This window comes from Empidonax traillii, unplaced genomic scaffold, assembly GCF_003031625.1.
Source record: "Empidonax traillii isolate 1590-97213 ecotype Southwest subspecies unplaced genomic scaffold, ASM303162v1 scaffold635:size371671, whole genome shotgun sequence".
Lineage (NCBI taxonomy): Eukaryota > Metazoa > Chordata > Aves > Passeriformes > Tyrannidae > Empidonax > Empidonax traillii.
Window position 1 is genome coordinate 1 of NW_020955828.1, and position 106495 is coordinate 106495.

The 106495-nt window shown below is 40.0% G+C and overlaps 3 protein-coding genes across 6 annotated transcripts; all 3 read left to right on the plus strand.

Annotated features, from left to right (window-relative positions):
• Positions 1 to 3027: 3027 nt before the first annotated feature.
• On the plus strand, positions 3028 to 33606 carry LOC114065287 (transmembrane protease serine 11E-like; the record flags this gene model as incomplete). Its single annotated transcript, XM_027899058.1, has 9 exons — positions 3028 to 3149; positions 3860 to 3978; positions 16775 to 16842; positions 20037 to 20200; positions 28432 to 28470; positions 30105 to 30300; positions 31106 to 31365; positions 32137 to 32279; positions 33445 to 33606. Coding segments are annotated over 9 exons (1273 nt in total), but the record flags the coding sequence as incomplete, so codon positions are not given.
• A 6938-nt stretch (positions 33607 to 40544) lies between these two features.
• On the plus strand, positions 40545 to 70726 carry UBA6 (ubiquitin like modifier activating enzyme 6). The gene is made up of 33 exons (XM_027899053.1): positions 40545 to 40672; positions 42692 to 42754; positions 44260 to 44354; positions 45185 to 45213; positions 46001 to 46095; positions 46621 to 46732; positions 47766 to 47846; positions 48408 to 48530; positions 49402 to 49525; positions 50216 to 50319; positions 51211 to 51273; positions 52320 to 52396; positions 53060 to 53126; positions 53536 to 53679; positions 54336 to 54403; positions 54668 to 54746; positions 54948 to 55028; positions 55401 to 55478; positions 56784 to 56965; positions 57548 to 57653; positions 58386 to 58475; positions 58586 to 58666; positions 59280 to 59408; positions 60310 to 60361; positions 60467 to 60530; positions 61421 to 61490; positions 62158 to 62229; positions 63397 to 63514; positions 64308 to 64501; positions 65423 to 65550; positions 66311 to 66398; positions 67371 to 67465; positions 69382 to 70726. The coding sequence occupies exons 2-33, from the start codon at positions 42711 to 42713 to the stop codon at positions 69515 to 69517; spliced, it is 3069 nt and encodes a 1022-aa protein (XP_027754854.1). The 5' UTR covers positions 40545 to 40672; positions 42692 to 42710; the 3' UTR covers positions 69518 to 70726.
• A 2992-nt stretch (positions 70727 to 73718) lies between these two features.
• On the plus strand, positions 73719 to 100469 carry CENPC (centromere protein C). Of its 4 annotated transcripts, XM_027899055.1 has the most exons (19): positions 73719 to 73786; positions 75454 to 75500; positions 76419 to 76480; positions 76807 to 76904; positions 77955 to 78045; positions 78137 to 78353; positions 79193 to 79396; positions 80004 to 80383; positions 81108 to 81957; positions 82541 to 82579; positions 83233 to 83306; positions 84294 to 84362; positions 85463 to 85567; positions 86039 to 86137; positions 88579 to 88677; positions 88968 to 89122; positions 89561 to 89651; positions 91150 to 91268; positions 100237 to 100469. In XM_027899055.1, the coding sequence occupies exons 1-18, from the start codon at positions 73772 to 73774 to the stop codon at positions 91221 to 91223; spliced, it is 2769 nt and encodes a 922-aa protein (XP_027754856.1). In that variant the 5' UTR covers positions 73719 to 73771; the 3' UTR covers positions 91224 to 91268; positions 100237 to 100469. The 4 variants fall into 4 exon arrangements, with proteins under 4 accessions (XP_027754856.1, XP_027754855.1, XP_027754857.1 ...); XM_027899054.1 differs by lacking the exon at positions 100237 to 100469 and having other exon boundaries at positions 91150 to 94496; XM_027899056.1 differs by lacking the exon at positions 100237 to 100469 and having other exon boundaries at positions 86042 to 86137; positions 91150 to 94496.
• The last annotated feature ends 6026 nt before the right edge of the window (positions 100470 to 106495 follow it).

Sequence of the window (106495 nt, forward strand, 5' to 3'; positions counted from 1 at the left end):
TACTCCCTGTTCCCTCTCTTGGAGGCAGACAGTTCCAAAGGAGTTAACAAGAATTGCTAGACTGTTGATCTGAGAAAATAAATACCCACTGTTGAAATTTATCAGCTCTCTGCAGAGTATTCAAGCCCTGACAGGTCATCACATGGATTGAAGATGTTTCAGTTCTGGCATGGTTACTTCTCTTATATGTACTGAATCCTTGTAAGTAATGTTCAGTTTTACTCAGTGCAACATGTCACATACAATAATTAATGTTTGAGGAATGATCCTCAGGAGTTACAGCAAAGCAGCAATAAAGTTCAAAGTTAAAAGGAATGGAAAAGCATCAGTTCAATGATATTTATGGGTTTGTCTCACGGATATCTTTGAAAACCTGGATTTGAAATCCTCCTGACCTGAAGCATGTCTATTCAAATGGGGAACCATCCAGATGGTACAGCCTAATCAAGGATATTTTGCTTGAAAATATCTTGTGTTTTTAAAACCAAATTTTGTTTTTAAAAGAAATTAGGAGTGGAGAATAAAATTTAACAGGTGTTCCATTTTTATATGTAAAAGGAAGGAGGAAAGTTTATTCAGACAAAACAAAAAGAAAAAAGACATCCAAGCCCCTAACAACAGTAACACCCCCTCCCCATTAAGTGACTTTTTAAGATGTTTTTATCAAACAACTGCTTGTTTGAAGAAATTCAGTTTAGAAGCTGGTGCTGAGACCCCTCTGCACCTCTTTGAAATGATGCTCCCAAACAGGTTTCATGAATTAAGTGAAAGTCACACGTATGAGTAAAATTACACATGTGAATAACTGTTGTGGACTGAGGTTTCTCTTTGACCAATGATAACGTGGAACTTGAAAGAGGAAATAAAGAGGAGGAGTTTCAAAAAAATGTTACACTATGTAAAAAAGAATGCTGAAAAGGTTTCAAATTCATAGTGCTCTATTTAACTGTGTCCCAGTCATGTTACTTCTGGTCTGAAACTGCTGTTTCACTGATATGATAGGCACTAATTTCTTCAGGCTCACCTACTGCGGTGCAGAGGTGGCATTCAGCCTTTCAAATGGGCTTCTCCAACCCAACATTTTGGTTTGGGGCTATGCCAGGATCATTATAGCTGAAAGACCTTCTGAGTGTTTTCCTTCTGTGCAGCTTAATCAAGACAACTGCCTTTTAAATGACATTATCTACAGGAATACAAGAGTAGGTTGTCTTAAGCTAAAAGCAATTTTTGTGGTTGCTTTGTTGGCTTTTCCTGTAAATTAGTCTCACTTCAAACATAGTAGACACATTTGCATAGCATATAAGCCATGCAAAAGACTATTAGCTACAGTGGTAGGGGAAAAAAAAAACACAACAACCCATAAAACAACAAATGCACAAAAAAACAAATGCATGAAAAATTAAATTTGGATTCACCACTGACTTTATGGTTTCACCTAAAAGCTACTACTTAGAAATATTCTTATTAATGAGGTAAGTCCTGACTACTTATTTTTACTCTTGCTTACTTTTAATTTCTCCAGTTAAAGTTTTAAGGCAACTTCCATACAGTAGTCTGAGAAGTAATTTTGGAGCTGCTCTACTCTGGACTCTTAACAGGACTATTTATTTTGCTTTTTTGTTTGTTTGTTTTTGTTCTGCAATGGATTCACAGATGCATTTTGAATCAAACTCGATGAGAGGTTAATAGGTGTTTTACAGGGTAGCAGGAGGGAAGGAAACACTAGATAGGAGAAGCAGAACAAGTCTCAACAGATCTGAGTGACAAATTATTATTCCCATTTTCATTCAATCAAATTATATTCATGAAATTCAATCATGATATTTTGCCTGTTTTCCAGGCCAAAGTAATAAGGCTGTAACTGTAAGGCATTGCAATGGAATTAGAATGAAATATCAGGACCTGCTTCAGTATTTATGTACTGTGCACACTGTGCTTGCTGCCTCTTTCCTGCACATGGTTGCAGTGGTTGCTTGCAATTATTTCAACTTATTTTACTGTATTTAAACTTACGAGATGTGTGTTCTGGGAGTGAGCTATGTGTACTTTGTATGTGGGAACTCACTGAGGCGTCTTGCAGCCTCAGGAGAAGATTCCTGCAGCCTGCTTTCCTAGGGTAGGCTATACTTTACCCTGAATGTTTAATCATTCTGGAATGAAGAACTCTTTACCAAAAATTGTTGCTTCCTATTCTGGGTTTTTTTGTAATGGTTGATAATAAGTAGAAAAATGTCTTTAAAGGATCTTCAGGTGTCTTTGAGTTTATAGACAAAGGCAGAATTTGCCATAACAACTTTTTTGAGGTAGTTTTTGTTTAACTATAGTACTGACTGTCCACTGACTTTCCTTGAGTTAATTCGGATTATCACCTGTAATTAAAAACACAGCAGAGAGAAGTATCTGGCGAGGTTTCCTACCTGTGTCTGCTCCCATGCCCTTGCCCTTCCTTGTCATTCTATCACTTCAGCAAATACTGCTTAAAGTAGTGTTTTCTTTTTGCTTTTAGATTCAATCTAAGGAAAACAGGAAACACAGGCTGGCCCTCTGAAATCTCTTCAAAGCTCTGCTTTGGAGGCTGAGATGGATTGAGTAGCTTGAACACTGTATAGACATGCACTATACAAATCATGGGGTGTTTTTAACCAAATGCTGTATGAAAGTTCACCTAGCTGAAAAATAAGTTTCATTCTTGTATATTTATAGTTGGGAGTCACATAAGAATCTAAGTGGGGCTCCTATTTAATTTGGCCCTAACAATAAAAAAAACAAACCCTCAAACCTGTCTGTGTTCTTTGACTTCTAGCACATCCCAACATCTATTTCAAAATAGTCTTGAGTCACGGTTTCATTTTCAAGGGTGTTGGATGAGAAGTCAATTAATATTGCTTGGAAGAATCAACTGATGTTGACTCATCAAGGGAGAAGACTTTAGCATCCTGGGTTTTTTTTGGGGGGAGGGGGTGCCTTGTTAAGTAGAAAAGAATATCTTATTAATCTTCTCGCTTTGTTGTTCCTAATTTTCCCCAGGATTCGTCAGCCAGCTATTAAAATAAGGCATCTTGAGCCCCGGAAAATTGCTCTAATTGTTATTGGAACGGCAGTGGCAGCAGCTATCACCATTGGTATCCTAGTTTATTTTCTGGCATATGGTAAGTTTTACATAATGTATCACTGTTCCTACGCTTAGCGCATTTCCTTTGTGCCTGTTGTGCTGCAAGTTTTCACCGATCTGCCTAAAGCTCACTTGCGGAAAAAACACTGGCTTCTCCAGAGCATTCTTTCTTTCCTCGTTTAGCATCTTTGCAGATTTCTTAGGAACATTTCCTGCTGTGAAGGGTGGTTTAGGGCTGTGGTTTCTGTTGGCTTTCACTTGCTTTCACTTGTTTCACATTTTTCTCATGATCTACTTCTGCAATGAAGTCAACACATAAGTCTTCTGGTCTCCCTTATCTGAGGGACAAACAGAGCTTTCTGCTGCATGTCTGTCTCTGGTGTTCTGCTGTTCCCTTTCCCTGATCACCAGCAGCTGCCTGTCAGGGCTTGGTGTTGAATTGGCAGGCCAGGAAGGAAGGTAAATGAGCAGGAAGATGGAGCTTGTGATCCTGTGTGAGCCCCTACTGTTGGTTGGCCACAAGTGTAACTGTTGAGGAAACTGGGCTTTGATCACCTAACTCAACTGAGGGCTTGCTCCTGGGCTCCTAGCTTTTGGAAGTTTTTGGAAGTATTTGAATGGGTTGGATACAGGTAAAGACTCATCTGCTCCCTACATGTCTGGATATCAGTCAGCCCCAGGTGTTTTTCTAAAGTTCATTCATCTTGGTGCTTCGAGTACTGCCTGTTCCTCTTCTTTCCCTTACAGATCAGAAGCTGTTCTATTACAGTGCCAATGTAAAACTCACCAACATCCGGTACACTAATGAATTTTCCAGACAGTCCTCAGGAAGGTTTAGAGACCTGAGCGAGAGGGTTGACAGACTGGTAAGTTTGGACCGTTGTGCCTTTCCACGAAGGACTGTGTGATAGTACAACAGTCATTCATGAGAACAGCATTCTCTTAGACCGCAGGGGTCTGGTGAACCGCAGGGGTCTGGCTGAGCAGAATGGGTAGCATGAGAGTTGTGATCACACCTGGCAGACCAGGCACTTTCCCCTCTGCATGTTCTAGGGCGTCACCTCTCTCTATCCCTGCAGTGGTGAAGTAGATATTGACAATAATACCAGCTTCCTCCTATATCACTGATCGCTTGTGCGTGTTCTCTTTCCCTGCCCTGAGCCTGACTTTGTGATTTATGTCCCATTGTCTCTAAGGAAAGCATTCTTTTACACCCTCTCCTTTACGGGGTGGGGAACTCTACATGTTGGGATGTGACTCCATGTTGAGAAAACAACACACAAGCTCTTTTCCTGCACCTTTGGTATGTTTTGTTGGGAAACCCTCCCACAAACAGCAGAGGCTGCTGAGTGGCTCTCAGTCATACTGTAGCTATGGAAATAAATAGACGCATCGCAATTTCCTTTCTTGTTTTCTCTTTGAGACACTACCCCACAGATGCTAATTACAGAGTTCATCTCTATACAACAATAAACATGCGATTGTGCTTGTATCTTTTTGTGTTTCACTCATCAGAATCTGATGCATATCTCTTACCTCCCTTTTGGCAACCATGCACAGATACCCAGTTCATAGGACGATCGATGCTTTGCTTCCCACTATCATTTAATTTAGGGCCATGTCATCTGTCCAAAACAAAATGTGAGCTGTGGTGTTCATTGCTCTGCAAAAGTAGGGCTATCATCTCTGCACAGATCCACTGCTGAGGGTCTCAGAGATCTTAGTTATTCTCTTCTCTGTATGCATTTGTTTTCTTTCTGCCCTGTTTGCCCACTGGGGAACGTACCATATTTCTCAAGATGAGCTTCTGGTGCGTATTTGCATGTATAGAGTCTTACACAAGCTGTCTTCACCTAGGTGCTACTGCTTTACAACTATTACCTAATAATTGCAGGCTTTTAACCATATGATATAGGACCTTGGAGAGGGAATGTTCTCCCTGACCAAGAAGACATTTTGTGTTGCTTAGGTGGAAGGAAGACAAGGATTGGAAAGAAATCTGGGGAATAACGCTTCACTGAGTATAGTTTCTCCCACCTCATTCCCTCATCATTTTTTAAAACATGTGGCTCCTTTGGCAAAGAAACACTTATTTTAGCTAAGAAGTTCTTTCGGACAGTATCCAATGCAGTCAGATTTCCTCTGAACATGGCTATCAATTTAGATGCTTGAATGGAAGCCAGTGCTTTAGAAACCCTGTCTCCTCTCTCGGTGTTGAGCAGTTCCGACAGTAGTAACAGTAAATACCAATGCTGGATGAGCAGTGAAAACCATTATTTCAGAGCATGTTAATCGTATCTGATAAGTAACAACATAACAAACATACACAGAGCTGTGTTGCCTTTTCTTCATTCCTGTGACTTAATTCTTAAGAGCTGTCTTTAATTCAGCCATTAAATTCTACGTTCCTCTCTCAAATTTTATCGATTCTTCGCTCTAATTTTAGGTCAGCTTATATAAATGGTCCCTGGCATAATCTTTGACTTTTTGTGATTTTTAGCCTCAGGTGTTCCATCTAACAAGGATTTGTGAGATTGACAATTGTCCGTAATCTTATTGAAAGCAACTCTATATAGTAAGGAAACAGTATATTCCTTGTAAGTCTGATTTTATAATAGCAAAACTCACCTTGTGGTGATAAAAATCAAAGCAATCTTTCCAGACATATCCTCTTGATTTCTTGTCTCAGAACATCTGCATTTTTATTTTCCACATTTTTACACTGTCTCTTTAATAGAGGAGGAGCCAGTGAAGTTCTTTATCACATTTTCTGATTTGTCTGGATTTACCAAAACCCTTTGTAGCCCTTCCGTGGCTGGTGTCAGGGTTCGGATGTCCAAGCCATTGTCATAGTATTAAGGATACCTTAAGCTCACGTTGTGAAACAGTGAGTCAATGAAGATAAATGCAATGTCTTTCTCAACACCTGGTGCAAAGTGAACAGAAGTGAATCATCTCTGATAATCAGAAGCATTCAAATTACTTGAATTAGTGCAACTCCCTGACAAGTGCTGCCTTCTCCAATCCCTTTCCTGATGAAGCCTCCTTCATTTGTCTCCAGAACAACCCTGAAAGGAGCTCTTTTCAGAGTTGATGTTTCACCAGGAAAAATGTGTTTGTTTCCATAGGGAAGTTTACCATGCCTTCCTTGGGATTGGCAGGAAAGATCTTGGTGTTTGCTTTGGTTTCCAGATTTGAATAGTAACACCCATTGTGTGAACAACATTCCTGACTCTTATCTCATTGAAGGTGGGAGGGAATGCAGCCAGATCATGCCAGAGAGCTGATGCAGCTGGTACACCAGTCAACATCTCAGGACTGACTGGAAAGTCTGGAAAATGTCTTCTGGGGTGGAGCTGGGGGGACTGAGGAACAGATGATGAAAGGTCTTTGCTCCTTGAGTGGCTTCCTGCAAGTGGCTGTGAGAGTTTTCTTTGTGTTCTCCTGAAAGAGCAGACCTGATTGAATGCCACTGGGGAAAGAGATATTCCAGCGCTCCAGAGTCTCCTTGTTTTTCTAGTTGGACCAGTCCTTCTTCCCTTGCCAAGCTAAAGTGCCAGACTGTCCCCTCTTACACTGGTTAAAAAAGGTACAGTCACAGCCTTATGACTCCTTTGACAAGGAGCCTCTATTTTATATGGGCTCACTTATTGTACAGCTGATCTGCACAACTTTTACCCACTAGTTTTCTCTAGCTCCTGCACCAGACTTGGATTTTTTTTTTCCTTTTCCCATAAAATGTATTCATTCTTTTGGATTTCCCAAGAATTCCTTGGAGACCCTAAGTACTCTCTTGCAAAGAACATCCTGGGGGGAGATTTTCAAGGCCCTGCTTGAAGCTTTGCTTCTTCAGCCTCTCTGGCATGCCAAAGTGTGGTAGGAGCTGAGACAGCCAGATAGACCTGGGTGACCTGGATGATCTCAGTTGCCTACTCTGGGCAGCTGCAGTAACTGCCCTGTGTGCAGGAAAAAGGGTGAAGGGGCGTTGTGTCCAGTGGGGAAAGTCATCTTTGACTCCAAGGGAAGGAGGTGTGCAATCAGGAGAGCTTGAAATGAGTACACCATCAAGCCCATCTCAATGGGAATTGTCTCAGCTGAGGGCTGGCAAGTTTCTAGCTGTGAGAGAGGAGGATACCAAACAATCACAGCATGTGACCCCGTCAGTGCATTTCTGGTTGCTCAACAGAAATAGACACCAGCCTTTACCCTGCCCACCAGGGGTTTGTAAATGCACCTGTTGGGTCTCTTTTGCCACTACAGTAACTTTCTGATACTTTCTCCTGGAAGCTGTGGGCTTTCTCCTCTTCAGTGACAGTTTATGCAACCCTTCTCCTTTCCCAGGCACTGAATATCTCCCTGTCTCCTTCTCTGTCCAGAGCTGTTCCCAGCCCTGCTGTCAGGCTGCTTCTCCCTGCCTATTCCATGTGTCTGTGTCAAATCTTGTGTCAGACACTTTACCCTTCCCAGCTTTTGGGGATATGCCCTGTCTGTTATCCCCTATTGCTCCTGCTCCCATGTGATGGTAAGCCAGGCTGGAGCTGGGCGGGTGGATGTTCCTCAGGTATGAGTGCAGTGTGGCTCCCTCCTTGGCTAGCTGGGTGGCTGGGGGAGAGGTGAGGAGTTTGTCTTCCCTTCTTGAGTGCCTTGAGCCACTAAATGGACAGGCATGGATTTCCCCTGTTGTGTCATAATCCACAAGGCACCTGGGCTATCCTTTCCTTCAATCATCTGAAACCAACACAGAACTAGCTGGCTGGATCAGGGTAGAGTGGCTGGGGATTATATTAAAATGATACCTGGATACTTTCCCTGGGAAAATACTGCCTATTCAAATATTTCTATTGAATTTATGGAATTTCATCAAGTAATTCTCACCTCAGGACTCAATATTGTGCGTCAGGATAACTCTTCTAGAAACAGACATCTTGCTTCATTGACATTAAGTGACAAGTGAGTCTTCTGCGTCTTTAAGTATAGATGTTAGAGGAAAGTTTTTAATGAATACAGCTCTTGAAGTTTGTCCTGTCTGATAGAGCTGAATTAGTGTGGGCTTAATCAGAAATAATGTCTCTACTAGGTATTGCAGAGACACTTGTGATAACACAGGAAAATGCTGCAGAACAGTCCTGATGACTTTTGGTCAGCCTGTTCTTGGTCAGTTGAAGGGCTCACTGCCAAGTCCCTGTACCAGAACTGGTGAGGAGGAAGGCAGTTTTCTCCCTTGGCAGATGATGATTTTAGAGGTTACTAACACACTTCTCTCACTACAGATGGGGTGGAGAAGAAACAGCAGAGCAGGCAGGTGCCGTGCACCTCCCTCCCCACATCCCACTCCAGTTCTTTGTGCTGCAGTGGGGGTGAGGATCCCAAGGATTGTCAGGTGCAGCATTTGGTACTCAGTTTTCTGCAGCTCTGCACTGTCCCTGCTGCTTTGTGGTTCACAAAGAAGGCTTGTCAGCTGAATCCAATGCCTCTGTTTAGCTGCCCTCAGGGCTACCACCTCAAAAGACACCAGTGGGGAGCAATGGGAGCTCATTTTGTCTTCTGCATCTTCAGTGGTGCAGATTCTCATCTGATTCAGCACAATTTAGTTATGACCAAGGAACAGTTTGCCAGCCCCTTGGCACTGATAGCTCCTCTGTGCAGACAGGGAACTGAGTTGGAGAGATAGCTGAAAGCCCAAATCCACCCAGCCACTTCAGCATTTGGGAAGAGATCCCCAGAGATAAACAAAATTTTTTCAAGTGCCTATGGGTAATCAGGAAAGGACCTGCTTTGTTTCTTTGGCATGCTTGGATTTTATTTACCCTCATCATAGTACTTGAGTTGCTTTGTGTTTGTTCTCTCTGAACTCCCATATAGACATCTATGCTTCCATCAAAAATATAGCTTTAACATCTGATAGCCTTGTGTGGTGGAAGAGTTAGCCTTCAACCGGATGCTTGTATCAGAAAGACTCTCTGCTTTATACCCAGGGATAAGCTTGCAGTCATCCCAATGTTGGGAAATATCTTGTATCATGTGAGTTGTGAACAGCTTACTGTCACATCTGCAGGGCTACAGGGTCAGTCAAGGTCCTGGCTAGGGTTTCCATCTGAGCTGAACTCGAAGCCTAGCTGAAAAAGCCAACAACACCAGTGAGTGAGCAGATGGGACTGTTTTATGGTGGCACTTGACCTTTTCGGGTCAGACATGCCTCAAGTTGGCTGGGGAGCAGAAGTGTGTGTGTATTTGGGAGAGAGAGGGAAGTGCAACCTAAATTCCTTCAGAGCCAAGAGCTAGCTGCAAATCTGCCTGAAACTGTGCATGAGCTGTGTTTGTCACACCTTCCATGTGGGTGTTAAGGTAAAGCTCAGAAGCCTGTTCCTTGCTCTATCAGTGCCTTGAGGTCCTTGGGCTGGAGGAGATCCCCAAGGCAGTGTTTTTAAAATACTCCTGAAGACTATTTGCTCTGGGAGACCAGACTGTGAGGACTATTTTAGTGATGATAACTAAACATGCCCCAAGAAACGGGAGTAAGCTGAAGTTCAAGGGAGTCTAACATGACTCTCATTTTTACAGTAAATGGAAAAGTACAAATAACTGCAGGCATCACAAAGCTTCACTTGCTGTGTGTGCTATTTCCCAAAAAAACACTTATTTTCCCCTCTCATCCCCTGAAACAAAAGAAAATTTAACATAAATTGGCCAGATCACAGAAATTATGATATCTGCAGCAGCCAGGTCTTTCCAAAGACTTTTCTGTCCTGCAGCACCCACACCGAACTGAGTAAGAATGTTCCTGGTTGTAATAAATTTCAAGAGAGATATGGTAGTGTTTTCAGATAAGGATCCCAAAATCTAAAACCTAAGTTCTTATTTAAACCCAAGCATTCTCAGGCTCTGTATGTGCTCCCTCAAGTACTTACTTAGTATTGATATGAGGTGTAAAGAACTGAACTTTTATTGAAAGATTTTCTTGTACATCACCAAAAGCAATTTTATTTACAAATGCATTTATAGTACAAAAGCCAGAATAATAAGGCTTTTTAAATGAAGCATTTTTGGGATTCTTATATAAGAGTCTCCATTTTCTCCTATTCTGAAAAACTATTGTAAAATGGAAAAAAAATCTTTTATCTATGTAAAAAAAATACATTTAAGGAACATTTTGAGAGAAAAAAAACTAAAATAAATGTAGGGCATTTGACGACTTCTGCTTTATAAGCTTCATTTTAAGGCAGTGGTTCTCACAAATAGGAAGCCTTGTCCTTGGACTATCATGATACAATCGGGGTGCCCTCTATGGGTGACTGGAGCTAGAAACAGTACAGAAAGGATTTTCCATGGTAATTCAGCCAACTGGGAAAAAGTGGCAATGGATCAGTGGCCAAGATGACAAACTGATGACTTGTTTATTTATCTCTGGAATTAGAGGTTGACAGCACACTTGACAGTCAGTATGTATATATACAGGTGTGGCCTTAAAGAGATAGGTGAAGTGCTGTACACTGAGAGAGGAAATAACTCACAGAAAACACCTGCAGCTCAATTGTGATGCTTTTTTCAGAAATTCCTATTGAAATTAAAAGAAGAAAAAGACCACTGGCATATATATATATATATACTGCATTGATTTAATAACAGAGATGTTTTCTTGCTTTAAATTACATTTCCAGTTTTTCCTGTATCCACGGGTCACAGTAGCACAGGGAATGCAAAAAAAATTGAGGAAAATATGAAGCATTTTCAAATGCTGGTGTGAGTTGATGCAGTGTAGTGCACGAAGCTGTAGCTTAGTGTTTTTCATCACCTGTAATATCTCAGACTGTTGGTGTGCTCCACCTAAATTGCATGAATTGACAGGATGAATGGTTAGTTATCAAAAATGGGACTAACATCCAACTTTTTCTCCCACTTAAATTCAGCGATCCTTCAACTTATTTGATTCTTTCACTTATTAATGAAATACAATTTTCTCAAATAATAGCCATGCTAACTGATTGTTCTTTTTCGTTTTGTTTTCTTTGTTCATCAAAGCAGAAGTTCTGATAAGCATATACAAATCCAGGAAAATCATAAACCAACCCACTGCCAATGAATAAGTAACTCTAATTCAGTTCCAGTGTGTGTCATGAAAATCTAAAAAATGTGCACAAGGAAAATGGATGTGAACCTGAGCTGGAAAAGGAATTCAAAATGATGTAAAGGGCAGCTATTGATAGTGTGTGTGATTAAGGGTAGAACCTTATCTTAATTATATATCCACAATCCAGAATTACTGCATTGTTTGCAGGTAATTATATCAATGAAGTGATTCAAGATGTGAACTGCTGATCAAAATCTGGCTGGTCTAGGGAGAACCTGGTGCTGCTCAGAACCTGGTATTGTCAAAAGTGAGAATCCAAATTCAGTACTGAAGTTGTGTGGTTGATGGTATCTGGGCACTTGCAAGCTGAATACACCACCAATGATCTTTCTTAGATTTCCAAAAACTATTCTTTTCCTAAGAGGCATTTGCTCTTGTATTTCAGCTCCTTACCTCTAAGTATTGCTTAAAAAGACTCAGAGGGCAAAAAGTAATTTTCGTGGGAAAAGCGTACTATTTGGTGGGGAGGGGGAACAAAACACAGAGCCCTTCTCTGGGTATTGGCACAGGTGATTTTCTCTCCAAACTTGCATTTCTCTCCAAAAGCTGGAAAAAAATCTCCTCTCTAAGTGGACAAAATTTCAATAGTGTGAAAGTTTTAGGAAGCTAATTATGGATAATTGAAAGCAGGGAGTAAGAATGGGAATACTTAGGTGACCTTAATTCCAGCTGTCACTAATACACCTGGCTATAATGAAACACTCATGTCATTACATGCCTTTGAAATTGGTTGCACTAGGCATAAGCATGGTACTTTAAATCCTGACGTTAATGCCATGTATTAGTCCTCTTAATTTCTTTTATCCGAAAGACCAATCTTTTTAGGAACTACTGTACAGGACAATTATTCCTCTTTTGCAGCTGACACCTCCAGGAACCATCCAGCTGAGCACCTCAGTGCACTCAGGCTGTGCTTACTCACCCCTCAACTTCAGGAGCCCGGTCAGCTTAAACCCTGTGAGGAGTTTGTGATACCATTTGCAGATGTTTGGGGTCACACAGCTCTCACCTGCTGTGACACATGCTGTCTTTGTGAATGTGTGGTTTCTGACAGGAAAGTTTCTGATCTTCTGTTTTGCTGGAGGAACATGGACTGTTAAACTCACCCTCCTTCAGGTCCATTTTTTTCACCTTGGGCGAGGACTGTGGCTGTTGGGCTGTTGTGTAGTAATTGATATCTCCGTTTCCAAGGATAATGCGACATCCACATCCTGGTTTGGGACAGTGCCAGGTTCTTTTTTTTTTTTTTTGCTGACCCTGTCATTCTTTCTCCTCACGTCCTTCCTCAACCCTTTAGTTGAAATCAGAGCAGGAAAAATATCAGGTTCTCAAGGGAGCTGCTACTGGAGTTATATTATGGGCAGCTCTGGGGGTCTCAGCAGGTTACTCTGTAAACTGGGGAGAGTCACTGAAGCAAGTGGTATGTTCCAATTATTATTTACAGTCAGAGACCTTTAAAAATCACTAATAATGGGCTTTACATCCTAAGTAGCTAGTGAAGTAAGAGGAAGAATGTAGTATGATAGCTGTTGAAGGACTTAATTGGCAGCAGGCAAAAACGCAATACTACTGAGCAACAAGACGATTTGTGCTCCCAAACCTACTGGATGCTTTTGAGCACCCCATGGAAGTAATTCAGTGGGTTCAGCAAATACTTCAGGGGAAAGTTCTCTCAATCTAGATTCAAGAAAACTTCTTGGTAAATCCTGTTACCCTGAGTGCAGTGGCAGAGCAGTGTGAGGTGGGAGAAAGCAAGGGCTTGACACAGCTCACCTTGCTGGATACCTTCTAGACCCAGCTACACATCCGGGCAAGCCCAGCTCATGTCAGTTCCATACTACACCAGAGCAACGGGATCCCTGTCATGTGACCTACTTCCAGAGCTTAGGGGGTTTTTTGAGTCCCAGGGACACAGGGCATATTGAGTGACTCCGAAATCACAAATATTAGGAGAGTAGGTTACTCACAGGCCTCAGAGGGTTAGGCATGGTGCAACACAGGAAAAAGTGCATAGTGATAAGATCTGGAGTTATTCAAGACGGGATAGGAAAAGAAGGCTTGTTCATCAAGGTATAAAGCAACTTATGGCTGCAAGGAGAAAGGAAGAATTTCTTTTGTGGTTAGGTTTGTACAGGTGGGAATTTTTTGCCCTTACCGCATCTTTGGTACTAGCCACTATTAGTTACTGTATTGGATGGGCCAGCATTCAGGAGTGAAGTACAGTTTGTCTTAAAAAATCATACTGCACAGAGAGAAGTTTAGCAAAAAGGATAGAGGATATGAAATTAAACTGAGGAAATACCAGATGTCATTAAGCTAAACTAGCTAGCAAACATTAGCTTAAAGAAAATCTTGTTTGGACAAATGCTAAAATAAAAGCTGTCAGGAAAATGCTGCTCACTTGAAAGGAACAGGACTTGGCACTTGGTTAAGAATGCTCATAGACCTTGCCCGCAGCAGCAGCAGCTGTCACCACTGAGTTGTTGCTAGACAAGGAACAGGAAAACAAATGAGATGCACTTAATCAGTGGTGAATTTAAGGGATCTGGTCATGCTAGTGTTACTTTTGACTGTTGTAATCAAATCAAAATCTTTAAAATGAGTGTGCATGCTTCTGTCAAGCAGGACCGGGTCCCACCTCATTACTTGACAAAGTTCTAGTTGCTTTGGCATCCAGGATTGTGACTCAAGCTGAAAAGAAAGCTATAAGGAGGCTGGAGAGAAATGTTTGGCAGAAGATGAAGAGTAAAAACCTGATATAGAACATTAATCTTTGAAAGCTGCTATCTGAAGTCACACTCCTACATTTTTTCCTCTTGTATAAATTCTGTATGGATATAAAGATTACTCTTAATAATTCAGCTACCAAAATCATTGTTGAAAGAAAGAAGAAATTTGGGTCATATTTTTCAAAAAATTCATCAGCAGGTGAGACAGGTTCCACAGTGCAGAGGTTTGGCTAGACTTCCTCTCCTGATAAGATACAGCAGATCACAAAAGTGAAAAACGCTAGGTCAAGTTTGAAGGTGTTAAAGACTCTGAAAGGCTCACTGAAAACAAAAAAACCTCTCCAGTTCTTTCTTTATCTGCTGGTGACGTAGTACTAGGGTAGCTCTTAAGGACGAGAAAGCTAGTGACAAGTGGGAAAAGTGTCTACTTTCTCAATCAGACATGAAAGCATGAAAGAGAATGAAAGTAACACAAATCTAGTAATTTTGGTATCATTTTAAATCGTATACTTCCTGTTCCCTCCACAGAACTAACTACCATTTATTTTGGATTTAATTTTCTGAAAACAGTGTCTGTTGCAGATAGTTCAGTTGCATTTGGACTCCCTAGATCCTTTTTGTAAAAAGCACTGTGTGGAGCTGTGTTTTGTCAGATGTCACTGGAGGTCTTTGTCTCCTGCAACACGAGGTGTTCCTCATCAGACTGTCTGGAACATCCTGGATGTGGTCCAGGTTGAGGAGAAAAGGAGAAAGCTAGACATGTTGGGAATACAAAAAACACAGTCACAGTGAGCTGCTTAGGATTTAACAAAGGCACACAAGAGAATGGGTGACAGAAATAAGGATCCCTGCATCTGCTGTAGAAATGCAGATGGAAAGTTTAGGAAAAACACTTGCCATCCGAGACAGGACAGGTACCTTGAAAACACAGTTGTCAGGAGGAGGTAAAGGATTTGGGAATGTCATACTGAGTTAACTCTCCCTTGCAAGGGATTGTGAACTCTTGCCCTCTTCAGTTCCAAGCTGAAAGTCACTCTGCTTTCGCTTTACTTGTTAGCAATGTAGGTGTACCTCAGCCCAGCTCAGGGCTCTCTTTGATTGCCAAGCACTCTGCAAAGAAGTCCCTGTCCCCTGAGATCTCAAAAGTTCTCAGAGGCAGTGCAGTCAAAGACAGCACATGCCACTGCGTGCCACAAAGCTGGCAGTGCTGCTTAGCTACATGCTTCTGCTTACACAGTCATCAGTGAAGCAGTTAACACTGTGACAGGAACGATAAGCAAATGTTATAATTAAAAACAGCAAAGCAAAACAAACTCCCTTTTTTGCCTAATGGCAAATACTTCCAATAACCAAGGGGGATTGTGGTGGAACAGGCTGCAGAGTTACAGGAAATGAAACACTTTATTTCTAACTGTATGCCTCGTAAAGTGCAGTGGAAGCAGCTGGTGATTTGCAAAGCAACAGGATAAAGCACATTGTGCATATAAACAGTAGTTAGTTGCAGGTGATACATTTTTCCATAGAATTTTGTCTGTTCCAAATGCCAGAGTAATTTCAGATAACTGCCCATAACAGCAAGATAAAACATCAGCTCAATGTATGACAACTAAGAAATTTTCTTTTCTTTCCTTTCTAATGCATGCTTAAAATAACGTTTAAAAAATAAAATGAGCAGTTTTCATCTTGAAATTATTCTGCTTCAATATCACTGTGTAATGACATGAGGCTTCGTCTTATGACAGCCAAGGCTGGAAAAGAGGTGCTTTGTGTTCCTTGGGAGGAATCAACCCCACATCTCATGCTTACATGCTCGTTTCCATATCTGAAAGATTTCAACGTACTAGAAGTTTGAGAATCATTATTTTTTTTTCTTTCCTTTGGAAGACAGAACATCTTGAGACTTGGCTAAATTAGACTGCCTTATAGACTAAAAACTACAAAAAAAGACTACTTGCATGAAGTTGCAAAGCACTTCTATGTAGTTTTTCCTGTGATGCATTTGATGTTTACAGGATATGTTCAATTTACTGTGTCTCGCTGATAGGAGGAGTTGCTGCATAACTCACTAGTGACTTTGCTATTTCTCAATCCTTCAGTGATCCTGAGCCATTCCTGGCAGAATTTCATGCCATGTGATATCACACTGTGCTGTCTCAGTCTGATCACACAATCTCAAGATGACATTCAGCCTAAAGCAGGATGTGGTTAAGCAGGCACCATTAAAGATGTCATCTGGAGACTGATTCCTTACAACTCCTAGATTTCCAGTTTCTGATGAGAATTGCTTGACAATTCCTTCAGCGTGTGGAAGATCACAAGAGTGATAGGGGGATATAATTCGAGATCACTGGCAGCTTTGCTATAGACTTCTACAGAACCAAGGATAAATGTTGTATCAGGAAGGACCCCTATAAGAGACTCTGCAGAGCACAGCATACTCTGTCCTTTCTGTAGGCCATCTTTAGGAGGATCTGCTTTGGGAGACTGCAGCAGTGTGTCTCAAGGATATTTATATATTTCTCATTATGTCTGGGAGTGGATGAGGCAGCACTGTAGTGGCACACTGATGTAGTCATAGAACCTTTAGAAAAATTGGCTTGCTTTTTATAATGTGCTATAGGTAAAACGGGAGATGGTTAGGAAAGGTCTGTAACAAATGTTATCAAGAGGCTGGGCTGGATTACATTTCTTGCCTCTGTAAGCTGTTAGTTTGTAACTGAATAGTGTTTTCTGAATGCTCCTTCCAGCAATATGTCTGTTTCCCTCCTTTTTTTTTGTTATCTTATATTTTTCTTTTTTCAACAGATCGACAAGACATTTTACAATTCCATTTTAAGGAAAAAATACATCCGTTCACGCTTAATCAGAGTGAGGTATGTGAGATAATAATAAATGCAAGCAGCTGAGATAAAATGAAATTTACAACAAGCCTAGCTGAATCTGATTCAGTAAAGTGTATTGTGTGTAACTCCAGAGCATAATCCCTAATTGAGTATAATCTTGTTTTGAACCATGCCCTCTTTTGGATCTTGATGTGAAGATAAACTTCAGTCAATTCAAATTCTATATAAGTTTGTGTTCAGATCTTGAGCAAGCTTTAGCTAATAAAGCAAACATAACTAAAGCTATCTAAAAATAAAAAGCACTTTCAAAACTATTTCCTTCACTGTAATGCAGATGCCACTTCTAGTATTTCTGTTTTGCTGGGCTTGTCAAGTAAAATTGGGCTGTGCTGATTCAGAAGGTCCCACTTCTCATTGTGGCTTTAAGAATGGGCATAAGTAGCTGCCTGGGGAATAGCAGCAGCACAACAGACATTTGCTGATTGCAACAACTGCTCCTTGGTATGCTCCCTGCTTCCACATATTTACCACTTGGGATTTCTTGAAGTGGTTGAGCTTTGTTTAGCAGCCCTCGGTGTAGTTATTTTCCAAGGACTTGTCCACTGTCTCCTGGACTCTTTAAATCCATGCAACTCAGTCCTTTAGTAAGGACTTGTGAATCATTCAGTGATTCTTCGGATCATTCAATGGTCCCTAGTTCTTGTGCTGGAAGAGGTGACACCTCTCCCTGCAGTTAGTGATACTGGACACTCCCACCATATCCCTTCTCTCTCTTGTATCCCATAAGATCCACTCTTTTTTTTCAGTTAAAATTCCCATATTACTTAGCCATTCTTTGCAGGAACTGCCTGTTCTGTATCTCTTTCAGGTCTGCTGTTCCTGCTTTTTGAGATGAAGGAGTCAGACCTGTGGTTGGGATTATCATTGAGCAATGTGGGGCTTTTTTTCCTCTTTTACTCTTTGTTCAACTGCCAAAAGCTTAACTTTTAATTTGATTTTTTTACCATTGTTAGTGAATGCTGAAAATGACCTTTTTATAGAACTGTCTATTGTAATACTAAGGTCTTGTTCCCGAGTGACAGTGCCCATCACTTTGCACGTCAAACTTGAATGTCTTCACCATCACACGCTAAAGCTGTGTGATCTAAAGCTGTGTAGGCTAAGATCTAATAAGATCTAAAGATCTAATTCTTGTGAAAGTACTTCTCCTTGCTCTTACATGGTTTGTGACATCCTGCCTCTTCCTCTACCTTAGTTTAATCCCCAGTTACACACAAGTCATTATTTGAATGTAGCTTTAGGGGTATTTTTTGATACTAGAGTGTTGCAAGTGTAGACAGGGTGATTTAAGGATCTGAGAGGGCAATTTGCAGGGATAAGTAATATTTTTCATTACTTCTTGTTCCCAAGTACAGACTGAGGTCCTTGCTGTGATGTTTGCTGTGTTGGATGCAAGACTTGTATGCTCCAAAACTTGTTTGCTTTTTCATATATACGAGCTTAATGCCTCTTCTAGGGCTCAGACTGCAAGGTGTTTTGAACAGGGTCGTTGTTGTGAGTTTACTTGGGAAGTACTGTGCATATTTTTTTGGCTTGGTATAAATAATGCATTAGTAATAATGCCCACTGCTCACTGAGAAAGACAATACTAATCTGACTCGGTGTCTTTGGCTCTGGATCTTTGCTATATAATAAGTGATTCAAGGTGGGCTGTACTTACCTGAGGGTTTCGAGAGGCGTGGTGTGCTTGCAAGAGTTGATACGGTAATTCCAGTGTGGCATAGCACAGGAAGAGGAGTGGGGGGAGAGGTGAGGGAACACCTCAGAAATGCAGAGCAACACCCACAGTTGGATCAGATAATATCTGGAAAATAAATGGAGTGGCAATCATGTTGAAGTTGGCACAAATGGAAAAAACAGTCTGTTGGAAAGTTCGTGTATGACTACTCAGTCTCAATTAAGAGATCCTTGAGGCAAGGAGTCTGTCTTTCTGGTCAGCTACGAAACACTTGGCATGCTTTGGTGTGCTCATTAACACCTGGCCTTTTACTTCCCTTCACTGGCAATATTGGGAATGTCTGTTTCACACTCGTTTTAAAGATCATAGCCTGATCCCATGACTTCTATATAAGCTACCTGTCTTCTGCTTATACGTATTTTTCCTTTATATAATTACAAATTTCCAAGACTGTGAGATGTAACTGGGACATATCTTTTGCTTTCCTGTCTAAAGATAGAGCAACCTGCTTGTACCTTTCCCCCTGTATGAAGCAACTGTGATTTCACCTGTTGTGGCTTGTGTCATTGCTTCTTGGCTCAGGTGGGAGGAGGCACAGAAAAGAAGATTCTCGGTGCAAGCTCTTATCTTCTCTGTGTAATGACCAGGGATAAGCCATCTGCAACCACAGAGCAAGATTTACTCTGCCAGATTAGACACTTTGGTGTTTGTAGTCTAGCATTCTGTCTCTTGCAGTATCTGATGCTCTAAGGAAAAAGAAATACTACTACCAGGTGAATTCAACCTGTTAAAGATTTTCCTCCCTTTTCTTTCCTGTTATCTTACATAGAAACTGTGAAATTGTGTGTCTCGGTGTGGGTGCCATTTGGACTTTTCAGTGAGGTGTTAAGGGCCCCTTCTGGGGTCCGTCTCTTTGACTGTAATGAGTAGCTTGTGGGTACGCTGTCGAGTTTCATTTATTGTTGCACAACATGAGGTTATTAGGAACATTCTCCCAAGAGGTTGTAGTAGTGGAATTAGGCTGTGTGGTCTTTCCCCTTTGTTCAAGTACCTTTCCTATGATGATTGGAAATTTTTATTCTTTGTATGTACAGGGCCCTGGAAAAGTTGGTCTAGATAGCATTAATCATCTACCTGATGTTTCCAAAGTGCTGTGTATCCAGCTTTTCATTGCAATCAAATTGGTTCATTCCTTCCTGCTTGTGTCCCAAGCACGTAGTCAGTGACTGCTTTTTAGATTCCATTATAAAATGGGCCTGGCCATTTGTTCACAGAAAGCATCACATCTTCTTCTAGCCTATTGTGTGTTTGACCATTCAGCATTTGCTTGGATTTCTTTTGGAGGTTCCTTCTCTCAAAAATGTGCAAATGTTTGAAAACTTATATAATCCTTTATGTTACATTGCCATTGCTACCGGAGCTAAAATAAAAGCTAAGAAATGCAGAAATGAGCTGAAGGTAACCAGATTGTTTCGTTGGTTTGCAGCCCAGATACTGATGGCGTGATGGCGGAGGCTTTGCTCACATTCTGGTTCTCCGCCACGGATTCTAGAGAAGCCTTGCGGCAAAGAGTTCAAAGGATCTTACGGAGGGGACTGAAAAAATACACGGGGCCTCTGCGAATAAATGTCAGATCTTCCACCATCTCGAGTAAGTATTTTGCATCTCTCTTGAAGGTATTTATTGTCATTTTCTGATTGGTGTGACTTGATTTTTGATGATAGCTGTTACTGAGTCTGAGTAAGTCTTTCCTGCTAATTAAGTTAGAACAAAAACAGCAGCAATGTATAACCCTCCCCCCCCGCCCCCCCCCAGGTCTTTAAAAAATGTCTTAAATATGGGTAAATGGGAGCAGTTTTTTTGATTTTGCAGTACAACCTCAGTCCTCCTCCAAACATCAGTACCAACTTTATGCTACTATCATGGTAATGAATAGGAGCCTTACCACAGCACACAACAACATAAGCATGCTCCCTAGGTCTTTGCTTCTCTGAGGAGCCTAAAAGTGCAGGAAGTATAGTGGGGAAACAGTCAATGCCCAGAAAAAATAATATTTGGTGGGAGGACCAAAACCCTTGCAAATTCCCCAGGGTAAAGGGAAAGAAAGGGAAAATGTTCTTATCTGCTCGACTTCTAGGCTGGGAATTCTATCCCCTTATTTGCAAAGCAGAGCTGCATCTGCAGGACATGAAAATTAACTGCACTATCTTCTCCAATTCTGCTACAGAATTTTTGTGCAGGTGTAGACTCTTGTCTCTGCCTTGGCTTCAGTTATATGTAGTCAGTAATTTTTCTGGGTGTCAGACTTTTCAAGAATGAGTTGCTGGTTGTCAGAAAGGGTCAGATAGTTGCTCTATTTGTTTTTGCAGACCTGCTTACTCCAAAGTTCAAGGGTGACAGTACAGTATATAGGTTGGTACTTGCTGCTTGCTTTTCCACACCAGACTACTTAACTCAGAAGATATATGCAGAGGATAGACAACTATATTTAGAGAACAAGAAACCTGGGCCAGATTCCATGCTGGATGGATCCAGACTTCCTCCTACTCAGAAATAAGCAGGAGCAACTTCTTGTTCTGCCTCTTGGTGCTTGAACTGGGCACATTGCATTGTGGTAATGCAATGAAACTCAAATATGAGTTGTTACACACCTACTGTTTCTTGACGGGCCAACCAGTCTTCCTTACTGGCATGGCTTAGGATAATAGATGACATCCCTCCAGGCAAAGAATCACCATTTCCCTGCAGTGTTGTTTACATGCCAGTAGCTCCTGTTCAACGAAGTGCACATGTAATTTCTCCCAGATAGAAATAGTGCATGAGCATCAGAGAGATTCAAAAAGTTTTGGGTTTTTTTAGACAGTCAGGTCATGGGTTATTGAATTCTGAATCTTCAGTTTAATTTGGTGCCTTATATAAAGGATAAAATTGGAAGGAGTACAAAAATGCTCGTTAGAAAAGGACTGTGCTCTTATTGAGTCACCTGATTAGCAGCTTTTATTCAGTCTGGTGAATGTGGGAAGTGACTCAAAACTGTTTTACTTGACCTTGAACTGTGCCAGGGCTGTAGCACTAGCTAGTACCTAGTTAAAACATTTTCTGATATAATTGAATCACAAAGTTTTCATTAAATATTTAATGTCAGTAAAAGATGGCATCTCTGTGCTACTTTATCAAAGCTGCGTGATAAACTTTGCATTGCTTTTTTGGCTTTCCCAGCCTAACAATAAAACACTGACTACATAGGTCAGCTACTCACTACACTGTGCAACTGCTATGAGTGACACAAAGGAACATAAACAATACCTTGACATTCCTAAGAGACAACAATAAAAGGTTGTCAAAAAATTTTTTTGATCTTTTTTTGCTAACAGGATTTCAGCAGTGCTATGAGACTTTGGCAAGCTCCTGTTGGTGTTACCTTTTCAGAAAATCAGGTTGACTTAGGTGAAGGGTATAGAATGGAGAACTCCTGCGCTTTTAGAGGACATGCAGGTCTCAGTTTATAAAACTTGTATTATTCCTCACACCAGGGAGAAGTGACAATTTTCAACAGGTCCTAGAAGTCCTGTGAAGAATCTAGGTTTAACATTTCCTGCTTTTTTCTTCCGTCCTGAAATATCCTGTCCACCATTAGTATTTAAACCAAGGAAAGCTAAGAAGCCCTAGATTTTTTCCCTGCACTGCAGGCACCTTTTTAAGTCTTGCTTCACTGTACCTTTTTGCCAACTCTAACCCTTGTTTATCTTGAGGCAATCCCAGAACATTTTCATAATGACTTGTAAAAAATCATTAACCTGTCCATTGTAATCACCTTATCAAAAGATTCTGATTTAGGGGCCATGATGTAGCTCAGTTTAGCTAAGCATAGCTAACTAGTAAACAAATCCAGGTCAGGCACTTATTTACATTGCATGCTTGGGGGAGTTTGATAAAGGGAACCTCCTTAAGTCTTCCTTCCCTAAATTAATCACCTTGTTCAACACCATGTCTCAACCTGTGCTTCACTCAAAAGTATTTGCTTTGAGAATCAGCTCCAACAAACTCCTCTAAATTGGGTGCAACACTTGGGACCTTCAGCTGTAGTTTCAGCACACCACTACAACATTAAGTAATCTGTCAAATCAGGCAATGTTTTATGAGTTCTTTTTTTTTTTTCTTTTTCAAAAAGAGAGCTTTATCATACATAGGTGAAAAAAATAGCAAATGAGCAACACTTAAAGGAAAACAACACAATATTATCTCTGGTTTTTCTCTCACTAAACAGTAGATGGTCTTTACATAGAACTGCAAAACCACATTTCTATCGGGGTATCTTCAGATGTGTTACTACTGAAGTTCCATTTTCTTATTTAGCTAGACATCATAGTCCCCTGATCAAGGACAGAGTATGTCCAGACATTCCCTCTGGCTTTGATAGAAAATAGGAACTGATGGAATTCTCTGCACTTGTGTACAAACCCCATAGAAGGCCAAATATTTTTCAGTGAAGAATCAAGCAAACTAAGTCCTATTTTCTCTGAACAGCAGTACAAGGGCCATCAAAGTGAGATATCAAATTGTCAGATGACTTGGAAACACCCAGTTAGGACTTGCTCTTCCACTGGCACTGCAAGAAGGTGTTGCAGTTTGTGCTTAGTGAAGTTCTGGCAACAAAAAGATCTCCTACAAGGCTGCTGTATTTTCCCCAGGGTTTCTTGGTTAGAAGTAGAGTCACTTGACAGCCTGGATCCCTATGAAATAAAGCGTAGAGCAGCTTGCCAGACTATTTCCCTTTGTCAGGTAGGTTGCAAGTATCCCAAAACGTATTTTTGGGAATGTACTTCTGATGTCAGAAAGCAGCGGGTTGCAAGATCACTGGCACTGTCGAAAGTGAGTGGGAAGCATTCCCACCTGTTGCATAGCCAGGGATTTTGACCAAGAACAATGAGTCATGAATTGGTTTTGATCAACAAGTCACCTGTTATTGTTTCTATTTATCTGGAATCGGGGCTTGCTAAAGCTCCTAATAGCTACGAAGTACAGAACCTGGCAGACAGATTCTTGCTTCTTTACGAAGTCTTCTGTGGGAGACATGCAGATGAGTGTCTGACAGGGTTGATGAGGAACGTGTCATGTCAAATAACGTGTATAGCAGTCTGGATTTTTGCATTTTACCAGCCACTACAGCAACCTGGGGGGTGGAAGTGGACATGCATCTGTATGTTGAGAAGCAGTGGAGATCTGATATTCCTCCACTTTGATGCCTTTAGTTTGGCACAAGGTGGTACATTTCAGTAAGAGTCTAGAGAGGATGATTGAAATGGGAGGGACTGAAATGTATTTTAATATGAATATTTTGCTAGGACATGGATGTAATGAAGGAATTAAACAGAAAGTCATCCTGGCCTGACTTTCTCAGATGACCCAGATAGTTTAATTTAATTGATTTTCTAACTCAGATCTTGGTTTTCCCTTTCTTTACTGTGCCTACAGAATTGCAAGTGATTTGGGCTGCCCTTATTGTAGTGAGACCTTGACTGCAGCTGGGGCATGAATGTAGGTCAGGAAGAAAAATAATGCTAAAAAGCATACCAGTTTGGATTCATGCCACACAGGTGGCACATAGCAGACCCCTTCTTGGGCTGCAGGACAACTGGATGGAGTTGTAAGTATGCTGTGAGGTTGGACCTCTGTCTGCCACATGGACAGAACTAAGATGTGGTTGATGGGAGATGGTGGGGGAGTCATATATGTGAGGACAAGTCCAGTGAACATCAGTAGGGAGGGAATGGTTGGGTGACAGGGACAATTACAGGCACAGAGCATTTGTCTTGTCTCTACCAGGTTACTCTACCCTACTGAAGGAATGAGAATTGCATCACCTGTGTCTGAGCCATGTTTTGCTAGTTTTATAAGGGTGCCTAACTCTGGGGAGGTAATTTCTGTTGAGAGAGCAGTGATAATATCGGAAGGTTAGTGGAGAGACATTTTAGGATGTGTGCACTACGTAACCACACTGGAGCATGACTTTCCTGTTGATCCCAAAGCTCATGTTTTGCCATCTTTCAGGAAATTTCTGCAGTTCCTTTTTGGGTACAGTTTCTGGAACATAACTGAACTTGCTGCTCCCTGTTCTCACTCCCACTTCCCCCCAGTACTTCAGATCTTCGTAGTCTTCAATGCAATTAAAGAGCATTAGAGTAGAGCTATTATCCCCACCTCTGTCTAAACTGCAGGACAGATGTGCTCTGTGACAATTCCTCTCAGCTGCCCACGTCGGTGACCTACTGAAACTCACCAGGGATCCTTTTATTTGCCTGTATGCACTATTGTTACCCTACCTAACACTGAACTAGGTGAGCTCCCTGTTTACGATGCACCTGAGAATTTTGTAATTCTCTTTCCTTTTAAGGTAGTGGTTATTAAAATGTGGCAAAGAAAAGCAGGAAATACGATTCCTCTACTCCCTGGTGCATTTCATAAAGCTGTGCTTCAAATGCTGAAGCACATATGTTGAGGAGTAGAAAAGTTATTTACTTTTTTATGGTTATTAACCTTAAATAGTAACTGCAAGTCACTGTTCTCACTAGTCAGAAATTAAAAACTTAAGTGAGTTTAAGTGTGTTTTAGAGTTACTCTGTTTACTAAATATGGAAAATAACTGTAATAAAATCGCTACTCCAGTTGGAGAACAGAGCCCACTTCTGAAAGATGCAATCTCTAAACCGTATTTCAAAAGATTGCTGTGATTTTAATTTAAACATTAGTTTTCTCTTTTATGTTAAGCAAGCTTGGAACTTGCTGTTGAATTCATTTTACAGGTAGGCAATGCATGTTCAAGTGGAACTTGTTCTTGTTTACAGTAGAAGCCTGAACACTGTTTTCCTAAATGTGGCATAAACAACTATTTTTGCAGCCATATGTGGTTGGGACAAGAATTGACACTTTAATTGTTACTAATTGATGCTTTTTCTTGGTAGTGCAAACAACTAGGGCAACTAGTAAATGAGCAGGGCCGCGAAATTGTCTCTCGTGCCTTACAAGTGATTGCTTCAAGGCAGGGCTTGCAACATGCTGGCTGGCACAGTGTGAACAGCTGTGCTCTTGACCAGGCCAAAATGTGAAGCCACTAACGAACGCAGGCAAGCCCCTAGCAAGGTAGGCCAGTAAGCAAGCTGATTTTCAGCTGTAAAGTGCTCCCTGCTTTTGATGAGATGTACTGTGGGCTTGGCTTATATGAAAATAGTGCCAGTTAATTCAGGTTTCCAAACACATGTGTGTGCTCTGGGTTTGGCACCTTGGTGTTGAGTCCTGGGTATTGTGCCCTTAATTTCACCTGTCCTGATCTGCATGATGGGTTCCCAGGTCTGCTGCCAGACAAACCTGCTTTCACCTCTTAAAAACTCCCCTTATTTTGAGGCTTTCTCCATTGCTGTGGTGTTTTCATTAGTACTTGTGTTCCAGCTCCCAGTGTGGGATAAAGTGTCAGGGCACTTTATATGGTAAATCTTTAAATCAAAGCAATGCCCCTCCCCTAGTGAATATAGCACTGAATTTACTGACAGGTGTCACTGGCCTATTTTGTTCAGCAGTGGGTGGATAGGATAGTACATCAGCTCCATAGTAGGGATTTATTATAAAATATGCTGAAATTCAAAGGTGTACAGACTTGCAGCGTGTGTGTGTAAGGCATGTTTCTCCAATTACACAGAAGTAGGTTCAACTGGAAGCAGTGGGTAAAATTTTGCCCATGTGAGGTTTGTACTTTTTTCTAGGTGCCTCATAAAGAAGACAGATAGAGATATAGACAGGTGCCTTGCAGAACACCTGTGTGACTCACAGCAAAACTCGATGCAGTGCAAACATGCCAATTGAATTGCTTCCGGCACTGCACTTGAACAAGCTGGTTGCTCCTTTTGTCTTCTCAATGAGCTTTGCAACATAATATAAGTGTTAATAATTGATTGCAGGCTTTATAATTAGGCATTATGAGGTAAATGTCTCTCCACCCAAAGAAAAGCTAAAAAAATATTGTTTTCAATACTGCATTTATTGGCAAAAGGTCCTCTTTCATTGTAAGTTACTTTTGTTGGTTTCTTAACAGTTTCCATCTAGAATGTATTAGTAACTCAAACGATGAGCTAGTTCTGAAGGTTGTATGAATTTCTAGGAAAACACTGGATGCTCATCATAGTTGAAATTAAAAAGTAGGGACAGATTTTTCAAAGCACTTCTTGCCGATACGAACATACAGGTGAAGCAGCCAAATCCTTAGCATAGCGCAGCAAACAGTAGTGTTTATACCACTGCTGAATCCTCCTGCTGACCTAGCTTGTACTCTCTGGTATAATTACATTTTGATGTAAGGGATCTTGGAGACACCAGCCATATTATCTATGGAAATTTGCAGAATACAACTAGAGTTTCTAAGATGCAAAAGTACTTGCCCTTTTAGTCTTCTCCTCCTTCCTTCATACAAATTGTGAAAGTACAAGTGAGAATTTTTACTTTTACTTGAGAGGGGACCTTGCAAGTTGTTGCTTGCCCACTAGTAAAATTTAGTTATCTTTGTTATGTGAAGAGTTTCCGTCCATAGTGAATAAGACTGTATTGCTATATAAACGTCCAATTTTACCTCATCTCCTATCCTTACAAAATAAAGCAGTGGTTGCATGCATATATGGCAGCCCTAGCACTGCCTTTGCTCTGTAACATTCCTCGCAGTCAAGCTGTGCATGTACTGGAGTTCTGCTTGTTTTTTTTTCCTATCATAATCTGCTTAAGGTTATGTTAAGAAATGAATGAGTACACGTCTAGTGCTGGTGGATTGCAAACAGGCAATTCACCCTGCATACCTGAAGGAGTGTCAAGCCTGCAAGGAAAACACACATGATGCAAACCCAACAGGCAACAACTATAAGCCAGAGCCCTTTGCATTCAAAAGAGACTCCTCCTGACTAGGTGTGGGTTTGGATCAAAACTAGGATGTTGTTCTGTATAGCAGCAAAGAGATATGAAGTTAGTGGAAGAGAGGGCTCTGCTGAGAAAGGCTACCCAGCCACAAAATATTGACTTGTTGAAGCTGTACAAGGATATATGTAATTTAAATAAAATGATAACCTATGTAATTTAAAAATTAGTATCATTTTAAAAATAGTTTTGAATGCTGGAAACTACAATGGTAGCTGCAGTATAAAACAGCATTCTGGAAGAAGGGGAAATGGTTTTAGACCTTGAGCCAATGCTTGTTATTGTCAGCATGAGCAGACTGTGTTGTCAATAAACATACAGCCTGCCTGTTAAAGAAGGGACTGTATTGCTGGAACCTGCAGTGCCATGCAGTAAATTGCTATTAACTATCTATTTTAGTATTAGCAGTGTAAGAATAAGACAGGAGAAAGGAGAGTGAGCCATTGCCATTGTAAGCTTGCATTGCTGCAGTGAAGGTCACAGAGTGAGAGTACCAGATCTCCTCTGGCCCTCACACTGGTGTAAAATGTAGCCATTTGACTCTTTTATCAAAAAAAAATGGAGCTTTAAAACTTTCCACTGCAGAAATTTCTCCCCAAGAAAATTGTGGATCTTGAGTAACACAGGACTTGTTTTGTCTGTACTCCCCTCCAGAAACATCAGGGTCCAGTAGGATGGGCAGGATGAGAGCCTGTTCCTCAGAGGATATTTACTGGCTGGAGAACAAGCAGCAGCACTGCAGGGAGTGCAACAGCTAGCACAAGAATGTGATCACATATGAGCTTCACTGGTTTCTCTAGCAGCCCCTTCAGCCATGACTCCTGTGGTGCCCTATACTCAAATAGCTGCCAGGTGGGACAACCATGCAGATAGGAAACCATGTATGTGCTATCCTGGCCTTACCCTGACTGTTTGTTTGTTTGTTTCAGATGTGGAGCCAAAAAGAGCAGAAGCCCTCTTCAATGACAGTAAGTAAGGCTTTTTTAAGCATCCAAAATGTCCAGTTTTTAAAATTAGCATTAAGAGTCTCTGAGCACTTTTCCTGGCCCTTAAAAGCCTTTTCTTATCCTCCTGTCTAATGAATGTGACTTTGTAGTAGACAAAGATGAACCGTGTGTTTAGAAAAACTGCTCAGTTTACAAGGAAGCCTGTTTTATTAGTGTCTTCTGGGATACTTAGGAAGACTGGCTTGAAACTAGTGGTGAGGCTGTAAAAATCCCTTACACAAAAAGTCTAAACCCATTGCAGAGTTCCCTGGTCAATTTTTTTTTGCAGTGAGATGTTCCTTCTGTTAAAAATATCATCAATTCTGTGAGAAAAGAACAAACAATGAGAAAAGAGCAAGTGCTGAGGGCTCTGTAGAAATTCCCAGTGCTGAGCAAAGAGGAGAAACACAAGTCCTACTGCTTAAGTACCTATGGCATGGTTCTGACTCCAGCAGTGCTGGTCTAGAAGGTGGAAGATGCCATCTTAAATGTAAACCCTGCCATAAAGGATCACTGGACCGAGCCAGTGAGGACTGAGCACTGCAATGTCCAGGACACCTGCGTATCTATTAGACTGATCCAGTTGCTGCTGGTAACAGTAAGATCTTCGATGATGTGTCTGCTCAATTGTGCATTTGGATATGCAGAGACTAAGACATGTTTCTGCATGAAATAAAAGACATTTCAGATGACTCCTAGGTATACACAGTAAAATTGAATGAGCAAGGAGGACTTCCAATAAATAAAGAAACTTAATATTTTGGGCTAGGTGGCTGCTTTAATGTCAGGCACAACAGTCCTGTCTGTCAACTTTCCTAATGTCTAGCTGAAATTGGGACCGGGATAAAAACTAGTGGGTCTTGGTCCAGGTAAGATGGATTTGATGCTGTTTTGGTAGGAGGTCTGTTCATTGAGGGAGTTTCTAAAGCTACATGGGAGTTTCAGCTGCTCCTGAATATCCTGAATCTAGTGGCTGAAACTATGGATATTTTCATTTCTCTCTGGGTTTGGATGATCATACTTTTCTGTGTCATGGATGCACACCATGCTGAAGGTATCCATACCTTTGTCATCTCTGACTGGAGTAGTGTGATGCACTTTGCTTGAAATGCCTCTCCAGGTCCACTTGCAGACTTTAGTGATCAGTTACCTGTTCCAAGGTGACACCTTGCCGATGTAACTTGTGCGCATCAGTGGTAAAAACCCATGGCTCGGATCTTTCTCACCTTAGATTTTCCCTCTTTTATGTTTTATCCTAATGACAAATTACCTGGGGCATTAAAGTTGTCAATCCCTATATTTGGGAATTGTCTTTGCTGTGTGGTGAAGGTTTTGATTTCTGAATTGGGCTGCTCATGTAGCTAAGCCTGCATGTTTGACCGTCATGGCTTTCCATAATAATCAGTTGTTCATTAGGGCTTCTAACAGAATGGGTCGTGCATGAGAAGCTCTGATTTGGGGCGAGGAGGGCTGGTGGATGGCATGTTTTCTTGTTGATGTCAATACTGTCAGAGAACGTAGATGGTATGTAACTTTGCATATGTTTTCCACAGACATTGGCAGGAATATTTACTAAGCAGAAGAACAGCTAATACACTCTTTCTCCTCTTTGACAGTCTGTGGGTTACGGCAGAATAGATCAGTCAAGTCAATGGCAAAATCATCATCGTTGCGAATAGTTGGCGGATTGTCTTCTGCAGAGACTGGGGACTGGCCATGGCAAGCTAGTCTGCAGTACAACAACATTCATCGCTGTGGTGCAACACTTATCAGCAACACGTGGCTTGTATCTGCAGCTCACTGCTTCAGAGAGTAAGTTCCCATCTTAGAATCTGCAGCAGAATGTACCCCTTGTGTATCAAGCTATATGGCTTTCCAGATTAGCACCACTCCCCTGACTCTTTCCTAAGGGAACAATTTTGAAGGAGAAAAGTCAGGATTAAGCAGACCCATTACTTGAATGTTTAAATGAGAGATTCAAGACTGATGCTTTGGAGTACAACTGACAGTGGCATGGGTGGAAATAAATAATCACTTGGTATATTGACTAAAGAAGAGCAGAAAAGGTAATATGACTGAAATAGTGGAGTATTTGTTTCATGTTGCACTACATATTTCTTAAAGGTGCTCCTTCGTGTTACAATGACGTTTCTGCCACTTCAAGCCGTTATCTTCCCATGTTCCTACCCCTCCATTCAGCCACGTACGCCCAGCATTTCTTTGTTTCAAGCATGGCAACTGTGAAGCTGCAATTGTGAGGTGGAACAGCTGATTGAACAGGTTATCAATGTGCAAAAACATTAATGGAGAGGAATAGTTTTGTAGCGGAAGAGCTTTTTTATTTGATGAACACCCTGTGGCCGCACAATGGTTAGATCAGGGACTAGGAGCAGGGGAGGACTACAAGACCGTGGTTGGAGAGGGAACAGAGGATTGCCCTCTTCTAGCGGCAGCACGCAGTTCTGTGGGAGCCACTGCCATGGAAAGTGATGGATGCTGTCAGAATCTAGCAGGGAGCTGGCTTGAAGGAGCTTTACAATAAAGGTGCCCAACAAATTTAAATTCCCAAACACATATATTTACAGCAAAATACTTACAGCACTCCTACTTTTTTCAGCATGACTCACCCTCAGAAGTGGACTGCTACTTTTGGAGCTCTTTTGAAGCCACCAGCCTTGAAGAGATCAGTCAAGACTATTATTATTCATGAAAAGTACCTCTACCCAGAACACGATTATGACATTGCACTTGTGCAGCTCTCTACACGAGTTGAGTTTACAAGTAGCATACACCGTGTCTGTCTGCCTGAGCCATCTCAGACTTTTCCCTACAATATTTATGCTGTCATCACAGGCTGGGGAGCGCTTACCAATGACGGTGAGTCCTGAGTCTTCCAGGTGACCTGCATGGTATGTAAACAGGGGCTCTGATCTGCTACTAAATTGATATAACTTCTGCAGCCATATGTTATACAGCAGCAAGGCTAATGCTTTGTCTATAAGCAATTGGTGTGTTTAATCATAAGCACCACTTTCTTGATCTAAAACTAGAGTGGACAAAGACAGAGCTACAATCCACTGAGGCAGAAAACAGGAAGAAGACTGTTCTGTTTTCCCAGCCTTTCCATTTCATGTTGTAAATTCGTAAGACACGTAGTCCAGCAGTGCATGTGTTTATATAGAACCTAAAAATGTTTTCCCAGCACTAGCTGGAAGCTACAGATAACTCTGTGGGCTTTCAGGTAAATGTGCAGATTGAGATATGACTTAACCAAGCTTGCTTTCTTACCAGGCCACGCTAACAGTAGATTTAGTAATGTAAAAAAATGTCTTCACTTCATATCATCTACCCAAATTGCTAGGTAATTTGTGTTGTGTGGTACTATATGGAACATGTAGAAAATATATGGCTTTACACTTAAGGCACTATGTACCATGCGATCATTGCTTCTGTCTTAATGGTATGATTCCGAAGTGATTCTGTGTACATTTTCCTTAAGGGCCTAACCTAGACAGATTAACAAGCAAAACCTCCACAGTAAACCAAACCAAGCTGGTCCTCTGTAAGAGAACATTAAACACCCTTCCTGTACCTTAACTACTGCAAAGTAATCCTGTTGATAAATACTCAAATTGTGTTTTTCCTTAGGTCCAGCTCCAAATGCTCTTCAAGAAGCAACAGTGAAACTTATTGACTCAAACACTTGCAACAGGAAAGAAGTGTATGATGGGGACATAACACCCAGGATGTTGTGTGCAGGATACTTGGAAGGAGGAGTAGATGCTTGTCAGGTAATTGTAGCTGAAAATTATAATGGAAAACTATTTCAATCCTGACTGCAGTATCTAGTTGACCAAATCTTAATTGACTGAAATTAAATTCTGAACTGGAATTCTCACTGAAATTAAATTCTGGACTGGATCATATCATAATAGATCTGTTATGATGTGATCTTTGGTAACACATTTGGCTCAGTGCAAGGAAAACTGTCTGAAACAAAGATAACTATAAGGGAGCTGGGTGTAAGAGAATGGGAAGGAAACATCTGGTGCAGGTTTGCTAATGCTGCAAGAAAATGCTTATGTTCAAAGAAAAATGTTTCTATAATGATCACTTTTAAAAATATAATTTCTATATATGTTATTTTCAAAGTTGTACTCTTGAGTGCTGGTTCAAAACAGACCCTTTCCTGAATCCCAGTCCTACAGACCTTTGCCCAAAGAAAAGCAACGTGTAGCATAAGTCTGGGAAGCTCATTCCTCTGTTCCTGCCTGGCTCAGCATTGAAAAGACCAATGCAGAAGGGTGCCCCTGCTGTTTATTTCAGTAAATAATTTTAGTGGAAGTTGGGAATTTGGTCTGTTGTGTGAGGATTGCCTTTCAGCCTGTAAAGTTTGCGGTTTATCTATTATTAGCATGTCACACTATTAACAGTATCTGAATTCAGCCCTTGAAAGAGGTTAACATCTTAAGGAGACCAAGCTCCTGATGAAAGCTACAAGCAAAAAGGAGCTCCAAGCTCCTTTTCGAAATGTTATTACTGCACGTGACTAAAACAAGTTAGGAGTATTGTTAAAATATAGTTACTGTTTAAAAAAAAAAGTTCCTGATGGCTTAGATTGCTCTCTATATTTGTGTTTCCCTACTTTGTATGAAGAAGGAGACAAGGCAGATGGGAAGCAGTGTTTCAGCACTGTTTCAGTGTTTCACAAAACACAAGAGAAGCTTTTTTTTTTACTGTAACACTATGGACACACATGTCAGGAGATCCCACGGCAAATAGGAAAATGCCACAGACTTCTGACTCAAGTTTCAGAAACAGCCCGGCTTCTGCACGAATGGCAGCTCTTGAAATACTGCTTGCTTATTTCTCTTACTGGATAGGCCCTCCTGTCTATGGAGAACTGTGTTTTCTCTTCTGATTAATTAAATATTTTTCCCTCTCCTCTTTCTCTAGGGGGACTCTGGGGGACCACTGGTTACTCCAGACTCTAGACTGATGTGGTACCTCGTGGGAATAGTGAGCTGGGGAGACGAATGTGCCAAACCAAATAAACCTGGAGTTTACACACGAGTGACTTATTTCCGTGACTGGATTACCTCAAAAACGGGCATCTAATTCAAAAGTAAAAAATGGATTTAACTATGCAGACTACGTGTAACTCATATTTATCCGTAATTTTGAAAAGTTCTTTTTTAGTATATATATTCCTATATAGTCTTGGTTGAAGCAACCTTAGCCTGCAGCAAGCGCTATCTTTGCTGTCAGAGATCCTATCCCCTTCTGAATTCATGTTAAACATAAGAGATTGTCTGCTTCATCTTTGAGCAGTGAAACTTTTTCACTTAGCAGAAATTATGAACTGACATCATTAAACTAACATTTAAGTGATACCAATTTACCTGCTTTATAAATGCAAACATTTTCCAGGGGAAAAAAAAAAAAAAAAAGAATTGTTTCTTCAGCCATGGCCGAGGTGTGCAGGTGAGCCTTCTTCCTCCAGTGAAGCAAATGCTGTCACAGCTCTGTTTTTAGCAAAGCAAACCCTTGAGTATTACTCTTGTTAGAGACTATCATCTACACCAACTCCAGCTGAGACTCTGGATGTTCACCCTGCTCGGTGGCCTTGGTAACTAACAGTCGATCAGCAGAACTGAGAGTATGTCCTAGCTAAGGAAAAGTAGGATTTCTGTGCTTGCAGCAGGTAGGAAGGGAAGAGAGAAAAACTTTACATTCTTATTTCACAGCACATTTTTAACCGGAAATTTTTATGTGGCTTCTGTAAAGTTACTTGAAGGTACTATGGTAGAAGTACTTCATCACAGTGCTGTGCTGCTACCTCTGTACCTGTTGTCTTCCAGATCTACCATTCAACACACAATCTGCTTAGATGCAGAAACACAAGCTCTATCCAAATTAGTAAAAAGTGTGTCCCCATGAACAGTCTCCCTGGAAAGAAAGAGGGCATTTAAATTTGTGTTAAAGGAGATATAAATATTCACCTCAAACAAACCAGAAACTACCTTTTTTGTTCAAGAAATAGCATGCTTTTCCAAGGGCATGCCAGCCAGTGGAAACCATCTCACTGCAATGAAAGCAATTAGTGATACCATCTTGCTTCACTGATGGATTCAGCTCTGCCATGAATGAATATGATTTTTGAATACGAATATGTCTTACTAGGACAAAGAGTAATTTCATATGAAATAACAGTCCTGATAAGAACCTCAGAGTAAATGCAATCCTTATACACCGACTAAGCACTTTTCCTACCTCTGTGCATGACCTCTTATGAATTGCTGGTGGAAGAGGGTCATCTAAAGCCCAGGTTTTCAATATGAGGATCCAAAAAGTCACTCCAGTACTGTCACCCGCAGTCTTTGAAAGGCCACTGGACTGCTTAGGCTGTGAATGCAGGACTCACAGGAGTCTGCATGAGACATGAATGAAACTGCAAGTCCCACAGCTGCACCTACTACAGCTGAAAATTTCACTGAATCATCTTGCCTCCCCTGCTCTTCAGGACTGGATTTTTCCTCATCCTGCCTACTGTGCAAACTCTCCAATAATCAGTATCCTTAGGAATGAGATGTTTGGCATTTCTTGAAAACCCACACCCTGAATTACAAGTCTACATATGGATGGAAAAGCCTGTGTTTAAGCCTTGGTGGTGGTGAAGGAGGTTGTCTTATTGCTGAGCTCCTTCCAGTCTTTCTGTATATCTTTTGAATTGTGGTAAAAGACAAGATGCCTTATCCCAGAAAGAAATCTACTGAAGGTTTTAGATAGGTTTTGGTTTTGAAGCAGTACTACCTTTATTCTGATTTTCCATGTCATTATAAAATGAAAAGGATCTTGGGACAGTTAGGAGGATAGTTAGATGCAGCAGATCCGTTTCCTTAATTTATTGATGAAGTTTGTAATTTATGCACTTTTGAGTTGCTGCTATTTTTCAACTAAGAATTTACTCTAGGCCAGGTTCAGTTACAAAATAGAAACTTCACTGAGTTTTGAATTAGGTCACCTGAAAATACTGTTTTCTTCTAGTGTTCAAGTCCCTTTTTTTTTGAAAGCATCCTTTGGAAAGAAAATTACATCTAGTATTTTTGCCTCTTATTGCTTTGAAAGTGAAAATCATGACAAGTGCCTTTCCTTACAACAAACTCATGGATTGAGATAGAAAGTACACAGTAGTTCACTTTCAATGATAGCTGGGACTCTGTTTTACACTTAAATCTAATTTTTTGCATAGCAAATGGAGGGGCAACAATAAGGACATGAGGCCCAGATTAGATACAGCCCCAAAGAACTGGTTCCTACCTCACACTGTAAGTGATGTGTGTATGCAATACCTTTAAAATGAGAAAGGCAGCCTTTATTTCAGATTTTCTCGTGAAAGGCTAAACAGCCAAGAGGTGTGTGGGAGAATGTCTACCTTACTCAGGGTCCTGAGCCAGCCAGATGCACTTTTCATAAACCTGTTATCAAACTGTCTGGCCTAGGTTTGTCTTATACTCCGTGTCAGTGTTTTATTTATGATAACTCCGTTTGTTTTCTGCCCTACAATAAAACAAAGAGAATATTGTGTGATTAAAGAAAAGATTTTTCTTATTGTTTATGTTTAGATTTATCAAGGATTTAGACAATACAGACAGAGGCAATGTTTCATAACATTAAATACATTTAAAAACAACTGATCCTTTTCTGTCCTTTTGTTTTTGCTTAATAATAATCAAGCTAAAATTTGAATATGACACAAGATAGACTAATCATACTTATTTCATATAAAATTATTTTAAAACCGCAGCTCTCTGTTCATTTCCTATACTAGGAATGGTTTTGTTTTTAACAGTGGTTGGAGCTTCACAGATGTTTCAGCAAAGACAAGGTGGGACATTTGCTTCTCTAAAATACTCAGAGGTGAATCTCAGTTAAGATAGCATTATGGAAATTTGAGAATGGATCTGAAGTTTCATCCAAGAATTCACCACCTTGCTTCTGCCCTTAGAAAAACCCCTTACCTTTTGATACTGCATTTCTGGAAACTTGTTGTGGGGAGCCTGGTACCAATTCTCTTGAGATTTCCCAGGTAGATTTAAAGCACCAAGAAATGTGTTCCAAGCTTCTGATTATTTGAATTGAGTTATTTGAGGCTTGCTCAATGCTAATTTTCAGCTTGGAGCAGAAGTAGGAAAGAAAGAAGAGGCTGATTGCACAAGGCCTAATCATGTGAGCAGGTCTAGTTGAATGACATCAATCTGTCATCAGGATGCCTTATGTAAGTAAAGCTTGTAGAAACCTCAATTCTGTATCTGCTGTTCCTGTTAACAAATTAGAAGAGTTGAGAGCCAAAAGCCATTATTTAACCCAATGAATGTTTATCTGGCAACTTTCAGCCTGTGTTAGAGATGCACAGGCATGGAAAAGCTGGCTCTTGCTTTTGCAAATACATTCAAGCACATCTCAATGTGAAATCAGCTTATGTAATTGGTGCCCTTGTTTATCTGGATTTATCAACATTATTAACATGGTTTCTAGGAAGGTGTCACTTGCTAGAGCGGCTTTAAGTGGCAAGATCCTTTGGCCCACTCCACTGGGAAGCTGGAGCCCTTTTAAATATGCCATCAAAACACGCCTACACTGCACGTTGTGCCAAAATGAGGAGACAAAGCCTTGCCAGGCAGCGCCTAGCTCCTTCAAGAGCTGATGGTAAGCCATTGCCTATGGCAGGAGGTTTGGAAACCCATTTAATGATGGTGATATAGATTTATGGTAATTTCTGAATTGGCCTGTGTGCTAAACTGAATTGTGTTTGCCTTAGTATTTTCAAATAACACATTTTTAGTTAAAGAATTACAAGAGTTTTGTTTGCTAATTTGCTTATTAACTATATTGATCAGGGAAACAAATGCACCTTCCCTCCCCGCCTCCCCCAACCTTCACTTTGGGGTCCACATGAAGAATGTGTCATCTCGCATGTAAGTCAGGAAATCAAAAGACTAAAAAAAAAAAAAAAAAATCAGTGTCTTGGATTTTTCCACCAGATGGAAAGGAGATTTACAGCTATTACAGCTTCAGCTCCTTTTAAAAATATTGGCTCTAAAGTTGTATTGAAAATACCTGCATGCAGAATGGATCTACAGTGGTGCACATAAATTGAAGTTACAGAGATCTGGGACATGAGTAGGCTAGAGTCTGGAGGTGGTGGTTTTCTCCTGGCCACAGCCACACGCTGCTCATTGCTTCAGCAAGTTGGTAAACTGACAGCACTGCTTCCTACCTTTTGCCAGTATCAAAAGCTATAGCTGATTTTAACATGATATGAACGTGGAGTAGAAATTACCTTTAAAATTAATTTATTTAATGTGATTTACTAAGCTTTTAATGCTTTATGTATTTTTTAAAAAGAAGGTTAAGCAGAAAAAGAAAAGTCAAAGGGCTCCAGATGTTTCAAATTTTGCAGTCTTGGAAAAGTAGGGAAAAACCAGTATGTTTTTTGATTTGGTATCATCAGCCTAGAGGGCTCCTGAGTACACCAACTAATTGATGCATTTGGGAAGGAGTTTCTTTGGCTTCTGGGGTAAACAGAATCTGTCCACTTTTATTTGGCAATTTATCTTAGAATGCCCATATTCATGGTTGCACTTATGGTTAGTCTTTAATTTGTTACCGTTAAACACCTCGGCGAGAATTAACTGGATGTTGCTGTTTCTCCACTTAGGCAAAAGGCTTGTCAGTATTTGCTATGACTATGAAAAATCTGTTTCATGTCAGATGACTACATGGAAATGGACTGTTATCTTAAAAAAAATGTAATGACCTCGACAGAAAGATGGTAGGTAGAATTTTTTTATTATTATTACTTTTCAGAACATATTTGATGGGTAAGTTCATGAAAAAGAATCGTTATTTTAACCTTAAAAAAATTAAATTAACAGGTTCATTTTTTAGGAAGGAAAACAAAAAAATAAAGGCAAAAATCCCTGACAGGACTAAAAATTAGCCAAATGACAAAAAACCCTGACAGCTGACAATTTTTTGCTGTCTTTAAATTCTCCTTCATTTCCCCCCCTCCCAACCCCATGGGCACAGGGATTCCTGGTAATTCTCTTCATTAGATACAAGCACTCTTTGAAATTACTATATTGAAATAATGGAATTAATTCTTGGATTTTCTGATTTTATTTTTTTTTTAATGTATTATGTGAAAAAGCTACAAAGCAAATATCAGCCTTAGTATCAATTCCTTTACCGGAAAGGATTGCATTCGACATCCTGAACGGGTTTCTCCCTTTTCCCGTCTCTCAGTCTTGCATTTCAGACTTCTAGTGGCCTCTAGTGGTTCTTTGAAATTTGCCCACAAGTTCTCCAATTATATCTGCTTGTCAAAAGAGCAGTATAGCAGACAGGTATTTTCACCCTGATCCTGCCAAAGCATAGCCCAAGTTTGAACGAACACTGCGTTGTCCAGCTGCTCTTAGTCTTTGTTACTAATTGAGTACAAAGACTGTGTGCATTGTTGGACTGAGATGTAAATCTTGAGGGTTGTTGGAATTCTGTTAGAGAGAGGTAAATGCCAAAATAATGCACTGGATGCTCACAAAGAGAACACAATTTGGTCCTTAGAAGCTCCCAAAACCCCTAGATATAGTAAAGAAAAAAGATAAAGAAAAAGCTTGTGGTTTTTTTGTTTGTCTGGATATTTGTGTGTGAGTGTGTGTTTTTTCCTTATGTACTGTAGGATACAGGTAGTTGGTTGGATTGGGTTTTTTTTTCCCCCTCAAAGTTTTAAATATTTTAAAATACAAGGTGACTTATTATATATACACTGCATGAAAGGACACTTTTCACTGCATGAATCCCTGTTCTAGATAAGATGTGCTAATGGTATCAAGAACAACCTAAACTCCTCTCACCTACCCCAGTGATCAGGGGTGACAAAAAGGAAGTCAGGGTTTAAGGTGAAGGGAAATTAAACTTCAAGATGGGAAGGCGAGTAGTGCTGGGATCTTAGTAAGAGTTCGGGAGAGAAAATGTTTACAGGAGATGATGTTGGATTCTAGGAGTGGTGTTGAGTTGGTGGTGGCAGCAGTACAGTGACTGTGGCAGCTTGCTCTCTCTTGGTTAATTGCCACCAAAAACAAAAGAGAAAATGTTTCTACAAGCCTACACACCACGCTGTCATAGGATGTGCTTTGAGTTTGACCACTCTTTGCCAAACCTCCTCTATGGCCTTGGATACTCCCTAGAAATTCCCAGTTTGGCTCCCGACCCCCTTTGAATGAAATTTTACCCATTTTTGTGTGTTAGGTGACACCATGGTGGTGCTCTCCTGCAAGATGCCGAGGCAGGTACCTCAAGAGCAGGGCCCAGAAGCGCTCTTCGTGGTATAAGGCGGTCGTGCCTGCACCAAGGAGGAGATTTACTTATTTTATTTATTTATTGTTAGCAGCACAGTGCGTTACTTTTTGGGCAGAAAACAGTGCGTTTTATAAACAGCTCCTGCGCCTCCGCTCGGACTCCCCTCCAGCCCCACCCCGCCGCCGCCATGTCCCGCCGGACCCGCCTCCTCGGGGCGGGCGGGGCGGCACCGAGACCGGCCCCCGGCACCGCCCCTGATGTCGGCGCAGGCGGGGAAGCGCCGCGGCACCGGCGCCGCCGCTTCCCACCCCCTTCCTGCCTCCTTCCCCGCCGCCGCCGGCAGCGCTCGGGCCTGGATCGCCGCGCCAGGCCGCCGCGGGGTGAGAGCGGGCGGCGCCGGGGCCGCCGGGGCGGGTAGCGTGGCTGTGGCGCGTCCGGGCTGGTGCGGCGGGGCGGGTGGCGGTACCCAGCGCCGCAGGAGCGCCCCGAGAGCCGGGGCGTCGAGTCGAGTAGGGGCTGCAGCCGCCGGGCTCTGCTGGGACCCGGGTCGGGTTGGTTTCGGCAGAGCCGGTGGACTCTGTCGGGGTTCCCCGCTGAGATCCGCTGATGTTCCCCCATTAGCCCGGCTGGGCAGTAGCTGTGGGTCTGAGCGTTCTCTCTCTCTCTCTCTCTCTCTCTCTCCACCGACTGAATATGGAGCCTGCATCGGTTGGGATCGACCGCTGGAAAGCCTGGGTAGGTGGAAATGAGTCCAGGCCTCCCTGCTATCCCAGCGTGCTGAACAACAAGTAGTTACCACTGCTTCAACCTGCCCTGATTGGAGGTAAGGAACACTGAAAACAGCACACCACTACAGCTCCTGTACCTTCGCTGCTCTTCAGAGCATCCTAGCCCTTCTGGGTAACGTGTAGCTTCTCAGTTTGTCCCTGGGTTATGTGACAGAAGCAGCTGAGGCTGAAAAAAATTTATTACGCAGTTAAATACAAGCCTGGCATCAAAACTGATAGCACTAGCTTTTAAAAGGAAATATACAAGTGTATAAAGGTTGAACCTCTGCTAAGAATTAGGACATAGTGCTAGAATGGTTTTTTTAACATACATTTATTTGAAACAGATTCAGTGCTGGTTAAACTGAAATGAGAAATACAACTTGGATGCAGGAATACATTAACCAAAGTTTGTCCTAGAGTCACTTGGCAATAGTATCATTAAGTCCCCCTTATCAAAGGATCTGTTTTGCTGTACCTGATGGGGACACTGGCAGCGTCTCAGCGCTGTAACTGGGAATGCAGGAGGAGAACAGGGAATTAATAAATACATGGGAAGAGCCACTGTCAGGCAAGTCTGTGTGGTGTAGGTGGTGAAGGTTCTCTTGTTGGTTGATAGCACAGACTAATTGTTTGCAAAAGACTGTTTGGGAGGGCATGTGCATTGAGATGGCAGTCAGCAACCACAGCTGAGGAAGCTGAGAGTTTTTGCCCAGGGATGGATCATCTTCCCCACCCTAGTACTACACTCATTTTATGTTGGGTAGTCCCCAAGTGTCAGTGCTGTTTGTGGAGAGGGATTGTGGAGGAGCAGAACAGCTCTGGGATTGTTGCTCTGCTATGTTACAAGGTGATGCTGGCTTGCTTTGAGGGGATCTTCCAGACTTGTGTCCCAGGCAATGACTGAAATGAAGGCTTTTGTTTAAGCAGGGCCTGAAGCCTGTGACTGTAAGATATGGCGTGTTGCGCTCTGGCTTGAGATCTGGGTCCTAGGATGGTCTAGTAACAAGCTTGTCTTCAGCCCTTGTTTAATAGGGGCACAGGAGCTGCACTGGAATGGCTGGTGGTGTAGATTGTGATGGAAATACCTCATGTTGATTACCTTGTGTGCTAGTTTACCTGTAGGAGTTACTGTCCACACTGTAGAAGAGCTTAACTGATAAGATTTGTGGCCTGTGTCCAGTGTAACTCTCTTGCTGTGCTACTTCAGTACTTTTCAGGAGATAGGATTGTCAGCTGTGTCTGGTTTCCAAGGCAGTTTGTAGAGAGTTGAAATAAGATGTGTGACCTGGAACCTCAGTTGTGTCCGAAGGTCTATTTTGCTCATCCTGCATTTGATGTCAGTCACCTCCCTACTAGGTTCAGGAAGCACCAGTTCCCAGCCTGCATAACTAAGAAACAAGCTGCCCAGGGCAGTTTATTCCTAATCCTAGTGCTTAGTTATCACCAATTTAGCAACGAAAAAGTCCTTGGTAGTGGCTGAAGGCCTCAATAGCCCAGATTATGTTTTTTTTTTCTTAAAATCCTATTGAATTGTTTAACTGCATGTCTTAGTTAAATGTTGCATTAATTCAGATCTTTGGTTGTTGATTTCTCCAGTAACTTGTTTCCTAAGACTATTCAATTAGCATAGAAATAATGCAGCATAAGTACCTATTTCTCGTAAGTCAGAAATCTCCTATCTTCAGAAAAACCCTCTGATCAGGTAGATGCATGTTAATCAGCTTGAAGCTGTTTATAATATAAAGTGAAATTGCCCTTTCAGGAAATCTAACTGTTGCAAATACAAGAAAAAATTCTTGCATTTCCTCAGTGGTGAAATGAATATATCTGTTTGTATTTTGAAAGCATTTATCAAAGATTTTGAGTGCTCGTCTTCTGACTCCTGTGTGTTTAGGTTACCTAGGTGCTGTGGTGGTATACAGGCTTCCTAATGTTCAAAGTCATTCCTACGTAAACACCACTTTCGTGCTTTTCAGTTCTTTTAATGAAGAACTGAGTGGGGAGGGTAGGGGGTGCCAACTGTGAAGTTGCATGCAATGTAACCAGTTTACTTCTTGTTGTAAGCCTTCTAGTGTAAACAAATCGCATTGCATGATGGCAGCAGACTCTATGGAAATTGATGATGCGCTGTACAGGTAAGAATATCCGATTTTTAAGCATTGCTCCTGACTTTTCAGGAACACCTATGTTTGCATGCAGTATTGTTGAAGACAAGGCTTGCAAACACTCTCTACTGCCAGTTAGTTAAAGGTGTGGATACTTGTGCTACTGTGTCCCACCTTTCCTAATGCAAAAACACCAAAGTGTTCAGGCAGTGAAACAGAACCCACCTCTTGTTAAGTAAGTGGCAGGAACTGTTTGAATTGAAGATGCAATCTATCTTTCTTAAAATTTTTCCTTTGTTGGGCTCGTAACGGGTGTTTTCTGACCATTATTAGTATTTGACCAGTAAAAAGCATAGGTGAATATTATGGAGTTGTACAGAGTTTCAGTACTACCAATGATATATACTTTTCGGAAAACAGGAATAATACTTCTCCAATTTATAATATGGATTTATTTCTGCCTATAGCTTGTTTCTTCTTTGACAAAGTATGTATTCCTCTCTTTCTTGTTCTCCGTCTTCTTTCACTACCTTCTTTTTGCCTTTTCTACATTATGTAGTTTATCTCCTTCATAATTTCATTCATTCCTCAGTTTTTGCCATGCTTCTTGGTCCTCATAAACATCGTCAATCTCTCTTATCCTCCAGACTTCAGAGTGTTGGATTTTGAGGGAATTTTTTGTAGATTTTTTAAAAAAATATTTATTTATTTTGTTATTAGTTTAATTTGTTAACTGGGAGTGTCTTGAGATACTTGGCATGGCAATAGTTCAGAGAATCTCTACTGGAACAAATGGTATCCCTGGTAGTGTGGTGAGATGAAAAGCTTCTTTGTATATTAAAAATTTGAAACTACTTGTATGCTGAACAAATGAGGCTTCTTTTTAATTCAGTGCAGTGCTTCTGGTGGTGTATGTATCACTTCACTTTTTGGCAGTAGTCTCATGAAAGTCGTGCTAGTCCTTGGTGAAAAAGGTGATGTTTCGAATGGTTTAATTGTATAGTTGGAAGCTAGGAGTCTTCCAGAGTTCAGCCACGGCACTCTCTGGTTTGAAGTTTTCTGATAACAGATTCTTTTGCTTGCTTGATTGCTTGTGTCTTCAGTAGTTAATTCCACGAAACTATTATCCTGAAGAAGTTTTGCACTGATTTAAAATGAAAAATTATTTGTATTCACTAAAGCCTAGCACTGACAAGCTCTATACTAAATACATTTCACTACATGGGTTGTGAGTGCAAGTTTTATGTTTGATCTGCATTTATTTCCTGTAGCACTGTAGAGTTCAGATACACATTTTATGTCCTCAGTTGTGTGTTGGATGGAGGGCTGGAAAAGAGAACTGTGCGTGTGTCAGTCATGATGCACACTCACCTGCACAACTTGCTATTGCAGATTAGAGACCTTATTAGGATAATAGAATAACTGAAAACATTTGAACTTTTTTTCTTTTTAAATTATTGGAATTCCCAACTTGCTTTAATATGCTCTTGACTTTGTTTCTATCGTGTTTTGATCTGAATTTATCTTTGCTGTAGCCGTCAGAGGTATGTTCTTGGAGACACAGCAATGCAGAAGATGGCCCAGTCCCACGTATTCCTTAGTGGTATAGGTGGTCTTGGTGTGGAGATTGGTAAGTTAGATAGCATTTATTTAAGGAAACACAAGTGTATATAAATAGACCATTGCAGAATACTTGTAAACCTTAATTTAAAATGTAATAAACATGTCTGAAGTATCTGGGTGGATTTCTACATGTATCATGCACGTGACTAACATAGCAGATGCAGGAAAGATCCTGGACTTAAATTATCATTTTATTAGAACAACATTTCAAATTTCACTTTAAAATGTGCTTCCGTGGGCCAGATTGCTTAACCCAAAACCTTGTGTCTCGGGTGAAGGTTTAAGGTGGATGATCCAAGTTACTCCTTTAGACATCAGTATCAATGAATGTAATACGGAACAGCTGTAGCCCAAATTATCCCCACGTAGGAAATGGGAGTGTGGGAGGTAGGAGAACAGTACAATTTGGTGAAAAATACTGCTCTAGTGCAAGAATCTCCCTAAGAATTTCCCTTACTCTTTATGAACTAGACTTGTCTTGTCTGGTTCGTACCGAGGGTGTTACCTCTTCAATTGGCTGTAACGGTTCTCTGCACCAGATGCCAAAACAGTCATGGGGTTTTGCAGTTTATTGTCATTAGTATCTCTGTGATCACACAGTTGTGGGATGAACAGCTGACAAATGACAAATGTAGAGAGCTTGTTTAACCTTGCACATGTTATTTTGCTTTCAGTGGTGCTGTATAATGCTTGAGCCAAATGTAAAAGAGAAAAAAAAAGTTAAGCTGTGACGTTCTTAACAATGACATACTGTTATTGTCCACCTACATACTTATCCAATTACAGATTTGCAAGAAACCTGCAACAGTCCCTAACTCTGTTTTTGTTTTGTTTCAGCCAAAAATATCATTCTGGCTGGGGTAAAGGTATGTAAAACAGTTCTGTTGCTGGATATTCTTGGATGAGCATGGGAAAAAGGTACAACAATAGCTAATTAATCTTAAGTTTCTGAATCTGTTTTTTAGTAGAAGGATTGAAAAGCATTTGAGAACCTGGAGGTGGAAATTTTCAGTAATCTAGATGTTCTAGTGATATGGTCAGATTCTCACGTTAATGTCCCCCATGCTCTGAAATAACTCATAGAATATTTTACCTGGCTGCTGATCAGATATTGAATACTTTTGTATAAAATTACTTCTCCTAAATGGTGTGGTATAAACTCAAAAGCCAAGCCATTCAAAATATGTTACCCTATTTTGTCATTCATCAGAATCCTTTTGTGTAATTGTTAGAATGGTTGAGTGTTTTAATCTATCATCTGCTCATGTGCTGCTGGGATTAATTTTATTAGAGAAGCTTTTTAAAATTCTTTCTTCCACTAGTGAAAAAGCTTATGAGTCCATTAATTTACAGATCACAATTGCCTCTGTATCACAGTCTAGCAAAAATCATCCTTGTTATTTAAATACTGTCATCACAGCAAACTGTGAGGGAAATGCTTAATGAAGAGCATATTGGGTATGTGTTTCTGTCAAACAGTAAGAGTTTTCTTGGTAAAGAGGTTGGAAGAGGTTGTTCTTATACATGCTACGACTAAATCTTCTGTATTGCTAGTCCTCTAGCATTTTATGTGGGGCTTTAGTCTAAACATCCTTTTGGGTGCTGTGTCCGTGCACACTTCTTCCATAAATGCTTTTTGCGGAACTTTTTTAGGCTCTTACAGTTCATGACACCAAGCACTGCACTAAATGGGATTTGGGGATCAACTTCTTCATCCATGAAGATGACGTTACCAATCAAAGGAACAGGTTGGTGAAGTCTTTGGAGTGAGGGAGGACTGAACTTTAGTACTAGAGTAACAGTTTCATCAATGTCAAAAGTAACATTTCTTTATCCAAGAGCTGCTGATACATATCAAATACCTGTTAAACCCTTAGCCTGGAGTCGCTGTCTTTGAATGCAATGCCCAGGTAGATATTAGAGGAAGTCTAAATTGGGACTTGGGTTCTGAGTCACACATCTCACTTCTTGCTATTGTGAGCTTGTAATGTGAATTTAATGCTGGGGACCACTGTACATTTCTTCCTTGGGCTTTCTCAAGACTGTACAAGACTGTACAACAGTTGTGACATCAGACCATCAGTGAGTCCTGCTGTATATTGGACAGAGCTGTTTTCCTCATACCTGCTAGGAATTTGAATGTGAATAAGAGTTGAGGACTGTTGCCAGGGAAATTCATGAGGGACTCTTATAGGGGATGTGTAGAATGAAATTCTGTATTGAAAATATATTTTGTAGTTATATGAAAAAATTGAAAATTGCCATTCTTTCAGGGCTGAGGCCACACTTCATCATATTGCAGAACTCAATCCATATGTCCATGTAGCAGCATCAACTGTGCCACTAGATGAAACCACAGATCTGTCTTTTCTGAAGCAGTACCAGGTATGTCACTCGTAAAGCAGTTGTGTGTGTATTTGGCTCAGAGCAAACGACTTGGTGTTTTTTTTATGGAAGTAAATAAAATGAGAAACTTTAAAGTACATATTGAGGTGATTGTAAAGAAAGAAGTAGGTCTTGTATTTATACCAGTAAAAGTGTTGTGCTTGTTTTTTCCATGGCAGAAGCAGTGGTTTTGTGTTCCTAGCATTTTCTTATGACACTTATTATGGAATTTACTATGACAATAAATAGCTAAGTGGGGTTGCCATACAATTTTTTTTTGTTTGAAAGTGAAACTGTGACCTTCTTTTGCAGCTGCATAGCACTGATGCTCTACATATAATCTGTGTGCTGTGTTCCAAGCAGTAGAAACTCAGGCTGTATAATTAGAAAGATCACTTATGTATGTATGTATCTAGTGAAATGCATTAGTTGGTCAGTCAGTTAACTCCTGCCTGTGTGCAGGAGACGGTGGGGAGCCTTTGCAGTGTGGCTGGCATTTATACATAAGCACATCAAATTTCTGAATGTCCCAGCTACAATAAGCTGTGTATAACTGGAACCCAGTGCTATCCTAGATGTTAAAAGAATGCTTGCAGAAATTGTATGTCTGCAATTCTATGAGCACCAGTACTTGAAGCTTGTGTAGACTTCTTGGTGTGCACTGATGAGTATCATTTGTGTCTGTTTTGTTTGCTTTAATCTTAAAATTAAGATCTACATTTTCGCTGAGATTATCCATAATTGTTTTGGTAAATATTTTAATTAGGTTTTGAGTTTCACAGCTGCAGTTAAAAAAAAAAAAAAAAAAAAAAAGAGAGAATTTGCTGTTCCTGCTCCATTTTGTTTCCAGAACTTGTGAAGCAGTAACCAACCTGTTCAAATGAGAGAACTTCCTGAGGACTGCTGCCTCTGCTATGTTTGGGGGATAGGAGTCAGGACACCTAAGTAACTTACTCTTAGTACTACTTTTTCCATAGCCTGAAGATATGGATTGCTTTCAGCGTCTTAGAAGTATTTCTGTTCTTGTTTACAGTGTGTCATATTGACTGAAGTAAGTCTGTTGCTGCAGAAGAAGATTAATGACTTCTGTCATGCTCAGCAGCCACCTATTAAGGTAATAAAAAAAAATGAAACACAAGAATAATCTGTCAAGTGAACATTCTGAACCTTCAGCATGTTCTTTCCAAAAATGAAGAAAGCTGGTTATGAGGTTTATATTCTGTGCAGATGGCATGGTGATGGAGCAGTAGAAGTTTCAGGAATATGATGCTGCTACGCTGTACATGTGTCTGGTTTATTATCTGAATACTAGCACAGATATCCATAGCCTGGTTCTTAATTAAAAAAAACACAGTGATAAAGAAATAGTTCTCACTGTTAACTCATAACTGTTCTGAAAGAATGTGCTGAGATTGAATGTAACAGTAGTAGAAGTGGCAGTATTTCACTGTATCGGTGTGATTCCTGGTTTTGGTGTATGGGTTCAGAAATACTTGTGCAGGTTCAAAGTCTGTTGTGAATGCTGTGCTATATGTAGTCAGTGGCCTGAATATATGTGACAGGTTTCCACCATAAAAGTTAAATCTGCTAGCCTTCAACAAGGTTCCATGTGAGGCATCATTCCTTTGGCTTATGCTGTTCTAGGGATACTCAGGATTTTTACTTTCTCTTGTAGTTCATCAGTGCAGATGTATATGGAGTGTGTTCACGTTTGTTTTGTGACTTTGGTGATGAATTTGAAGTTCTGGATACAACAGGAGAAGAGCCAAAAGAGATCTTCATTTCAAATATAACCCAGGTAAGGGAAGCAAGTCATTGTGCTGCTTTCCTTTCCCTTTAATAATGTCTTGTTATTGGCTATTTGAAAAAGCAGTTTAAAATTGGCATCAGAGGCAAACAAAGTTACATTGTTCTTGTGTCTCAATCAAAAGCAAACCATGCTAACATTGTAGAGTATACTGATGGCTCCTGGTTGTTACTTACTATGTAACATCACAGTATTGAATCCCGTATTTTTTAATTGGAGAGAGAGAAAGAAATGAGATGTAGAGAGGAGAGGACATAATTTAGGTGTCAGTTTAGGATAAATCTTCTAAGGAAGCCCTGAAACAGGCATGAAAATAGCTCTTTTTATAAGAAACTGCAGCACATACAGTCTTTTGTGATGTGCTGAGGCTTTGTATCCTGTATGTTGATGTCCAGCTTTGTAAGCTTCCTAACTTTCAAGAATGAGTTTGGGCTGTCATTTTTAAGGAGATCAGAGAGAAAGGAAGCATGGAGTAATAAGGACCATTCACAAGACTTTATTTCTTAGTGCCTGTGAAAATTTCTTTGTACATGTAGTGTACTTTTGGTTTGGAAAACAGATATAAGTTTACTACTATTTCAGAACAGAACAATGAATTTGGTAAGAAATAACAAATGGAGTTTGCAAACATACTGAGAACTCTAAACAGTGAAAATAAGAAAGTCTGTGTTTTAGAAACACTTAAATTGAAAGTAGTAGGACTGAAAATGTCCTAGGTAGCTCTCTTGCTATGACAGAAATGAAGTATAAAAAGTATTAGTCTTCAGTTTCAGTAGTCAAAAAGCTATGTGCCTACAATAAAACATGACCCCTTTGCACAAGGTACTTTCCTCCTTGCCAACTTTGCCGTTCTTGATTTCAGTCAAATCCTGGTATTGTCACTTGCCTTGAAAATCATCCACACAGGCTTGAAACAGGACAGTTCTTAACCTTTCGGGAAGTTAATGGAATGTCCTGCTTAAATGGATCTACACACCAAATAACAGGTAAACTTGCTGACTCATTTGCAAGGTATTTATTTTTTGGCCTGGTTTAGCTCATTGTAGTGTTAGTTACTGTAGCCGGAGGAATGCTGGGTTATGCAGACCTCCAGTGAGCTTGCAGAAAAAAATTGCTTTCTGGTACAAAAAGTGCTGATGCTGTGGCCAGTTTCTTCTTCTTAATTATGGCCTAGATTTTGTTTTCAGTTTTGTTAATGTTAACGAATTAACATTTTTTGTATTTTTTTGTCTGAAAGATGCTTCACATGTATGAGGGGGAAGATGGGACAAAATGCTCCAGCTGCCCTTTTTGATTGCCAGTTTTTCTCATCACAAGGCTAAAATCCTACTCTGAGCAGTATTCTGGGCATTGCTGTGCACAGTCCAAATAAAACTAAGCGTGATTTCATTTTTGTTACAGAGCTGTGGTCATCAGAATTCTTTTTAAATCTGCCGCCACTTAAAAAAGCTTATTTCATAACAGATCATGTGAAACTAATACTTTAACCCAGAAACTGGCAGAGGGACAATCCTGTTAGGAAGATCTGCTGTGTTTTATGCTTTCAAAGCAAGGTTGCACACTACAAAATTACAGCACGAAAAGCACTGGCAAAACCCCACTTTGTTGTATACGGAATTGTAGCATCCAATGACACTTTGAATTATCAGTCACTGTTTATTCTCTTGCCTTTTCAGTGGTGTCACCTTATTCCTTTAGCATTGGTGATACGTCAGAAATGGAGCCTTACTTACATGGAGGCATAGCTGTGCAAGTGAAGACTCCCAAGATGTTTTACTTTGTAAGTGTGTGCTTGACATAGCAGAGTTCTGGAGCATTAATGGTTTGAGACTGGAAGCAGAGTTGAGCAGATACATGATTTTCTTACCAGTTATTTGGGTGTACACTAATTTTATTGGATGAGAATAGTGATACTCTTTTATTAAACCACAGAGAACAGGAAATACTTCAAAGTTACCTATCGTTGTAGAGAAAAAAAATAATTATTTAATAATTATAATTATGTACTGCTGGGATAGGCTTCAGAAAGGTCTACAAATGTGTGGTTTATTGGTGGCCTTCTGAGAAGAGACAACTGGGTGAATTTGTGTAAGAGGGCTGGCAATACACATGGTGCTGTGTGCATTTATGGGCCTGCAGAAGGTAGATCCTGATTGCCCTCAAACATTCTTCTAAAAAGCTGGGAGTGAGGACCACCTGCTTCTGATGTGAGAATGCACAGCACTGTATCTCTTGTGTCTGTTAAGCAGTAGCTTCCTGTTCCTCCTGAATGGGGAAGTTCTGCAAGCAAACAGCCAGTTGCCAATAAAATCCTTGGTAACTGACCTGAGAGCAGTTTCCTAGAATCATAGAATATCCTTTGTTGGAAGGGACCCACAAGGATCATGGAGTCCCAGCTCATGGACCTGTACAGGACAACCCCAAAAATCACACCCATTTCAAGATGAGTCTTGCCACTAGGATGTGAAACCTCTCTCTGACCTTTTTTGATAGAACTTGCAGTAGATGATTATTTTAAGCATCTTTTATGGATTAATAATAGAAAATAATAGCAATGCTAGTAAGAAAAGATTGTTTCTTAGTCACTACAGAAAGAGTATTGCTTTGTCAGGTAGCAGTGACTGTTGTGTTCTTAAATAGTGTGTTGTTTTCATGAATTCTATTTTTCCAGGAACGGTTGGAGAAGCAGATATCAAATCCATTATGCCTTGTTGCAGATTTTAGCAAGCCTGAGGTAATTAGAATGTGGGGATATGGGCATAAGTGCTCTAATATTAAAACTACATGTTGTCACCTGTAGCTTTATGTTTAGAATAATATAATTTCCTAACTATTCTGTATTAATTAAATACCATTTTAAAGTGTGAGGTAAGAGTGAGGTATCAGTTTGTGTAGTCACACAGAATTTACATTGTAGTTTAGATCACCATAGAGGCTTGTTATCCATGATTTGCAACAAGTATGTTGCAAATGCACAGCTCAGCCACCTTTGCTGTTTAAAATCTCAGGTTTTGATAAGTCTTTAATTCAGGAGAGTGGAAATTTTGCAAGTGGCACAATGATTTTTTTTTCCTATATTTAATGATATTTGACAAAAATCACACTGATATCAAAACTGGGATAATCATAAAAAGGTGATCATAGGTGGGTTGCAAAATGGAATTAATAGTGTAAGAATGCTTTTTTTATTTCTTTGAAAAAAATGATTTAGATATCTTTTTAAAATTTGTGAGAGGACAGTAGCAGTATTTGCTTCTATCATGCTTTTAGATAAGTATTATGGACATGCAAGGCTTGTAAGTCTCTGACTTATTAAAATTTTAAACTAAACAATGTTGATGTAATGATTTTTTTGTTTGTATGATAATATAGGGTCTAACTTACCTGTTAAGATTTTCTACTTTTCACCCTTAATGCTGGGCTTTGTTATTGATGTTTGACAAAATGTGATGCATTATAATGTCTAGTTAAAAGAAGATTACTTTGTTTTCCAATTTCAGCACTAAATTCTTTTGGGGACTCTTCAGTTGGACTTAGTTGAAATGGCTGCTGAATGTGCTTGAAGGGTGTTACATTACTACTGAGTAATACTTTTTGTAAAAAAACATTAGTATAAGGTATTTCAAACTCACTTTTTAATGCTGTGTAAAAACTTTTTTTGAGCATTGTGTTTAAGAGACAAGGAAGTGAAATAGTAACAGAAGAGTTCAAATAGCTGCTTTTGTTTCTTTAATTTTTCTCTAGTTTGTAACTGATCAACAACTATTGCTGTCTTAACAGACTCCTTTGCAGATCCACGTTGCCATGCTTGCCTTGAACCACTTCCAGGAGAACTTTGGTCGCGGACCGAACATTGGGTAATGCAACAGTTTTTTGTCTTTGCTAAGCCTTGAATCATACAGATCTCTCCTCTTGCTGTAGTTACTGGTTTGATGTGCAGCAAGGGTACCTTGTCTGTCTGGTGCTTAACAGACCACATAGAAATGAAAAGTTGAAATCCAGATGAAAAATGTTACCTATGGCACATGTTTGGGTGTGTAACGGGGCCTTCCTAATGCAGCAATGACACTTTCTTGGCCTAGGTAGGCAGAAATGGCTTCTGCAGGAAGGCCTTCTCTGTTCTTGTTTTTTCACATTGTGTGATTAATATGGAAGAGTTGTTCCAGTGATCCCGAATTATCTTGTAGTTTATGTTTTTTTAAAAAAAAAAAAGATCTGAAGGATTTGGTTTTCAATTTTAGTATTTTTTATTCAAGCGTAGTTCTTGATTTGCATAATTTTGAGCTAAATGAGACAAAACTGCTTACAAAGTGTAAGTCTTAAAACTCTACTTGCACATGGACTTTTACACTAAGACTCTTGTTCCTGAGCTAACCCTAATGTTTACAAGTACATCTTTACTGCTCACTGTAAAGACAATTTAAATTTCCAGACTCTTGCTACTGTATCCATTGCGTTTTTCTTCCATTGATCATGTTTCTAGAAGGACTCATCATGATTGTTTCTACCCTGCTGTCTAGATGCCTTCAGGATGCTGAGGAAATGCTGAAAATAGCCATGTCTATAAGTGAAACACTGGAAAACAAAGTGAGTAGGGAATCACTGTCATTTTAAGTAGTTTTTTTTGTGTTCTTACTTACTTGCCTAAAGGTCATGCTTCAATTGTTGGTCCTTGTTCTGGTCTCTGTATCCATCTTTAGATGGATCAGCTGGCTTTCTGAAGGCCATGCGAGGGAACAGAATGGTGTTTCATCATGGATTCAACTGAACCTTCACCTGACCTGAAGGCCAAATCCTGTGGCTATGTGAATCCATTTTTAAACAAAGGCATATGATAAATGCTGGGTATATGGTGGATCTGTCTTGACTGGAAGCTTTTTTGCTAGTCAGAATGAAATAATTTTTATTTCACTGAAGAATAATAATCTGTGAAACTGTCAAGAACTGAGTTTTCTCATTGAGGGGATTAAATTTGTTATTATGTCTTACTTTTCAGCCTCAGGTGAATGGTGATGTGGTAAAATGGCTGTCTCGGACTGCTCAGGGATTTCTACCTCCTCTGGCTGCAGCAGTGGGTGGTGTTGCTAGCCAGGAAGTCTTGAAAGCAGTAACAGGAAAATTTTCTCCATTGCAGCAGTGGGTAAGACTGTCTTTGGTTTTGGATGGTTTTTTTGACATGTTATGAATGGATACTTTGTGTGTAAATGCTGTATGATCAAAATAACCCGAACAACTTTTATAAAATGGAAATAAAAAAAAAAAGACTTGAGACTAAATTTAGCGAAAAACACAATGTTTTTATACATACCATAAAAGTACAGCCCGTTTTATTTAAATTTTTTGTATTTGGAGTTCACACAGCACATTTTTTCCACACATGCAACGAGAGCACTGGCTTGTTAGTGCATGGCTGAAAAGGTGTGATATAGGGCAGATGCCAGCTTACGCTGCTGTACATAAGAACAGTACCTTGCAGACTCTGAAGATAAATGTCAGAGTACAGTTAGAGTAAAAAACATCACAGATCTTCACAATTATCTTTGGAGGGGTAACATGCCTGTTCTTGCAGCTCACCTGTTTGAGCTTTTTTTTCGTGTGTCCAGTTGCTTTCTCTTGCTTTTTTCCTGAAGTAAACTGTAGGGTACCAAATGCTTTATAGTCTTCCACTGAGAGTAAAAACTTAGTGCTTCTAAATTTCTAGACTCTGTTGTTCATAGAAGTAAGTTTTTAAAATTAAAATAACATTACTATTTTTCACAGCTTTTTATTGGTTTTTTTTCTTTTTTTTTTTTACAGCTATATATAGATGTGTTAGACATTGTAACACCTCTAGAGAAGGTGGGCTCTGAAGAATTTCTCCCACGGTAAATAAAACTACAGTCTGCTGGCTTATGTACAGATCTGAGTCTCAAGTGGGCACAGAAAATGTCTTTTAATTCAGTGCTGTTTGCAGCACTGAATGGGTTTGGGGTTAAGAATGTATGTCCTATTTGAGCATGGGAGAAACAGGAATGATAGCTTCCATCTGACTTTTTTAGTTGTGTCAAAGTGCAGTTTGGCATCACTGGTATTACCATGGTAAATGGCAACTTGCTGTTCTCCTGTTTTTGCCTCCCGTGCCTACAAAGGGGAGATAGGTATGATGCCCTGAGGGCCTGTATTGGAGACTCTCTGTGCCAGAAACTCCACAATTTGAATGTTTTCTTGGTAAGTATGACTTGACACTGTTACACTTTTTGCAAATGCCTTGTTGATAGAGCTAATGTCCAGTGTCTTCAGAATAATGAGGGCAGTCCTGATGTGTGCCATTGTTAAATAAATGGTCCAAAATTTTAATGAGACTTCTCTATTTTACTTGTTTTCATGGTTTTCACTTACGCTTTTGACTAAAATTGTAATTTTCTTTAGGTTGGCTGTGGAGCAATAGGCTGTGAAATGCTAAAAAACTTTGCACTTCTTGGTGTTGGTACTGGGCAAGACAAAGGATTGGTAAGTCACCTGCTAACCTCACTTCTCCTATTAAAAATAATGTGATAAGGAATAATTAAATATTTAAATAACTAAAAATGTTAAAAATATGAGTCTTATTTCAGGTTGATCTCTGCACAGAGGGTACAATGGCCTTGGCATACAGTGGGAGAAGCGTGCAATTAGAAACAGAACACACAAAATACAGTCTTGCTGTATTTCGATTTTAAAACAAAATTTAATCAGTCAGGATAGGCAGAGCTGTTAGCCAGGGCCAATGCCAACTGCAATCCTTTGTTTTGAAGAGTGTCTGTAGAGATTGCATCATTATCATTGTTCAGTGCTACTCTTAAGTTGTAACTTCAGCTCTTGCTTTTGCCCCTTCTGACTTAGGTTACAATTACAGATCCAGACTTGATAGAGAAATCCAACCTGAACAGACAGTTTCTTTTTCGACCTCATCACATACAGGTAGGCTTTCTTATTCAGTACGTTTTCTGGACTATTGTTGTGTTTCCCTGTCCTGTGTCCCCACAGAGAGCTGCATTGTGAGTGTCTGTACTTCTGTCTAGAAAAGACTTAAAGGCTGTAATGAAATCCAAGCTTTTAAAAAACCAATACCTAGAACTGCAATGGCATCCCACTTATCACTAGCATCAGTTGAGCAAAATTGGATCATCTAATCTTAATGTGTACTGGTGTCTTTGACTAATGAAATCCCTCAAACTTGACAATCAGGAGTGCTTTGTTGCATAAGAAGTTGCCATGGGTTAGTGTGTCAGAAACACTTTACCACTGAAATTTAGGGAAAATTAAACAACAAAAAACAGACAGTGCTGGCAGAATTGTTCTTGTTACAGCTTGGTAGTGCTACTGCTGATGCAACTTCACCAAAGTTGCTATCTTCTGACTTCATTCAGTCTCCATTAAGCTAATAAATAGCTTTGAAAAAAACAGTACATTCAGTAAGTGCGTGACGCAGCTGTTAATTCCTTAGAAGCAGAGAGAATATCCTTGTACTTGCAAACACAGCACAAAATAAAAAAGGTGGCTCAGATCTTGACAGCACTGTGGAAAAAAGTTTCCCCTGCCCAAAACCCAGCAGCTGAATTTTCTGCCTCCTGCCTATGTGTAGCAAATCTGGGAACAGGTTACACTTTGGATGGATAGATAAATGGAAATGAATCCTGCAAACTTTCAGAAGCCACACTGTCTTGAGTGCTGATCCCTAGATAACTGAATGTAGTACAGCTAGAAGTGTCAGATAGGTTAAGAACTCCCTTTCAGTTTAGCTTCTGAAATTGGCTTTGTATGGAATACCTTGCAGTAATGTGGTTATTCGCAGGAGTTCGATGTCTATGCTGCATAGACATGATCACAGTTACTAATGGGTTTATCCTCTGACAGTCATGAACTGCTCCTTTCTTAGCGCATTTTGAAAGCATGAGAGGTAGCATGTGGCATCAGTTTTAGTTACTCAGTAAACTTTTGCACCATTTAAGCACTTTCACTGTGTGGTTTCTGACACACAACTTTAAATAAAACTAAAAATAAAACCCCCTTATATTAATAAGATATGTATCAGTGAGGGAGGTATATGATTAAAAAAATTCCTGTATTCTATGTTTTGCGTACTAACACTTCTGTCAGTGAATTCTTGTTTGATCAGCAAATGAAGTTGATATTTTTGTGTCTCAGGTGTTCTTTAGCTCAGTATTGTTCTTTATTTCAGTCTCAGTGTCATAGTTACATATATCTATGTATTCATACTTTCAGAAACCCAAGAGCTATACTGCAGCAGAAGCGACTCTGAACATCAATCCCTCTGTAAAGATTGACTCAGATATTAATAAAGTTTGTCCAGCCACTGAGAATACTTACAGCGATGAATTCTATACCAAGCAAGATGTGATTGTAACTGCTTTGGACAATGTTGAAGCAAGGAGATACATTGATAGGTAGGGTGTGAAAAGGAAGCAAGGGCTGCTTTTCATGATCTATGTGAGCTCTGCTTTTCTGTTGTAAATCTTCCTGACCTGGAACTGTTTATAAGACCTGATAGCAAATTGCTCCTATTTACCTTGTTCCTCTATAGGGCTGCAGGCTGGGGGGAGGAAGAGGTTTCTACTCAAGGTGGAAGCCAATTCTGCTGTTGTGCAGCTGCTACTGTTCACATAGTAGAAAGCCTTGGAGTGAGTTCCTGAAACTGAACAGCTTTTAAGTTCTTATGAGTGGGAGAATACTGTGGTGGTCTGAAGGCTAAATTATTTATGCACAAAAATACGTATTTAAATTTAAAAATAGGGGTGTTTACATTTAAAAATAATTTCTAATGCTTGTCATCCACATAGGCTCAAGTTTATGGTATCCTGATCTAACTTAAACAGCTCTTCTTATTTAATTTCTTCCTGAGTTTGGTACAAGCTTTCCAATCTTCTGAAAGTGCCTAGAGACAACTCTGGTTACACTCCACTAACATCTGCAAGACACAAGTGTAGTGATTACACTATGTGCTGATAGTCTGTGTCTTTCCATGTCAGTCGTTGTGTAGCAAACCTGCGTCCTCTTATAGACTCTGGAACTATGGGAACGAAAGGACACACAGAAGTTATTGTGCCCCATCTGACAGAGTCCTATAATAGCCACGTAAGTGTTTTAAGACCATCGTGCACCTTCTGTAGCTAGTCCCATAATGCCCTCTGATATTTTAATCGCTTATGTGGCTGTCTGAAATAAGTGGCCTGTTTGAGCTGCTGAAGAACAGTTTTATTAGGAAGGAAATTACTTCCTCAGTTTCTGAAGAAAGGGAAATAAAATTTGAGCAGTTCTTTACAAGCATACAGAGCAATTCTGTTTGAACAGGGCAGGGGAAAATGAACCTTCAAGCTCTTGCAGTATTCCTCTGTTTAAGTTCTTATGAAACTGCCTTTATAAGGTAGAAGTTAACTAGTTGAGTTAACTAGTTAACTAACTCTATGAAATGATGCCATGTGGACACAGAGACAGGATTCTGAGCATCCTAACAGTCTTGCTAGGGTCCACAAAGAAGTCTTTCTGGCCTTGAGTGAAAGGGTGTGTTTCATGTTGAGAGTGTATGTGAATGTGGACTGCACATCTTGGAAAAGCTGACTGGCAATCTCACCCATTGTTTGCGTTTCAGAGTTCAGTTTTGCTTTTTGGGGTTAAGTTTGGACTATTCTTGATAAAGAGGAAGTGATAATATTAGTGTCATTAAAGCAAATTTCTAAGCATAAATAAGCCATTTTGTATTTTACAACAGCAGAGTTTTAAACTTATATAGTCTAGAAGTTCTTGGTACTGTTATTAGCAATAAACTTTAAGAAGTCTGCATTTACATGCAACCTTCCTTAATTACAGCGGGATCCACCAGAAGAAGAAATACCTTTTTGCACCTTAAAGTCTTTCCCAGCTGCCATTGAGCATACAATACAGTGGGCAAGAGATAAGGTAATGGAATAAACTCACTGGGATTCAGCATAAATAAATGTGTATTTGGAAAGGTGGGGAATCTGATATATTTCTTGCCAAATGCCATATTTGTTCTTTTTATTTTATAGTTTGAAAGTTCATTTTCTCACAAGCCTTCATTGTTTAACAAATTCTGGCAAACCTATCCAACAGCAGAAGAAGTTTTACAGGTAAGGGAATGTTGCTAGGGTAAAATACAGGGTTTAAACTACTGCTTTATGGAGTTTGTTCCTATTTAAATTTATTTGGATTAGTTTCTGACTTTTTCCAGAAAACCCAAAGACTTATTTGGCCACGTCATTAGTTGATCATCAGATGAACAGTATTTATGGTGTCTCTCAAAAGCTTCTCTAGCTCACATCCTCTGTACATGATGTATATCAGAAAGACTGAGGCACTGCTAGCGTGTGATTAGTGTATGTCATACTGATGTGTAATTATCTGGAAAAAATAAAAGGAAGACTGAAGTGAATTCAACTGTGTAATAAGTTAGATTCAGTTGTTTACTATATTTTCTTGTGACTGTCATGGACTGTGGTCCATAGGGTTGGGTGGAAGTAAATCAAGTAGACCACAGCACCTAGGCAAAAAAAAAACCAGGGGAGAGAATCACATAAAGGATAATATTTCACAAATTGACCCTCTGTTTCCTTTTGCTTACAGACATAAATATATAAATAAAATAAATAAAACATATAAAATAAATAAATAATACATATTTACTGTTCGACTGGATTTGAATGTATCTTGTTTGTTTTAACATTTTCATGTTTCTTTATCTAGAGAATAAAATCAGGAGAGAGCTTAGAAGGCTGTTTTCATGTTATTAAAACACTCAGTAGAAGACCCCGAAGTTGGACTCAATGTGTAGAACTAGCAAGAGTAAAATTTGAGAAGTATTTTAGCCATAAGGTACGTAAGACCTGTGGATGAGGTGGCACTGATGAGGATTTTAGAAAACTTGGTGGCTCTAATAACTAGGTGTCTAAGTTTATGCACTCACTTCCATTTCTTCATAAATAATGAGATTTCTTCATAAATAATGAGATGTACTTGAAATGTAAAAATGCTGCATCCCTTTTTAGTGTAGCACTGCTAGGTCTGGTTTATTAACTCACTCTAGTAGCTCTCTTCAGTAGTCTACGAGCAGTTTTCTTGGCAAACCTCCAGCTTACTAGGTACTGTGTTTTCCAAAATAGTGAGATTATCAGATGTCTTTCACTAAAGGACAACAGATTTTTGTTTCCTGCACTAAACTTCTGTTACTGAACTCAACTTCATAACCCTGATTTTCTCAAAGGTTGTCTGAAATAAGAGCCAGTCATTCTGAGAATCTGGTCCACACTGTTGCCTAAAGCATGTGTGTAATTTTGTAGGAAAAATCATGATGGTCATGATGTTGCTTATTGATAAGCATACCTGTGCCTATGGAAGCCCTGGTGGTAATTGTCACACTGACAAAATGTTGCATTCCCAATTGTGAATTTGTATGAAATAATCTTAAAGTGACAATAGGGTGGGAGGAATGCTTTGCTTCTTGGATTACGTGTCTTGTTTGGACTTTGTATAGATGAGGTGACATTGTCATCATTGTTCAGTGAATGAATGGGCAAGTCTGTCCATTAGTACTTGTCTTTAATCTATCCATCTCGACACAGTCGTCTTTAGATTTTCTTAACTCTTTGAATTACTTCAGCTGTGTATTGGAGTGTATCAAGATTTCACATCATTCCTAAAAAAACCGTTTGATTTAGTGTGTTCATGTCAATCTGTATATGACAACTTACTAAAGCTACTCTGACTTTTCCTCTAGGCTCTTCAGCTCCTTCATTCCTTTCCCCTTGATACACGATTAAAAGATGGAAGTAAGTACAAATGCCCCTTTGCGTCTGTTGTGAATTCATGGCATATGTCATGTGTTGCTGTTCCTGGTTCCTTTGGATTTCATCTTAAGTCTCTCTTCTTACCAGGTTTGTTTTGGCAGTCACCAAAGAGGCCACCTTTCCCAGTGAAGTTTGAATTTAATGATCCTTTGTAAGTATAGTACCGCCACAGATGCTTTCTAGATGTTTTATAGCATCTATAAAACTCAATCTACAGCAGAAAGTGCAAGGCAGTGGCTTTATAGCACTAGAAGTTGGACTGGTATCAATGGCTGTTAGTGCGTAGTCTTAAAAATCCGTGGCAATTTTGGTGAGTTGTCTCATACTTTCACTACAGGTAATTTAATTTTCACTGGTATGGGATTGGAGGGTGCTGCGTGAAGGTGTGACATCTAAGGTGAAATGGCTTAGAACAACCCGTTTGATGTTTTTTGTTAATTCAGAATTTTACTGAGTTATTGCTGTCATACCTCCCTGCCCCTGTTGTCCCACATCAAGAAATGCAAGATATGTCAAATTGAATTGTCTGCCTAAAATGACCTAGTGAAGGGACCCCTTCCTCATCGCAACTTGGGTCTGATCTAGATGGCTTGGGTATTACAGATAATTTAAAAAATTGATGAGGTTGAAGGACTGAAAAGCATGCATCTGCTGCATACTTACACCTGCTTTGAGAAACTGTCTGGATTGCCTTTTTTAGTTTGAGTGAAAACTGAGATCATGGCAAATATCAAAGTGTTTCTGAGCTGAAGCCTTTTATTATCGTAGTGATGTCATGTGACCAGTTGTTTTCTTGACTGCGAAGGTTAAATATGGTTTTGATTAAATAACTCTTTACTGATCAAAGTTTGCTTAGTTTTGGGGACAACTTCTGAATCAGTCAAAACTTGCCATCTTTTCGGTACTATCTGCACTGAAAGATGGGACTTCTGTTTCTCTGTGTGTTCAAGATTTCTTTGAATATGATTGCAAACTTTTGGGCAACTGAAGTAAAAAAAAAAACAAACCAACTAAAAATAATTATCTTTCTCTTCTCTTTAGGCACTATGGTTTCATTGTGAGCGCAGCTAAACTCTTTGCAACAGTGTACTGTGTTCCATTCACTGAAAAGGTAATCCGTATACTTTAACAGTGCATAACTTGGATATATGGATTCAGCTTTGGCCTGATGTCTGGTTGCCAGTTCTTTCCCAGAAGTGATTAAAGTGATTCTTAAAGTAATCTATCCTTCAGCACTGGCTGTTCAGCAACTGCTTACACTTCTTCATCTATATCGAAATCCCTAATCTGGAGAAGAAATAATGAGCAGTGTATGCAATATTTTCAGTAAGCACTGAACTTGGGAATTATTATTCTAGTGCACCTATTTCCTGTGCAATATAGCCACTGAACTGAAAAAAAGATCTCTATAAGGCATTTTTTAATTAAGTGTCTTAGCTGTGCTCTGTGGTTTTTATTTTGTACTACTCACAGCCTCTGTGTTGCTTATCTTTTGTTTTTCTTGTTACCCTTTTTCTTTTCTAATTGGAACTTCCTGTAAGTCACCTTTAGACTTCTATTCAGTTTTCAAGTGCTAGGCTATTTAGTTTTCAAGTCCCACCAGTTGGCTGGGTGTAGTAACTGAAATGTCACTTGGTGTTTTAATGATGATGTTTGACTGTAACATCAGTGAATATTTGTGAGATTTTTGGGGTTTGGTGTTCTTTGAAATGCTACTGGATATACAATCTTGTTGCACTGCTGTGGATTTAAATTGTTTTTCTTCAAAACCGTAACAGGATTTGTCAGAGGAAACTATTCTGAGTATTATTTCAGCCGTGAAGGTACCAGAGTTTAGACCGTCAAACAAAGTAAGTGTGATATTTAAAGAAAAAAATAAAATATTCCACAAACAGTGTCCCTCATCCTCAACAACTTTTTGCATCAATGCTAATGAGAAATAATCACAAATTATAATGTGTTTTGGGGAAATATGACTATGGCATACAGTACTGCTTTAACTTGTTATAGCTATATTATCTATGTACCAGATGCTAAACGGAAAATGGTGGCGGGGGTTGCCTTTTTCAAATGATTTGTTATAGCATTGTTTTCCATGCATGAGTGTGATTGTAACTTTGCAAGGTTTTTTTAAGATTACGTGAGTCTATACTATTTTAATAAAAGTAGTGAAATTTTACTCATGAGCAACTTAGAAACAATCCAAGACTAGTGTAAATTTGTCATTTCTTTCTAGCTAATATAAAGGAAGTGTCATTACTGTTATGTTTATTTTTGAAGTGTTAATTTCAGAGTAACTTTAGCATTATTGTGCAGTGGCTAGCATTTGTAACCATTTAAAATTATCAAGTATTCCAAGGTGTTTTCATATTTTCTTGCACAGTGTTAGCACTTGTCTCATGCTTGCCTTATGAGGACAAGCTGGTACTGTGACTTGGAATCACAGATGGTTGAGGTTGGAAGGGATCTGTAAAGACTGTCTAGTTCAATCCCCTTGCCTCAAGCAGGGGCAGCTAGAGCAGGTCATCAAGGACTGTGTCCTGTTGGGTTTTGAATATGTCTGAGAATATCCTCCACACCCTCTCTGCTGCCTCTGCCAGGGTTCAGCCATCCTCACAGTTTTGCTTTGGGTGTTTTTATTTTTTTTTCTTTAAAGTATTTTTACATGTTTCTTAAGGAATTTTATTTGCTTCAATTCGTGCCCATACCCACCTTGTGCACCACCCCATTGGGCACCAGTTTAAAAGAGTTTGTGCTCTCTGTACTTTCCCCTCATCAGATATTTACACACATTGATAAGATCCTGTTGACCCTTCTGTTTTCCATGCTGAACCATCCCAGCTCTTACAGCTTCATATGAGGGTCCTTTAATGATCTTTGTGGCCCTTGGCTGGACTTGCCCCATTAAATCGAAAACTCTCTTGAACTGCAGGGAAGACAGGAAATTTAGTACACTTGACACTCATGCTGTGTGAAGTTCATGTATTTTATTACTCAAGCACTGCACACACTTGCAGGTTGTACAGACCGATGAAACCGCAAGAAAACCAGATCATATTCCAGTCAGCAGTGAGGATGAAAGAAATGCTATATTCCAGCTGGAGAAGTCTATACTATCCAATGAAGCTCTGGAAGGTGAGTAGTGCAAACTTCTTAAACCTCATAGCTCAGTAATGTCTTGCATTTGCACTGCCAGTAGTGGCATTCAGGTCTTTAATTCTGCAAGAAGCAGAGCTGGTGTCTAAAGCATTCTAAAGTGCTGTGCAGGTATCCGTCCTGTTACTTGAAATTACCTTATGCCTCTGTATTTCTGAGATGCCTGCCAGTCTTGGGGCTCTCTGTTACTCTTGTATGTAATTACAACACTGATGACAGCAAGCAGGCAGCAGCAGGGAATTGAACTCTAAGGAGGGAAAGGGTGATGGCTAGATCCCAGATGGCCACATGAAGGGATCATTGGGCAAAAACTACATGCCAGCTTTTTTAGCCTGTGAACACAGAGGAGAGAGATTACTTTAACCTATCCATTGGAGTCTCAACCCAAAACTCTTGACTCCCACGCTACTGAGTCCATAGTGAAATGGTTGCAGATAAACAAAGCTTATAGAGGGAATTCTCACAGAATGGACCTACAGTGAGATGGAGTGTATAAAAAACATCCATAGGACTGTCCAAAATTTATTCCTGGTGTTGCAAGGAAAATAAAATTATGGAGCTCTGTTGATATTTCTTTCATTACACTCTTTTAACCAGTGGTATTGATAGGAGCATTTCTGCTTCTAGTAGAGGACAACAAGTAAGGCACCAAGCTCCAGGATGTGAGATTTTTGGTTTGTTAAGATTCTAGTTCCTATAAGCTATGTTTAGGACATCTTCAGTTTTCTAATAACTTTTTCTCTCTCCCTCTTTTTTTTTTTTTAATGAGCAGCTGACTTGCAAATGAAGCCCATATCCTTTGAAAAAGATGACGATAGTAATGGGCATATAGATTTCATAACAGCCGCATCAAACTTGCGAGCCAAGATGTACAACATTGAAGCAGCAGATCGGTTCAAAACAAAGCGCATTGCAGGAAAGATTATTCCCGCCATCGCAACAGCTACTGCTGCAGTATCAGGCCTGGTGAGTATGCTTTTTAAAGGCATATTTATTTCTCTTACTCTTTCTTGCCTGAAACCACTGTTGTGTGGGTATCAGTGCTACCGTGACAGAGACTCATTTAAAGAAATGGCCAGGTGAAAGGACACTCAGAGACATAGCAGAAGCTTGGAGGACTCATTTGGAAGACCCCAGACTGTTGAGCACACAGACTGTGAGGGTACAAAAGCCCAGGTAGTCTTTTGTTTAGGATCCCTTTCCAGAGGCACCAGCTAGGGCTGTTGCTCTGTTGTTGTACCATGATAAAATTACTTAAAGGAACCAGAGGTCTGAGACTCTGCTGTGGGAAACCCAGGGTCCAGCCAGTGAGGAAACCTTGTCTGACTGTGAGTGGGATGGGTAGCAAGTCAAGCAGGGCACCTGTTGAGAAACTGCCTGCTGTGAAGGGGCTTCGGCCCCAGCACCTAAAGTCTTTGGTAATGTGATTGCTGACGTGGCTCCTGGATTGTCAGACAGGAAAGTTTCCTTAACATGCTAAGCCTTTGGTGCTTTTCTATTTGATTTGCTGTACACAAAGAATTGGCAACCAGCATTTTGGTTTGTTTTCTGTCATTAATACTAACTTCCATCGGAGTCCCATTTCCAAGAGGGGAGAGGATTTGTTCTGTAGTAGTTCACATTCGTGCATCTCAACAGAACTTCACACTTTGTGGAGGTTTCTTGAATTGACCAGTTTTTGAAAGAGTCCATTAGGAACACTGTGTTAAGTATTTCTCTTGGCAGCAACAGAATTTATTTCTGTGGCATAGTGGGTTGCATTTCCAGATGTTATTTATTCTGACGATTGTACAAAGGCCCATCTCATTAACAACTTTCTCTGTAGTTGCTGGCCTTATAACTATACTAGTATCGATAACACAGTACCTAAAATCTCATTTACTGCAGGTTGCACTGGAACTCATCAAAGTTGTGGGTGGCTACCCAGCTGATGCATACAAGAACTGTTTTCTGAACCTAGCCATTCCCATAATGGTCTTTACAGAAACTGCAGAAGTAAGGAGAACAGAAATCAGGTAGGAAGGACAATGGCAGAAGGGCAAGGGTAGTATTTGGAAACCTGCTAATTGATGCTGAGAACTTGCTGAGCCATTACAAGTATGAAGTTTGAATAGTTATTAAATCCAGATAACCAGATTAAGGCCTTATGCATTCACATAGCAAAGCTATGGTGGAACCACAGTTCATGGCCATACTCAATTAAACATTATAGATATTAAAAGATATTATAGATATTTGTTGTTGTTGTTGTTTCAACTTGTACAATGATGAATCACTTCATGCTTGCTATCCCACTCTGTTATCCATTTACTATATACTGCTAAAGGTGTAAGTGATCCTCTTAGTACTGCATTGCTCAAGAATTTTGGAAAAGACAGCACATACTCATCTGTCCTAATTTAAAATATAGTGGGTTTAAGGGCTTAGTTTTGTTTTCAGTGGAAGCTGCTACTCATGAGGCTTTAAAAATCTAGACAAATTAGGTATTGTTCTCCTGGACACACTTTTGCATCTTATTCAATACAAGAGCTATTTTTCAGTAGGTCTGAAAGCTCAGTAACTTCATTGCTAGATACCTTGTTTACTTAGAGCTCTTACTGCGTCTTGTGCTTAGCAAGGTCAGAGGGCTAGAAAAATGGCAGCAGAGGAAAGAGATTTTTGCTCAAGATAAAACAGCACCTCCTAGAAGACATGGCGGTTCTTCAAGACACATTTAAAGGAAGTGCCTGAGTTCATGTTCTAAAGTAACAAACAACCTTTCATTTTTTAAAACAGAAATGGGATCTCATTTACCATCTGGGACAGGTGGACAATTCATGGGAAAGAGGATTTTACTCTGTTGGACTTCATAAATGCTGTCAGAGTAAGTTGTCTAATATATTGTGCTGCAGCCCGGTGAAAGGAGAGGCGATGACAGCACGAGGGGTTCTTGCTCTGTCGTAGGTGTTTATTAACGCAGGGACACATGAGGGTACAGAGTCAAGGGTACTGTCCCCAACTGAGGGGAGAGCTAACCCTTATATAGGGTTCGGGGTGGAAGGATCTGGAAATTGGGAGGAGCATGGGACTGAACAACCAATGGGGATTCAGCAACATGCATAACTTAACTAGGAGCCAATAACATGGAAGGAGAGAAATGGCAGGACCGCCCACACTACAGCAAATCCTGGCCAATGAGGGAGAGGGAAACCTTGACCAATCAGGGAGGAGAAAATTCATGAGGGGACTAACATGTTCATACATGTCCAAATATAACAAATATAACTGGGGTACAAACATTAAAAAGCATGCATTAACAGTAAACATTATAAACATTAGTCAAATGACTACAGAACATTCTATTCATTTACGAATCAGGCTTAAACTGCCTGCAAACGTCTGTGTTATTAGGTAAAAGTCCTTTTAGTATTTTTCATATATCGCGTGCCATTTCTTGTATTCCTCTTGCTTCTTTCGTTTGTCCTCCGCAATACTGGATTAGTACAAGACAAGAGGAAAGGGATTTCTTGTTTTGGGTTATTGGTTTGGGTTTTGTTTTGGTTTTATTTCATGAAGTTATTGTTCAAATCAGAATAGTTTTAATAATAATTAATGTCTATGGGAAAGTCTCTAAGTAAACACATCCAAGTCTATTTTCAAATTCTTTGTTAATTCATTTGGCTCAAATTTACCTTAATAAAACTTCTGTCAGCATCCATGCATTAGCAAGTTTTCTGGTTGGGATCCTATGGATTTGAATAGTTAGCTATAGCATTAGCAGTAGTAATATCTGCTGTGTCTTGTATCTTGGGCAGCTGTTCTAGTCCTTTAATAAGTTTTAATTTGTGAATTCCAGGAGAAATATGGAATTGAACCAACTATGGTTGTACAAGGAGTCAAAATGCTCTATGTTCCTGTGATGCCAGGCCACATTAAAAGATTAAAGTTCACGTGAGTATAACTGGAAAACAGGGTCAGGGATGCAAATGCACATACAAATTATGCTCATTGGTTGTATCATAAGGATGTGTGCCTGACAGCAGTGTTTTCCCTCGAAGTGGTTGCTAGTTGTTAATATTTTGGAAAGAGAAATGATAATTTCTTTCATTTGGAAAACAAAAAATAAAAAAGAGAAAGTGAATTAGCTTCTATGATGAGGGCAGGAGACTTCCAAAATGCTCCTCTAACTGATGAAGACCAGAATGAGAAAGCTGAAGAAGTCTGACAATAATTTTTTTCCTTTTTTCTGGGGGGGGGGGAAGTACTGTGGTTCAAGTGGAACAATTTAGAACCTTTTGAAACTGGCTTAGAGCTTCAAACTAATTCTGGTGCATTGATCAGTACCTGTTTCGAAGGTCTACTAGTAGGTAATGTCAGGCAAAGTAGTATGAGCAAGCTACTTCAAACTCCCTGGGAGAGAAGAGCTCTAAGCTGCAACACCTTCAGAGTCTCCCTGGCATAGTAAGATGAGAATTTACAGCCTGTGAAAAAGAAGTTGTTTATATGCCTTCTCTTATAGCTGTATAAATAATTTTGAATGAGTGAGGTATGTAATGAAGTCAAAAGTATGGTGTGAAGCTGACTTCCTGTGAATATCAGGATTTCTTACTACCCTGAGACCTGGTTCAAGCTTTCCACCTCATAGCAGAAACTTGGGTTCAGTTACAAAGAGTCCCAAAAGATATTTGCACAGCAAACTCTGACCTGTCTCGTGTGTTTGTTTTTTCTTAAGTTGCTTAAAATCGTGCTGTAATATGACAAGCATTACCAGACTCTTCCTTCGTTTCAGAATTGCAGCATTAACTGGTAGCATACTCCTTAAAAGCAAGTTTTAGAAATAGTTATCTGCCTTGCTCTCTATAGCTTGGGACTTCCTCATGCAAATAAATGTTATCTCAGTATCTCTGCTGAGAAGAAGCTAATGCTTTGTGTTCTTGCAAGGAAACAAGTGCTTGGGTTAAAGCAGCTTTTTGACCTGCACATTAAAGTGTACCCAGAAGGGAAATCCTTCTCTAAGTGACTTGTGAGGAATAGAAATGATTGACTGTATTCCCCCAACCTTGTAGGATTTGAGCTGGCCTCATGAACAAGGGCTCCAGGTTAGCAAGAAAATAATTTGGAGCCATCTACAGATATGTCATGAAAGTGAGGTTGGCTGACCTACTTCAGTATTCTACTGTGCAACTTCCAAGCGTTGGCTGCAGTTTTTGAGACTGCAAGAGCAAAGGGGGGAAGTTGCATGCTTGTGACATGCTTACGTAGTTCAAACTCACTTTGTGATCATGAAGGAAGAAGTCCCAGATCTTGGCTGTTTTTTCCCCCTCATCGCTATTCACCTTTGAAATTCAATGACTTAATGCTGTAACCCCAATAGAATTATTTTCCATCAGAACTTATTATTTGGTGTTTGCACTGGAGTGGTTCTTCCTAATGTACTAAAACAGGCCTTTATTGGTAGATAGAGAACTTATTTCTCCTCAATGACTGAAATCCTACACAGAAATCTAACTTTGCCTTGTGCCTCTGTAGGATGCCAAACAAAAATTAAATCTGTGAGGAATCTCGTCCAAAACTGTTCACATGCTCTTCTCTTTTGTACTGATCACTTGTTGGTGAACAATGCAGTAGCTCACTAATTGGCTCCGTCTATCAAGAAAATGGAATACAATTTGCTGGATCTTGGGTGGAGAAACAGCTTTTGTGTCAAAATTTAAAGCTGGCTCAATTCTCTGTTTTAACTTGGCCTGTAGTATGTTGGACCAGTGTGTATTGCTGGCAGTGAAATTCATCCTACTCTGACCCTGAATTCCCACTGCCAATCCTCCTTCTGGTATATTAACAAATTCTGCTTCATTTCTCCTCTATAGGATGCAAAAACTTGTGAAACCATCACCTGATAAGAAGTATGTGGATTTGACAGTATCATTTGCTCCGGAGACTGATGGAGAGGAAGACTTGCCAGGGCCCCCAGTGAGATACTACTTTGTTCAGGAAGACAATTGACAGTAGAGACACCGAAAGTCACTCATGGACCATTTGTTCTCAAAGGAGTGTGCTAATTTTCAGCTGTTAAAGATGGTACTATGTATTTCTTTTTGGTGAAGCCTTAATTAAATGGTGAAAATCAGTGGCTTTGCACTGAAGACAAACTGGATTTATGTTTCTTCTGCTTCTGTTTTCTTCAAACCTGTTCGCTTAAAGGAGGATTGGTCACTCCGTGAGGTGGAATGTCCAGTACAGTCCTTACCCTAAAGACAAGATTTGTATTGATTTGTGGGGAGCTGAAGAAAGCAAGAAGAAGGGTGAACCTAAGAAATGGTCCCCATGTGCAAATTAGGCACTGCTTAGAGAAGAGTGCAAAAGTGGGGAAACCAGGTGTTCTAAGAACATCATAAATCCATATCATATGTTATTTAATTCTTAAACAAAAATTTAATTATTGCCATAAACACATGAGATTTAATCCATCCAAAAGGCTTAGATTTCCACTTAAGAGCAGACAAACTGCTTTATTTTGTGGTTGGTTAGTGGTGCTGTGGCCAGAGCAGCTATCTTGTGTCAGTCTCAACATGGAAACACAGGGAACAGGTGTAAATTGTCAAAACTCCACTTAAGTCCAGAGACCTGGAATTGTTGATTATCTGCACTGAGACTGTTCTTTGCAGAATACTGCAGTATGGGGAAAGTAAAAACCTATCGGAGAGCTGAATTAGCACTTTCAACAATAAAACTCTGACTTCAAGAAAGAGAAAATGTGATTGAGCCTTTCTGCCCTCACCGAATTAAAATCACTATAGCACATGGTGACTGTAAAGGGAGGAAAAGGCAAATGTCTCTGTGGATGTTTGTCATACCAAGCTCCTTTTGGTACCATTTCCTTATAGCAGATGGTTGTGCTGTACACATGTCCACAGCCCAAGTCTGACTTGCACTGAACACAGGTTTTTATCATCATCAGTCAGTTTCTAGGATATTGAAGTATAAAGATTCTGTTTGATTCAAAATCATTAGGGACTAGATTTTCTGTGTGGTACAGAAATGTCATCACTTAACTCTGTCATTTAAACACCAGGTACTTAAGCTGATAGTTCTTTCTCCCCGCCATAGTAGAGCAAGGCAAGGTTAGAATACAAACCTATAAGCTGGAACTTGTACATCAAGATGTATGGAACTGAATATCTGAAATCAATATAATTGTTTCAGTATTTTGGATTCACTCTTATGTGTGTGATGTCTTCTGGAAGGTGTATATAATTTTACAGTCAGTCTACTTTATAGATATAATTTTCTCGATTAATAATACTGCTTTTTAAACTACCTGACTTCATTTTTTTATGAACTTCTTTTAGGGAAACTCTTTGAAACAGGAGAAAAGGTGGGTAGATTTAGAGTGCAGAAGAATCACAAGCAGACAGTAAGTTTCCACTTTTAATAACTAAAATGTGTTTCAGTGTGGCAGTATTAGAATCTGAACTCTTAACTGACGTCAATATTTAGTGCTAAGGATCACTTAAAGGTTTAAATCAAGTTGAAAGCACTGTCACCTCTCACGCTTGGAGACTGAGAAACAAATGAAACTTTGAGGAAGTATACTCTGGTATGTTAGTGTGGTGTTAACATCATGCTTCTGCTTTTGAAATAAGCAGCACATAAAAATAGTAGAGTCCCAGTACATTTTTAGAATGCCCTAGGACTGTCCTCAGGGTTTAAAGTAATCTTTCAGATACAATTAATAGAGTGGCTTTTCTTAATGACAATGCATACGACTTTGACACCCTTGTCAAAAAGTGCAGGTCAGGGCTGGCTGGGATCACAGCCAGAATTTACAGACATGGCTGTATCTCTGTGCTGCTCTTACTGTGTGTATCTGTTGGATGAGTATCTGTTCTATGAATGGGTTCTGCCCAGTTAAAAAGTTGCTTGTGGAAAAATTGAAAATGCACAATGGCTCTAGATGATTATTAGCAGATCTTTAAAATTTTTGGATATAAATTATTTTAGGTAAAATCTTAAAACTAATAACTTCAAGATGACTTCTATATAGAAGAACTGTGCATGACAAGTGGCTCATTAAAACTCGTTCACGTTTTAAACCTTTTTGAACTGCTGATACAGTGAATGTATTTATATTGAAGGTTGTGCAGTGGAGTGGTCTGATTCAGTGTGAATTTGTATTTGATACAGCCCGTTTCTCAATCTGTTCCTGCTTTTTATCAAAAGTCTCAGGAGATGCTCAGCATGATGACACCAAAAGGATTCAATCAAGCTGGGAAAGTGAATTTTGCGTTGCTGGGCTTCCAGATCTTCAGTATTGTCACTACCAGTGCTACTAAGCTACCTGAAATCTGAGAACTGCTTTTTCTCTTTGGTGTGTTTTTGTTTGTTTGTGAGGTTTTTTGTGGTTTGGTTTTGTTTTTTCTTCATTGTAATGAAAGAGTGTGTTTGTCTAGGACCATTTGATTCTCTATTCCTGTGGAGCAGCTAGAGCTAGCTTTCTTCCTGCAACATTGAAGAACTATCTTTCCACTGGAACACTTCGAATAGCTTTCTTTCAAAATGTTATTCTTTGAAGGAGCAGTTGATTTTCAGGGATGAAGTTTTATATCAGCATTGAAGATCTTTCTTGCTCAAATGCTTTCTTGAAGAGTTTGCTCACATTTACACTCGCTTTCCCTGACTTTGTAGCATTCTTAATATAGATGCAGGAATATTTGTGCATGCAAAGCACGAGGCACTTAGCATCCTGCTCAGCTGTTCTCTGTGGTTAATCAAGGTGTTTCTTTAATGTTAGAAGTAGTGAGGATTTTGTGTGAAGATCTGGCTACTTGTTACCAAGACTGCTTTGGTGGATCTGATGGATTTAGGCTTTATTTACCTATACCACGAGTAAAAATTAGATGTTTCCATCTTATTTTCCCACCCTTTTCCTATGTAGGATAAATATGTGAATGTTTACTTTAAAAAAACCCCAAACAAACCACAAAGCTGTTCAAGAATAGCGACTACATAGAAAGAACAACTCTGGCACCATTTGGGTATTAGCGAACACAGAAACCCTGTCACCTCCACCCTCATCGTGGTATCTAATGTCCTGAAATAACGTGGGTTTGAGTTAGGCAGGGTTTATATATCTGTCTGAGATATATTTTTCCTTGTGTCTTTGAAACAATGTGGCCATAGGCCAATTGTTTGAAGAAAGGAAGCTGACATTAGCTTGAAAAGTTTATCAGTCCCAATTAATTATCTCCTGTTGTGCAATTACAGAAAGCATATGTGCAGCACAGTGCATCAATCTGTTTTTACCAGAGACCTTATGAGGATTTATTTTAATTTAAATGTATCTTTAGTGTGGTTGATGAAGTATTTGAAGCTAATGATGAAGCTAATGTGTTTATCCATGGTGGAGAAAGCTTACTGAGACTCAAGGTCAAAAGTGTCGTGAGTTACAGCATTAATACCAGCAGAACTGTCTTGCTAGTAAGTCAATAATTTTGCATGGCACAAGTGAGACACAGCAAAGAAGTATTTAAATTTCCCCTTCTCACAGCAACACCCAAGTTTCAATTTCATAGGGAGGAAAAGCTGCAACTCTAACCTGATGTACATGGAGCAGCACCGTGTTCACAAGGTGACCTTAAGTATTTTCATTAAAAGAAAGAACAAACTTCTCGCTGTACTTTGATAAATACAGTGGGCCTTCCCCACAGCGGTCAGAAAGAACAAGGGTGGTGTTCCAGTAACAAGTATGCCATAAAAACCATCACTTAAAACTGTATTTTTGGGCATCGTTTCGCGGGCACTGTAAGGCACTGCGCCCTCATGTTATCAAGCACTTGTTTTTTGTGTGTGTTTTTTTTTTTTTTCTCAGCGCTAAGTTCTTCACTTAACGTTTTAAATAAAAATCTGCAGCGCCGCGAAGTGACAGGGGCTGTTGAGACACCCGAGATTTTGAACTGGCGTTTCCCAGGAGGGGACAAAGGACCAGGACCCGCCGCCCGCCGCGTCTCCTCAGGCAATGGAAGGCAGGACAGCAGCTGAAGGCGGGAGCAACCACCACTCCCTGCGCAGGCGCCGCAGCGCGCGCGCCAAAAGTAGCGTCCCTGGCCGGCGCGCGGCGGCCGCCGACCAATGAGGCGGGGGCGGGGGGGCGTGGCCGGAGGCGCCGCCGTGCCCGCCGGCGGTGGGAGCGCGCGCGGCGGGAAAGGCGGCCGGGTTCGAAAGCGGCGCGCGGGGGGCGCGCGCGAGCCCCGTCCCGGGATGGCGGAGGCCTTGGTGAGAGCGCGCGGGGTGCCGCGTGGGGGTGTCGGTCTGTCTGTCGGTCGGTCCGTCCGCCTGCCTGTCGGTCTGTCTGGGCGCTGTGTTGCGGGCAGCGGCCGGTGCCTTCCGGAGAGCCGGAGGTGCGGCCCCCGGCGCGCTCCCGGAGGAGGGGCGGGGTCGCCCTTCCGCCTCAGCCGGGGGTCTTTCGCTCTTCCCTGAGGAGAGCCAGGCCGTGGTTGGCGCACCGCGAGCTCCGAGTACGGGCCCCTGGCACAGACACTTGTGCTCCGAGGGCTGCTCTGTCGGGAGCCCCGTTCCTCTCACGCTGCCTCTGGAGAGCCGCCTTCCATGGGCGAGTGAGCGCGTACGGAGCCGGACTCTCGTCCAGGCGCGCCACAATGGTGCTCATCCTGAGTTTTAAAACTCTTCATGTGGAGGGCGATGCGAACACGCTCATAAATGAACTGTTAAAAGCACTTTTTTTGTCCGTTACAGGAGATTTTAAGTCTCCTTAGTGCGAATGGCTTCATGCCAGGGGATTGTGCTGCGCTCTGCTGCAAGGGGAAGAGGTTTAAGACCGAGTGTCAAATTGACTGGAGTGTGGTTCTGCACAGCTTCTGAAAGTTGTTTTCCTCGTGTGACCTAGAGTTTCTTTCTGCCACTTAAGGCCGATGTTGAAAGTTTGCAGTACAATCAGTCCATACCTGGTGTTGGTTATTTTTGTTACCAGAAGTACTATCCAGAGAGGAATCACAAAGCAGTGTAAAGTACTGTCAGCATGGCAAACTTCAGGAAAATGAACTGAATTTTGTTGCGCTATGACTAGATAATCTCCACACTGCACGTACTTTTTAAATTTACACAAATGAATAAGAGTTTATAGTTGTTTTTCAGCTAAACATTTACAATTTTTTGAGATGCTTTCCTATCGTATCTGTGAAAAACTGGACTGTGCTTAGCTCTTGAATTTTTCATGACCTTTCTTCCCGCTTGTATCCTCGATAGCCTTTACCTGTTTCCAGGTCAGCGGCTTTATTTTGTTTGTTGACGCAGAAGGTAACGCTGATAATATGCTGCTGTTTGAAGTATTACTGCTCTAGCTGTGGTTGTAGATGACCGGAGTCGTGTTTTCTATTTGAATGACTTCGATTATATTCGGGTTTCAAGTGGTGTGAGGCAGCACTGGGACTTAGTTGAGGCTGTAGTTTTACCGTGGCACAGCGATGTGCTCCCACTGCCTGTCAGTGTGGTCGTGCTTGTGGCAAACAGGGTAGGAATCATCACGTGAGCAGCTAACACACAGAAGCGGATGTGTTGTAAAGTCATGTCCTGGCTTGCTTTGTGGTAGTTCAGTCCTCTTCCTTACTTAAAAGATCAGTCATTACGGTTGTGTAAATAGTAACCAGATCCTTAGATTCTCTGTGATTTCTGTCTTGTTAAGTCTCCTGTAAGACTCTCTGGCTTTGAATGCAACAGATGCTTCGATGGTTCTTGTGGAAAGCTGAATTTCTGGCAGTTGTTACAGGGGTTGTAGCTGCTGTGGCATTCTAAGGAAAACAGGGCTGCAGTAACTCCACTCTCCCACTAGTTTACGATGGCTTGAGAATGCTTGATATCTGCTCACTTGTTTTCCTGTCAATTGTCGTTATGCTCAGTAAAAACTGATTCTTATTTCTTCACAGAATCATTTAAAAAAAGACTACAGAGCAAGATTCTGCCATGGAGGAGGGTAATTTGCATTTAAAATTTTATTCTTAGATTCCGGAAAACTTATGTGGATTTTTATCTGAGAGCGTAATGTCAAGGCTATATGGTGTATCCTATAAAACCGATCATATGATGTTTCCCAAATTTCTTAGTGGTGGGAGGAGCAAATAGTGCTGGGGGACAAAGCCCACAGGTTTTCCTTTGTTTCCTTTTGCTGAGGCAGCTAAGTGTGATGTAGCTATACCTAAGGTACCCCTAACTAGGCTGCCTGAGTACAGGAGGAATAGTCTGTGCAGACATTTTACCTTTCAGGAAGTAGAGAAATGAAACCCACACAGAGTTCCAGCATATTTGGACCTTGCTGGTAAATGCTGGAGATGAGCTGGAGTATTTTCAGTGCTGTAGCATTCTTTAAAGGCACGTCAGAAGCCTGTGAGGTTCTTGTTACTGGAATCCATTTTTAGACTTGCATTTTGCGAGCGTGCAAAATCTACCTAATCAGCTGTTTTTGAAGGTGTGTGATGATAATTGTGGGAGTGAGACTCCATGGCTTTTCTAGTATTATTTTGGATTTGATCAACATTGGCTAGTGAATCACTCACTTTTTCCCCAAAAACATTTATTTCAAGAGAGACTCTCTTCATCCCAAAGCTCTTTTACCTTAGGGAAGTAGTTGGGTGTTTTCTTTTATGTAGAGAGAATTCTTCATTCTTATCATAAGCTGTGGCAGTGAGGCTTTTTTCCATGGAATTCTTATTTAGACAAATTTCTTTGCAGATATCTATGTGTGGAAATGATAGGTAAAACTATACTGAAGCTGGGACTAGGGGAAATTATAATTTAAAATATTGAGAAGTGAGAACTTTGCTGCTTTAATATTGCTGGGATAGGAAGATATGATATTTTTGATTTAAAATATTTTTTTTCCTCTCCCTTCTAGAACTAAGATTGATATACAGCCAGGTCAAAATGTACTGAAACTCATACAGGATTGTTTTGAAAGTAAGTTCTTATTCGGTGTTTTACTCAATTTGCTGGTAAAAGAAGAAATAATGTCTTCTTTGTATTATAGGTAGTGGTAAATAAATAGAAATAAAAATTAGAGATAAAATGGATAAAAATAAAGTTTTTCTCAGGGACTTGAAAAGCACCCTCTTCCTAGCTGCTTAAAACTGTGTCTTAGCTGTCTTACAAAGGTAATTTTTCCTGTCTATCTGATTCCTTTCTTGTTTGGATTTACATGACCTTAACAAGCTGTAGCAACTTGTTAAAATAAATGAGACCTGGACAATTCCAAGATCCCCATACTTAAAGTGTTTTCTTCGTAGGTTGCAGCAGTGATCTTACAATAAACTCTCCAAATGCAACCCTTTGCCCAGCTCCTATTGTCAAAAGTGGGAAGAGGACTTCAGCGCAGAGCCAAAAGGTAAGTTAGTTATGGCATTGTCACAGTGTAGCTTTGGGTACAGTTTCACTGGGATATGAGTTTAGTTCTGTAGGTTTAGTTCTGTATGAGCATTGAAGAAGCTCCATATGCTGCTTGTAACAGTATATAGGCTACAATTTAACCATCTGTAATAGTTGTTGATACTGTTTTTTCTTCTTAGTTTGTTGTGCTCAAACAGTACATATTCTGTAATTAGATTTGTTTAATAGCTTGTTTTCTAGTTTTTTTTCCTGGTGAAAGCTTTCTCAGCTTTTTGTCCAGAAAACCTAAATTTCTCATGGTCTCAGGTTGGAGCACACTGCCTTGTTACTGAGGGGTGGGTATGGCTCTCTGGGACTCCATTGGAGTTGGTTTTGGCCACTTTGCCATATATATGGAAACAGTTCTTAGCTGAATGGTGAACAGTAGAATTGAAAGGTGATGCTTGTATAAAAGCTTGTTAACTCCTGATAAATAGTTATCTGTATAATAACTTTATATATATGTATCTTTCTTGAAGAGTGGAAATAAGTTGAAGGCCTTGTTATGTGCTGGGAGAATGATGCCAATAATCTAGTTTGTATATTTAATATGCTTTGATTCTATTTTTTTTAATAGGATATTCCGTTAATGGCAGGGTTGAGAACAGGCATCCTTTATAATGGTGTTTTTTTACTATAGTTTGATGTTAGAATACCATATAATGTCAAATAATTTCTTGCAAAACTTCATCCTGTCTTAAGAAGGGTGAATTAAATTGTTTAAAATAATTCATTCAAATGAAAAGAATAGCTTGCCTGGAGACTAGCAGGATGCCTGTTTAAAGCTACATATAGATTTTTCCTGTTATTTGAAATTACAATTACTTTTAGAAAGTCTTACTTGATAGAAAGTTGAAGTGTTTAGTTAAAATAGAACTGTGATTCACATGAGTATGATTTAAGAGAAGGAAAGTATATTGTGTTCTGTAGGCATTTGTAGTCCTGTCAAAATACTGTTGCTTTATCGAATATTTTACTTTGTCTCATTATTTTTTACCAACTATGATAGCCAAAGGCAAGATCAAACAAGTCTGTGAAAAGAGCCTGTAATTCTCCAGAATCCTCACCTACATCACTGCTAAAACCAGTCAGCAGCAGAGGTTGGTCCTGCTATTACTGAATTAAGGTTTTTTAGGGTTTTTTTGTAAATTCTTGAGTAGAGGAATTAAACCTGTTCTATATATATAGCAGGACAGTCTTGTGAATCACCCTTGAAGCCTGCAATACATGATGGTGTAGCTGTTTCTAAAAAAACAGAGTCTCCTGTGTCTAAAAGCAAAAAAAATACATTAGAAGATGTTGAAGCGCTGTGCCGAAGTCCTGCCTTGTTTTTGGACCCTGAGGATGATCACAGGTCTGTTGGATCACCTTTTCCTGTGGAGAAAGGGAGAAGTTCTCCTGTACTTAAGTAAGTAGAGCTGAACATGGCCGTGGTGTTACATCCCCTGTGTGCCCTTTACCTTAGGGTAAATCGACACAGTGTTTCAATCAGTTATAAACCGTATCTGTTTTTAGAAAGGTCAGAATTATTTTTTATTAAATACTCTGGTGATAAGTGCAGCACCCAAGTGTAGGAGTCAGAATAGACTTGAACTCTTCTTTGCAGAAAAATTCACCAAAGTATCAGCTTCTCAGGTAGTCCAAACTTTTTCAGTGAATCCTATTGATAGTGTTGACCTTAGAAGGTAACAAGAATTTGTTAAAGTAGAAATGAGCAGCCGTCATTCCTCTCACTCTGAATAGACAAGTGTTTTATATGAAATAGAACAACTTAAGTTGTGATCTTTATCTCCCCACTGAATAATGTGAAGCCCAGCTGCAATATTGGCCAGTGGTGCTTTCCACAGTATTGCTTTCCTGGAGGACTGAGCCTCTGGGGTAAATCATAGAGATGGACTGACACTGATCCCATTGACTCCCACTGGTGGAGTGAGATTGGGAAGACAGTGTACCTACAGTCTAGGAAACCTGACAATTTCTGAAGCACCTTAGGACAAATTAGGAATTTGTCTTAGTGAGCAGCCTTTACTTTGATCAAGAGTCACCAGTGGACTGTGTTACTTTGGACACTTGCTACTGTGTTGGGAAGAACTACAGCTAAACTGTGTTCAAGCAAATTGCCGAAGGGAAGCTCATTCATTACAATTGAGACAATGTCAGCAGGAGCATCTGTTCTACCTCACAGTACTGTATTGTGCACTCACAAGATTTATAGCAATATGTCTGAATGCTGTTTTTCATACATAGATTGTGTTTTGATGGCTGGAATACACCTGCTGCAGCAAAGAGCTGTGGAGAAGCTGAAAATTTGGAAGGACCTCAGACTGGGAGAGATGAGCAGGTTGTTCTTGTGCAAGGAACAGAACCTGTTGCTACATCTTGTCTGCAGAAAAAGAAGACTTTCTCTTCAGCTTTCTTAGCAGCTGTAGCAACTGGAACACTTCGACAGAGGTTTGTTTTGAGGCTTAATGTGGAACATTAATTGCTATTAAAATAACTCTGGTCTGAATATGGGAACAACATCCTTTCATCTATAAACAAAGCCTGGGAGCATGTTTTGGGATAGTCCAGCATTGCTACATAACATTTTAATGTCCAACATTAAAAATGCTGCCCTTAAAAAAGTGTTTGAATGGTTGTTTCAAAATTTTGTGTAGGATTTAACAGTGCTCATGGTTTTGTCTGCCAGTAAAATAGTGTATTGTATAGTGTCTGTTGAATAGGGTTTCAAATAGAGCCTGAGGTGTTTTGATAGGTGGCCTAGAGGATTCAGGAAAGCCTTATGTGATTTTGAAGTTTACAGTGAGCAAGCAGTCCTTTTCAGAGGTAGTCTGGATCTGACTGGTTACATAGGAAGTTGACTGTCCAGTGTCTGTCCAAAGCAAGAAGAAGCAGGCCTTGGTGCTCTTTCTGGAAGCTTAAAGAGCAATGAATAAATGCATTCAGAAGAACGTTCTGTACTGTGTTTAGGTGTTCTGGAGTCACCACTAGATCTGAAAGATTAAAAGTCAGTTTACCCCACTGCCCAAAATGATTTCACTGTCCCTCCTTTCTGTAGGTATTCAGCCTCGCTATCACCCCCATCACCTCCTCCTGTGAAAGATCAAGATATAGAAATCGAAAATGAATGTGAATTTTTAATCGACGAATCAGGTGGCGCATCTTTTACTTCTTGGATTTCAATACCCAGTAAGAACAAAAAATCGAAAAAAGATGGCTCTGCAACTCCTGCTTCTAAATCTCAGCCCTCTGAAAAGAAGACGACACAGAATAAGAAAGGCAAGAACAAGGAAGCACAGGTTGAAGCACTTACTAAACAGAAACCGAATAATCTGGATGTTGGAGCATTTGACTTCAAAAGAACGTCAAAATCAGATCCAGTCTCTAACAGTGAAGGAAAGGTCCTTAAATCTCGAAGCCAAAAGGGTACTCATACAGGTAAGTTCTTTAACAGCTACTTAAACTTTTCTTTCCAGGTCATATTACTGGATTATTTTGTGGGGGTTTGTTAGGAAATTTCAATGCGCTTGTAGCAAGCATGGGTAGAACCCCTCTCAAATCTTTATTCGCGAAGCCTAGCCATGAAAAATGAAAATGAAATTAGGAAATTACAATAAAGTAGATGAGAGACGTTAATGGATTGCTTTCTGATGTTTCAGTTGCACAGTTAAATTTGGGTGTGTATGAGGCAGTGAGACAGAGTGTCACTCTTTGCCCTTCCTTATAGGATGCTAAAAATTAATTTAGCAGTGTTACCTTTTTTTATGAGCAGGTGTAGAAGGTAGGTACCTGCAAACTTTTGCTCCTCTTGGTAGAAAGGAGTTTAAGACACATGCTTCAGACTGAAGGGGATTGGGTTTTAGGAATTACTTGTGAAGGGGTTTGTAACAGGAAACACTGAAAACTAGAAAGCAAGCTAATTTCTGCTCCCTTTTCTTCTGTTAGGAAATACTGGAAGTAAACTAAAACATTTTTTATACACTATAGTTTAGAGAAGGCCTTCTTTTAGCCTTTGGGAACAAACCTGGTTTTGCAATGCCTTTTGTTTGTTTATTTTCCCATTTTGATTTTTTGGTTTATTTTTATGCATTCAGATGTCAGCAGGGATCTTCACGTTCAATGTAAAAAGGTATTAATGTCCAAATGTTTTGTGTATTGATAGGAAAGACTAAAAAGGATGCACTTAGGCAAGACTCTCCAAACCAGAAAAAGAACACATCCTGGAAACCACTAGCTGAAAAACTGATGTTGTCATGGTCTGGATTGGAAACAGAAGCATCTGATGCAGAAAAATGTAAAACAAAGGTGCTGCCAAGTGAAGATTTGCCTATGCCCTCATCTGGGCGTCAGCAAGAACAGACTATGTCTCCAAAAAAGTCTCTCAAGTCTTCCAAGAATCCGCAGTCAGCTTCAAAAGCTTCTCAGCATTTAGATAAGAGGAAACAAACTGCTAAGCAGAAACTTCCAAAAGTTAAAGTAGCTAAGAAAGTGGCAGTAAGTCCAAGGAAGGAGCTTAAAAAATCTGTCCAAAAAAGTAGTAATAAAAAGCCTCAGTTACAAAGAGAGAAGAGTTCTGACAGTGAACCTAGTGAAGAAGAGCATGAAAGAGAGCTTGTAGATCTGAAAGACGTGTGCACCACACCCTTGCGTCAGAAATTAGAGACTCCCGTGATTCAGAAATTTGCTGTGTCTGAAAAGCCTAGAAATGTGTTGCACACACTGGAGTCATCCGGTGGTGCAAATAACCGAACTCCTGTGAAAGCACTGCAGCATCCCATGGACAGTGTGAAGAAGTCTGAAAAGAAACAGTTGCCAGCCAAGTATTCAGGGAAGATACCCGAAAAGATTCCTTGCAGAACCAATAAAGCTGTTTACTCAAACTCTGAGGACACTGAGTCTCAAACAGATTCTGACAGCTCTTCTGTACAGAACGTGGCGAGGAAAAAGCAGAAATTATCAGATGTGAAAATAAAAAATAACAAAAGGAAACGTAACAGGCAACATGGACTGCAGTAAGCTTTTTGTGTGATTCCTTACAAGTGTGGTATAATTTGGTAGATAATTAAACACACCTTGTTAACTTTTAAGCAGTGATGGCCCAACTGAACTACGAGATAGTTTAACACCGGTTGAATAGTTAATAGAGAAACCAAGTGGGGTAGTCAACATCCTGTTCTCAAATGTGGGTGCCAAATCTAGTGTCTTTTACATGAGGAAGCTTGTGCTGGTTAAACTGTTGTCATGAGACTTGTGTAGTAGATCCAGTTTGACACTTTCCCACCACCACAGAGTAACTTCACTGTCAGGTTTGTTATTTTTTTAAATGAAATGTAGAAAATACAGCATTTATTTCTTCAGCTATTGTATATATTTTTGTGGAAGTAACTTTCTAGTCATTGGCAATCTAAAGATGGAAGCTGAAGGAGTCTCAAACCAGTTTATAGTACTTGTTCTTTGCATTGTTTTTAAATTTTTTTTTAATGTCTTTTTTTACAATTTTGTTCAGGATATAAATTTACAGGATTATAGGATCCTCTCATCAAGTAAAATTGATTCAACACTAAAACGTACTAAGAATAATTTTTTCTCTTCTAGAGATTCCTTTGTGGCTGAGAGGGCTGTGAACTATGAAAGGTAATTTCTTGAGTTGTCTGAAAACTTTGAATTTAATCTCACTTCTGCCCCACTGAGACAGAACAGTTTGGTACTACTACCCCATTCTGTGCTCTACTAGTGAAGCACCTTGTAGAAAAGAATTGATTCATGCTTGAGGGTTTTAAATACTGCGCTAATACAGTTAATAAACTAATAAAATTTTTCTTTCTGTCATAAATAAGGGGTCATAGTAAGTTTCTTGCCTTAGGGGTTTTTTTCCTTTGTGGCTTGCTTACACATTAGTGTGTGATTTTGGAACAGAAATATCAGTACTCCTAGAACTAATAGCAACTGTACTGATAAAGTTGCTGTTAAGTGTCGTATAGAGCTGTAGCTACAGTCCAAACTTTGTGCATGTAGATAGGCATGTATCTTCCCCTTCATTGCGTTGGGAACTTAATGACAAAGCAAACAGGAGTGGCAGTCTGTGAATTCATTGAATTCTTAAGCAGTCATTCTGCAGAAAATTTGGGGGTTTTTAATTATAAGGGAAACTGGTGTTTAAAAGAAAAACAAAACCCAGACCACATGATCTGAAAAGAATTAAATTTGATATTCATAGTAGTGCTGTAATGTAATGTTTCTTTGACATTTAACATCTTTAAGCAGGTTTATTTTTTATTGTTTTGCAGTGGGCCTGCTCTAGAACATTGTGATAAATTTGCTTTCAGCAGTAAGTCTTGTGAACAGTATGATACATCTTCAGGTAATGTTTAAAGTTGTTGTTTTCTTGCATTTTATATATAAACTTCTTATAAACTGTAACTGATGGTTCAGTAATTTCTGTTGTATTCAGCTTGTCCAGAACAAGTGCAGATTTTATTGGCTGTGGTTACGTTTCTGTTCAAGTACGTGATACAGTATGCCAGCTTTACATTGTGGTAGCTTTGGAAGGACAAGCCCTTCATGGTTTGGCATCAAGCCTACCATGATAAAGTTATCTCTCCAAAATATTTCGAAGAAATTTTTCAGGCTCTGTTTGTACTAATTTGATGTGTTGCTATGTGTATATGGCATGCATATAGTACTATGTGATGGTACTATATGCAGCCTATTCAGGCCACCCTGGACCAAATTGTACAGCCTGATGGCCTGTTCACCCAAGAATATTTTGGTTTGGGGTGTTTTGGTTGATCGGTTTGGTTTGTAGGGTCTGGTTTGGTTTTGGTTTTTTTTTTTATTTATTTGGTTTGGGTTTTAAGTTTCACTGCACGAGTTGCACATGTTGTCATAATGAACATGAGCCCTGGAGATAAAAAGTCTTTTTGTTAGTGTTTTAGAGCTAAAATTGAATATGCAAATGTTATTATTTCATTATTGCTTTCTTCAGAGACCTGGTTTTTGTGCGTATTCTGGTAAGAAGTTTATCCTAAAGCTAAGTTTGAGTGACATAAAGCTGAATGACCTTGCACTTTGTTGTCATAATTTGCCAATGTTCGTTTTATCAAGAGGGATAGGTCTGAGGAATATTTACTTGAATGTATAGTTTTCATGTAGTTTTCAAGCTTTGCTGATTGCATATACTGTTTATCTACACTGGGTTTCATACATGTTTATAGCAAAATGTGTTAAGGGGGAACACTTTCATTGGGACTGCAGTTTGTATTACCCTTGGTTGCTTTTAGTGGGTATATTGGATAAAAGTCAGGAAAGGTAAATGCCTATGGTGGTGGTTTTTTGAATGTCTTTACAGAGAATTTTGATGACTTGAATTACAAAGTAATAGATCCGTTGTCAGACAACATAGCAAGGCATAAAATAGGTAAGATTATTTTAAAATATCATAATGTGTGTAAATACAAATGTATTTCCAATGTGATGTAAACTCTGCTGAAGGAGACTGGCACTGCAGCTGCACACTGAGCTACCTGCACTGAATGTGTTCCTAAACAATTGAGTCAAGACAAACCTACAGTTCAGTGAGAACAGTAAGAGTTTGTATTAGTTTTATGCAGTATAACTGGCAGTGCAAATAACCTGCCTTCTGTGGTGGTCTGGGTCTGGATAGGATGGAACAATGGGTGTGCAGTCGACTGCAGTACCATGCTTGCCTGTATTGTATTGGGTTTTTTTTATTGCTTTCATTATTATTTTATGCACAACACTTTAGTTGTCTACTTTCAAAAACTATTTCATCAAGTTTTTTATATTTACCCTTTTTAACATTTAAATATTCTTGACTAATTTGCTCTTAACTCTTTAAGGGCTTTTATTCTTCCTTACAAATATTAAAATATATCTTACTGTATTCATATATGGCAGCTTAGACAACTTGAAAGTTGAGACTATGTAATAAGTACGTCTGAAGTTAAATATCTGAGAAATCTTGGAAATGCATGGAGTTTCTTTTGGCAGAAGTGGACCTCTTCTGGACCTCAGAGATGGGACTTGTGAATCTGGAAGGGGGGAGGAGCTTCGAATACAATCTCTTACTCTCCCCTTGCCATAACTAAGGCAGTGCCTTTTCACTGTTGCTAATGAAATCCCTCAGATTTAGGCAGGGTCCTTAGTCTTTGTCGAGAGCTTTGTCTTCACAGTTGTAGCATGTTTTCTGTCCCTGTGCTTGAGCTCCGAAGGTCCATATCTCAGTGATTCACTAAGACACGTAGAACTAAATGTAATGCGAAGTCAGTGTGGTGATTATTTAAGCAAAAAGAGAGTGAAATAGTGATGTATACAAAAGAGGGCTTTTGTCAATGTTTGGATCCCGTTTTCCTGTCATGACATCAATGTGATGTAAGTATCAGCTGGGAGGTGCTGACCCCTCTTGTGATACAGCAGAACAGGAAAGGATATTCAGTATTTTCCATCTCTGAATTTTCTTTTCATGCTTAATGTGAATTATGTCATCCTTCAAATTAGTGATGCCTTCCAACACACCTAACGTTCGTCGAACAAAAAGGATACGGCTAAAACCTCTGGAATATTGGAGAGGCGAGCGCATAAACTATAATATGAACTCTTCAGGTATTAGTTCCAAAATACCTATTTGCTTCCTAGCAGATACTGTAATATTTTATCCAGTCTCAGTGTTAAATTCCCTAAGTGAGCAAATATATCTTGTTCTTTTGGATTTTTTTTTGACATTTCATCCTAATATTTGGTCTTTTCCTAATTAACTAATTTGCTTAAGAACGTATTTCTTTGTGTTCCTAAAATTGATATTTTATCTTGAAAAATTGCTTTCATATCATGGTTTTCTGAAATGCCATGTGACTGAAATTTGATAAAAATTATTTTTAAAATATCTCAACTTGCACTGCACTCCAAAATACTTAATAATGAAAAGCTTTTTGGTTTGTTCTGGCTTTCTAAAGCTGTCTAAAAATTTCAGCATCAAGGAAGTATATTCTCAATTAAAATGCTTGTTGGTTGTGCAAGTTTGTATTCCTTTAAAGCTACTGTGAGTTAGCAAACTTTAACTTCCTTTTGTTTCAGGAGGGCTTGTGATTAGTGGATTAGTGCATCCAGAAACACAACCTTGCAGTAAGAATAAACAGAGGAAGGATCATCAGAAGCAGAAAACCAATAAAACAAGTACGAACGCAGACTTTTTTTCCTTTTGATACTTAAAAAAAAGGTATCTGTAATCCAGTACTCTGTTGCTGTAAGATTTTCCTTCTGTAAACAATTGATTCTCTATCTGGGTGAAAATAATTTTATAACAAAATCTATTAATGTGATGTGGAAAAACCTGTTCTTGCTTTATCTATAGCAATGCTGTGTATTCTTGTTTTAAAAATGTTAACTTTTCAGAAGAAAGGAAGAAATACAGAACATACCCAGAAATGCCTTTAAAGCAGGGGTAGGAAAAAAATAAACTGTACTTCTGTTTGTGTTCAGATCATGATGCTAATGTGCACAGTTAAATTATAAAGACTTGTGGTCGTTTTACTGATACCTGTAATACCACATCTAAAAGGGCAGTATATGGTGTTAGTAGAGTCTCAAGCTTTTGTAGGTTAAATACAAAACCACAACATGGTAGGTGAAGAGAGAGCTTTAAGAACACTACATAAAATGGTTCAAAGTGAGCTATAAATCTATATTTAAACAAACAGGGAAAGGAAGCTTTGCTAGAGCCTCCGTGGCCAGAAGATAGTAAATATTTATGTAGTGTTCAGAAACGAGAGTCACAATTCAAACACCAAATTATTTTTGCTGTGCAATCTGAAAGATGTTTCAGTGCTGAAGAGCCTTTCTTTATGGGGACTGTCTAGAGCTGTTGTTTGAAACTGAAACATTTCTCTGTAAAGTTACAGAACTAATAAAACAAGTGCTAACAAGCATGGAAAACGCCATATGGTCCTAACATAGTTCTAAAACAAATCAGGGCTGAAATAATAATCAGAGAAATAAGGAAGAAAACAGTCACTGTTGGTAAAAATTTCTGATTTTCCAGAGTGTTTCATGTGAATTTTGTCTCTTAACTCAAGAAGAAAGTGGTAGGACTAGAGAAGGTTCAGGGAAAGCTTATCAAAAACATGAAAGGACTTCTATAGAGAAGCAACCACATAGTGAAGACTCTTCAGCCCTCAGGAGAGTTCTGTGGAGGCATGAGAAAGACCTATAAAATCACAGGTGGTGTAGAGAAGGGAAATAGAAATAAATTGTTTTATTGGCTTTTTTGTATGTTTGTTTTTAAACACAAGAACTAGAAGGTGTGGCAGGAAGATACTGAAAGCTGCGTTCTTTACAGAATAAGGTGGCCGTTCTCACTATGTGCTTCCTGCCTCATAATATTGTGGATAAAAATATTTATGTAGATTCAAGACAAGATGTAGATCCTGGTCCAGATCAATCTAAGTACAGTTTACGTTCTAATATAAATAATTTGCAGCGCATGTGAACCTGAGCTGGTAGTGACTGTTCGTGCTGTATCTTACAAGAGCTGTTGGTTGCTTTGAACTGTTTTCAAGAAGTGATCGATTTCCTCTCGAACAGACATCCATCCTCAGAGATAGTTTTTTTCGCTCTCGTCCTTGAGTTTTAGTGATGCATGTAAGGGACTGTTGGCTGAGAAAAATTTCTAGCACGAATTCTCAAATCTTACTGATACAATAAAAATTCTGTGGTTATAGCTATAGAGGTACACCTGATGCTGCTTCTGTTTATACAGAGATGGTTATGTTGGAGCAGAGCTGTTTAAACACAGCAACTTTCTTCCTACTCCTGACTGTCTTGGTGTAAGGGTATTTAAGGAGCTAAGAGTGCCTACAGAGTGCATCAGCTTGCCTGTAATATGCTGCTTCTGACTGTGTTTAAAGAAATTTCCTGTGTAGTGTAGAGCTAAAATTGTCTGCTTATGAGAATTCTGCAAGAGAGCTTTGGGATATTCTGTTGTGAACATTTTCCAGCATCCCTTTTCTGTGTGAAAAATGTAGAGTTGTCATCGATTCTTAGGATATTTCCTGCTGTGGAAAAATCCTTTTTATTATATCCTTTTTATTATGGAAATAGTTCTCACATTTGCAACATACAGTGAGATTTCTTGAGAAAAAAAAAATTGGACATGTGCTTAGGCTTTAGAATGCTTTATCTCTTAAGTCTCCTTTGTCAGCAGTAGGTAAAAGCAAAAAAACTTGGTCTTCATACTTCATCCTGTATTTTATATCCTCTCAGCATCTGTTGCTAGGAAAGCACTTCTCTGAAAATACAGATGCTTTTGAGTAAATACTGTTGTTAATAGCGCAGGATAAATAGTTGGCATTCCCCTGGGAAATTTCTTAGGATTTAGAGAGCCTTCATCTATTACACACAGAAATTATTTCAATGAAAATTACATTTTCAAGAAACTGTTATGGATGGTTTCCTTTTATTTAAATGAAGTGTATTCAGTCTGTTTAGTTCCCTTATTAAAACAAGTTTAAGTACTTTACATGTGACATTAGAACTGTGGAAAAGTTGTGGTTAAATAAGTTTTTTCAATGCATAGTGATAATTTTTCTGGGTTTGTTTTGATTTCTTTGTTTCCTCAGAGAGAAGAGAGATACCTGCAAGTTTGGATCACAACCTAGCTGATACTTCTAAGCCAACCATTGTACTGGACCCAGTAACAAATGAGGAGGTAGTTCTGGGTGAGTTGAAGGGATGTGAGCAAGGGACTTAGTGAATTAAATAAGCTGTGTTTAGACTGATAAGAAAAAAATTGTTCATGCCACATTGGGCATAAGAAGGTGAGCTATTGAAATATTCATTGCTCTTCTGGAGAAAGTTCTGAGGGAAACAAAAAGTGTTGTGATTTTTTTGCTAAATATTTAGTATAGCTTTTGGAGGTGTTGCACTGAAACAATATATGATGCACTGAACAAGTTACAAGACTAATTACATGATAGCATTAATGCTAATCTCTTGAACTTTTTTGTAGAATGTGTTAACACTGAAAGCAGTCACGCTTGCTCCTTCAAAGATGAAGCGGTAGAAATATACAAAAATTTGAATACATCTGTTTTTGCAACTGGTAAATTGATTTTGAAACCACTTAAAGAAAAGGGACACCAATTTGTCCACATGGATACAATAGTAAGTGTGTTTTTTTCTTACTTTTATAAGACAGTGTAAACAGGAGATCTTAGCGTGGTTGGAAGTCGCTGACAGGTTTTTCAGGGGTTTTCCCTCTCATAATGCACATAAACATTAATGAATCATTTTCCTGAGGTACTTTGCATGCACATTGCCCTCCTTTGTGTCATACTAAATTTGTATGTCTATGGGCACTTACTATCTAGACCTTGCAGGCAAGACAGAAGTATCAAATAAATAAGATGACCCCATTCCCTCTTTGGAGTTGTGCATCTTATTTTTCAGCAGTGTGGGGGTAAAAAAAGGATTGCAGTTCTGCCTGCTTATTTTGGGTTTTATCTTTGTTACAACATGTGTGCAGATGTTTTCTGGGATAACTTCCTTAAATGTTATCAAAGGAAATGTTGCTAATATTAAAATCCTTTGGCTTTCATTAAGGCTTTCCATATTATCCGTGGCAAGATTATTGTTACATTACATAAGACATCATATTATCTGACTACAGGGGACTCCTTCTATGTTCCACCAGGTGAGTACACGTATCTAAAACAAATGCGTTGGGGATGGTTGAGACTGTATTAGCATGCTAGGAATCAAAACCAAACTGAATGACTGAAAGAGAGATGGAATAGAGAGTGGGCAAGTATAGACTTATGGAGAATGGAACGTGACACAACACTGGACACAGGTCAATAATCTAATTGTTGAACGCAGTGATTCACATACTGCTTGTTTGTGTGAGTTGGCCTCAAAGTTTTGATGACACTACCAGGTTCTAAGAGTAAATTTCTCTTGGTTTTCTGATTCTGTCACTAGTTATAATGTTGGGGAAACATCACAGACAGCATAATATAGTGGTAGCTAATTATAATTGTTTTGGTCATCATCTGCTCGCTGTTTTCTTCTATGTAAAATTATGAAAATCTATTTGTCTCAGTTCTCTGTATTTTGTGCTTTGTGCTTGATATATAGAACGTGCAGAATGTCCTGTTGAATGGGTTGTAAATTCATATGAGTTGTTGAGCATTTAAAGACCTGATTTGCCCTTCTGATATAAAAGTAACCTGAATTCCATATGGGAAACTGTCCATCAGTGGGTTAAGATACTAATCAGAAGATTTTGTAGTACTTGTAAAGCAGGCTGTTCATGAAGCTGTAGAAAACTTTTGTATAGCCTTTGTGTGAAGAAGCTGTCTTAAAATATTACAAATTAACCCTTTTTTTCTGTTAACTTTTCTGTGAACTTTTTTCTGTTAACTTTTTCTGTTAACAGAAAAAGTTAACAGAGTGATGTCCTGATTGAGCAATCATTGTTCAATTAATGCTTGATGCTTTTAAGCTTTTTTTTTTTTNTTAAAAGTTTAGGCATCTGCAGAGGCAATTTTCTGCTTTTTGGGAAAGTGGATTATATAAAATGCTGAAAGTTTCATGGGACCAGAAGGATCTGTAGTTTATCTCCATTCCTCCCTGCTTCCTCCTGGCTGGTCTTAGCATAGTTGGATGGGCAATGAGTGCAGCGTTTGTGGCAGATGATCTCTGTAAATCACTGTGTGGCCATATGAATGTTAGGATATTGCTCATTCACGATGTTCAAAGCCTATCAGATGATTCTCTTTTGTGGTCATGTTAATGAGCAAATCTCAAGTGAAGATCTGCAGGTAGGTTTCCATGTGCAGATTTTATTGATAGTTTCTATGGGAATAAATTAAATTCAGTCACCTTAAAGTTTTATTGTGCATTTTGAGAGCTGAGAGCTCAAGCCTGTTACATTCTTTTCAGTTAAAATTTTCTAAGCAAAGATGCACTTTATTCTTACCACAGGTTAAAATAAATGACACTAGCTGTATTCCTTGTCATCTCCTTGAAATGTATGACCTGTCTGTAAGAGTGGCATCCTAGATTAGGAGCTAATTTTTCTTCTGTTAAAATATATGAAATAAAAATACACTTGTCTGAACATAGGACAGAACCTGAAAAATTGCTATTAGCTCCTAAAGAGCCAAAACTTACTGTGTTTTTATTTGTAGGAAATGGATATAACATACGTAATCTTCTGAACGAAGAAAGTGTTCTTCTCTTCACGCAACTCAAAGTCAGGTGAAGAACCTTCTGCAGAGAAGTTTGCTGAAACACTTCTCAAGCTTTTGTATGTTCTGGAGTTCTTTTTACATACAAAAAATGTTCGAGTGTGCCCACCTCAACATTACAAATTAAAACAGAGCAGGTGAAATCAACATAAGAAGAGTTGAGAACAAAACCAAAAGAACCTCAGTAGTTTGCTGTCAAACTGAAATGAGACACTGAAGGGCCTCACTCTGCATCAACTACTGTTCTTGTGCCATCCAGTGACAGAAAGATACAAGTATAAAATGTGTGGGTATATTTATTGTCCCAAATTGTATCAATATGCTTAATCTCCCTAAAGATAACTTAGCACTTGAAAAAATGTTGACATCTTCAGCTATCTGATAGATAGTCTTAACAACTGCCTGGTACAAACTGCTTAGAGTAATCTCTGTTTAAATGATGAACCTGCTGTTTGCATTCCAGTAATTGTTGTCTGGGAGATGGGCTGCTGAAATGTTTGTGCGCTGGGGTCCAGCCGCCTTCTAAATATGCTAATGACAGGCATTTGTTCCTTGTCTGGCAGCTGTATGATTAGTGCCTCCAGTTCCAATAGTAAAGCAGAAGCTTTTAAGTAGGAGCTTATCAGTTGTGTCTTTTGTGTGGAAGCTGTGGCCTGATTAGCTCTGAACATTGTTGATAGCTTTATTTTGTGTAACAGCGATAGGTCATTGCCAAATATATTACTTTAATATCTCCTTTTGATTTCCTTGCTGTGTTCCTGGATAGTAATGAGGACCTTTGGGAAAGCTGTAATTATACTGTATACTCGAGAAGCCAAGTCTAGACAGCAGATGGTATCCATAGCATTTGTCTCCCAAGCTCTTCAAGGTTCCTTCTGGCTGAAGATAAACTACAGCTATTCTGATAGGGTGCTTTCTCTTCTCTGGTCACTGCTATCCTCAGAGAGGAGGAGATAAGGAAAATTGAATTGGAATCGAGAAGTTTTAAGGATTTGAGGATTGAGTGTTGACCTCATAAATGGTTTTGGCCATGATATTTATGCTAAATCCAGAGTATACATTAAAGTAGGAAAAATGAATTGGCTTTCAGATGCCAGCTGACTTTGTGTGTCTGCGAGAGGGCTTGGACACCAAGATTGCCATGCTTCTGTGAAAGGTCCTTTAGGCTGGGGAGTTTGAGATACTACTTTTTGTCATGCTCTTTCAAGTAGTATTTCCTATAGCTGGGGCATAGGGACAGTGGAAATACTTGGTAGAGGTTATGTGACATCTTTTCATTCATGACTGGGTTACATGTAACTGGGAAGATGAAACAGGAACGTGCCTTTTGCCATTTAGTTCTACCTCTGTCTTGATACGAACTATTTGTATCAGAGTTCAGACTACACAGAAGGAACTTTTTTTCCCAACCTCAACTTTTGTAAGCAGTTTGAGTTAAAATTTAAAAAAAAAAAAGTCATTTAGTCACTAGATGTGAGTTTGATGTTGACTCAGATGAGAAGTGATATGTTACCCTTCTCATATCAGGCATTGATGTGTCTTCCCCCCCTGCACTGTACTGGCACACTGCAGCAAGGTTTTGAGTTGGTTTTCTCTTGGGTCAAGAGTAAGTGGTGAGAAATATGTCCTTTGGGATGCTTCCTTAGAGAGAAGTAACGTGCAGACCTTTTCCTGACACAGGCTGGAAAGTGCAGGTGTTCAAATGCAGGTTTGAGGTCAGCATGCCTGTTTGTGTTTTCCTAATTCTGTGTCTGGGAGTGTCAGCAGAATAGAGTGGATTTGGTAAAGTATGTCGCTTTTTAGTCTGGATGGGTTTGTTGCTTTCTGATTAGTCGGCTTCTTGGGATAGATGTCCTGTGTGATTCGAGGAGAACATTTTGTAGTTGGACTACATCTCAAAATGTTTGTGTTTTACTTCTTTTTTAAGAAGCAATACCAGTTGTGCCAAGGGATGTTCTCTGGAATATTGCCGTGGCTTAGCAACACTTCTACTGTTTGCCAGTAGATGGGGCTTCAAGCACAGATGTTTGTTCTTCACTGGCCTCTATGTTCTATCAGGGTCTGGTTTTTGAAAGGTAGCAAGGAGTGTGTTACAGGTGGAGATAAATTCAGTTGAATTCTGTTGCAAGGAAGTGTAAATCAGTTGCCATTAACAGTAGGACTTGGTCCTGAATGCTGCTAGGTTCATTCTGTTAGCATGGATGTTGTACTAGTTGCAGCCACTTTCTCAAAATTGTTTTTTAAATCATCAGTGGACTGCAGGAATTGTTGAGTTGACCTGGGTTGTTCACTGTTGGCTTGCATTACATGTTAATTTTTTTAATTCAACTGGACACTTGTATGAAATTTGCTTCTGTGTCATTAGCCTGAATATAGTGTGGGGAGGTGCAAGAGGATCTTCAGAGTTCCAGGACTTCCATGGCTGCTGAGCTCTGCAGCATGTCAGTCAGTAATCAGTTGCTGGTCAGAAGCAGCAGCTGATGTTTCACCTCTGCCTGGTCTTGTTTTGGCTGCATTTTTGTGTACATCAGGCCAAATTGGATATCACAAATAAAAAAGCTGTTTCCAAAATGTGAGAAGTTTGCAATCTTCTTCCTGCATATGTGTGATTCTTTTTACCAGCATGTTTTCTACTCTGCTGAGTAATCTCACTTCCACTGGCTACTGTGGTTTAGCCAGGTTTTTGTTAAGCTAGGCTGACATTGGTTAGCCAGTGTTACCTGTGGTGAAGTTGGGAGCACTGTTGTGTGAGAGACATGGCCTTTTCATCTGACTGTGAGATATACATACTGTTCCTGGAGGATGCATAGTGATATCCTGCAGGATATCCCTGTTTTAGTATATTAATTCATTGCTTTCTGTCAACAGTAATTGAGAGAGCTGGAAACAAAAGCCGAGTCAAATATTTCAGCTTCATGTTAGTAGGTACATGTGTTCTGTAGTAGGTACTCTGGTAACATCCAGAGACTTGTTTTAAGGAACTTAGCTGAGAAGTCCCACCACCATAAAGCATCAGAGTTTTGAAGGCTTTGGCTCCCTTTGAAAATAATTACAGGTTAGTAGGTTCTTTTGCAGATCTGTCTCTTTGTAGTTTCGTTTGGTTAGAAAACTGTTCCTGTTTTACTAAGCAAAGCTTAGTAAAAGAAGCAGAAGAATAATTGCAGAACTGTCAGATGTGTATGCACATCCATATTTGTACAACTCTGTAAACATAAAATAGGAGATTGTGAGCTGAGTAATTACAGAAAAAAATAAACAGGACCAATAAAACAAACTGTTGAGGCACATATACAGCTTCTTCTGCTTTGAGTGCACAGCTAAATTGGTTATCTGCAGATGATTTTAAATTAACATTTGGAGAATACAATAAACCTCAAGAGCTATTTCCTCATTTCATAACAGCTGAAAAGGCATTTCAGCATGAAGGAATATTTCTTACATTTTTACTGATGTATAGACTCTGCATGATGCCTTTTGTAATACAGGCTTTACTTTAAGTGGTGATTGATTGCAGATAATACATCTAACTGAAAAGCATGGACCGTGCCTCTTTAATGGTATTGACAGCTGTTGTAACTGAATATCTTAATCTTTCCAAGCTGGTACACTTCCTATGCAGAATATCCTGTCACTTCATGGATGATCACAAATGCAGTCAGAAGAGATCTCAAAGCCAAACTTTTCTCAGATTGTGTGGACAAGCTTCATTTAGGATTTGACAGCCAAAATGATTCCTGTGGGTCAATTCTGCAATGAAAGCAGTGGTTGATCATCAGTCAAAACAGTCAGCTGCAGGTTATTAGGGAAGGGATACATGAAAAGGTGTGCCTCCAGAGCTGCCCTGTGTCCTTGAGCCCACCCACGAAGCTCCTGTTCTGTTATGCTTCAGTTAAAGTGCCCAAGTAAAGGTGCACACAAAAGGTTGTAAAACCACATGCACTTTGCATTTCTTCTGCAGTCATCTCTCGTATGGAGCACCAGAGGAACGGTGATTGAAACAAGGAGCTGGAAGAAGCAAAATGTTAGTCGGTCTGACTGTTCAGTTGAGATACAAATCTGAAAGTGTTCACAGGAAAAAATATTAATGACCAGAATAAGACTTTTAACTTCTCTTTGCAGCTTGATAGCTAAGGACTTAAATTTGAAAACTGAAGACTAGTCTTGACTAGTATTTAGGAAGTGTGTGAAGTGGGTGCAATAGCTGTTAACACACATTATTTCATTTATCTTATTAAATTTTTTCAGTGTCCTGGTGCTTAAAGTTACCTTTTCCTGGGTTTTCAGCATCAGTAACTGAAAGGAGAATTGATCAAGATGGCAGATGCATGATAACGCTGTGTGCGTATCTACTGGAATCAACATGCCATAAAGAGGGAGAGGAAAGGAGTGAAGTGAGAGGTGGAAATATAACAAAGAGCTGTATTAGTGTCCAACAGTCGTGCAGACTAGGTTATGCAAAGGATTTTCAATGAAACTCAATAACTTTGGAAAGAGGTAGGTATGGGTAAGAGTTTCTGGTGTTGGTGCCATGAGGTTGCAGCTGTCTGTACTGGTAACCTACACTCTTGGTTTGGATTCTAGTAGTGATATGATTAGTTGGGTTTAAGATCATTTATGTCATCTTCTCTGAAATTAGAGCATTCAGCTAATGAGCATGATGTATAATCCACTGAAAAAGAGGCCTGAACTTACTGAAGTTTGTCGTTTCTTTATGTTAGCAACATTTTTGTGTTGTGATACAGTGGGAGTAATTCCAAGAAATGAAAGTTAGTAATGAAAAAGTTTTTTTCAAACAGAATCTGAACTTGGAATTTTATTGCTGACGAAGAGCGAGCTCCCCTAGGATGCAGTAGCCTATACACTGAAGAAACTGAGTAGTTCTCCTGTATTTCAGTTAGTGCCGAGTCAGCTCTGAGGCTAATTAATCAAAACAAATTTACAATTAAGCCCAGGAAGGAAGACTAATTAAGTAGACAGTTAAGAAAAGTGCTGAAGAAGGGAGCAACCTTAAGGGGAAAGTATGAGACTCCCAGTACTGGCCCATGAAGGACAATTAAGTGATAATTGCAGAGAAATTTTTGCATCCAGCAAATGCTGTCTGCCTTTTATTATGGCTGATTTTTCTTATTAGTAGAAGCAGACATTTGCCTGATGAGCAACTAGGCTTTACTGTGCGCTCTTAAGGTAATTCAGAGGTAAAGCAGAGAGGTCGCTGCAGGAATAAATTAGGACACAGCTCCCATACTTGAACAGTATTTTAGGTAGTGAAAGCCCCACTGTGTTTTAAAGACAAACTTATTTCAAATGTCTTCTTTATTTGCCTTTTCATTTTGCGGCATACCGAGTCCATGTTAGTATCCTGTTTAACTTTCCAAATGCAATTTTCAAACAAATTACATTGAGTGAACTATCAGAATTTAGAATAGCTTCATTTTGTTCATTTGCTCACCCCACCGAAGTTTGCAGAAATTTCATTACCTTGTGATGAAATGGTTCTGTCGCTTACGTCCTCGTATTGGGTTTGCACGGCCAGGTAGTTTGGTGGTGATGGAGGAGGGGTACTGGGGGGGCTTCTGTGAGAAACTGCCAGAAGCTTCCCTCATGTCCAACAGAGACAATGCCAGCTATCCCCAGTGTGGACCTGCCGCTGGCCAAGGCCAAGGCAGTCAAAGATGGTGGTAGCGCCTCTGTGATATCATTTAGGAAGGAAAAAAAGCTACTGTACAGGAGTAATTATGGACAGAGAAGAGAGCAGTGAGAATATGTGAGAGAAACAGCCCTGCAGACACCCAGGTCAGTGCAGAAGGAGAGGGAAGAGGTGCTCCCAGCGCTGGAGCTTGAGATTCCCCTGTATCCTGTGACCATAACTGAGTGAGTGATCTCTCCCTGTCCTCATCTCAGCCCAGGAGCGTTTTGTTATGTTTTCTCCCCTCCTGTCCATCTGAGGAAGGGGAGTGATAGAGGAGCTTTGGTGGGCACCTGGCATCCAGCCAGGGTCAACCCACCTCAGTCCTGCACCCAGTGCTGCCTGACACACTTGTGGTTTTTGATGGAAAAAAGGAGGAGGGACCTGTAACAGGAGAACTGTTTTGACTGCAAATAATTTAGATTCTCTTCTGAAGGACTGCTTAAGCTTGCAAAGCTAATCTGTGGTGAGATGCTGAGGGTTGTAAATGAGGTGCATGCCCCAGACCTCCTGTGTCCCTCCCTGCTCATTTCCACTGAACCGTGATGCTAATGTAGTACAACACCTCTCTTAATCAATTTGACTTAGCATGGGCTAAAAATTTGCTTAAATGTCCACTTTTTTTTTTTTAATTTGACACTTAACTGGAACTTGAATTATTTCAGAAATTACAGTTAATATCCTCATGATACAATGAGGGTCCAAATGAGGATCCTCAAATATTAATAAAAATTTTGATAGTAATTTCCTTTTCTTCATGAATTTCCATGTGTACATGCTGCCGCTGTGACACACTGTATCCTTCTATAAAAGTTGGCGGTTGTGTACTTGAAGTATCTGTCCAAGGTGCACTTTTGTCTCCTTTTTCCTTCTTCCTTCCCCTTGGAACAGGCTGTGGAATAAGGCATTCATCTGCCACTGTTACAGCTCAGCTGCTGTATCAAGTTTCAATCTGCTCCTTCATTTTTTTTCTTGCTGCCTAAACTAATTTCTTGCCCTATTTGGGTGCATTTCCCTTACCAAAGGTTTCTTTTCTGTCCTTTTGAATAATTTTTTTAACTCAGTTTCAGGTATTTGAGTTATTTCAGAGATCTTCTCCTACCTGAAGGTTCCCTCCTACAAGTTTTGTACAGGGCCTGGCAAAGCTCCCAATTTTCGCTCTCAGAGAAGTGATGGATTGGCCTCCATTCTTTGTAAGGTTTTAGTGTCATTTTAATCCCTAGAAGGTCAGCTTAGGATGTCATTGGCAAGGTGTTTGCTGTTGTCATCATCTGCTTTTTTCCTGGCTGCAGAAGCAGAACTGAGACTGCTTCAGGCCTGCGTGGTTGCTCTTGAACCTCATCCGTCTGTTGAGGCTGGCTCTGCAGTGCTGAAAGAATCCATCTCAGCTCTGTTCCCCGTGGCCAGACTTATCCCAGAGCCTCATAACGCTGTGCTTTTTGCTCCTCTTGTAGCACTAATTCAGCGTGCTGGTGACTTCCTTTGCCTTGGCACAGTCTTGCCATGGCTCTGCCATCACTTAGGCACCACGCCATACCCTGATTTTGTACTGGCAGGCTGGTCCAGGCATTCACCTGCTCTTACATCTTCATTCCTCTTGCCGATGGGAATGCCGTTTGGCGCCAGCTGGTTTTGGCACAGAGGTCTGGCATGACAGCACATGCCCACTGCTGCAGATGCTGGTGAGGACGTAAGTGACCTCTCACACCCTGTTGCTGCTTGACTTTTCTGGTAAATGCCAGGAGAAAGTAATCTTCCTAGGCTTTTATATTTCTGCAGTGTCTGAGGGAGTCTAGACTGAATGAGCTATAAAGCTTGGGTGACCCCTCAGGATCAGCTTCATACACTTGGAGATGGAGCTGAGACCTGCCAAGCTCATTTGACATATCCTTCCATGTGAAACTGCTCTGTCCACATAGTTCAGAACCTGTTATCTCTGTTCTGTCCTACTCAGTGCCGTGGGTGGGAATGCATATTTCCGAAGCATGTTAGAGTATTTGTGTACACATTTGGCATCCTCATTGCTGTGGTAGCTGTGGAGAGGTCAAGAGGTGTGGAAGAGATCAGGAGGCAGAAGCTCATATGTGGTGAAAGAGAGCTTACCTGTATCCAGTGCAACTGGCTCCAGGTGGTCCTACTTGAGCAGAAGCGTTGGACCAAATGACTTCCAGAAGTTCTTTCCAATCTCAGCCGTCCCGTGAAGTCAGAGACTCCCCTGCTGTGGAAGCTGCTCTGCAAGAAGTACAGTTCATGCTTGCGTTGGGAAGACCCTGATGCGGTACAACTCAAATGGAAAGTGGCCTTTTTCCATGTCATGTAGCAGGCCCTCCGTATGGCAGCTGGAGTGTGGGGTGTGCCAGAGTGCTTGGCTGCTGGTGAATGGCCACTGCTGTCCGTTTCTCTACAGGAAAGGACAAAATGTGCGCACTGAGTTGTGCTACAGCTGTCAGCTTTGACTTCCCCTTTCTGGTCTTTGCTCTGAGGAGTCCCTCTAAGGCAGACACGTACCTGGGTTTGATGAGAAGTCCACTGCTCACTTCGGGGAGAATTAGCTAACAATCTTCTGCACGTAAGGTTTTACAATAACTCATTTTGATGGTGCTATTTTCACTTAGAAGTCTTAACAGCAGTCTTCATTCTGTATGGGCTTTAAACCAGCTTGAAATTTGGCTTCTTGTGCAGTCCAGGCTATCACGTGTCTGCTTTTCCCATATAACTCTACATGTGGAGTAACAATCCTCAGCTGTGACTTGATGTGGTGAGTTGCATCAGACGTTCTTCTCTCAGCAGCAGTTTTAATTCTTGGATATTTTCCCTACTGTAAGAAGTTTTGTGTGACCTTTGGGACTGTGGACCAGAGGTTGGGGACCGTTTGTGCAAACCTGAGTTTAAATGAATTAAAATGCACACAAGATTTCTATAGAAGCAACATGAAACTCACATGCACATTAAATACTGATGAGGCCTCTTAGTCCTTCACAGAATATACAGCATTTCGAATTAGAAATAGCATAAGAAAATACATGCAGAGCAAGTGTAAGTGCCACAACCAGGTGTGATTTTGACAGCTTCAAATTTTGCACAGATGAACACATTTGTCAGAGAACACTGTTAGTTAAATTAAATTAGGCTAATGTGCTCTTTTGAGCATAATTGAAATTATACTAATATTTTTATTGATTTGCCACCGGAGTAGGTGAATGCTCTGATGTCCTTGCTGCTGTGAGTACAATTTGCTGTTGTTCCACTTTACTGTCTAGTGATTCCCCAGTATTATGCCACAGACAGGCCTATTTTAACTGTGTTAATTTGAACTGATTTCTGTTCTTTTTATAGTGTAGACCAAAAGCAAGAAATATGTTGTTGGAAAGCTCTTCCCTGTAATTTTACCTGCAAATTGAAGATCATCTGATGCAAAGGCCTTCTAAAGAACACTGAACATTTTCATCTGACACTCCACTTTTAGGAGCACATTGTTTCATTGATCTTAAAGATCTTTCTTCTGTGTAAATAGTAAATACATAGCTTGTTGCAAATTATTTTTTCCTTTGTATCAATAAATATTAAGTAATGCGAATCAGGTTTGATCTCTTTGATTTTAAATAATTTTAAATAATTTTCTAGTGTTCCATGTGGTTTTGAAAATGCAGGTACTTGTATGAGTTTGACTTGTAAATATTTATAGATAATGCGAGTTATCTTGAGTGGCTTCAAAGATGCCAACAACTGAAATTTTTCAGCTGTTCCTTTGGAGTTGTTTAAACTTTAAAATGGGGTTGGAAAGTAAAATAGTTTCTATAGGAAAGGATCATAAAATCATTAAGATTGGAAAAGACCTTTAAGACCACTGAGTCCAACCATTTAACCCAGCACTACCAAGTCCATTGCTAAACCATGTCCTTAAGTGCCTCATCTACACGTCTTTTAAATACCTCCAGGGAAGGTAGTTCTACCACTTTCCTGACTGGTCTGTTCCAATGTCTGACTACCCTTTCAGTCAAGAAATTTTTCCTAATATCCAGTCTAAACCTTTCCTGGTGTGACTTGAGGCTGTTTGCTCTTGTCCTGTCACTTGTTACCTGGGAGAAGAGACCAAGCACCACCTGGATGCAGCCTCCTTTCTGGTAGCTGAAGAGAGCGAGGTGGTCTCCCTGGAGCACTTGACCTTGTTGCACCTCAGATACCAGAGCAGATGAGATTTGAAAAAAAAACTGTGGTTGATGTGGGCTTTGGTTGCAGTTTGAATCTCTGGTGTTCCTGCTGGACTTACGCAGAAGCTTTTGGTAGGTGCAGAATTCTTTGGGTTTTCAAGTAAATCTAAACAGAGCTACATTCTGCTACAGCATTGCAATTATTCAGTACTCTTCATACTTGGTATGTGATGACTTCCTCTCTCCTCCACATTTTCTGTGAAATTTTCAAGGTGTTTCCATTTAGCTGAAGATGGTGCTCCCTGAGAACAGGTCTTGCATAGTCATCAGAGTGAAATAAAATAAGAGCACCTCCCATCCCTTCAGGAAAATACGGTCCATTAGTTTTTCATTTGCCAGGAGCATCAGTTTTTAATATTTTTCCCTTTCCCTCTTTCTCCTGGGAATATCAATCTGCATAGATTTATTGTTAAATCCACAGCAATGAGCTCATTTTCTCAAAAACCTTTACAGTGGGAGCTAAAAGTAGGTGTCCCCAGGAATTCCTTAATATCCAAATTAAACTCCAGTATCCCTGTTTGTGCTGTAAGTGTTGTAGGGTTGTCCAGCGTTTAGAGCTTGGGAGTCTGGATCAGTATTAAAACACTAAAACATTATTATCCTCTTGGAGGTGAGAAGTTGAGGAAAAGTCCTCTGAATAACGGCATATTATGCTATGAATGAGAGTGTATTAAGTTATGTAAACATTGCAGAGAAAGGGAGCTAGATGAGGTTTTCCACTCCTGGAATGTTTTGGGAGCTCTGTTTATAACATTCATTCCTGTCAGCTGTGTCCGAGGAGCACTCGTTAGCATTCTGCCGGCGATAACCTTGCTGAAGGGCAGCATTTCCACCTGCAGTTCTCGTGGCTCTTGAAGCTCTATCTCGATTCCAGTAAGTATGAACCATTATTTGAAGCAGCAGAGGATCTGGCTCTGCAGCTCAGCTGCCCGTGACCTCTTCTAAGCGCTGGGTAAGTGCACACCTTGTGCCTGTGTTACTTGTGTCCTTGGGCTGTGCAAAATGAGAGGGGGAGCGCAGTGCTGTCGTCCAGAGAGCCCAGACTTAACGAGCCTTGAGCACTGTCCTGTTCTGGTCAGCAGCTGTGTAGGTTGCTTTGTAGGGTCGCTTGAGCAGGACCCAGATCCGGAGTCTTTTTCCACATCCTGACTTGTTCAGACAGGGTCATGCTCTCTTGTGCTCATGGTCAGACATGGGGAATCAGGAATGGTTGTTGCTTTTCTTCTTTGCAGTGTTTCATCCGGAATAGTCCGTCACAGTTTCTTGTTAATTGGCTCAAACCAATGCATTGGACAGAAACAGGGATGATCACATAGATCATGAGCTGTATTTTTATAGTCAGGAAGATTGTTAATACATCTTTTTCTTTTGCCTGCCTTAACCTGGAAGAATCAGAACATTTGCCCTTCCTATGCCAATTAGACTCAGTCATAACTTCACAGAAGGAGGACAGTTCCAGTAAAATCTGCAGTGACCCAGTATTAACTTTTCGGAAGCAAGGAGCTTTGTCTGTTACATAGCTGTACTGTTTGAAGCTTGTCATGTCACTTGAAGGTCTAAAAAGTTTGAGGAGCTGTAAGAAGTGATAAACCAGCAAGGTGCACAGTTCATAAGGGCCACAACAGAAGCTGAGGCTTGCATGTAATTTTTCTTGCGTGTAAAAGAAATTCAACTTAAATCTTTTTATCTTGGAGGATAAAAAATACTGGTCTTAAAAACTGTCCAAGTCATCTGGCTTTCTCCCCTGCACAGCAGGAGGAGGTAGGTTATCCCATAGCCTAGACCAGGCAAAGGTGCTGGTGGTTGTACTGTAGCCCAGTAGTGAGCACGGCATGTGCAACAAGCTAGAGAATCACTGCTCAGGAATTACCACTCTAGTCCTGAGCTCGTGTGCTTATTTGTGCCTTGAGATGCCTTTAGCACAAAGGCAAATGCTTGTAGAAGGGACTTGAGAGCAGCCAGGGATACTTCACATTGTCCAGGTGGTAGAAGAGATTATTAAAAGTCACATTTATTACATGTCTTTGGCAGCTCAGTGTTGGTTTTACTATTGGAGTCCCTTGTGTATTTTCAGTATCTCGAGTTAAACAGTTCCTCTCCTGCAGGAAGCCACTTGGTCACACTGGTATGTGGTCTGCCGGTGCACAAGTGCGACTGCTTTCTCATGGGATGAGAAAGCTGTTACTGAAACAAGACTCTAATTTCTCTGCAGATAAGCAGGTTTAACTTGTCTTTTAAGGATCATGTGATTTTTAATATTTTTTTTCTGCTTTTTTGTTTTGAACTTGATATTATCCATACACGTGCTTCATTGAAAAAAGTATATAAAAAACCAGTGCCAAATGGTTTCCAGCCTAAGGAAATAAGATGAAAGTGGACGAGGTGCAGAAAGCTCTCCCAGCTGCCTCTCTTTGCATAGGGGAAAACTTCGCTGTGCCATGGCATCCTTGCTGTGCTTCAGGCACTGCCCCAGCCTGGTGGAGCTCTGCCATGCACCAGTCCTGCTGCCATCATATCTGCTTTGTACTGCTCTGAGATCCCAATCTGTGCAAGAGGCAGAGAGAAGCCCATTTCCAGCTCAGGCTGATTCTATTTAATGGTTTTTTGTTTGTTTGTTTGCTTGTTGTTTTTTTTTTCTTTCCAAATTGAAGTAAATCTAACTAATTTGTAGGATCTACAGATGAGAGTTCAACCAGCCCTGAGAATCATGGGCTTGAAGTCCTGTGCTTGATTGTTTTACATTCATGGCATTAAAATCAGGCTGCTTTAGGTTATTCTGCTCAATGTTGCAGAAAAAAGAAGGGACTTGGACCAGCACTGAGCCAAGGAAACTCAAGCAGGGGGGTAGCCTGGTATTTACTGCTTAGAGTTTCCCTGCTATTGGTCACATTTCTCCCTCACACTCACAGACACACTGGGTGGGGCGTGTGAACACTTCTTAACTCAAAAAAGTATTAACGTGGTAGCTTTTGGACACTGATGTTTTTTCCCCTCTCTCCTTGAAGAGAATGCAGGAAATTTGACCAAAACAAACAAGTCAGAAGACTGCACTTGGCTTTCAAGCTTGTTTTTTGTCAGATTTGTTATGTAGCTGACATCACCTTGCTCTGAATGAATGAATGCTGTGTTGTTTTGGCATGGGGTTTATTCACACTTTTGTTGGTGGTTCAGCCTCCAAAGGAACTTGTAATGCCATGCCCCTGCACTCCTTGGCTAGCACAGAAGCTGCTAAAATAATGCAGGAACAAATGGACAAAAAAAGTCAAAATATGCTGGAAGCATGTTTTGAAGAAGTTTTTTCTCAGGTTTAAGAATGCCTGTTGCTCTTTTCCTTTTTCTTGAGTGCCATGGCTCCCAAGGGCCAAGCTTCTGCAGAGGATTGAAGGCACATCCTTGGAGTTGGCTGCAGGACTGTGCCTCTGCTTAAGGCCAGCCAAGTGGCCCATTACAAGGATGGTGATACCATTTGCCTTCCACCATCTCCAGACCAATGTGACGGATGCTGTTTCCTAGGAAGCAAACCTTTCTTTGTCACACTGGGCTCTGGAAGGCAGGTGTTGGAGGAGGGAGGAAACCAAGCCAAGCTTACAGTTGTTGAAGGGATGCACAGAGATTTATACTCAGCCGGAGGAGGCCTGCATCTGCTGACACCCTGCGTACCTGCTCTGCTCAGCAGGTACCTGCTTGTTGCTGGTGCACACAGTTCTGCTGTGGGCAGTGTTTTCTTTTTAGCTAGCTCTGGTTTTGGGGGCTCTGTTACACCCAACAGATGTCTTACTCTTTTTTTTGTTATCCAGTATCTCTGTGCTGAGCCTATTGCCCTCCTCTGACTTACCTTTTCAGAGGTTTGTTCCTGTAATCCTGCATAGTGCTTTCTTTTGATTATGGTTTGTATTTTTCATTAATTGAGGAGAGGTGTTGTTTATATCCATGGAAACTGGAACCATGGGTTTTGAATTGCTAAATTTATACCTAGGCAGAACTGCTATTGCAGGCAATGCCTGCTCCACACAGGCATATGTTTTTATTTTGAGAGCCTGTGTTTACAAAAGGTGGCAACTAAAATCTTTGTTTTAGAGTCTTCTTTATAGCCAAAGATATATACTGCTGCAGTCTGGGTGCTGCATGGTTAGTGGAGCGTATACAGTGGTGCTGAGCTTCTAGCCCAAAGGTCAACAAACTTACTGCCTCTGCAGGTGAAATTTTATTTCTTTTATGATTGCCAATTAAGAGGGTCACTTGAATGGGATCATATATAGGAAAGAATTAATATTTAACTCAATCTCTTCTCTGAATAACAGCAAAACCAAGTCTTTATATGTCACTGATGCAGAATAGTCGTCCTTTCTCATTGCATGCCTTGCATTCCTTCATCAGGTACGTTATTCACGCTCTGTGTGGGGAGTGGCACATTTCCCCGTACTCTGTAAATGAAGTTTTGTGATCATAAGACATAGCTTCTATTTTCCACTAGAGGCCAATGAAGTGCAGGACAAGGCTGCCGCAAGGTTTTCAGCAGAAAGCCCCATCTTTTTTTTCCCTTCCAGACCTGTTGCTGAACTGTTGTATTTCTATCTCGATGATTATGTCTTCTTTTAGAAATGGTTCTCCCTCTAATGAAGTGGAATTCAATTGCCGTCTTCCTTCCAGTGTTTTTTTCCAAAACCTTCAAGAAGGTAAAGAATTGTCCTCTTGATTTGCTGGTATGTATTCCTTCCACGTTTTCAATTCCTAGCTGTTAACTATGTAGCAGCCTCCATGGAATAAAAGAGATGTCAAAAAAGCAATGGAAACAGTAGGTAATACAAATGCTTTGGACTTTTAAGAATTTCAGGAAATGGTATGTCTTTAGCTACTACATTTTACTGGGAGCCTCCTAAATTTTGTGCTTACCAGTGATCAAGCAAATGACATCCCATTCCAGCTGAGGGACAGGGTCCTGTCCCCACTCTGACATTGTTCTGTCTTCTGCCTGAGCGCCTTTGCCTCCTGACTCCTCACGTCGTATCTCAATCCTGGGTAACAGCACTGCGTTATTACACAGATATTAGGAGGACCAGAACAGCATAAGTCCTTAACTATGAGGATGGTGGTGCCAGCTCCGCATCACAGACAAGAGAAGCCATCTGGGATAGTGTTTGTTGGCCTGGGAACTAGACCGTGTTTTCTGTTTCAAGTCAGTGAAGAATAACGCTGCCTAACGTGAGGCCACACCTTGAGTATTGTGTTCAGCTCTGGGCCCCTCAGTTCAGGAAGGATATTGAGGTGCTGGAGCGGGTCCAGAGAAGAGCAACGAGGCTGGTGAAGGGACTTGAGCACAAGTCCTATGAGGAGAGGCTGAGGGAGCTGGGGTTGTTTAGTCTGGAGAAGAGAAGGCTTAGAGGTGACC

Excerpts from the sequence above, each read along its gene's own strand:
- UBA6 (XM_027899053.1), top strand. The coding sequence starts at position 42,711 with ATGATGGCAGCAGACTCTATGGAAATTGATGATGCGCTGTACAG. Across the intron at positions 60,531-61,420 it reads TTTGAATTTAATGATCCTTT|GCACTATGGTTTCATTGTGA; the intron begins GTAAGTATAGTA and ends TCTTCTCTTTAG. Across the intron at positions 61,491-62,157 it reads GTGTTCCATTCACTGAAAAG|GATTTGTCAGAGGAAACTAT; the intron begins GTAATCCGTATA and ends AAACCGTAACAG.
- CENPC (XM_027899055.1), top strand. Across the intron at positions 78,354-79,192 it reads AGAAGTTCTCCTGTACTTAA|ATTGTGTTTTGATGGCTGGA; the intron begins GTAAGTAGAGCT and ends TTTCATACATAG. Across the intron at positions 81,958-82,540 it reads AACAGGCAACATGGACTGCA|AGATTCCTTTGTGGCTGAGA; the intron begins GTAAGCTTTTTG and ends TTTCTCTTCTAG.